Source organism: Mytilus galloprovincialis, chromosome 8, assembly GCF_965363235.1.
Source record: "Mytilus galloprovincialis chromosome 8, xbMytGall1.hap1.1, whole genome shotgun sequence".
Classification (NCBI taxonomy): Eukaryota; Metazoa; Mollusca; class Bivalvia; order Mytilida; family Mytilidae; genus Mytilus; species Mytilus galloprovincialis.
Genome location: NC_134845.1, coordinates 9922874 through 10067052, shown reverse-complemented (window position 1 = coordinate 10067052; position 144179 = coordinate 9922874). Strand labels below are relative to the sequence as shown.

The 144179-nt window shown below is 33.5% G+C and overlaps 5 protein-coding genes and 1 long non-coding RNA gene across 9 annotated transcripts; 1 reads left to right on the top strand and 5 right to left on the bottom strand.

Annotated features, from left to right (window-relative positions):
* Positions 1–18431: 18431 nt before the first annotated feature.
* Positions 18432–61117, bottom strand: LOC143085044 (uncharacterized). The gene is made up of 2 exons (XR_012981233.1): positions 61048–61117; positions 18432–22847 (listed from the first exon to the last, which is right to left on the bottom strand). It is a non-coding gene; the product is annotated as an uncharacterized LOC143085044 (long non-coding RNA).
* Positions 61118–69292: 8175 nt separating this feature from the next.
* On the bottom strand, positions 69293–70458 carry LOC143085043 (serine dehydratase-like). Its single transcript, XM_076261183.1, has one exon. It carries the CDS (start codon positions 70364–70366, stop codon positions 69386–69388), a length of 981 nt encoding a protein of 326 aa, XP_076117298.1. The 5' UTR covers positions 70367–70458; the 3' UTR covers positions 69293–69385.
* An 8299-nt stretch (positions 70459–78757) lies between these two features.
* LOC143085042 (phosphopentomutase-like) lies at positions 78758–103164 on the bottom strand. 2 transcript variants are annotated; one of them, XR_012981232.1, is made up of 18 exons: positions 103001–103164; positions 101405–101504; positions 100422–100489; positions 99488–99576; positions 95890–95974; positions 94543–94650; positions 93983–94152; positions 93644–93767; positions 93281–93346; positions 92702–92799; positions 92091–92185; positions 88128–88210; positions 87251–87344; positions 86316–86445; positions 86004–86106; positions 85438–85524; positions 84413–84624; positions 78758–79027 (listed from the first exon to the last, which is right to left on the bottom strand). XR_012981232.1 is itself a non-coding variant. In XM_076261181.1 (18 exons), exons 1-18 carry the CDS (start codon positions 103079–103081, stop codon positions 78922–78924), a joined length of 1821 nt encoding a protein of 606 aa, XP_076117296.1. In that variant the 5' UTR covers positions 103082–103163; the 3' UTR covers positions 78758–78921. The 2 variants fall into 2 exon arrangements, 1 of the variants encoding a protein (XP_076117296.1); XM_076261181.1 differs by having other exon boundaries at positions 84491–84624; positions 103001–103163.
* A 4347-nt stretch (positions 103165–107511) lies between these two features.
* Positions 107512–115033, bottom strand: LOC143085041 (uncharacterized). Its single transcript, XM_076261180.1, has 6 exons — positions 114033–115033; positions 112624–112745; positions 111322–111431; positions 110863–111045; positions 109597–109708; positions 107512–108904 (listed from the first exon to the last, which is right to left on the bottom strand). The coding sequence occupies exons 1-6, from the start codon at positions 114512–114514 to the stop codon at positions 107538–107540; spliced, it is 2376 nt and encodes a 791-aa protein (XP_076117295.1). The 5' UTR covers positions 114515–115033; the 3' UTR covers positions 107512–107537.
* Positions 115034–116177: 1144 nt separating this feature from the next.
* LOC143085038 (uncharacterized) lies at positions 116178–120123 on the top strand. 2 transcript variants are annotated; one of them, XM_076261177.1, is made up of 2 exons: positions 116178–116305; positions 118332–120123. In XM_076261177.1, exon 2 carries the CDS (start codon positions 118347–118349, stop codon positions 119925–119927), a length of 1581 nt encoding a protein of 526 aa, XP_076117292.1. In that variant the 5' UTR covers positions 116178–116305; positions 118332–118346; the 3' UTR covers positions 119928–120123. The 2 variants fall into 2 exon arrangements, with proteins under 2 accessions (XP_076117292.1, XP_076117291.1); XM_076261176.1 differs by lacking the exon at positions 116178–116305 and adding an exon at positions 116956–117063.
* A 3062-nt stretch (positions 120124–123185) lies between these two features.
* Positions 123186–140563, bottom strand: LOC143085039 (protein SGT1 homolog). 2 transcript variants are annotated; one of them, XM_076261178.1, is made up of 14 exons: positions 140484–140563; positions 140325–140373; positions 134392–134488; positions 133570–133639; positions 132269–132339; positions 131004–131024; positions 130126–130179; positions 129826–129857; positions 129145–129278; positions 128130–128226; positions 127310–127417; positions 125272–125368; positions 124383–124573; positions 123186–123510 (listed from the first exon to the last, which is right to left on the bottom strand). In XM_076261178.1, the coding sequence occupies exons 1-14, from the start codon at positions 140501–140503 to the stop codon at positions 123403–123405; spliced, it is 1149 nt and encodes a 382-aa protein (XP_076117293.1). In that variant the 5' UTR covers positions 140504–140563; the 3' UTR covers positions 123186–123402. The 2 variants fall into 2 exon arrangements, with proteins under 2 accessions (XP_076117293.1, XP_076117294.1); XM_076261179.1 differs by lacking the exon at positions 131004–131024.
* Positions 140564–144179: the final 3616 nt, after the last annotated feature.

Below are 144179 nucleotides of genomic sequence, written 5' to 3'. Positions count from 1 at the left end.
TCGGGTTAAATTGTATTTGTAAGGTTTCTTCCAGCATTGGGAACTGTCGTAAGCATTTTGTTGATGTGGTTGTAGCTTGATTTCTCTGGACTGAGACGGCTTGTGCTGTGTTATCAAGATCTTTTTTAATTGTAGAGCTCTTCGCTGATCTTTTTGACTCAACAATCTTGTAATGAACGGAAAGGAACCCTATCGCTTTAATTGCTTTTATTTCATGACTAGCTTCCTCTAGATTATCTTTACCTTGGATGTTGGAGGTACATCTGCTAACATTTTCATAATGTCGTCCTGTTTTCTTCTTTGATTCTTCAGGAAGGTAAACAACCGACTATCAGATCCATTATCAGCAATAAACTGCAAGGTGTTATCATCTTCTTCTACTTCTTTATCAGTTTTTAGTAATTCGGTCATATCTTCTAAAATGAAACTCGTGTTCTCCTTTTCAATATTTGAAAGCTCCTGTAGCAGTATCTTTTCTAAGTTGTTGATATTTTCCATGAACTTAGATTTGGTATTAGCTATTTCCATTCTGATTCTTTGTTGTTGTTTTGTTACATCTTCCTTTGCACTTTGTCTTTCTTTTATGATCTCTTTTATAGTTTCTCTTGCTTCTTGCACTGTGAGTTTGGTAGATGAAAACAGTTCAGATTTCCTAACTCCCTTTGACAACACATTCACATTGGAAACACTTTTGCAATCCTTATGATCTGACTGGAGACATATATGACAGCAAATAAGATCGTGGTCTAAGCAAAGGAAATCTTCTCGACAATCTGGATGTTTCTCACATTGAGGTATTGAAAGAAGTTTAGATTTTTCAACAGATATTTCCGTCATTTCAGTGACATGATGGTGTTGTGTTAGTTTCATGGCTTTGTGATCCTTTAAGCATTTCCCGCACAGGCCATCTTCACAATCACTACACCAGTGTGTTAACTGGGATACAATGTTTCTTCTCTCACATGGGTTACAGATGGATTCCATTTCATTTAGTCTGAAATAACATTAATCCAATTTAATAACAATACAGTAATGGAAATAATTAAATCAATAATTAAATATATAACGAAAAGACAGCTACAAATAAAAATAGTATCTGCAACGATCAAGTGTTATGTGTATGATAAAGGATCATCTTTATCGTCATTTAAAGAAGTTGTTTGTGACCACAGAATAATAAATGAAAGCAATACAAAGCAAACGTAAATACTATGGATGCACTACTGTACAGAAACACATATTTTGAAACATTAAAGATTAAATCTGGTTTTGTGCTCAGTTCGATCATGGAAGTATATTTATTCTAGATTGTGATGCTTTATACGGTGTTTGGTTACACACCTGGTATCTATGATGAGTTTATTGATTCAATATAGAATTGATAATGAAAACGGGGAATGTGTCAAAGTGACAACAACCCGACCAAAAAGCAGAACACAGTCAAGGGCAACAAACTCAGCGGGATAATCCCGCAACTGGAGTGTTTATTTATTTAACAATTTGATGTTGTTTGGAAACTGATACTGATTCTTCTTCCAAGTTCAACTTATTTTAAAAATCTAACCTTAATTTCGTATTTATATTCATTTTGAGGAATTGGTTTTAAGACATAGCAATCTTCTGTAAGAATATCTACCTTTTTCTAGGTTACGATCCCTTAAACGGTGCATGTTTGGTGAAACTCTTTCTTATGTCAACATGGTTTATTAAGTTATATCTTTTGAGTTTAATTATTTTCTATAAAAATTACTTACTATTTTCATCCATTTCCCAGACCTACTGTAGATGAAGTAATTAAGAAATAATTATTTTCATCATATCAGTTTAATAATTTATTTTTCAATTAGAATAATATGTACATATAGATATAAGAAGATGTGGTATGAGTGCCAATGAGAGAACTCTCCATCCAAATCACAATTTGCAAAAGTAAACCAACATACTAGGTCAAAGTACGACCTTCAATAGTTATCAAAGGTACCAGACTTATAATTTAATACGCCAGACGCGCTTTTCGTCTACATAGAATCGACAGTGACGCTCAGATCAAAATGGTCAACACGGAGCCTTAGCTCACAGCGAACAGCAAGCTATCAAGGGCGCCAAAAATGAGTGATTTTATAGCCAACAACCTTAAAATAGAAGATATTGTATCTGAGTATTGGAGAATAATATGAGTTCAACTAAATATAGAATTCCCATGTTATACGTCAAGACTGAGCCAATTAATCTGTCAAACAAATTATTCAAAATTATATGTCTTCTTTCGCTCCAATAAATAAATGTAGAAAAACATGAACATTTACGTTGCTTTTGTTTTAATTATGCACCCGCCATAGAGGCGGAGGTATTAAATTTTACCCTTGTCCGTCCGTCTGTACGTCCCAAAGTTGGTTTCTGTTCTCTTAACTTATACACAATGCTTATTACCACAAAAACACAGATCAGCTTTAATTTTGGTGGCGTCACTTTAACCGTTTTAGAGTTATGCCCCTTTGCAAATAGAAAAAAATGCTTCGCCGAGTGCAGGTGGATACGACCGCAGAGGTCCAACCCTGAACAGTTGGGGCCAAAATGGACACAATATTCGCGCTTGATACAGGTCTGAATTTGGATTGTAATTAAGTATTTGACACATAATAGGTTTCTGACACAGAATAATTGTAGTCAAAGAACTTAGAATTGGTTATATGATTTGATTTTATATTCAATTTTTTTCTATTGTGCAATACACCATGCTGTTGAGAATTAACCCTTAAAAAAAGCAACAAAAAAAACCTCAAGATATGGTCAAAATCTCAACCATAGTTTTCAACCATAATTACCCATTTAATAATTTAAAAGCAGTGTAAGGGAGGTCATCCAACTATAACATTTTACTTAAATGTAATTGTCTATTAACCAGTACACCCTTGTTTTTCCTCCTTTTTTGCCTCTAATTCCTAAACGGTTTGAGCCATAACCCCCCCCCCCCCCTTTTTAAAGTCAATCCTAACCATCTCTTTCTGGTATGGAACCTTGTGGTATAATTGCAGAGAGATCCATACACTGTTCCACAAGTTATCGTCCGGAAACCAAATGTCTTTGGACGACGACACCGACGACGTGATACTAATATATGACAGCAAATATTTTTGCGGTCATATAAAAATTGCTGATTTTTTTCGCTTCCGTTCTTTATCTTAAGTTAGCTGCAACCAAATGTTATGAAACTAATCAAAAATGCTTATTACCACAAAACACAATTTAAATTGTATTTTGTTGGCGTCACTTTAACCGTTCTGGAGTTATGCCCCTTTACAAATGTAAATAAATGCAGATTTTTTGGATTCCGTTCTGTTACTTAAGATAGCCTAAACCAAATATAATATTATGAAACGTATACACAATGCTTATAACCACAATATACAGATCAAATTTGAATTTTAGTGGTGTTACTTTTACCGTTCTAAAGTTATGCCCCTTTACAATTGAATAAAATTCTGAATTATTGTTTCCGTTCTCATTACATGTATTTCATTTGCCTCAACCAAACGTTATGAAACCTTTACACTTAGGAGATAACTGTATTGTATTTTAAGCTCCAACGGCATCAATTGGGGATTTGATGGTCGCAAATTAAGTTTACTGGCGACGCGTTAGCGGAGAAAGTAAACGGGTATTTGCGACCATCAAATCCCCAATTGATGCGGTCGGAGCTTAAAAAACAAAATATTGTTATCTCCATTCTAATGAAACTGACAGAAAACAACGTTAAAACATGTATTTAAAATCTGTCATGTGCCGTCTGCGCTTGCGCGTACGTCCCAAAGCATCAATTGTCAATTGATGCCATGTAAGAAAGTGACGTTATCCAATCAAAATGAACGTTACAAACGTTGTTGCATTAGATTATGCATTTTACCACAAAATACAGATCAAGTTTGAATTTTGATGGTGTCACTTAAACCGTTCTAGAGTTATGCCCCATTGCAAAAGGAAAAAAATGCTGAATTCTCGTTTCTGTACTCTAACTTAATATCAATTATTCCTAATAAATAAATTTAGAAACATACATTGAATTATCCTTTATTAAATGCAAGAAACGAGAGAATAATATTTGTTTTTTATGCCCCCGCCGAAGTGGGGGGGGGGGGGGGGTGTCATTAAGTTTTACCCTTGTCCGTCCGTACGTTCCAAAGTTGTTTCCGTTCTCTAACTGTAGTTTGCCTCAACCAAGTGTTATGAAACTTATACACAATGCTTATTACCACACAGATCAAGTTTAAATTTTGGTGCCGTCACTTTTATTGTTCTTCAGTTATGTCCCTTTATATGATACTTATTACTACAAAACTCAGACCAATACAATTTTGGGTAGCGTCACTTTTACCATTCTTCAGTTATGTTCCTTAATAATTTTATATGATATGCAAGCGGGGGCATCATCTGTGTCCCATGGACACATTCCCCATTTATTTTAAATATGATTTGATAAGATCCCCGTAATACAGGGTTTTGTAAACAAAATGTATTTATTAGGGAAAGATTGCATGAAATGCAATCAAAATAAAATTGAAAATGAAAATGGGAAATGTGTCAAAGAGACAACAACCCGACTATATAGCAGACAACAGCCGAAGGCCACCAATGCGTCTTCAATGCAGCGAGAAACTCCCGGAGGAGTCCTTCAGCTATGTTACTGACTTGATATCTAAATCTTCCAAGGCTTATTATTACCTTTGTGATACACAAAATATAGTGCATTGATCATAATATGATATTATTACGTAAGTATTTCTGTATTGGCCTTGTTATTGGTCCGAGGCTTACTGTATTGGCCTGAGGCGAAGCCGAAGGCCAATACAGCTGGCCGAGGACCAATAACAAGGCCAATACAGAAATACACGTTATAATATCTTTATTAACTAACTAGTGTTACAATATTTTTTTAATTTCATTTCAAAAGAGATAAATATTTTTACCTTGAAGTGAAATTATCTAAAGAGACTTTATTTGTTGAAATGCACACCTGATGCAATAACATTGGTACCGTCAATGTTATTTGTTCTTACTTTCTTACTAAAAAATATTGGTTTTTCAATGCATATCTTCCCTCGAACTCAGTTAAAATATTCTCTATTTCTAGGTTGTTGGCTATGAAATAAGATTGATTAAGGCGTTTCACATATATTCAGTATATGAGTTCAACATAATATCGAAAATGGAATTCTCATGATGTACGTAAAGCTGGGTACACATTCACGATTTTTACTGCCGTCCTTGTTCGGAGCATTCCTGATAATAATTTGGTGAAAGTCTGATTAAGATCTTGTAAATCGTGGCTGGAAATTCAAACTTTTATTGAAATTTGTAAAAACATTTATTTAATCACGACAACAATCAGATATTGTTCAGGAGGAGTCCAAGTTCAGCCGTTTCCATCCGAACTTGTCCCGATTATCCCGTTCTCAATCCAATTCTAATCCGATTTGCATCTTTCCCATGGTTAAAAACGACCGAATACATCCCGACAGCGTCCCGATTCCGCCAAATGCGATGCGACAGACATCAGACAGTGACCAGACAGTGAAACGACGCTGACGGAAGATATCCGTTAGAAAACTGTCGCCATAATTGGGATGATCAGGTACTGTCGGAACGCAATCCTATCACAGTCTGCTGGACCGCATTACAAACGACTTTGTCTGGACTCAGTCGTATCGTGTTCTGTAATTTTCGGGACTCGGACGAGAGTTTTAGTGCCTAATTTCGTATTAATAACAGGATTATCCGGAACGGTTTCGTCAAAGACGGTTCGCATTCGAGATGCAATCTGGACTCAATCGGCAAAAAAACAGCAATGACAAATCTCTCCAGAACATGCCCGTCCAAAAAACACAGAACATTGTTACGATTTTGATCCGATACAACAGAATCTGTCACGACACAAACACGATTGTTACGGGACGCACCTAACTGTCGGGGTGTTTGTCCGACCTCTCCGATCCGTAGGAATCTGTTACGAACGTAATATACTACAGCGTTCAGGAAATAATAGGACATTCCAGATCATTGAGGATAGTAATCCGACTTTTTTACTTTTTGTGTCTTAGTGCTGTCTGATCTCAAACGGGAGCAATAATCGGCACTGTGTGAACGCCGTATTAAGACTTAGCGAATTAATCTGTCAAATAAACTAAAATGATCTTTAGACGATTGTCCAAAGAAAAAGTCCTCAGTTGCTTTTTTCTTTTCTTTTTGGGGCCTGTCAGATAAGATTCTATGGCTAATGTCACCACTGTATCTAGGTAGAAGTTTCATTCTTGTATCTGATGAAAATGGAGTATGATAATCATTATACACCAATGCAAGGTTGATAAGTAATGTATTGATAAAACTATAACATTTTCTTTTTATGCAAATTTAGATACTATTAATCAATATTTGTCAGTCAATAGTTTAATAGACACAAAATCTAAGAATACTACGTTCAGCAAAAATGGAAAAAAAACACGTACTAACCTGTGTAACAGAATAAACTTGAAGAATCGAGAAATATTGGAGTATTGATTTTGATTTTTCTATCATGAAATTTGTTCACAGTATCATAATGGTGTGATAAACATGACGAACTTATACTAGTACATACTTTTTGAACTTTCATTATTATCTTTTCAATTATAACTGTAATCTCAAAACAGATTTATCCAGCCGTTGACTTGTATTTTTTGTCTTCCTATTACTTCTCTGTAATGTTTTAATATACACATGCACAAAACTAAACACTTTCTTTGGTTATTTCAAAAACTGACAATAATTGTCAGTTTTTCTCCCTATAGTGTATATAAGTTCAGTTTTCAGCAAGAAAAAAAGAGGGTATCACCGAGTGTTGGTCTTCCTCATTGAAAAACGACGCTATTTCCAAATTTCATCATCTATGACTTATGTATCCTCCGAAACGAAATTACTATGCATCTTATGCGTGCATGGTATAACCGACAGTCGTGTGATTCTATGTTTTTTTAATCATGGTTTGCAGTTGATAATATTATTTTTTTAGATTTGCATTTCTTCAATTTTCAATTATATTCTGAAACTTCTGAGGGCATGTTTTGCTTCAGACCCTTATAAGCTGCTCCCGGTAAGACGAATACAACAACAACATATACCAAAAGTATAGAATATAACACAATATAATGATGAAAATCAACAAACATAAAACCAAATTAAAAAGAGGAGGTATGACGAGAGCCTTTACCTGGCCCTTGAATACCTGTGAATACAAAATAATGGCAGGAGGTACCGGTATGACGAGAGCCTTTACCTGACCAATGAATACATGTGAATACCCGTGAATACAACATAATGAGATTCTTCAATTCTTTCAAGATATGTTAGTTATTTTGATAAAATGAAGAGGTTGACACATATTGGACAAGAGAGTGTAGAAATGTCAGGAAAATCCAAAACACTTCGGACACAGGAAATGTAATAAAGCATTATTGTAAATGTCAATGATGTCATTTACATTTTGGAAAGGACATATTTTACCGAAATAAGTCCTCTGATACAAAAGATTTGGACAAATAAGGTATGAACCTTATCGCACCTGAAAGTAATTTTACTCATATAAACATTTTGTATCAGCCATCTGATAACTTTCAAACGTCTGCAGTATATTGTCATTTGATTTTCTTTTTAATTTTCGATTTTACTTTGCCAAGAATTGTTGTTTATTATTAGTATACAGTTTTATGTTTCCTGTGAACGACAATGCCTCTTTTTCCTATCTGTGAACGGTTTATATTTTTTTAGTACAACGTGGAAAATCTGAAGGATGGATTATCTCTCAATAATGTTCAAAATCTGTAGAACCAATGTGCCAGTCTATCCTACTCTTTTGTCATAGTTTCGTGTATGTTTGCGGATTTGGAAGATAAAAAAAATTATGCATAATATCCCTGATATTGATATTGTGCAGTTAAGGAAATATTTTCAATTATCGCTATTTTGTGCATTTTTCCTTTCATCTTTTTTTGTGATAATTTTCATATCATTCTACTCGCTTGAGATGGATAATTATCGCTAGAAACTAAGCATGCACGTGGCGTTGCTAACGAAATTGACATGAAATTGACAACGTCGTCATAGGTAAAATAGCGATAAATAGATTATCATTGTTCATCTCAACTCGATTGCCTTTCTCGCTTTCGCCGTCCCGGCTCAAACGAGAAAACCAATCTCGTTGAGATGATCACCGATAATCTATAAATATAGAAAAATAATTGCGCAAATCTCCCGATGATCAGTATACAGCAATAATCTGTCACTTAATATTTTGTAAACCATGCGTTTTCTGGCCTTTTGTCATAGCTGAAGTAAGACATGATTCTTAACATGAACGATATTACAGCTGCTGTTTTATTTACATATTATATGGTTCAATAGCTAGTCACATAATGACCCAACAATGACCCATAAATGACATCAAACAATACCTTTGGGTCAACGGAACTTTTTCCAACCCATACAAATATTGTGTATGACCTGCTCAGACCAAGTTTAACGTTTAAATAAGGGACAATTTGTATCTTATATTCAGCGCATCGGCCGAAACGGTAGAGATATATGTATGAATTTCGAAGTTTGAATCCAACGATTCAAATTACGTTCAGATTGATATTCTACTGTTATTATTACTGAATTTATTTATTTATTTATTTATTTATTTATTTATTTAAATAGCCCATCCGAGCTCACCCATGAGCATGAATGTTAGGCCCGGTGTTTCTGCCGTGTTTGGGGAAAAGATCCCTGAGTCCGGCTTCATCAGTGGTCGACTCAATAAGTTGTATATTGGCGTATTATTTGTGTTTTTTGTTTTATTTCGTATATTATATTGGACCATACACCGGTTGTCTTTGAATAACATATTAGTTAATTATGATTTATTTTTTGTGAGATCAGTATCATATTGTGTTGTGAAAGGTTAAGCAAACTATACCCACTAATGCTTTGATAATAGTTCTTGTAAATTTGTATGTCTTTTATAAGCTATAATAGGCTGGCGATTAAATATGTTTAAACAATTAGGGTTTAATGAAATAAGGTTCCAGTGTTTTGAAATTATATTTTTCAGTTTCTGTATAGATGGGTTGAATTTTGTTAACATAACTAGTGGTTGTTCCCGTTTCGTTTGGCGTTGTATAAGCAGGTTTTTCCTTTCTATATTTTGTGTTTGATTAAAAATTTCGTTGATTTCAGATATGTATATCCTCGTTTGAGGAGACGTGTTTTAAAAGCTTCTAACTGTTTTTTAAGTTCCGTTTTGCTACTGGTGTTTCTGATGTATCTCAATACTTCACCCTTGATAAATCCTTTGAAAACACTTTTCGGGTGTGAGCTGTATCTGTGTAGATATTGAAATGTTTCAGTTAGTTTGAAATAGGTTTTAATGTCTAGTATGCCTTCGTTAAAGAATCTTTCTCCTTTATATATGACAGTGTCCAAGAATATTGTTTCATTACGGGAAAATTCGTAGGTGAACTTCAAGTGCGGGTGTGCAGTATTAGCTATTGTAAATAGTTCGTGTATTTCTTCTATAGGTCCGGAATATATAATCCAGCCATCATCCCTAAATCTGGAAGTCATTATCATTTTGTTTCTGTGCTGAAAGCGTTTTAAAACGATTGCAAGAATGACGAACATTGTAAGATCTGCCAATTCAGCAGACGCCGATCCGCCCATCGGCACGCCCAAGGTTTCACGGTAAAGTTTATTGTTAAAAATAAATTCATTGTTTTCTAGAATAAGCCTTAATAGGCGAAGTATACTGTCCTTTGGTGGAACTTTGATTTCATACTCACTTGGATCAATATTGGTCAGGGCCGCGTTAGTGGCTTCTAGTATTTCATTAAATGTAAAGCAAGTGTACATGTTTTTTGCATCGAATGTTACTAGATAGCAGTCTCTTTGGGGTTTTATATTTTCAATCGAATTAATAAAACTTGACGTATCTTTTATATATGTATATTGTTTTTTAACGAGTGGAACAAGAAAATAATCGATATAGTGCCCAATATTGTGTAGGGGCGTACCACACAGTGATACAATTGGTCTGCCTGGGATTAAATTTTCTCGTCTAGCTGTTTCATTTCTCTCCATTTCTGATAGTATATTTTGGGATAGTTTATGTATTTTAGGCAACAGATATAATTTTCCTACTTTAGTTGTATTGATGTTTTCTTTCAAATATTTGAATGTTATATTATCAATATAATTATCATTATGTAGGTCTCTGATTATACTAAATGCCGTTTCAGCTACCTCCTTTACGTTGGATTCAACAATTTCTTCGTAATGTATATTATGTAATTGTCTTAACCCTTCACGTAAATAGTTGTCTTTGTCAAGAATACATAGTGTTGAGTTTTTGGTCTGCTTTACGTATTATAATGTTATTATTTTTCTTTAGATTCCGAATAGCTGACAATTCCTCGGCGGATATATTTCTGGTGTGTTTGTTTATTTTCATTCTACTAAGTTCTATTTTTGTTGAGAATATGTAATTTTCAATTGCTGGACAAGAATCCAGCGGTTTATATCCCGAATTTGTGTAAACATTCAACCCATCTATACAGAAACTGAAAAATATAATTACAAAACACTGGAACCTTATTTCATTAAACCCTAATTGTTTGAACATATTTAATCGCCAGCCTATTATAGCTTATAAAAGACATACAAATTTACAAGAACTATTATCAAAGCATTAGTGGGTATAGTTTGCTTAACCTTTCACAACACAATATGATACTGATCTCACAAAAAATAAATCAGAACTAATATGTTATTCAAAGACAACCGGTGTATGGTCCATTATAATATACGAAATAAAACAAAAAACATAAATAATACGCCAATATACAACTTATTGAGTCGACCACTGATGAAGCCGGACTCAGGGATCTTTTCCCCAAACACGGCAGAAACACCGGGCCTAACATTCATGCTCATGGGTGAGCTCGGATGGGCTATTTAAATACAAATAGATTACTGATTACTGATTACTGATTACTGATACGGTCTGATTAGTCAGAGGCTAAACGTCAGGTTCGGGTAAATCTGTTAACGGTATTTCTGTTATTTCATGGGTTATAACTACTATCTAATGGCTGCTTCGTGGCTGTTTCCGGAATGATTATGGGGGAAATGAAGGTCATTTTAACGTCTGATTGGCTATTAATGAGTGGCATGCATTATATGTTCAACGCGTCCGTAAGTGGGGTCGGATTGAAATCATGATACACATATTATGATAAAGTTTTCATTTGCTATAGTGATTAGTTATGATGATAACTCACCACAAACTGTCAATTTGGTACAGATTATATAATTATGTGACAATGTGATGGTTTAATCTTGAAATTATGTTGTTATTTTGGTAAGAAACTGTACATTTATGTATTATTGCTATTCTCTAAAAATAGAACAGTAATGTGTATAATTTACACTTTAAACTGCGTATTAAAACGGTTAAAGGGGGGTGGGGGGATAGGACCTTTATCGGGACTCCGGGATCGGGTGTGTGTATTTAAGCTCGGGATTTCGGGATTGACCCTTTCGGGATCCGGGAATTCTTGTTTTTGAATTTCGGGACCTCGGGATTTCGTGTTTTTAAGCCCGGGATTTCGGGATTTCATGTTTTTAAGTCCGGGAATTCGGGATCAGGACCCCTCCTACCCTCCCTCGTTAAATGATTGAGATACTTTTGTGTTAGATTTCTTCGTATAAAGCTTAGATTTTAAATAGTTAATACACAAAACGTATGCTCTACAAATGTATGTATAAAAATAATAACCATTTATTTTTCATTGCTTGGACATATTGATTAGAAAATATTAAAATCACGGAATTTACCGAAGATGTAATTTCGTTTCCAGCACTTTCATCGCTTCATTGATTTCTGGTGTAAATAAACAAACCCGACGATACTGATTAGAAGAATACAAAAATTACAAGGTGAGCAATATGGTTTCTTATGTGCAAAGAAGCCTACACCAAGCATCACGGTATTGTTATTGGCAAGGGTTTCAGTGCACTATAGGATACTATAGTGTCAGCTGTTGCAAATTATATAATTTAGCTTTTTACAATGCACAGCTCTATATTTGACAATGACCCCCAAGGCAATCATTTTGTACGATCCGTCGAACCCAAAAAACTTGCAACACAGTGAACTCCCAAAAAGATGTTTGCATGTGGGGTAGACAGTTTGATGATCTTTGCTCGTACATGGTGATTTATTCTTTAGAGTTGTCAGGAGGCTGATTTAGAAGGGGGCCAGGGTGCCATCCTTTTCTGGGAAATTTTGTGGGCCTGCACTTATGAAAATTTCTGGATCCGCCACTGGTTGTTGGACCATAATAGTCCCAGTATGGACACAGTGGTGATCAGCAGTCATTATCAAAAAGAAGATGTGGTATGATTGCCAATGAGACAACTGTCTACAAGAGACCAAAATGACACAGACATTAACAACTATAGGTCACCGTACAGCCTTCAACAATGATCAAGGCCTATACAACACAGTCAGCTATAAAAGGCCCTGATATGACATGTATAACAATTCAAACCAGAAAACCAAGGCCTTATTTATACATGTTATATACAAAAATGAAGGAAAAACAAATATGTAACACATAAACAAACGACAACCACTGAATTACAGGCTCCTGACTTGGGACAGAAACATACATAAATAATGTGGCGGGGTAAACATGTTAGCGGGATTCCGATCCTCCACCTAACCTTGGACAGGGGTACATGTATAACAGTACAACATAAGAACAAACTATAAAAATCAGTCAAAAAATGCTTAACTCATCAGATTGCCCATTGATATATCAAAAGCACTGAAAACTTCATTTGATATGTCTGATTTCAATTTATTCACATCATCAGGTCTTACACTTAGTATATGTTTTCGTGATGAACATTACTATTTGGTTGATTATGTAGGAAATCACTGAAGCATGACTTGAGAAGTCGCCCCTCCCCTAGCCCCCCCCCCCCCCTTATTGTCCCAGCTGACCTGAGAATCTGTCCCATTTTAACCATTAACGTCATACAACAATTACTTTTCCATTGTGGCATCATATATTTTGTATTAAAACATCAAAATTTTACATGGAATATATGTGATGTACATGCATGTACAGTTTGTAATGGCAGACATATACATATTGTAGCAATAAGGTGTATCCAAAGCAAAATAATTAATAATAAAACAACTCAATGGATAGAAGCATACTGGTAAGTCAATTTTTTTTTCACACAGCATCTGCATAGAGTGATGAGATATAAATCAGGAGATCAATCACTGGTTTTAGGAGTCAAGAATTTTTATATTTTACTTATTTGGGTAGATACATGTACATGTAACACAACATTTATCTTGTCATAATACCTGTACGTTCAGTGTTCTTCATGAAAACTATCACACTGATTTTAAATCATTATAGGAAAGCACAGTGTATAAGCAAACATTTCAGGAGGCAAAGAGTCTATTATAGGCTGACTGCAATAGTCTGTATATTATCTGAAAAAGCTTAGTTCTTGTCAACTTTCTTATTATTTCAAACATTTAAATAGATGTCTCCCAAATTTGGTGTATTTCTATTAGCTTTTTTTAAAGTCATTTTCATTTATTTTCAACCCGGCCCAGAAATATGTTTAATATAGCTGATTTAGAGAAAGGCGACCTGGGTCACCTCTAACAAAGGCTATATTTATTGTCACTGCAAACATTTTACCTGTTCAACACCAAATGCTGTCAAGTTTGGGGCCCCTGGCCATGGCTCTTTTTTTTCATAATTCATCTTACTTAGATATAGGAAGATGTGGTGTGAGTGCCAATGACTTGTACATCTCCTTTGAATTGTTTGCTTATTTGTTCTATGGTCTATCTATGCATATCTATCTATATACCACATTTTCATGGTCACACAAAAATGTTTAAAATGTATACATTTGACTTTTTTCTAGCTTCTCTCATGTGATAGCCATACCTTTTTGGTCACTATTTATGTGTTGCGTTTAAATATGAATTGTAACACTTTACAGGGACTGAACAGGTAAAACAAATACTTCTCAAGAAACAGAAAAAAGAAGACTACTTGGAACAGCACCAGACTACATGTATGTACATGTATGAATAAAAACTCAGATCGGAATAGCATGGAGGATATGATATGTCCTTGTGAATAAGCAAGGAAAGCTTTTAATAATAGTGCCTATTTTTTAATTTACTGGATATTTCATTCATTATCTGTGCAAATTTCAACATAATTTGTCATAAATCCTTGTCTAACTTTACTCAAACTTTCAGTCGTGGATCCAGAAATTTTCATAAGCGGGAGCCCACTGACAGCCTAAGAAGGGGCCAACTCCAGTCATGCTTCAGTGATTTCCTATAAAAACAACAAAATTTTTCCTAAAAAAGGGGTGGCCCAGGCCCCCCGAAAAAACCCTCTAACTCCACCTCTGACTTTAATTTAATATGACAAGTGTTTCATTCACCAAAATACTGGTGTGTTTCTGTGATAAATATCATGCACAATTTTATAAATGCGAGGGGAAAGAAAATCCACATGTGGTGTACCTGCACATGACAATTGCAAACTGCCCCATTTTTCTTATCACAACCAATCAACTGATCATGCTGATACTGACATTACACATCAAATGAAAAATCACAAATAACTGATACATATTATCAGATATTACAGAATTAAATATGTTTTAAATTTATTACAAAAAAAATGTGTTCTAAATCTTGTAGATAGATATTACTGGATCTCATATACATGTAAGTACCAAAGACAACTGTCTATCCAAGTCACAATTTATAAAAGTAAACTATTAAAGGTTGTAGTTTGGTCTTCAACGCAAAGCTTGGTTCACACCAAACAGCAATTTTATATAGTCCATATCAATCATGACAATAGCGTTTGGGGTTAAACATGTTTTCGTAGGTAAATAATATTGCCATGGAACTTTTTTCATGAGAGTGTTATAGTCTATAGAGTATTACTTCCTGTTTGGTGGAATAGTGAAATAGAAGTCAATAGTAATCCTCAGCTAAAGCAATGTGTTACTTTAATTTGAATTTCAAAATGAGTGAGCTACGTTTTTCGAAGCACTGGTCAACTCCATCATAGCGAATCACATGACTTTGACAATCAGTAAATTCTAGCGAAAAATATCTCTATAAGTAAAGAATTGTCGGATAAAAATTTAATAATAGAGTACACAGGAAATGGCAAAGTTCACATAGTCGCGTATGATTAATCATTTTAAAAAAAAAACGAGCAAAAAGGGGGGGATGGGGCGTACACACTTTACGTCCCCCTCTGGATCCGCCACTGCCTTCTGTTGTTGTCCATTTTGTCAAGTAGTAATCCTCAAAAGTATGTGTAGGTTATATGCTATTTTTATCAAGTTGATTATAGACACAGAATACATTTTATTATAATATCATTCCCCATTTCCATTCTCAATTTTATTAAGTCTCCTTCCATTATAACACGGGTCCACCAATAATACAACAAAAATGACAAATTAGTATAAAAAAAAAAGCGCTATGTTTTCATATTGCTTGAAGTGCAAAAAAAAAATAAACTACTCACAAACCACTGATCTCAATATAATCAGCTAAAATACGGCAAGCTTTTTAGAAAAGCTATTACTTGTCAGGACTATATTTATCAAAGAAATCAAACATGCCGTGGTACAATCAATACTTTTGTATTCAATTTATTAAATGTACTTGTTGTACGAAGTCAGGAATATGTCAGTTGTTATCAAATATTTCGTTTCTATATATGATGCGTTTGTTTGTGTTGTACTTTAGTGTACTTCAGTGTTTCTGTTGTTCCTTTTGTTTCCTCTAATAACTTATTTGTTTCCCTCGGTTTTAGTATGTATCCCAGATTTGTTTTCTCTCAATCGATTTATGACTTTTGAACAGAGGTATATACTACTGTTACCTTTATTTTTTTTTTATAATATTAGCTGTGCGATACTCGAATACCATAGCATGCGAATGCGTTTTTTACAAGGATAATGAGAAACATAGCTCTCAGATACTACAGGACACTTACAAACGTTATACAGCCGGTTCAAATTAAACACTATTAACCGCCAGGAAGGAAGTATAAGTTCTGAAATCTACCATAAAATCAAAATTTCCTACTGATTGATTTGAAAGGGTCATCTATTCGAACATCTGCAATTGGAAGCACAATTCAAACAATTGTTACTTTACTGATCAGTTGTATACACCCTTTTCACATCATTTTAATAGTCTTAAAGTTTTTAACAGAGTGTTCACGATTTGGTCTGATTGATTAAATGGAGATACGAATCTGTGGTATGAGTCAGATCTCAATAAATGATCAAAACAATTGAATAACCATAAAATGTCATTATAGCTTTATAAAACATATTAATTAATCTTAAGCGATAAATTATAATGAAGTGAAATCATACAAAATAGAAAGAAAGAGTGTTTAGATAAGTAGTAATTAAATGGTTTGTTTTAGTACCTAAGGGAGCATATTTTCGTATGCTCATCATGTTTTCATATTATGAGGTCCTATTTAAAACACTGAACACATTAGTTATATTTATCTTCGATTATTCAACCATGATGTGATTGGTGCATGTAGATATAAGAAGATAATTATGTGTCTTTCAAACTATATAGCACTTTAGGTAAGCAAGGAATTATTTACTTGTTAACCCTCAATTTTAACTATACGTTCTTACAACGACTGGTACAGAAGAAAACAAAGTAAAAGGTCCATTATGTAATTAATAAACATATTTACGAAGACAAAATAGCTTAAATTTTAACTTCTGATGATATCAGTCACAAGATGTTTACAGAGAACAGTACGCAGAAGTACTGAACTGAGCAGGATGTTCGCTACATCAATCTTTAATTTTGCAAAACACTTGTCCTACCTCCAACACAAATATGTTGTCGTCCTCGCAGATAAAGTCCAAAACCACATCATTTTTGTGTGTACTTCAGATTACATAAATTGCATGATAAATGAATAAGGTATTGATATTTCACTTTGAAACTCAACATACACCCCACGACACTTACTAAAGAGGAAATACTTGCTAATAATATGTCTGTTCTATGATCCTTTCGACCAAATATTTAATAGCTAAACTACATAATCGTCCTTACAAACAACTGTATATTGCTGGGTCTTTCAAGTGCTACCGAAATCTCTTTCTAAATTATTAACATAAATTTGATAAACAATCAAAACCGGGCTTTAAAGTTATTGTCAAATTACCTATTCTAGATGAATTATCCTCTACTACAGGACACTTCAAACTTTATACAGCCGATTCAAATTAAACACTATAAACCACCAGGAAGAAAGAAAGTTCTGGAATCTACCAAACAATCAAAATTGCATACCAATTGATTTTTGTAAGGGTTGTGGATACTAACAAAATTAAAAAGATCTTTAAGAGTACATACAATATAAGACTCTTTTACATTGCAATGGTATTAAAAAAAATGAATTTTCTACTAATAACACCAGCACTCCTCATTTGAAAAGTTAGATTGAAAGAATTGGTCCTGCTTTGGTTCATAAAAAAAATGTCCAACGTAGAGACGAGTTTCTTGTTTAAAGAATAAAACTTTTACTTTGTAAACAATCAAACAACAAATTTTCGGAAACTGACATAATCAAGATGCTTTATTTTTTGGTTGACAACATATTTGTCACTTTTTGAGGACTTGTTTATCATTAAACAATCGACATTCCATTTGGAACAAACTGTGTCCCTTTTCTGACCGACTTGTTCCTTTATTCATTTGAGACTGACTCCATACATTAACTATTTAAGAAGACATAAACAGAAGTTATCAGTATCCTTTAACTTTACAATCACTGTAAAGATATTGTCCTCTAATTCTAAATACTTCAAAATTTGCTGACTATGTTGAACGCACCTTTCTCATATGAGATAAAGGCTACAACAAACATAGTGAAGCCTGCCTCACATCTTTACTCACATCTAGAAATTGCATTGAACATGAGAGTCGGTTGAAAACAAACTTTACGACAAAAGAGATGATTTCAGTTTTTCAATTGTGCACTTTCTATGTAGCAAAATTCCAGTAGCGCCTGCATACGGATTATATATCTCCTAGTTGATACTATATTTCAGGGCTTTTATATACCAGTCCAAAATATTGTATAATTACATAATCAATATTGAATCCAAAATGTTAAATATACACAATAGTCAACATATATGATACGTTTTTTCTATTTTCTTTTACGATTTTTGAATCAACCACTCTATGTCACCTATGTCCATCAAACATATATAAAATGAAATGAACGTTGAAATTTATTGTAAATCATTTATTGATGTTTATTATCATTTTCATTTAAACTGTAAAAAAAATTATTTTGACTCAAAGTATTGCTTTTTACTAAAAGGTCAACAGTTTAAGAAGTAATGCAAGTTGAACTGATGCAGAATTTAACTCTTCTCTTGAACATCATATACTGATTGCCAATAGAAATGCAACACAACCGGCGTTTTGCATTTGCGCCGATCTGCATTTCATTTGCGCCGATTTTTTCTTTCATTTGCGCCTATTTTTATTTTCATTTGCGCCGATTTTTTTAACAGGTGAATTACAGGTGAATTACAGGTAAATTACAGGTGAATAGATAAAAGAAGATGTGGGATGAGTGCCAATGAGACAACTCTCCATCCAAGTCATTTTATTTTTCATTTATCATTATCAGCTGATTATAGACCTCTTCCGTTAGCCACTTGTACAAATGTAATGAATTGTCAATTATAACATGTATATAACTGTTGTCCCCTGCTCACCACGGGGAGGTGGAAGAAAGCCAACAAAGATACATCTCCAGACTTTTTCCTTGGCCGTACCCGTAGTTCTTTAGCCTCTGTCTTTCGGTCAACTGCTACATGGTTGTGCTCGTTCTGTGTTTTGACAATAGTCAGACCATCAGCTGAATCCGTGGTGACTCTGGCTTTAAACGATTTTATGGTTCTTTGTAAGATATGTTGTTATGTTTCAGGACACTGACCTTCCGAAATGTATAGCCATCGATGATCAAAGAATTGACTCCTTGGCTCGTTTCAGTGTGCAATATGTCAATAATGTTACTACGAAGTTTCAGAACAATATGAATCAAAATTAACTTAAACAAAAGTGAACAACATTTATAACCAGATTTCACCAATGGTATAGTACACGTACAAGTATTAACTTACCTGTAAATCTAATAAGAAGCAAATATAAAATCGGCGCAAATGAAAAAATGAAATCGGCGCAAATGAAAGAATGAACATTTTTAAAATCGGCGCAAATGTCATACGCCCAACACAACCATTTTATGAAAATTCTTAAGATGATTTCACAAGTTATGTATCCAATATTCATCAAAGTAATCTTGTACACCCCAAACAAAAATGAAACTTGAATATGTTATTTATTCAGATTATTTCATGGCATTGTTCAGAGCTTTGCTATTTGGAAACCATTATATTCATTTATGTAATATTGTTCACACATAAAAAATGAAACTTGGAGTTTGAAGATCTAAGAATGAAATGGTAATAAGTTTTTCCTTTTAAACTTTTTGAGATCTGGATTGTTCATGATATAGCAAACGGTTTTGATAACATATAGCCAAAATATTCAGAAACGCTGAAAAAAGAACTATTTGTATATTAATTCAAATAAGGGGTTAAGGGGTTTGTTACATGATGTGTTTGATTTTGGCACTCTTTATATAAACTTACCACAACATATGTTTGTAGTAGCAGACAACATTGAAGAAATCAAAGTTTAGATTCGTTAAATTAGTACCAATTTAAATCATGTTTCCAAGGTGAGGTTCATGCTGATATGGCAATTTTCTAATTTCAGTATCATTTTTTTTAAAGCAATAGGGTTGATGATAATGTTGACTTAATGATCATTAATGAACTATCTTGTGTGTCATTGAATACTATCAAAAAGTCAGAATACTATAAGTCCAAAATATATGTATTAGTTTTTGTTGTGTGCCATGTGACTGTCATAGAATCTAAATCATTTAGAATTGTTTGATCATAGTTTACAGTTCACCAAATAAATTTATTTAGTCGCATATTCGTTTATTTAAAGGATAATGTTTCATCTTATTAAGACAGCAAGACAAACCTACAAAAAGAAAATAACATCTAGAAACACTGAACTGCTGCAAAACAAACGTCAAAATACATAGAAACGGACTATTTGATAACAGCCGCCATATTCTTGACTTGATAACGCACATTTAAGAAAAAAATCATCCTAATCTATAAAATATAATATTGTAGCAAGTATCAATAAAAAGAAGTATAAGGTGTTTGATGTTTGCTTGATGATATCATGACAATTTGATTTAAATGAAGTAAGATTTTTATTATACACCATTTTATATTTAAAATATGACCTAAAAACAATTGCCAATCCATCTGTCCATCAACATTATTTGGTGCGAACAAATTTGCATGGACAATTGATTTTAGACTTGTGTGAATTTTCTTAAGCATACTTATATACAATGATGAAGACAAAGGTTTTCATTTTCTTACTTTTAAAAAAAGAACTAGATAAATCCTGGTTTTAAAACATACTATTTACTATTGGAACTCCAGGAATTTATAAGCATAGCCCCATTTAAAACCAACTTTGCACCAAACCATTAAATCATAAATGAATTATGAACAGTTTTCATAGAAGAAAATAGCTAAATAGCTGGAAGAACACAGTTTATTGTAATCCAAATACTAAATGTTAGCTTGATATATATGTTGATATTTTTTGTCATCATTTATGACATACACAGATTTGTTTCTACCTCCCGTATTTTGTTAAAAAGTGTGTACTGAATTCATCGAAATTAACGCTACGTTTATATGTACCAAAACCAATATCATGTAACCTGTTTCCAAAATCTCCATCTTGGTTGGATTTTTTTCTTTGAATAAACACTAATTGTTTATCCCTATTGCAAACAACTCCCATCAAACTATTAGCTACTTCTTTGTCATATCTATACACCATCTCAGTTTGCATTTTAAATGGATCTAATACTTGTATCCCGTCTCTAGTTGCCAGGTAAATGTTACCATCATCGTCTACTGTAATATCCTTTAGGCCTGCAGGGTGGTAGGAGAAAATCTCGGATCCATTTCCACTCAACAAACGGAAATAACGAACAGAGTTGCAAGCAAAATTACTATTCAAAGTCAAAGCAAACGAACTGCAATTTATAAATTGTGTATTAGCCAAGAGGCAACCAATTCGATTATATTTATACAGCGTACTATTACTTGATATATATATGAATTTTTCATCAGTGGCTAATGCTTGGAATTCATTATCAAGTTCTAAGGACCATTGACTTTCCATGGATTCTGTATCTATCAATTCAAAACTTTTGCCGTACAAATACACTGCCTGTGTTGATTTAGGAATGCAACTGAGTGCCATATTCATGGAAGAGTGTTTATGAGCATGTACGTTGTACTGGTCACAGTAGATGTTACATCCATTGATTAATGTTAATTCTTTTTCATCATACATGTATTTTACGAGTCTGTAGTTGTTTTTGTATTTCGAATCCTTTTTTTCTTCTGTGTGTTCCTCTAGTATTGTCACATGACCTCCAATAAGTAAACAATTGTCATCTCTTACAGCAAGACAAACATGACGCAAATTCAATTTGTCATATTTTTCATTTCTATCAACAAAATCTTTTGGGTCGAGCTTTATTTGTAAGGTTTCTTTCAGCATTGGGAACTGTCGTACGCATTCTGTTGATGTGGTTGTAGCTTGATTTCTCTGGACTGAGACGGCTTGTGCAGTGTTATCAAGATCTTTTTTAGTTGTAGAGCGTTTCGCTGATCTTTTTGACTCAACAATCTTGTAATGAACGGAAAGGAACCCTATCGCTTTAATTGCTTTTATTCCATGACTAGCTTCCTCTAGACTTATCTTTACTCTGGATGTTGGAGGTACATCTGCTAACATTTTCCTAATTTCGTCCTGTTTTCTTCTTTGTTTCTTCAGGAAGGTAAACAACCGACTTTCAGATCCATTATCAGTAATAAACTGCAAGGTGTTATCATCTTCTTCTACTTCTTTATCAGTTTTCAGTAATTCGGTCATTTCTTCTAAAATGAAACTCGTGTTCTCTTTTTCAATATTTGAAAGCTCCTTTAGCAGTGTCATTTCTAAGTTGTTGATATGTTCCATGAACTTAGATTTGGTATTAGCGATTTCCATTCTGATTCTTTGTTGTTGTTTTGTTACGTCTTCCTTTACACTTTGTCTTTCTTTTATAATCTCTTTTAAAGATTCTCTTACTTCTTGCATTGTGCGCTTGTTAGATGAAAACAGCTCCGACTTACTCACTCCCTTTGACAAAACTTTCACATTGGAAACATTTTTACACTCCTTATGATCTGACTGGAGACATGTATGACAGCAAATGAGATCATGGTCTAAGCAAAGAAAATCTTCTCGACAATCTGGATGTTTATTACATTGAGGAATTGACAGAAGTTTAGATTTTTCAACAGATATTTCCGTCATTTCAGTGACATGATGGTGTTGTGTTAATTTCATGGCTTTGTGATCCTTTAAGCATTTCCCGCACAGACCATCTTCACAATCACTACACCAGTGTGTTAACTTGGATACAATATCTCTTCTCTCGCATGGGTTACAGATGGATTCCATGACAAATTATCTGAAAAAAATTATATAAAATTTAGTCTTTTTTTTTCCAGAGACGTTTATACATTTGTTTATGTCCCGCATAAAGATGTCTGTCACTGTTTATGCATGTGTATGATAATTACGTCATAACTATGATGAATGTAACCTACCGAATTAGACTATTTACCAGATTTGTTATAACATGAGCAACACGACGGGTGCCACATGTTGACCAGGATATGCTTACCCTCTCGGAGCACCTGAGATCACCCCCAGTTTTTGGTGGGGTTCGTATCGCTTATTCTTTCGTTTTCTATGTTGTGTCATGTGTACTATTGTTTTTCTGTTTGTCTTTTTTCATTTTTAGCCATGGCGTTGTCAGTTTATTTTTGATTTATGAGTTTGACTGTCCCTCTGGTATCTTTCGCCCCTCTTTGAGGGACAGCATTAACAATTTGTAAAGATATAGGATATCCATACATTGCCTCGTTCTTTAAACTTTAAATGAGAGCGTGTTGTAGCAGAGACATTTACAGGCTGAATTCTACAAATAATTCTATCCTCTACAATTAAAAGAGAAACGAAAGATACCAGAGGAACAGTCAAACTAATAAATCGAAAAAAAAATGACAACGCCATGGCTAAAAAGGGAAAAGACAAACAAACAAAAGTACACATGACACAATATAGAAAACTAAAGAATGAATAAGCAACACGAACCCCCACCAAAAACTAGGGGCGATCTCAGGTGCTCCGGAAGGGTAAGGGGATCCTGCTCCACATGTTGCTCATGTTATAACAAATCCGGAAAGTAGTCTAATTCGGTAGATCACATTCATGGAAGGGAAGAGGATTGTAGTTACGACGTAAGGAACATATCCGATATCATCTGTGAAATGGTTATTTAATAACGGTCAACCAACTCGTGATGGCGTCCGTAAAATTTACGAAGGGATGATTTCTACTTCACCATTGAGAACTCTTGGTTTAATAGCTTCCTTGTGAGCAACAACCCTCTATCAAGAAAATCATGATAGAAAATACAAGCACGGGAATATCGTATCAATTGGGAGATATGTACCCTGTATGCAGGTGCTGCTGGAATGTTGCTACTTACAAATGGAAAGTTCACAATTGGAAAGCTGAAATCATCTCCTTTGTGGTAAAGTTTTGTTTTCAACCTGAACCTCATTGTCAATTTCTAGATGTAAGTCAAGATATGAAGCCGAAATTACTATATCTGTTGAATCCTTTATCTCTAGTTCGATGGGATATATGTGTTCAACATAGTCACCAAATTTTGAATTATTAAGTGAGAGAACATCATCTATGTAGCGGAAAGTAGAGTTAAAGGATGTTTCTACCTTCTTATCTTTCTTCCTAAGAAGTTCCAAAACTAAATGCTACTTGTTACCAACACAATGTTTGGTTATCGTTTATACTGCAATGCCTTATACATGTTATACTATTCAGGAAATTTTGGTGAACTTTTTAAATTTTATTTTCAGTGAATATACAATTCCGAGAATCTGCATTGTAGCACAAAGTCAAATTGAAATTCAATTTCAACCAAGTTTCATCATAGACGAGATTATATGACCGATGCAATGAAAATATCACATTTTTATGACCAAACTTATCGTCCTTCCCTACGCCTATATGAGGTAGGCAAGGGGGTTCCAATAACAGGAAAACAGCAAATTGATTTGGCTTATCACAGATAAAAAGGAATTGAAAAGGGACAAAAACAGATAACAGTAAATGAAATATTAAAATAAGTCTGGTCCTGGACAAATCCAGTATTTCTTATTACGGGTATTGCTGTGTAATGAATTCCATTTTCTATGAACATGTTTTTCGAACTACATGTATGTATCTAGAATTTGTTTTCTCAATATATGATAATTATATTTTGTTATAGAACACTTTTTGCAGCTTTTGTTATAGAATATTTTTTTCAGCATTTATTTTTATAGTGTTATAGAAATTCGCACATGTTTGTAATTTAAATTGTGTGTAATAAAATTGAGAATGAAAATGGGGAATATGTCAAAGAGACAACACCCCTACCAAAGAGCAGATAACAGCCGAAGGCCACCAATGCGTCTTCAACGCAGCGAGAAAACCCCGCACACAGAGGTGGGCCTCAGATGGCCCCTAAATAAAACTGTGTACCAATTCAGCGAAAATAAACCGTGCAAGAGCTGTATAGCCAGTCAAGGTCGTTAAAAACTTCCATCATCATGAAAATGGACGTCATACTAAACTCCAAAATGAATAAATTAACTAAAATTAAAAAGCATACAAGACTAACAAAGGACAAAGGCTTCTGAATTTTGAAAGACACAAAAATGTGGCGGGTTAAACATGTCTTGTGAGCTCTCAACCCTCTCCCTATACCTCTAGCCAAATATTTGTTTCAGTATAAACATAGAGATATCTTTCGTTAAGATCAAATAAGTTCTTCTTTTGTTACAGAAAACCATCAACGTACTGATGTTTACTTTCCGGCGCATGCCTGGTATTAAATGTTTCAAAATAAATTCATGTGGATAATTTTTTTTGGGTCAAAACATAGATTAAGAAAATATTTCTTGTTCAAAGTTGTTTTTGGTCGTATATTTTCGTATTTTTAACATTTACAATTTTTCTTTGTTTTTAGTTTATACACTTTTTATTTGGTTTTAAATATTACATTTTTTATTTTTATTTTTTGGTACAAGATAAAAACAAGAGTATCTGTTTATTTCAGATGAGTACATCGTGCGTGAGTGCACCCTTGAAGTTTTCTGTAGCAGTGTTTTTAGTAATTTCAGAGGATAGTCTGTTCCAGTCTTTGATGGTTTGACAGAAAAAAGAAAATTTATAGCTGTCTTTATTGCATTGAATTTGTCTGTAGTATTCTTTATTGGTGGATCTCGTAGTAGACTGACTCTGTTGTAATACATTATGCGATGGAATGGCTATATTTTCATTTACAATTTTGTAGAACATTATAAGCCTTGTTCGTAGTCAGCGTTCTTGTAAGGTTAGCCATTTCATGGTGTCTAGCATCTCAGACACACTGCTGGTGTTGTGATGTCTATTGCATACGCACCTTGCCGCTCGTCTCTGTAATTTTTTTAGTGATCTTATATTTTTGTTTGTAAATGGATTTCATACAGTACAGCAGTACTCTAACTTTGGTCTTATAAGTGTTTGGTACGCTCTTTCTTGAATTGTTTGTGATTGGACTTTAAGGTTTCTTCTGATGAAACCTAAGGATTTATTTGCTTTTGCAGCGGTTTGATATTTCTTTTTGTTGTTATATTCATGATGTTACACTTGTCTGGATGGAAAGACATTAGCCAATCTTTCCCCCATTGTATGGCAGCTTCTAGGTCTTCTTGAAGCTTAAGGCAGTCGTTTTGAGTTTTAATTTGTCGGTAGATTATACTGTCATCTGCAAAGAGTCTGATTTTGCTATGTTGGATGTAATCTGAGAGGTCATTTATGTAGATTAAGAATAGTATTGGTCTTAGCACTGTATCCTGTTGGACACCTGATGAGACTGGTATTTTTGAAGATGACATGTTTTCTAAAAGTACTGTTTGAGTTCTGTTTGAAAGAAAGGATTCTACCCAGTTAATGATATGCCAAAGTATTTCATTTTGTATAGTAATCTTTTGTGTGGTACCTTGTCAAAAGCTTTAGCAAAATCCATGATTATAAGATCTGTTTGTATGTTCTTGTCGTTGTTTTGGTATAATTCGTGTATCAGTGAGATGACTTGGGATTCACATGATCGTTTTGCCCTAAATCCATGTTGTAATTCATACAGAGTGTTGTTTGTTTCATGATGATTCATCATGCTGCTTGCAAAGATATGTTCCAGTAATTTGCAAGCTATGCATGTTAAGGATATAGGCCTATAGTTGCCTGGGTTGTGTTTATCCCCTTTTTTAATACAGGTGTGACGTTTGCGTGGTTCCAGTCAGATGGTACTTTTCCTGTTTGTAGTGATCTTGTAAATATTAAAGAGTTGATATCTGTACATTTTCGATGTTTTGTTCTAGTACTTTGCCTGCGATGGTGTCAGGACCAGTAGCTTTATTCGGGTTTATGTTTTTGATTAGTTTGTAAACACCATCCCTAGATGGGTTCCATTATGGGGTATTTACTAGGACCTTGTTTTGGAATGTTAGTGTTTGCTTCAGATGTAAAAGCAGACTGAAATTGTTTATTTAGTATGCTTGCTTTCTCAGATGGACTTGAGTGCAGTGTACCTTCACATCGCAGAGGAGCTATGCCGGTGTTTTCGTTTTTCTGGCTTTTAATGTAGGTGTACAGTTTTTTAGGAGCGTTTTTGAAGCATGGTTGGTGTGGCTCCTTTATTTTAATATCGACAATCATATTTTCTATGTATTGCCAGGGCGAGTTTCTCGTTTCTTTCTGGAGTTTGGATTTAATTTCTTGGTTTTGTTTTTTATATTTGGGATTTTTCTTTTTCTTGTTGATGAGCTTTTTAAGTTGGTTATTTACCCACGGTAGTTTCGATATGTTACCAATGCTTTTTGTTGGAATATTCTTGGTAATAGATTTTTGGATGTTGGTTTTGAACGTGTTTTAAAGTTCATCGAGATTTAATTTATCTTGATCGTGTTTTAGTTATTTGTATGTTTCAGTGAGATCTTTGTCTAGTTGCTCCCAATTTGCCTTTTTGTAGTGAAGTATTTTATGAGCCTGTTGTTTATTTTGCGGCAGAGTTAAGTTTAATTCACTGTAGACAATGTCATGATCACTTGCTCCGACTGGTGGTAATGTTTCGACTCTTTTAACAAATGATGGATTGGTCATACACAAAAGGTCTAGGGTTGTGTCGTTTCTGGTGTTCTTGTTTATGAATTGTGTTAAATTGTTGTCATTTAATATATCGAGGAGTTGTTAGTGTAGTGATGCATCAGGTTTACTAGGTATGACTGCTGGTGTGTTCCAGTCTATTTGGCCAAGGTTGAAATCGCCAGATATTTGTGCACAGAACTCTGTTGAGTGAGATACCAAGTTGTTCTAGGGATTCTCCTTTATCTGATGGTGGTCGATAGTAAGTGCATATGTTAAGTGATTTGTTACCTGCATAAGATATTTTTGCCCACATATTTTCACAATTTGTATCGAGGTCTTGATCGGTACCTGTATTTGTGATTTGCGTGGATGTAAACTGGTTTGATATAGCTAGTAACGCTCCCCCGTAGCCATCCTTTCTGGTTTTTTGTATAGATGTTGTATTGGGAGGCTGGGATGTATTCGTATGGAGAGGTGTCATTTGAGAGCCATGTTTCAGTACCAAATATTATGCTGGGCTTACAAGAGTCAATGATGAGTTCAACTTCAGGTTTTTTTGTTCTTTATTGACTGAAAGTTTATTGTAAGCACTCTTAAAAAATGTCTTAGTTGTTCTGAGTTTTTAGCTGTGTGATTTGTATTTTTGTTTTTAGCTTGCTTTTTTGTTTTTGATTTTGTTGGATTTTTCTGGATTGGTGATGATGTATGTATTGGTGAACCAATATCTCCATGTTCAGATTCAATGCTTGTTTCTAACTCTGAGTTTGTATTTGACAATTCAAGTATGGTACTATTGAAAACTGGTTGATAAGTTTGGCATACCACAGTTTATATATTTTCATGATAGGTTGCTTTTGTCAAGTATTTTATACATTTTATTGTCGATACCTTGAACATTTATATGGTACCATTGATCACAGCTGTCACAGCATATAGCTTTTTGTTTCCAAGATTGCAGGATTCACATGGATATTTTGGTGGACCAGGGTTTGGCTCTGGTGCATACGAGTTTGTTAAGAGAATGCTGGCAATACTATTCTATCATATTTGATACTTTAAGTTTTTCTTGTAAGTACAATCATTGATGTTGTGTGTATATTTGATTTACATGTCTCTTGGTTTGATATTGTTACTGACCATGGTGTTCACAGTGGTAAAAGAATAGAAAATAACTGGAAGTTAGTAAAGATAGACCTACAATATTAGTTCTTCGTCCCTTGGGCAACACAAGGGTACGTAACTGTCTCGATTAAGCCTTGAATATTTTGATAGTTTATACAGATTTGTTTACTTCCGGTTAACATGTGTCACATGATGAAACTTGGCGGTAGTTTATTCCGGTTTTGAAGAATGGAAAAGCGGTAAAATCTCTTCCCTCAAAACAACGTTATTTAAGCTTTAATTACTAAATAATTTTATTCAAGAGACAATGGAAATGTGAACAACAATCATTATGTTCAGTGAAGGTGATATTTGATAACGGCATGACGAATACTTATCAAATCAACGACACTTTTAAATCAAAACAGAAAACTACTTCAGAAAAAGTAATCCCATTTGAAGAAATTGATTTAGGATTATACAAACCCAATGCAAACTGTGCCTGTGTCATTACATCCAACAGTAGAATTCATGCATGGATTACAGCCATTGCAGAAGTTATTTATATAAAAGAAGGCAAAGGGAAAACAATGTTGTTTGGATAGCTAGACAAAACAGATAGTAGAATAAAATAGTTCAAACAGAGTTTGTCATTTCTGACAGTAATACCCCTGAATCAAAAGTAGTCGACCCAGATGATTTCTTGTACAAGGTTATACTATATTTGACAACAGGAAAAGTTCTAACCCAAGGAAAATTATGGGAATCATTTTGTAATCATCAATTTGAGAAATGCAAATTACTTGTGAACTCACTTCTTAACTCAGATACTTGTGTTTCTCACAAGAATGAACAGCTCCATATGAAATCTTTAACATCAATTGCTGAACATACATGTAGTGTCACTTCAGAAGCACAATCTGGGGACTTATTTCAAGTTATAACAGAAGAAACTACACCAAAATGTATCAATAATGACATAGAGAATTCAAACCTACAATCAAAGCCTTAAAGGCTGTAAAAGCAATTGCTGCCATGTTAATGTTTGGGGACTTTTATTTTTCATCCACATATATACAAGAATTAAACCTGACATGAGTGTTGTCTAGTTAAAAGTAAGAAGGTTTTAACTTTATATAAATAAAAGACTTTAGCAGAAAGTCATTTTTAATATGTTTTATATTTCACAAGGAGACAACACGTTTACCAGGCTAAAGTTGGGGTCAAATATACATGTGCTGAAACATATAACTCAAAAAGAAATCATCATGGATTATCCCCTGGTAGTGTTTGTAACTTCCTTGGCAATAATTTCCTTTATTGATTTAATTTTAACAATTTTCATTATTAATTTATATTTAACCATTAACACAAATGATTAAGTTAAAACATTTCAACTTTCCAGACGCAAATGTTAAAAAACGGGAAAAAAATAAAATATCTTACAAGACATAAACATGTAAAGAATAAATGTATATTTCAGCTTAATAAAAATATTTTCATAATGTTACTTTGTCATCATTTTTAAAACTAAGTTCCAAACATTATTGCTCAGTAGATATGTGTCCTTCTGATTCGGTACGAGCACAGGCACTTGTTTCTATCGATAGGAAGGTCGATTATCCATATAAATAGGATAGTCGACCTTCCTATGGATAGAAACAAGTGCATGTGGGTACGAGATAACTACAATTCTCATGCAATCCCGAAAAGGGGGGTCATCACAGACAAACATGACATTAAATCGTTATCACTGAACTAGTATATATATTGTATAGGGGCCAGCTGAAGGACGCCTCCGGGTGCGGGAATTTTTCGCTGCATTGAAGACCTGTTGGTGACCTTAATTCTGCTGTTGTATGTTTTTCTATGGTCGGGTTGTTGTCTCTCTGACAAATTCCCCATTTCCATTCTCAATTTTATTATACGAACAAGAACAAACAGCTCTACGTTGCTTTGATATTTATCAATTTTCAGGAAACATTGCGAAAAATGATCTTCAATATTTCGAAAACATGTGAAATAAAATTGCTAACACGGTGGACCGTCGAGTGTCAACAAACGTAGTAGACTTGTTCACTGAAAAGACGAGGATAATGGTTTCATCTGACATTTGTTATGCAAACCCAGTTTTGATCCATCATGATATTTAAAAAGACGTACTTTTTTTCAATCTATGTATTAATAAACTAGAAAATTCCAAATTGTAAATATGTCTTCATCTGGACCGACTTGGCATCTACTACGTTTGGACGGGTCCATTTCATTAGTAAGGTGATCGATAAATATTACGGAGTTTTGACAGAAAAGGAAAACGAACTTATTGTTATGTGTTTTCAACAAGGGTTTCGTTCCGCTAAATTATTTGCGCAAATAAAGTTTGTCTATTTTTAGATTACAGGTAATAATTTGACACTACGCATTAACCTGTGTAGTGATTTTGATTTTACGATAAATGTATGAATGAACGATAATTTTTTGAATGAACAAGAGCACCTGACCTCTTAAAGAAACACAAATTAAACATAAAAAACCGTATTTATTAGGAGATAATTCAGTTAAATTTTCAATACTAAATCAACAACTGAAATGAATCCATATTTTGTTGAAACATCGTACGAACGGCGGAAAACGGAATCGCATTTATAAAAATGTACTTTTTTTGCACTCGGACTTCTATGTTATTTGATAGTCAAACGGTTGACCCTTTAAATACAAAAATACATCTACAAGAACATATTCTGAAACTTCTTAAATCCACTAACTTTTTTTTAAAGTTTCAAGCTATGTATTGCATTAGAAAACATACATAGGTGTTAAAGAATGACTGACCAGGAGCCTGTTTAACAAAATACTATGGCTTGATCTGGGCGGAGTCTCTGATCTGGGTCACAAAGATGGCCATACGCGACGGCATAAAAGCAATTGCTTTAAAAACAAGAAGAAATGTTTTTAAACACAACTAAGTCCACAACCAGTTCAGATGTACAAAAAACAATTTGATATCCCCAATGAATCTGCGAAAGTTAATTCACAACGTTTGGAAAAAGAATCACAAAAGGTTCATGAATCTGAGAAAATAACTGACAAACCCTTACTGTCATCCAGAATAGAATTGATATCATCGAGGAGTCACTGGTTAAAAATGTATGAGTCACAATTAAAGGAAAAAAATTCAACAATAGAGAAACTTAAAAAAGATAACGAGCTCCTAAGATCGAATAAAGAACAAGATTTAAATACCGCAAAAAAGGATTTGGAGAAAAGAAATCTAGAAATTCAAAACCAACTTGCACAAATCAGAAAGTCAAAAACAGAATATGACATGGACAATGAAAAGTTAGTTTTTCTTATAGATAACGCAAAAACAGATGCGGAAGAAGTAAGGTATAATGCCAAAGAAAGAATTGAAGAAAAAGATGCAGTCATCAAGGACTTACAAGATAGAATACAGTCCTTTTTATATGACTGTGAGGATAACCCCATGCAGCCATGGATAAAAAAACAAAATGCAAGGCAAAATTAAAAAAGTGAAACAACAAGAAATGCAGTAGATCAACAAAACAATACAAATGTTTCAAATACTCCATCGCGAGAGAGTACACAAAATCTTATTAGTCCTATAGAAAAAGCTGCTCAACCTCACTCAAATTCTCAAATGGCAAATAAAAAAACTAATGACATCATCATTGAACCAATCAAAAAAGATGTCAATCTCATGCATTACTCTATTTGTCGTTTTGTGGATATTGATAGGCTTATTTTAAGATCAGGAAAAGAAGGTATGAGATTTACTACACAATAGGAGATGCTTTAGGGCAAGTAGACATGGTCTCCTGTGCAGCGACAATCATTATACATGTAGGAATCAATAACCTGAAAAATGAATCTGCAGAAGAAGCATTTAGTAAATATACTGATTTAATACAAAAGGCCTTAGGAAAATCAAAATTGGTTGTTATTTCACTGGTATTGCCTTCACAAATATAAAGGCTTAATGTAACTAGAGGCTCTCAAGAGCCTGTATCGCTCACCTGATTCTACTTGGGTTTTTGAAATTATATAAAAAAAATATAAAATTTGGCTAAAAGTGACAACACAACCTCATTTATAAGGAAAGGAACATGTTTAATTTCATTCAAAAGTCCCCCACTGGTGGCCATCTTGGATGACGGATCGGCTACAAAGTAACAACACTTGGTCAGCACCTCATAAGGAACATTCATGCCATGTTTGGTTTTATTCCATTCAGTGGTTCTCTAAAAGAAGTCATTTGTATGCATTTCCCATAGGGTCCTATGTTAAACTAAGTCCCCTGCTGGCGGCCATCTTGGATGATGGATCGGCTACAAAGTAACAACACTTGGTCAGCACCTCATAAGGAACATTCATGCAATGTTTGGTTTTATTCCATTCAGTGGTTCTCTAAAAGAAGTCATTTGTATGCATTTCCCATAGGGTCCTTTGTTAAACTAAGTCCCCCGCTGGCGGCAATCTTGGATGATGGATCGGCTACAAAGTAACAACACTTGGTCAGCACCACATTAGGAACATTCATGCCATGTTTGATTTTATTCCATTCAGTGGTTCTCTAAAAGAAGTCATTTGTATGCATTTCCCATAGGGTCCTATGTTAAACTAAGTCCCACGCTGGCGGCCATCTTGGATGATGGATCAGCTACAAAGTAACAACACTTGGTCAGCACCTCATAAGGAACATTCATGCCATGTTTGGTTTCATTCCATTTAGTGGTTCTCTAAGAGAAGTCATGTGTATGCATTTCCCATAGGGTCCTATGTTAAACTAAGTCCCCCGCTGGCGGCCATCTTGGATGATGGATCAGTTACAAAGGAATAACACTTGGTCAGCACCCCATAAGGAACATTCATGCTATGTTTGGTTTTATTCCATTCAGTGGTTCTCTAAAAGAAGTCATTTGTATGCATTTCCCATAGGGTCCTATGTTAAACTAAGTCCCCTGCTGGCGGCCATCTTTGATGATGGATCGGCTACAAAGTAACAACAATTGGTCAGCACCACATAAGGAAGATTCATGCCATGTTTGGTTTCATTCCATTCAGTGGTTCACTAGAAGAAGTCATTTGTATGCATTTCCAATAGGGTCCTATGTTAAACTAAGTCCCCGCTGGTGGCCATCTTGGATAATGGATCGGCTACAAAGTAACAACACTTGGTCAGCACTCCATAAGGAACATTCATGCTATGTTTGGTTTTATTCCATTTAGTGGTTCTCTAGAAGAAGTCATTTGTATGCATTTCCCATAGGGTCCTATGTTAAACTAAGTCCCCCGCTGGCGGCCATCTTGGATGATGGATCGGCTACAAAGTAACAACACTTGGTCAGCACCCCATAAGGATAATTCATGCTATGTTTGGTTTTATTCCATTCAGTGGTTCTCTAAAAGAAGTCATTTGTATGCATTTCCCATAGGGTCCTATGTTAAACTAAGTCCCCGGCTGGCGGCCATCTTGGATGATGGATCGGCAACAAAGTAACAACACTTGGTCAGCACCTCATAAGGAACATTCATGCCATGTTTGGTTTCATTCCATTAAATGGTTCTCTAAAAGAAGTCATTTGTATGCATTTCCCATAGCGTCCATTGTTAAACTAAGTCCCCCGCTGGCGGCCATCTTGGATGATGGATCGGCTACAAAGTAACAACACTTGGTCAGCACCTCATAAGGAACATTCATGCCATGTTTGGTTCCATTCCATTCAGTGGTTCTCTAGAAGAAGTTCAAAATGTAAATTGTTAACGACGACGACGCCGGACGACGCCGGACGACGACGACGGACGACGGACGCCAAGTGGTGAGAAAAGCTCACTTGGCCCTTCGGGCCAGGTGAGCTAAAAATCAAAGAGTTTAATGACAGAATTTTGTACAAATATGACACAGCTGATAAGATAAAAGTTTGTAGAAATAGCAACTTTATTTCAAATGGTAATGTGGTGAAAAAATTCTATTGGGATTCATTTAGACTGAATAATCAAACGGCACATTGCTCTGAGGGATACGATTGCCGTTGTTTCATTGACACATGTATACATGTAGCTGGATAATATTATTTTCAAAACTAATTCAAGTGCACATGTAAAATAGTTACAAAATAGCCAATCCCAGATAAAAGTGTATGAACAATGTAATTAGGCCTATTGTGTTTTATTTTTATACTATCAATTCTAAGTTTACTTTCCACAGCAGTCACTGAGACTCAGTGAGAGAAGGTATTTCACCTATTTTCCTGTACGGTAATTCTAGGATGAACCCCATTCCTAACTCTTTAAATATTTAATTTTCTTTGGGTCAGTGATCACGACTCCTTTCCATACACATTTATCGGTTTAAATTGCAATCGTTTTTAATATAATACGGCGTTAATCGACAGAACGAGCTAATACTCGACGTGTTGTTCTGATTCAGAATTCACGGAAGTTACTTCCGAAAGGGAGACAACTCGAAACGATAATATGGAAGACTCCATTTCGCCTGAAGGGGTGTTCTACGATGCGGACTACATTTATTTTAATTTAAATGATGCATATGATTTAAAATTATGCAACAACAATAACCCTCAATAGCAGACATACATAGAAAAGATCCCATGAGTTATAAATTAGTTAATTAAATGGGGAATCCAGAGCAACCATTCAATCTAAAAACCCTTGAAGTCAAGAAACAATACGCATGCGCATAATTCAAAAACAAACACTTTAGCAAGAACGTATATTAAATGATTATTAAACGCCCTAGAAGGTTCTCTATTTCTTTATGGAAGAAAAATCTCAAATATCAGTTTCCTAACGGTAACATATAAGAAAAAACTCCACTTCAGTCTTATATGACAGAAATAGATTTATCGGAATTCAGAGAACTCTCACATTTTATCAGCAATATGAATGATTTCAAGTACCCATACAATACACCTATTAGAAAGAACAGTAAATCGAAGTGATCAAAGACGAAACTCTGAGGCTCCAGCTTGTAACACCTATCAAGGCCAATCAAACACGTACTATGACAGAAAGTTAGCGGATAGCAGTAGCCAGTGTTTTTCACCAGTATCATGAATTTGGATCTTAGAAAAATAACATAATGTACAAAATGTAAACTATAACAGAATTTATTATTTGTATTTCTAATTAAAATATGTATTGTGGTATATATATTAAGAATTAATTATGGGTTCTAATTATTATTATTATTTTCATAAGCTTCTGCAGAAGATATATTTCTCAGTATTAATATTAGTATGTAAAATAGGGATAAATTTAGCCAAGGATGGCAAAAGACAGCTTTGTAATACTTACACCTTAATATAGTTTTAAAAATAGAAGTATAAAGTAACTTTCCAGCTTGTATGCTAGTAGAGGGCAAGCATTTTTATTTTATTTATTTCATATATCAAAGCTGGGAAAAAAGGCAAATAATTAAAGCAAGTAAGGTTTTAGGCTTGAAAATAATTAAACATTGTCAGATAGTCATTTTCTATTTTATTTTTTACTTTTAATTTCTCTCACTATCTGTTTTACAATTCACTAACCCCTGTGCATTTTGAAAGGTTAACTCAAATTTAAATTTTCATCATGTGTATAAAAGTTTCAAAGCAACTATCTATCAGCTCTTGGAATGTTAATGGATTATTTAAAAGAATAAGTGGTAACAGAGTTTGTAAACTAGATGATGATAATATTTGTCAAATTATGACTGCAGACATTGTTGGTCTTTCAGAAACACATATCCCCGCCAAAGAGATTTTAAACTATGATGGTTATAAATGTTTTGTAAACTGTAGATCATCTGATTCAAATAAAGTTAAAGGTGGTTTAGCTACTTTTTTTTAAGAAGGAAATATTATCAGGTGGAAAGTTGATGGATAAAGCAATTGATGATATAATGTGGTTTAAACTAGACAAGACATTTTTCAGTTTTGATAGAAATGTATTTTTATGTTTTTTCTTTATTCCTCCTTCAAACTCATCTTACACATTAAGAACAAATTTTGATAAACAAATTTTTGAGAAACTTGAAGCAGATATTGCGAAATATAGTATATCAGGGGATGTAATCCTTATGGGAGATCTAAATGCACATATAAATTGTAAAGAGTTAGATTTCATAACAAATGAAGTAGATGACAGTTTTGACAACTTTCTTCCCACTAATTATGTTGCAGATAGTGTAAACTATGCAAATTTAGAAATACTCAAGTACACCAAAAAACTATATATATAGTGAGTAGAGCAATTTTGTGTTGCCAAAATGATTGCACAAAATTAAACGGAATGTCAGGAAAATATCCAAAGACATTAGGATCTTTAATCATAAAGAGAAGAAAGAACCTTACAAATTACTAGTGAATGGGCTGGAAACATCCTTGAAGATCTCGTTATTTGTAAAAAAATTCTTGACACAATATGAGATAAATGTACAATAAGAAATTAACATAAATGATGGAGTAAAGTAAACAACAACAGAGGAGGTTAACGTGACTATATACAAAAATTAAAATCCGGAATGAACACAGATAAACACATGCCATAAAAAATTTCAATATATTATTAACATCAACTTCGTCTTTACCGAGAAAGATGTAATCTGACAGGAAAAGAACTCGGGGGGGGGGGGGGGGGTGGCCACTTCAATACTTAATTGATAGGGGTGCCGCTGGGGTTCTGTTACCCCACTCTTTTTATATTAATTAAATTTTAAAAATGTATACCTTCTCATATATTGCGTTGGTATAAATGTTACCTTTTCTCATATTGTTTTGGTTTCAAGTGGTGTGTAATGTAAAATGTAAAAGTGTCAAAAGAGAGAAAATTGGTTGAAAAATCACATCCGGATACACCAACTTGACCAAGAAATATGACAGACGAAGAAGTTATGGGAACTTTATCGACCTTATCATATATTTTTGACAGTTTTCCCGACTTATTCACATATTTTCAAGCTTGACAAGTGACCTATTCCAGCGGCACGTCCTATCACCTTGAATATAGGAAGTGAAAAAAAACACACATTTGTTATTGTGGACTAAAAAGAAACAAAAACAAACTGTGATAACATATGCATGCAACTGTTTTAAAGGGGCAAAATAAATCCTGTTTTGTAAATTGTATATATACAGTTTGTTGTGATATTATTATTGTCTTTATGTATACTTTAACTTAAGAAAGATGTAACAGTTCATAGTTAACTACAAAGGAAAACTTACACAGCAACTTTCATTTCATATACAGAAAGTATTCGTCAGCCACAAAATACTCTTCAACACATTTGTTCATCATGATGTAATAACTAAGAAATGGAAAACTACAATAGGGAAATTTATATGTAGTGGCACCAACCTGTGCAGATGACAGAGCATTGCTTTCCAACAAAAAGCACGAATTACTTTAATTGCTAGATATGATACACAACATATAAGCATAAAGATTACATAGCAGAAAGACTACACAGCTAGGAAGACTGTCTATGCAATAAAAGGATGAGGGCTACATATACCGAAGGAAAAATCGCCAGTTGTTTTCCATGAAAACCTGTCAAACAGATGTAAAACCTAGGAGCCTGTATGGTATAGAGATATTGATTTATAGGTGTCAGACCACCAATTACTCCCTCCAATTTAGAACGTATGTAAAAGTAGCCCTACTCTGACACAAAATAGTGCTTTTGATGTCCTTGTTTACTTAAACTAACCAACAAATTTGCAGAAATGAAACTTTTGGTGAAAGAGAAATATATCTAGATCAGTTTGAGCCAAAATTTACTTGTCTATGAGTTTGCATTAAAAATTGAGGATTAATGCGCTCCATAGTATACTAATTTTAGATTTCCAGAAAATCAGGTTTTCTTTTTGGAGTACCTCTGTTTGACGGTCAGTTATTTTGTTAGAAGGCTTTAAAGGTATGGTGAAAATTGGCATGTAGAAAGCTGATACATGTACAATTAAGGATATACCTGGTTTCTATGAAGTTAAACTTAAGGTAAAATATTTAGAAAGCTGTGAAAATTGCAAAATTTGGTTGAACAGATAGGGATTTTTAATTGGTGGTCTGACACCCAGCAACTGATTACATCAGATTGCATTAAAACAGCTACAACAGGTGAGCCATCAAGTACAGGAACTTTGAAACCTTACAATCTCCGCTGCTACCTACATTATGTCTGGGGTAGAACTAATGTAGGCAGTTGTTGTACTGACATTTTTCGACGAAATAAGATCATACTACATTGAATTTAAAATCATAAAGACAAGATTGTGCATATAAATGTCAAGTAACAACAGATTGAAAACAATATTGTAAAAATATGAATTACCAAAGGCACATGATAAACAAGTTAGAACAAAGAAAAAAGATCTGAAAAACACCAGAAGACAGGGAATAAGCATACAGTCAATGAGCATAAGTGAGTTCCAACTTAAAAAATCTGCAACCATTTCAACAAAAGTCGATATCTATAAAAAACAAAAATTAAAAAATATTACCAAGTAACTAAATGAGTGATTTTTGTAAAATAAATACCATAAGATGAAGAAATATCGTAGTATTTGGTCATAATATTCTTTATTTAGTATTACCAATATTACAGTGGCCTGGCATCCACTAGATATGCATATTGTCTGTCAGAAAGATCAAATCGTTTTTGGATTTTGATAAGCATTTTTGTTCGTTCCTGCAGTAGGTGTAAAAATAAACTAAGTTGGGATACAACTTTGAGATGCTCCCTCTCAGGTAAAATCTGTATTGTATTGTATTTTAAATTGTCCTTGATTGGCATGGATAATAGACTGACAATATGCAAATTAACAACTATTATAGATGAATTGCTTCGCCGAGAGCAGCTGAATACGACCGCAGTGGTCCAACCCTGAACAGTTGGGGCCACTAATTCTTAAACAGTTTGGGCCATATCTGTATCTGTAATAAAAAATCCCTCCTTCAAAGGAGCATTTCGTAAAGAATGAGGTAACCCCTAAAGCCAATTCTTACCATCCCTTTATGGTATGGAAACTTGCGGTATCATTTCTGAGAGATCCAAACATTATTCCACAAGTTATTGTCTGGAAACTAGAAAAATGCTTATGTGGGTCCCTTTTTGGTCCCTAATTCCTAAACTGTTCGGACCATAACCCCAAAAATCAATCCCAAACTTACTTTCGTGGTCATAAACCTTGTGTTTTAATTTCACAGATTTCTATTTACTTATACTAAAAAGTAAAATAACAAAAATACTGAACCCCGAGGAAATTCAAAACGGAAAGTCCATTATCAAATGGCAAAATCAAATGATAAAACACATCAAACGAATGGACAACAACTGTCATATTTCTGACTTGGTAAAGTAATTGTTCGGACGACGACGATGACGACGTGATACCAATATACGACAGCAAAATATTTTGCGGTCGTATAATGAGTTAAAGGGTGGACTGAGTGGACATTATCAAAAGCAAATCAAGTGTTTGTTTATTTTTTACACCTCCTACAGGAACGAAAAATAATGCCCATCAAAATGAAAAAAAGATTTTTATCTTTCTGAAACACGAAATGCATTTAGGGTTCATCATAACTTTTTCGCAATTCAGGCCGTATTTACACTACAAATTTCACTCTGAGTACAGACAAACCTGTGCATTTTGAAAAGTTTTAGAGTATGGCTCGACCTAGATAAATGAAATTTATATGCATTTTAAGTTTTCAAAATATTAAAAAATTTACTAGATTCTGCTATTAATTTTTTGTCGCTCCTGCAGAAGGTACAAAAATAAACTAAGTTGGGAAAGAAGTTTATGAAGCTCCCCTCATATAATACATGTTGTGAGTTGTAAAAATTAAATGGACAAAAGATGGACAATAGACATCTGCCAAAATTATGTGATTTAAACTGTGAAACTGAGTGGACCGTATTCAAATCAAAGGAAACTCGTGTGTTTTGTTATTTTGCTATCGTCTGCAGACTTGAAAAATGCGCATCAAAATCCAGGCAAGGAAACAGAAACTATTTATAACTTTTATATATCTAGGTCATTTTATACCTTAAGGTTCATGTGCACCATTAAACTGAAATGGCTGCCTTTTCACCTCAAAATTCAATCTGAGTACAGACAAACCTGTGTATCTGGAAAAGTTATAAGGCATGGCATTCCCTTGATAAATAAAATTCAAATCCATTGTATGTCTTAGAAAATCAAAACTTATCTGCATTTTGCAGTGCACTTTTTTATTCGTCCCTGTAGAAGATGACAAAATCAACAAACAGTTCAGTTTCAATTGATATGGTTCACTCAGGTAAACAGTTAAAATCACCAATAAATGTCAGTTATCTAATGTCAATCTTTTTTACATGTCAATCTATGTTACATGTCAATCAAACAGCTCACTTCCATAATTACCTGCGGGGTATTTCTTAAACCTCTTTTATAACTTAGTTAATATTGACATCTTCTGGAGGAATGAAAAAAAGTGCACTGCAAAAACATGTTGAGTTTTTTTTTCTTTTTGTCTAAGACATAACATATCTATGAAATTTATTTATATAGGGCATGCTATGCCTTAAAAACATTCAGATGCACAGGTTCGTCTGTACTTAGAGAAAATTTTGGAGTGAAAATGCAGCCATTTTAGCCAAAGGGTCCACACGAACCTTTAAGGTTCATCATAAGGAATTGAAAAATATGGCCGTGTTTACATCACAAATTTTTCTCTGAGTACAGACAAACCTATGCATCTGCAAAAGTTTTAAGGGATGGCAGGAACTAGATATATATTTTTTTAATGCATTTTATGTTTTAGAAAATTATAAACTTTACTAGATTTTGCCATCCAGTTTTTTTCGTTCCTGCAGAAGGTGCCAAAATAAACTAAGTTGGGAAAGTGGTTTGAGAATCTCCCCTGGTATACTACATGTTGTGAGTAGTATTGATTTAAGTGGACAATAGATGGACAATAGACATCTGCAGAAAATAGGTGATTTAAACTGTGTAACTGAGTGGACCGTATCACATGAAACTCGGGTGTTTTTTTTTATTTTGCTATCTTCTGCAGACTGGAAAAAACTGGACATCAAAATCCAGGTAAGTTTTTAATTTTCTGAAACGTAGACTTCATATAACTTTTATATATCTAGTTCCTGCCATGCCTTAAAACTTTCCTAGATGTACCAGTTTGTCTGTACTCATAGTACATTTTGAGGTGTAAACACGGCCAAATTTTTCAATTCCTTAAGATGAACCTTAAAGGGGCACTAGCTGTCAAATTCATGGTCACCGATTTGACTTAAATTCTCATATTTGATTTATAACAATGTGAAACATTTATCCAGACTATCAAAAATCTAAAATAAACAATTTACAGAGCATGGGGTCGATAATATGTAGTTTCGTTGCGTGTGTAATTTAGACCAGACGCCATCTAATTAACTATCGAGTTGACCTCAGATTGTCACGGAATAGACGTTCCTTCATAATATAAGTTCCAATTGGCAAAAATATTCTGGAATATTATTTCCACTGGAACAGATACATGTATTACAGTAAATGACATTGTTTATAACAAAGTTTCCAGTGGAACTTCTGTTAGGTGGAACAAATATACGTTGACAAGATTATCATATAAGCGATGTAAACATAAATAAAGATATAAATAGATTAAGCCAACTCGTGCAATTGGATTTTTGTAGGTCGGTTTAATTTACTTTTATATAAATTAAAAATATATGTTTCTCATCGTTTTTACCCGTATAAGAATGATGTTATGTGGATCGAATCAGTTATCAAATGATTTACCTTTGTTTCACTTTCATTGTTGACATTCTTTCCCTTTAAATAATCAGTACATGTACAATGCATGCGTTGTCAATCTCTAGCTAGGGGGTTAAAGTTAAAGTTCACATGAATACGGAGTTAATGAGGTCGAATTAATCACTTGCAAGTGAATAATTATTTATCAATGTTTCTTAGTTTAATTTGACAAAATTGAACCATTTTGGCTGCTAAAAGCGAATTATTATTTCACTATTTCACTTTCATTATTGATTGAACAAAAAAAATCTTTCTTTAGTTTTTTTTATATATCTCGTAGCTAGTGCCCCTTTAAGGTTTATCAGATGGAATTGAAAAATATGGCTGTTTTTGCACCACAACATCTACTATGAGTACAGACAAATTGATGGATCTTGGAACATTTTGAGGCATGAAAGGACCTAGATATATAAAGTCTATGTTTCAGAAAATTGAAAACTTACCTGGATTTTGATGTGCATTTTTCCCAGTCTGCAGAAGACAGCAAAATAAATAAACACATGAGTTTCATTTCATACGGTCCACTCAGAAACACACTTTAAATCACCTGTATTTGATAGATGTCTATTGTCCATTTACGGTTCATGTGAACGCTTTGGCTAAAATGGCTGCGTTTTTACCTCAAAATTTACTCTGACAAAACAAGGCAACTTGAAAAGTTTTAAAGCATAGCATGCCCTATATTAATAAATTTCAAATGCATTGTATGATTTAGAAAATTCAAAACTTATGAACTGGATATTGCAGTGCACTTTTTTTCATCCCCGCAAAAGATAATAAAATTTACAAACAGTTGAGTTTTACTTGATGTGGTGACAGTCCTCTCAGTTACACAGTTTAAATCACCAATTTTGGCATGTATCTATTGTCCATCTATTAGCATATTTAACTGACGATATCAGGAATTTGGTATTTAGTCAAATCTTAACCGGAATTTGTGACACAATTAGTTTTCTAAAATTTATTAAATGTAAACAACATATCGAAATATTTAGGCTTGAAATAAATATATTTTTGGATAAGTTAATGCAAGCACACGAGGTGTATAGTGTCTTATACGATTACAGGTTTGTAATGTTAAACAACCATAGTATATCAGTGTGTTAACACGTTAATAATGAGCTTTGAAAGTCAAGTAGTTTTTTTGAGTAAGTGTTAGAATATTTCAAACAAATATTCTTTACTGTGGTTAGCATTCATTAGTCGTCAGTACCTATAGATTAACAACTTGTGGTTATAGTGATAATTTAGAATCTTCCTTGAAGGTGGCGCTCATATTCGCAGCTTAATAACTCGATTGGTGTGTCATTTGTATACAAGAGTTATATCCCTTTGAACTATGAGTCTATGTTTAATTTCATAAAGTCAATATGTTGATTGTCTACCTTGAACAGGGTTATAATTATATCTTATAAATATAGTTTTTTTTATTGAATTTAAAATCGTTCCAAATCTGCAATGTACTAGATACTCGTATTTTTCGTTAGTTTATCAAAGACATTTATGTATATCTTTAATTTCTTTTATTTGTTTTGAAATGTTTAAAATTAATATATACCAATATAAAGAATTATTTTGTTATCTTATAAATATTTTTTTGTTATCTGTAAGTATTCATATCGTGTTTACACGTCAAAAATAAGCAAGGTCAAATCTGCCATCAGCGATAAGACAAACTGCTCTTAAACACAGATCACAGGCACTCGTTACAGAATAAAAATTTCCTGTATTATACCTTAATTGTATATTATACCTTAATTTACAATTAAGGTATATAAGGGGAAATATTCTGAAACAAGTGACTATGTCAAACACAAAACATCTTCCAAGTATTCATGAAATTGCTCTCTATTAAAGCCATATACTTGAAATTATTAAAAAAAAACACTTTTTCCTACTTTTAATTTGAGGTACAATATGCCGGTGAAAAACACTAATTGTATGTACATACGTTGTATAACGAAAACTATTCACATATGCAAATTTTTTTTATTTGAGGTTTCTTATGACTTCAAAGACGTATCAACCGTATCGTATACGTTGACGTATCCGTATCTGCAGATGTACCAAAAAACAGTATGTGATTCCGAGCTTTAATTTTGTGTACTTTCAATAATGCAAATGGGCGACTGATTAATTTCTAATGCAGAAATTTACAAAACAATTAGGAAATATCGATTTTTTTGTGGAATATGTAACCCGACTTTTAAAGATATTCCGGACAGTTGGAACAGTTTACAGGCATGATAGGAGTGAATACAGTAAAATTTGTTTGTGTGTGAACTTGTGCTCACGTAGAACGAAATTGTTATTTGACAAATAGAGTAGAGTGATACTCAGTACTTTTCTATTACCTTTACGATAAAATCGCAAATGAACAATATTCAAACTTCCTTACATGGATATAAGTAGTACATTTTTTTTTGGTTTTTTTTTGTTGTGTTTATTCATGTAAGATCTTGAAATTTTTTTTAACTAGATTTTTAAAGGATTGTGTACAATAATCGTGTACCTGCACTACATTGGCTCCCTTTTAATGGTATGTTAAAGTTGTTTATAGAACCCCTTATTTTTTTACAATACACCACTATGACAAATATTGAAAGTGTATGTGTGATTGCTTCAAAGAGATTCCAATTTTTTTTTTTTAAATGAACAGCATGGTCTTATTAATAAGCTCGGGATCACATATTATTGTTTGATAGGACATGGGAGGGTTGCTATGTCTAAAATGCTTAAGGTTCATCATAACAAATGGACAAATATGGCCGTATTTTCACCTCAATTGATTGGATTATGATGGGCAATTTTTTCCTTCCTTCAGAACATATAACTAGCTCACTTGTATTAACTGATTTTGAAATCATGTAAATAAACTCATCATAGATACCAGGACTAAATTTTATATATACGCCAGACGCGCGTTTCGTCTACAAAAGACTCATCAGTGACGCTCGAATCCAAAAAAGTTTAAAAAAAAAAAAGCCAAATAAAGTACGTAAAATAAGGTTAAAATCATAATTTACAGTAAACGATATCATTTGATACTATAATATTATCTAAGCTGCAAAATTTCCATAAAATTACTAACTCGGGGCAGCAACCCAACAACTGGTTGTCGGATTTGTCTGAAAATTTCAGGGCAGAGATATCTAAATCTGATGAACATTTTTGCCACCAGTCAGATTTGTTCTAAATGCATCAGTTTCAGAGATATAAACCAAAAACTGCATTTTACCCTTTGTACTATTTTTAGCCATGTCTGTGTGGTAGCCTCTTTATTTTGGTTTATATTTTAATTGTAAAATAAAGATGTATAATTATGTTAATATTAAATAAAACTTCATAACATATTGTCTCATATAAACTTTTATTACACTGAAACGTTTCCATACATTATTCATGATTACTTGGATTTGATTGGTTAGTTTAAAGTTTTACCGCTTAGTTCTTTTGTTCTTTGTTTTGAGTTAAAAGGACTAATGGAGTCAAAATGGACCTTTTCATTAGTTTTATGTGATAACTATATTGTTATAATATCCCATTACTGATTGAGTATTTGAATATAAGTGATTAATTTAATACTAATATACATATTGTCTTATCGGGGCCTATTATAGCTAACTATGCGGTGTGAGCTTTGTTCATTGTTGAAGGCCGTACGGTGACCTATAGTTGTTAATGTCTGTGTCATTTTGGTCTTTTGTGGATAGTTGTCTCATTGGAAATCATACCACATCTTCTTTTTTTATATTATACTGATTTTCCTTTGACTTTACTTAGACCTTCGACTTATACATTGATAGTTTATTGTAGTCGAGTGAGATATTTGTAGTTTGATTTGTTGTTTGTAGTTTCACTTTGGTCATTTGAGATTTGAAGAACTGTTGTTCATACTGTGCATTGTGTCAGATTGGAGGTTAGTTTGTTCAACAAGGATTGAGCATACTAGAATTGTACTTAGTTGAGACTTGAAGTATCTTGGAACTTGAAAACGTTTTATTTTTTTTGGAAACTGAACTTGACTTATTGATATACATATATATTGTTGAGCTATAGTGCATACATTACATTGATTGTGATTGATACATGTGATGGTTGTGATTGTTGTGATTTTTTAAACATACTTACATTGTAACACTTGTATTGTTGTAATCTTTGTGTTGAGATTATAAACGTAAATGTTTTGTAATTCTCACATTCTTGTTTAGCTACATGAGATTCTATTAATAAAATTTTATTTTTCAGATTTCATTAATCATATTTGTCATATATCATATTTACATTTCTTATTGATATATCGATTATTTGCTTTAATTATTTTCACATATTTACTTTTGAATTTCAGATTCTTACACTAATTATTGAATTTAGTTTCAGATTTAATTATTTAGTCATACTTTATTGATTTATTCTTTTCACTTTGCACTGATTCTTATTTTGTTTTACAGATTTATATCTGATTTATTTAGATACTTTTTTTGAATTCTGAACGTTCTGAATAGAACATAGATTTATTACAGATTATTTCATTCACATTCAGACTTTTGTTTGATATTTTTACTTTCACATTTACTTAGATTAGTATGTCGAGTTCGGATTTTAAGCAGGAGTTGTTACGACTTGGACACGTCCTTGATAGATATGAAGAAGATCTCAACATACTTAACCAACAACCTAAAAGGAGACGTTGACGATCACGTAGAACGAGTAAGCCGTATTGGTATGATCAGGAACATGATATAGCACAGCAATAGGAATTACCACATGAACCATGCATACCCTTTGACAAAAGAAAGAAGCCTTTTATATGCTACAGATGTGGAAATGAAGGTCACATAGCTATAGGATGTCGAGTTATACTAGATCACTCTCGCAAGGCATACAACTTCCAACAGATTGGTGCTGAAGACCGTACTTATGCCTCTTACCAACAACAATCATCTAAAGAATCACCTGGCTTACTTGGAAGTCCAAATGAAGTTTCAGTAAAGATCAACGACATTACAACATCAGCTTTACTTGATACAGGATCAACCGTTAGTACAGTAAGCGAGACATTTTACAACAGATATCTTCAAGATCAGATTATTCAGCCATTGGACCTGATTATCAAGATAGAATGTGCTGATGGAAAAGGTATACCATACTTAGGATACATCACAGCTAGCATTGAGTTACCAGGAGCAGCAACAACTGGTAGTCCTTACCTTTGTTTATTTTTGGTTGTACCTGATAGAAATTACAACAGAGAGGTTCCACTACTATTTCATGTATTTGGTACTAACATCTTAAAGGAAATCATGGAAGATGTCAAGTTACGGTTTGGTTCAAAGTTTCTTCAAGATGCCAACATACATACCAACTGGTACCTTACCTTTCGATGTTTGCTACTGAGATAGAAGCAATTACAGAAGAGGTCAAACAGATTAGGACTTGTCAAATCAGCTGAAGGAAAGACCATCAAGATTCTTCCAAACAGAGATGTAATTGTCCAAGGTAAGTCTTAGGTTACACAGATCACGCACACAGTATGTGCTATGCTACAACTAACTGAAAAAGCAGCTATTCCAACTGATTTAGATGTGGCTCCTACATTGTTGTCATACAGCTACAGAAACAACAGCACTATTCTTGTTCACATAAGCAACGTCACAACTAGGACAGTTACTATTTCGCCGAATGCCATCTTATGCGAGATACATGTACAGCCAGTGTCAGTAGCTGATATAGAGATAGATGCTGAGTTAGATGATGATCCTACACATCAAGTTACCATGCCAACGAACTTGTCAGATGTACAATTGCAGCAAGGAAAAGATTTGATTCAACAGTTCAGAGATGTTTTCAGCAAGAGTTATATAGGCATTGGACACAGTACAGCAGTTCATCACCACATTGATTTCATGGATGAAATACCTTTCAAGCAGAGACATCGCCGTATTCCTCCAGCCATGATCAACGAAATGCGTGACCATCTTCAACAGTTGTTAGCTGCTGGGATTATCCGCCGGTCTCACTCACCACGGTCGTCGAACGTTGTTTTATGCCGCAAGAAGGACGGAAAGCTGCGCATGTGCATATATTATCGTCAATTGAACCAGAACACCATTAAAGACGCCTACGCATTGCCGAGAAGCGAGGAAATACTTGATGCACTTGGAGGAAACAACTTTTACACAGTACTAGACATGAAGAGTGGATATCATCAGGTAGAGCTAGAAGAAACCCATAAACAACGAACAGCGTTCATCGTAGGACCCCTTGGATTTCTTTAATTCAACAGACTGCCATTCGGACTCGTCAACAGTCCAGCTTCTTATCAACGTTTGATGGAAGAAATCCTTGGAGACTTGCACCTGAATATCTGTTTCATCTACCTCGATGACCTCATTATCTTCTCTGATACCTACGAAGAACACCTTGATAGATTACAAAGAGTTCTACAGACTACGAGAGAGTGGACTCAAGCTTTCACCAAAGAAGTGCGCATTTTTCCAGGAAAAGGTAAAGTACATCGGTCATATAGTATCTAGAGATGGTATACAACCCGACCCAGCAAAGATAGAGAATGTTGTCAACTGGCAACCTCCAACATCTGCAGACGAGGTAAGACAGTTCCTGGGTTTTATTGGATATTACCGGAAGTTCATCAAAGACTTTTCGAAGATTGCCAGACCACTTACTGACCTTATGCCACCACCTAAGAAGACACGAAAGCGTAAGATTAAACTACAACCAGCTAATACATCATGGAAATGGGGAAAATCACAAGAAGATGCATTTCAACAACTGAAGTCAAAGCTCACATGCCACCCGATCCTTGGATTTCAATCGTACTCCAAGCCCTTTGAACTTCATACATATGCATCGATGCTTGGACTAGGTGCTGTGTTGTACCAAGAACAGAATGAGAAGAAGATAGTCATTGCTTATGCCAGTTGAGGTTTGAATAAATCCGAGAAGAATTACCCTGTCCACAAATTGGAGTTCTTAGCATTAAAGTGGGCAGTGACAGAAAAGTTCCATGACTACCTATTTGGAAACACCTTCACGGTAGTAACGGACAACAATCCACTCACCGATGTCTTGACGTCAGCTAAACTAGATGCTACCGGACACAGATGGATCGCAGCTCTGACTTCTTACAATTTCAACATTATATACAGACCAGGAAAGGCTAATGTAGATGCTGATGGATTATCTAGACTTCCAGGATTATCTAGATGTACTGAAACCATCCAACCAGAGTCAGTGAAAGCCATCTGTAACCTGCAACATGCTCAACCTCATCACCAGAGCCTATCGATTATTTCAGATGCATCTGTGGATCCTTCATTACCATCTCAGAAGTTAGTTGATGTTAAAGCTGAACAACGCAGATACAGATTCATCAAAGACTGGATATATTGGATAAGTGAGCATCGTAAACCAGCTAAACAACAGCTGTCCTGAGTTATTCACCACTCAACAACTGGTTCCTTAACAACTATGAGAAGCTGAAGATTATAGACGGAGTGCTGTACAGAGAGATAGAATATGATAGTGAAATTTCAAGACAACTAGTTCTCCCAGAAAACTGCATATCCACAGTTCTCACGTCTTTACATGATGATATGGGCCACCAGGGAAGAGACAAGACCTTATCATTGGTACGTGACCGCTTCATCTGGTATGGTATGAACAGAGACATCGAGAACTGGATTACCAAATGCGAAAGATGTATTCGTCGAAAACAGCTTCCGAATGATAGAGCTCCACTTATCAGCATAGAAACAACACAACCTTTAGAACTGGTTTGCATGGATTACCTAAAACTTGAAAGATCAAAAGGAGGATATAAAAATATTTTGGTAATCACAGACCACTTCACCAGATATGCTTTAGCAGTTCCTACAAAGAACCAGACCGCACAAACAACAGCGTTTTTCAACAACTTCATTGTACGCTATGGATTGCCTAGTCGTATTCATTCGGATCAAGGAGCAAACTTAGAGAGCAAGATCATCAAAGAACTCTGCAACATTACAGGAATGGAAAAGTCTCGAACAACACCTTACCATCCTATGGGTAACGGACTTACAAAGAGATTCAACCGTACATTATTGAACATGCTTGGAACTCAAAAGACTACGCAGAAGAAAGATTGGAAGTCCCACGTAACTGGACAACTGTACCAAACAGACAACCACTGGATTTTCTCCGTACTTCTTGATGTTTGATAGACATCCACGTTTGCCTGTGGACATAGCATTTTGAATTGAGGATACTGGTACTAAGGGACCATCTACAAAGTATGCTGAAGCTATGAAGGAGCGTCTGAAGAAAGCATATGAACTTGCATCTCGTTCAGCAAAGACAGCACAAGATCGACAGAAAGAGGGATATGATAAAAGAGCCCGTGGGACCATTTTGCAACCTGGAGATCGTGTACTTGTTAAAGTAGTTGCCTTTGAAGGAAAGCATAAGATAGCGGATAAATGGGAAGAGGACAAATACAGAATTGTTAGACAGCCTAACAAAGACATTCCTGTTTATGTGGTCCAGAAGGAAAATGGAGAAGGTCGCCAAAGAACACTGCATAGAAACCTCCTTCTACCTATTTGGCATCTGCCCGGTTTGGAAAAGGCTACAGAGCCTAAGAGAAACCCTGCACCAAGGAAACCGCCTATAGACAGTCCTTGAGGAAAAGAAAACGAACTCTGACAGTACCAAAGATGAAACTGACACAGAATCGGACGAGGAGTCAGAGCAGGGCTATATTATTTATTTGCCAGAGGACGACGCACAGAGCAAAACCAACAGTGATGCTGTTCCTGTGGTAGATGGGCAACAAGGAACCGTCAACTAGGCTGGTGACGATCAGTTATTAGTTGATGGTAGTCAAGAGAATGGTGTTGGACAAGACGTTATCCCTCCAGTACAGATAAACACTGGTGAACCACCTCTTGGGGCTGATGTGATAACAGGTCAAGAAGCGACTGACCAGATTGGCAGAGGCGATACTACTGACAAACAGGATGAGCAGGATATCAGTACGCTCCCTGTCTAAGACACATCAGGTGATACCGAGGCAGACACAGATAACACAAAGGCTCAAGATAACACACAGCAAAAACCATCAAGGCTCAGACGACGTAGAATATTATCTACACCACCAAGAGAATTACCATCAAGAACAAGAATTAGAAAACCACCTGCATATTTGAAAGATTATATCACCAAACGAGCTATTGGACAAACTTCTTGGCTACAGAAAGCAGAATGGTTAAAGTTACAACTGAAAGAAGGAATGTTTAGAGGAATGGAGAATGTTATCACACGTACCATCATTGAGATTGTGAAAGTAACATCATAGTGAAATACCAGTTTAGAATGCCGAGAACGTCATATCTTCGTCAGAGGGAGGAGGAGTCGTATGACGTGGAAGTCATTTTTCAAACACAGAGGAGAATGTGGTAGCCTCTTTATTTTGGTTTATATTTTAATTGTAAAATAAAGATGTATAATTATGTTAATATTAAATAAAACTTCATAACATATTGTCTCATATAAACTTTTATTACACTGAAACGTTTCCATACATTATTCATGATTACTTGGATTTGATTGGTTAGTTTTAAGTTTTACCGCTTAGTTCCGAGGTTTTTTGTTTTGAGTTAAAAGGACTAATGGAGTCAAAATGGACGGATGTATATGTCCAGTAGCTATTGAAGTGTTTAAGAATAGTCATGATTCTATTTGCATTGACAGACTTGACATTTTGACAATTTGTAAGCTGACATATATATATATATATCACTGTGTGATATACCAGTATGTATGTTTGAATTGGTTTGTGCCACGACAGTAACTATCTTGGTCCACAAGTTGGGTGTTTTACGTTACTGATTAATAAATATCCTGAACCCTAGCAGAGCGACTTTAGTTTTCCTTGAGGCCTAAAAGTCAGCCAATACATCTGCCATCTTGGTTTGCGGGCAGGGTCATCCAACACATTTTTAAACTAGATACTCTCATGATGATTGTGAACAAGTTTGATTATATTTTGTCTTAGTAGTTTCAGAGAAGATTTTTGTAAAAGATTACAAAAATAAACAAATAACTGTTAAAAATTTACTATAAAGGGCAATTAATCCTAAAGGGGTCAACTGACCATTTTGGTCATTTGACTTATTTGTAGATCTTACTTTGCTGAACATTATTGCTGTTTATCTCTATCTTTAATAATATTCAAGATAATAACCAAAAACGTCAAATTTTCATTAAAATTACCAATTAAAGGGTAGCAACCAAACAACTGGTTGTCTGATTCATCTGAAAATTTCAGGGCAAATAGATTTCGACTTGATAAACAATTTATACCCTGTCAGATTTCCTCTCAATGCTTTGGTTTCAGAGTTATAAGCCAAAATCTATATTTTATCCCTATGTTCTTTTTTTAGCCATGGGGACCATCTTGGTTGGCTGGCCGGGTCAACGGACACATTTTTTATGATGATTGTGGACAAGTTTGGTTAAATTTGCCTGCGTATGTTCAGAGGAGAAGATTTTTGTAAAAGATAACAAAAATTTACGAATAATTGTTAAAAAATTTACTATAAAGGGCAATTACTCCTTAAGGGGTCAATTGACCATTTTGATCATGTAGACTTATTTGTAGATCTTACTTTGCTGAACATAATTGCTGTTCACAGTTTACCTCTATCTATAATAATTATATTCAAGATAATAACCAAAAACGGCAAAATTTCCTTAAAATTACCAATTTAGGGGCAGCAACCCAACAACGGGTTCTCCGATTCATCTAAAAAATTTCACAGCAGATAGATCTTGACCTGATAAACAATTTTACACCGTCAGATTTGCTCTTAATGATTTGGTTTCAGAGATGTAAGCCAAAATCTACATATTACCCCTATGCTCTACTAGTATTTTAGCCATGGCGGCAATCTTGGTTAGTTGGCCGGGTCACCGGACACATTTTTTAAACTAGATACCCCATTGATGATTGTGGCCAAGTTTGGTTTAATTTGTCCCAGTAGTTTCAGAGGAGAAGATTTTGTAACCAGATGCTCCGCAGTGCGCAACTTTATACGACCGCAGAGGTTGAACCCTGAACGGTTGGGGCAAGTATGGACACAACATTCAAGCTGGCTTCAGCTCTAAATTTGGATTGTGATTAAAAAGTTGACACAGCATAGGTTTCGGACACAGAATGAATGTGGTCTAATGAACTTAAAATATTTTTTTTGCCTTTGAGCAATTCACTATGCTGTTGAATATTAATCCTCTCAAAAAAATTGTTTGAAGAAATTTTCTTTTTATTTATGAAATCTGAAATGAGAAAAATTGAACCCCCCCCCCCCCCCCATTTCTTTTTCACATCCCCCTTTCCCTTTTTCCGAAACTGATCTCAATTCAAATTTCTAATGGAGTTTGCAACAATAACTAAATACATCATAAAATAATAAAATGTAACAAAAGGTGCTTGTTATCACTGAATGGTAAAGATTGTTTTAATTTAACAGTTGGTAGTAAAAGTGAATATACATTGTATATTGTATAAAACAATGATTTAAGTTGATTAAACTACTATTCTGGACAAAGAAAGATAACTCCAATCAATTGAAAATTTCTTGCTATTGCACAATATTGTGCAATTAGATATTTCTTGCTATTGCGCAATACTGTGCAATTGAAAATATTTGCTATTGCACAATACTGTGCAATTGAAGATTTCTTGCTATTGCGCAATACTGTGCAATTGAAAATTTCTTGCAATTGCACAATACTCTGCAATTGAAGAGTTCTTGCTATTGCTGAATACTGTGCAATTGAAAATTTCTTGCTATTGCACAATACTTAATATAATAATTTTGGATCCTGTTTGAACCAACTTGAAAACTGGGTCCATACTCAAAAATCTAAGTACATGTTTAGAATCAGCATATCAAAAAAGCCCAAGAATTCAATTTTTGTTAAAATCAAACTTAGTTTAATTTTGGACCCTTTGGACTTTAATGTAGACCAATTTGAAAACGGGACTAAAAATTAAGAATCTACATACACAGCTAGATTTGGCATATCAAAGAACCACAATTATTCAATGTTTGATGAAATCAAACAAAGTTTAATTTTGGACCCCGATTTGGACCAACTTAAAAACTGGGCCAATAATCAAAAATCTAAGTACATTTTTAGATTCAGCATATCAAAGAACCCCAAGGATTCAATTTTTGTTCAAATCAAACTAAAAGTTTAATTTTGGACCCTTTTGACCTTAATGTAAACCAATTTGAAAACGGGACCAAAAATTAAGAATCTACATACACAGTTAGATTCGGCATATCAAAGAACCCCAATTATTCAATTTTTGATGAAATCAAACAAAGTTCAATTTTGGAACCTTTGGGCCCCTTATTCCTAAACTGTTGGGACCAAAACTCCCAAAATCAAACCCAACCTTCCTTAAGTGGTCGTAAACCTTGTGTTTAAATTTCATAGATTTCTATTTACTTATACTAAAGTTATGGTGCGAAAACCAAGAATAATGCTTACTTGGGGCCCCTTTTTGGCCCCTAATTCCTAAACTGTTCAGACCTCAACTCCAAAAATCAATTCCAACCTTCCTTTTGTGGTCATAAACCTTGTGTTTAAATTTCATTGATTTCGATTTACTAATACTAAAGTTATTGTTTGAAAACCAAGAATAATGCTTATTTGGGCCCTTTTTTGGCCCTAATTCCTAAACTGTTTAAACTAAAACTCCCAAAATCAATCCTAACCTTCCTTTTGTGGTCATTAACCTTGTGTCAAAATTTCATAGATTTCTATTTACTTAAACTAAAGTTATAGTGCGAAAACCAAGAAAATGCTTATTTGGGCCCTTTTTGGCCCCTTATTCCTAAAATGTTGGGACCAAAACTCCAAAAATCAATCCCAACCTTCCTTTTGTGGTCATAAACCTTGTGTTAAAATTTCATAGATTTCTATTCACTTTTACTAAAGTTACAGTGCGAAAACTAAAAGTATTCGGACGACGCAGACGACGACGCCAACGTGATACCAATATACGACCATATAAAAATTAACGACGACGGACGACGGACGCAAAGTGATGAGAAAAGCTCACTTGGCCCTTTGGGCCATGTGAGCTAAAAATAACAAACACGTGAGTAGCATTTGATGCGGTCCACTCCATTCCTACCTCTAAATCACCTATGTTTAGATATTTAATAGTTATCCCACGAGGACGCGGTTTGTCAGTGTAAGATCAACCCGATGGCCGGAGGCCAGAGGTGATTTAACACTGACACATCAAGTCCGAGTGGGATAATTATTTTACATTCCAGCTGTTTTCGATTAGACGAAAAACCATTTACAATTCATAAAATCTTGTTTAGAATGCCATACAACCATTATAATATACTTTATATATCAACAAAGTATAAATGTCTCATCTTTTACATTCCACAGCTACGAAATGAACACATCAAACTACTACGAACCATTAACACATGAAATCTCATTCGAATCTGTGTCATCAAGCATATTTAGCCCTCTAAAGACCAGCAGTCCAAGACTAAAAACACAATCCTCAACAACAAATAATTCCAAAAATTGTAGCAACAAAAGTAGAACACAAAGCAATAATGTATTTAACTTGAACACCAAAAGGAACCTGAGAGTATTAACTGTCAATTGTCGAAGCATAAAAGACAAGACCTCAGAATTTAAAGCAGCCATAAATTACATCAAACCTGACATCATCTGTGGAACAGAATCCTGGCTAAAAGGAGAAAAACCAGGGAAAACCAGCACTAAAGACGCTATCAAATCAAGCGAAGTATTTCCAGATGACTACAATGCATACAGAAACGACAGGGGAACACTTGGTGGGGGAGTCTTCATCTTGGTCCACAAAGACATCATATCGGTTGAACAGTCCAGTCTAGTCACAAACTGTGAGATAGAATGGGTCAAAATATACCTTAAAGGCAAAAAAGAACTGCTAATTGGGTCATTCTACATGCCACATAGAAACATGAAATGCCTAGACGAACTAGAGAAATCCTTACAAATGATGTCAAATACAAACACCAACATCATGCTAACTGGAGATTTTAACTGTCCAGATATAAACTGGGAATCAATGTCAGTCCCGAACAACTCAAGTGACAAGGAGATACAAACTAGACTCATGGAAATAACAGCATCCTTCCATCTTACTCAAATCCATGAAGAACCAACAAGAGAAGACAACCTCCTTGATATAGTACTGACTACAAACCCATCACTTGTCAAAACATCAAAAAATACACCTGGTATATCAGACCACGAAATGATAGTCACAGACTGTGACACCAAACCGTACTACCAACGTAGCAAGCCCAGGAAGTGCTATATTTACTCTAAGGCAAACTGGAGCAGCATTAAAGAGGAAATAACAAAAACATCAACAAAAATCCGACAGATGCAAGACCGCGAAATAAACGCACAAGAGATGAGCGACACCTTCAAGAAAGAGCTGTTTAAAAGCATGGACAAACATATCCCATCTAAAGAAATCCGCTCAAAAAATAACTTACCCTGGATAAACCACAAAATTAGGAAACTATTCAAAAAGAAACAACGGCTATACCACCAAGCTAAAAAATCTAAAAAGTGGACAAATTACAGACATTTTCAAAAAGAAGTAAAACGACAAATCAGAAAGGCACTGGCTACGGTTACATGGAAATGTAACAATAATAAAAATATTATTGTTACATTGGAGACTAAATGCCGGAATGCATGGTTGGGTAAGGACCGGTTTAATTACGAATGTAACAATAATTATTGAGGCTACGGTTACATTGCGTTATTGTTGCATGAAAAAAAGCAATGTACAATGGGACTAGTAATATGTACTAAATAATAAAAGTTGAGGACATTTATTACATACATTTATAACATACAATTTATTTACTGTAATTTTTTATTTACAATGACAATTTCTACAAAGTTGTTTTATAAAGTCCGACACATTTTTGATGAACGAAATTACGTCCTCCACGAATACGTGTACATACAGAATTTCTTAGTGTTTAAGTTACAGTTAGCAAACTTTGCTTTTGATTATCAATTTGTGTCAATTTATAAAGCTGTATGAAATGTATGTCTTGATATTGTTTCAGTTTCGTTTAAAACGCAAGTTTTATTTTTTTCACCATAAACAAAATTGGTCCAAAGTATAATGACAGTAATACGAGTAGGTGTGCAGTTAAATACTTTAAACTTTGAAAGTGAAACCATTGAACTATATTTTTCGCCTTTGACAGTCACACTCCTAATCTTGAGTAGTATCTTTAAGAACATCAAAACCATTAATACGTAGTAAAACTATTCAAGTTGTACACCATTTGTTGAATAATAATATTTTATTATTTATCAGTATTAAATTACAAGTTTTGTTTAATACATATGAAAGAATGAAGCAATACAACTATAGAAGATTTAAGTTTAATCAATCTAGTGTACATTGCTGTTTTTCATGTAAAAATAACGTAATGTAACCGTAGCCTCAGTGATTATTGTTACATTTGTAATTAATCGGTTCCTCACCCAACTTTGCATTCCGGCAATTAGTCTCCAATGTAACAATAATATTTTTATTATTGTTACATTTCCATGTAACCGTAGCCAGTGCCAATCAGAAAAGCAGAATACTCATACATAAACGATACCATCATCAAAGGCCTAGAAACAAACAACTCAAAGCCATTCTGGAAGTATATTAAATCCAGAAAAACAGATAACATCGGAGTATCACCGTTAAAAAACAAAGGGAAGCTGGTCAGTGACAGCAAAGGGAAGGCTGAAATACTAATTCAACAATTTAGATCCGTATTCACAATTGACAAATCAACATCAATACCTAAAACAACAAAATACATCAAAGAATCCATACCACAACTTATTATAACAACTAAAGGTCTCGAAAAACTACTTAAAGATGTAAACCCATCAAAAGCATCTGGACCAGATGGTATACCAAACAGAATACTAAAAGAATGTGCATCAGAAATAGCACCAGGACTAACTGCCATCTTTCAAACATCAATAGACACTGGACTACTACCCGAAGACTGGCTAAATGCAAACATCTCGTGCGTCTTCAAAAAGGGAGACAAACACGCCGCAGAAAATTATAGACCAGTCTCATTAACATCGGTACCTTGCAAACTACTAGAACACATCATATGCAAGCACATTCTAAAACACCTTGATAAACACAGAGTCTTAACATCACTTAATCATGGATTTAGATCTGGTTATTCATGCGAAACACAACTGCTAGTCACCTTGCAAGACTTCATGAAAGCATTTGACGCCGGTCTACAAACTGACATTGCAATCCTTGATTTTTCCAAAGCTTTTGACACTGTGCCACACAACAAGCTATTATCAAAAATGGAAGAATATGGAATCCGAGGACCACTTAACAACTGGCTAAATATGTTTCTTACACAGAGGAAGATGAAAGTTGTAGTAAAGGGGGAACAATCTGAAGAAGTAAAGGTGGACTCTGGAGTTCCACAGGGAACAGTACTTGGACCATTACTATTCTTATGTCACATAAATGACCTCCCAGACACTGTCAAGTCATCAGTACGGCTGTTCGCCGATGACTGCCTACTGTATAGAACCATCAAAACAGAAAAAGACCACAAACTGCTGCAAGAAGACCTAGCAAACCTAGAAGATTGGGCAAATAAATGGGGTATGCGATTTAACGCTAAAAAATGCTATATCTTGAGCATCAAAAACAAAAGCCAGTCTGAGAGATTCTACAGTCTCAACGGCCAGATACTCCAACAAGTTCAAAACAACCCATATCTAAGAGTGCAGATTTCAGAAGACCTGAAGTGGAGCACACACATAACAAATGTTGCAAAAAAGGCAAGTTCAACCCTTGGCTTCCTCAGAAGGAATTTAAGATACTGCCCGCAGGAATGTAAGAAAACCGCTTACATTGCCTTAGTTAGATCAACAATGGAATATGCGGCAACAGTATGGGACCCCTACAGTACAATAGACGCAAACAAACTGGAGCGTATACAACGACAAGCAGCACGCTTTATAACAGGCGACTATAAAACCAGAGAAGATGGCTGCGTAACAGACATGCTCGCCAAACTTGAACTTCAAGAACTAAAAGTCAGACGCACTAGCCAAAAACTTATATTTTTGTACAAGGTGGTTGAGGGATTGGTACCTGCTATCGATCCAGACGACTTTTTAAAATCAGCCAGACCAAGACGAACCATCACAGCGAAAAAGTTCGAAAATTACCAGGCAACAAACATAGTGGAAAAACAAGTGAGGAACAATACTAGGTGCTTTGACATTCCCACCAGTAAAACTCAGCAATACTCAAACTCATTCTTTGTGTCCACAGTTATTAACTGGAACCAACTTGAGGACACTATTGTGCGCGAAACGAGCGTTGAGAGCTTTAAAGCTGCTCTCACGAGACGTCAGTAAATCGACGGCGCCTTCACCCCGTTGTATTAAAGCCAGAATTGGTAACCATACAGATACAGATGATATATACCCTTTATGACCCCCGAAGACGATAAGTCAACTCGCCCCACTGGCCAATCGGCCCCACTATATCGCCCCTTTATAAAAAAAATCGCCCTACTCTTGTTGACCAACTCTCCCCACTTTTGAAAAAGTGTAAAATCAAATTGAACAGTCAGTCTGACAACTCACTTATTAACGAAAAGGGTTTAAACCCCACTGCATAAAGGTCTGCCAACTCGCCCCACTTATAAAAATATCTTGCTTCCTTTAAGTATGTTAAATAACTGGTAGTACGTATCCAGTCGTCCTGGAGTAGTGGTATATGTGTCGTGGCTTGATATGCTAAAGGTCTAGAGTTCGAATCCCAGCATATACACGGGATTTTTTCTACGTGCATTTTGATTGATGACATAGATATAGTCTTTTCGTATAATTGTATAATTAATTATAATAAAGTAGTGGATTTGACATTCCCGCCAAAATGTTACAGAGCAAAGGAAAGCATGCATAACAAAGAAACTCAAACTGGGGTGCCCCCTGTTAGAACAAAGGAGCTGGGTTGTAACTTTTGTCCATGCTAATTAAGGAAAATCGTAACAATAAAATAAAAACCAGTTGTTACCTCAGAGGGTGCATCTGAAATGTGTTTCCAACTTAGTTAATTTTTACACCTTCTAATCCAAACAAAATTTCATCTTTCGGATATGCAAAATAAATTTAATACTTTTATTTATCTAGTGGATGCCACGCCTTAAAACTTTCTAAACTGTACAGGTAAGTCTGTACATAACACAGAGTAGTGTTTGAGGTGAAAATACGGCCATATTTGTCCATTTGTTATTATGAAACTTAAATCCCGAACAAATAGGTCAATCTAACTAAGGATATTGTCTAAAAAGTACTTACATTGTGGTCAGCCGTGCTTTTTATGAAAAACACAAAAAACGTTGATAGAGTTTCTGGTAAGTAAAGTTCGATAACCCTTATTCTGAATCTATGGAAAGCCAATAAAAAGCGAAGAAAATGTTTTTAAATTGCCGATATAATTTGACAAAGTTTTACCGTATTAATGTCATATTGCCTACGTGTTAGATTGTAGTGCTCAAACAATTATAATTATAATTAATTATAATTATAAACAATCAATTTCTAGTGACAGTTATATAAAAATATTTAAATTAAACCTTTTCGCAAAGTATGTGACATATATAATGTAGATACCAGGACTAAAATTTTACACTTACGCAAGACGCGCGTTTCGTCTCCAAAAGACTTATCAGTGACGTTCGAATCCAAAAATGTTTAAAAGGCCAAATAAAGTACGAAGTTGAAGAGCAATGAGGACCGTCTTTGATAGAATCATACGACATTTTGATCTATCTGATGAAAGTTGGCTAATGGAATGAGTCACGTTTATCAAATTACAGAAGAGATAACAGAAGGCCATTTCAGAAGTGGTGGATGTATAAGTTGATTAGTCTTACCTTAAAAAGCTAGTATAATATGTATCAAGCACGGCATTCAACTTACCAATATTTTTTTTAATTACCTCTATAAAATTATAAGAAATTAACAAAACCAAGTGCAGCTTTAATTTCATTTCTTCATATCTATACAAAATACATATACCTCTGTAAATCATGCTTATTAAAAGCCATATTTATTCTACATGTAGGTTCAGTGTTGAAGGCTGTTCTTTGACCTTTAATCAAATTAAAGTTTATTTGTATGAAAAGTTGTCTCATTGGCATATGCACTTATTCCACATCTTCTTATTTATAAAAATGTTGATTGACTAGAAATTTTGAAACTAGAAATCTGACTTGATAAATATATTGTTTAGCATGAAAACAAGTATTCAAATTGTATCTGGGTTAGGGTAATAATTAACACAGAATTTATCAAAATATCTCCAAACACTAACCATTACACAGGCACTCGTCTCAGAAAAAAAGTTTCTATCATACCTTTATTTCATATAAAGGTATATAGGGGGAAAAAATTCTGAGACGAGTGCCTGTGAACCATTACACTGATATCATATACATGTATGTGAAATGAAATGAAAAGATTTGCAGTTATTAAAAACAGCTTTGTTGGAAATATAGCATACTATAAATTTAGTTCTTACCGGTACATGTATTGTATTCGCTCGTATTTACGTGAAATATATTATTGATAATGTCAAAGTCAACGGGATTCGCTACTGTCGATTTGAAAAAACGTCACTAAGTCATTTTAAATTCAAATTACAGTAACACATTGCTAAGGCTGAGGGTAATCAAAGCGACAAAGGATGGAGCAAGGACGTATCCTTTTTCAAATTTCCACCTAACAGAAGGCAATACTCTATTATACAAACATGATAAAACAAAGTTCAACAGCTATAATATTTACCTACGAAAACATATTTAACCCCAAACGCCCCAGCCAATAAATAACGTTGCTGAATAAGGATCAGGGAGAGATCCGTTTGCGCCAAAAATGCGTCCTTTTGCGCCACAACTTTTTTTCTCCAATGCTACGTTTGCGCCACCTGTTTTAAAATTACATAGTATCATTTGCGCCAGGAAAAAAAAACAATACGATTGTGCCAATTAGAATAAAATTACTTCCCTCCTCTTTTATTCGGACTTGGAACCGGCATTTTACACGGCAAATATTTCCTTTTCTGAAATTTACCTTTCTGCTGCTGTTGCATGGGTCTTTCCCAATTTAATGTATGCAGTAGTGTGTAACATCTATTGTCCAAAAACACAAACATTGAAGGATGAAATGCATAAAACAGTTTATAATGATTCCTGTGGAATGTTTCTGCTCCATTACTGTTACGTCTTGCGTAGATGTATAGTTTCATCCAATACGGATGGTGGGAGCAAAGCACTGTGTTGGCCATCAACATATGTGGCTAACACATAATCAGCAAAAGCTTCACTTTTCTTCTCTTTTGGTATATCTTGTAATAAATATTCAGCAAAGCAATAAGTGTTCCCCAGTCAGTATACTCTCTAGATAAATTAAAATTCGAAAGTAAGGATCAATTGATTTTCGGTTGAGGGGGTCACAGATATTTAAGAGAGAAAACAATTCTGGCCCTCATTTTTGCCTTTAAAGCATTCTGGCCGTATCTTGGATCAAAAATAATTTTGCATAAAATGTATTAAAAACGGGCGTATTTTTTTTAAACAATTAAATGCCCTATTACTTTTATAAGTCGATAAAAAAACATTGAACTTTTCTCGACTAAATTAGAGAAAGATGCTTCTGTTGAACTTCAATCCTATGAAAGATGTGTACAGAAGTTATCACTAGAAAACTCTCAATAAATGTTTTTTTTTTGTGGATTCCTTTTTTAGTGAATAAAGTAAAACATTAATTATATTTGAATGTATGATCAGAAACATTCGTAATGCATTTTTTGTATGCTAGTTGTGACCTCTATTTCAGTGACTGGCTTAGCTAGGGAGTACTTTTCCATGTCTATTTTTTACTGACATAACTAACATCAAATATATTGGTACATAGCTTTGGATCCATCCAATCTGTTTGAAATACACAATTATTGGGGAGAATACGGTATTAAAAATGTCCAACCCTTAAATTATACATGCCTCCGTCAAATACCGTTAAATTAGTGCATTACACACGAATTTTAAAGTTTTTATCCAAAATAATTCACATCGCTACGCTCGGCGAAACATTCTATTCTACGCCCAACTTTCAAAATTCCTGGATCCCAGAGGCGGATTTAGGGGGTGGGCAGGGGGCCCGGGCCCCCCTTTTTGGGAAAAAAATTGGTTGCTTATATAGGGAATCACTGAAGCGTGACTAGAGCGGGCCCTCTCTTAGGTCAGTCAGTGGGCCCCCACTTATGAAAATTTCTCGATCCTTCCCTGATTGTTAATTTAAAAAAAAAGATGTCCATGTAGAACAAAACGTGACCATAACATAATTCTTTTTAATAAATACTGTACCAAAGACATTAATATTTTTTCAGAGTAAGGATCATCTTTAGATGATCTTAGATTGAACAAACAAGCGATACATGTGCAGTTGAACAAGTTTGAGGAAAGAATATAAGTAGGAACAATATTATTGCCTTATATTTCCTCAATAGTTCTGTTTTTTAAATAGTCTTTCTTGCTGGATGATTTATGTTCACAGTCATATACTCAACCTATTAGTTTAATTCTACTTGTCTGAGTTTTTTAAAACTTGTATAACGAATTCACTGAAACGAATACTTGTCTTCTTCAAGGAAGTTGGACATTTTCTGCATACTGGTTCATTCGATTGAGTTTTACAACCTGGACAGTCGTAAACGTAATAGCCGTACGCGTTGCTTATCCTTTTATATCCGCTTATATCTTTACTACCAATCCCATACTGTCCAAACTCGTCAGACATATCAGAATGCTTCGGTCTTAAGAGGAATAGTGTGAGTATATCTCTATTTAAAGCAGTTCCCATCAAATCACCTGTTGTTTTTCCGTCAAATATATACACCATCTCAGTTTCCATCATCATCGGATCTTATGCTTGTATGCCATCGTTAGTTACAAGATAGATGATTCCAACATTGTCTACAGTAACAGCCTGGAGGTCTTTAGAATTGTAGGAGAATGTCACAGATCCATCTGCTTTTAACCAACGAATCTGATGCCTTCCAATTTGGCACGCAAAATTACCGCTCTTTAATGTAGGAGCAAACGAAATATAATGTATAAACTTGATACTTTCCATTTAACAACCAATTCGACTATATTTAAACAAACAATCTTTATTTGTTACAAATATAAACTGTTCATCTGTTGCCAAGGCTTGGAAGTCATGGTCAAGTCTTAGGTTCCATTTTCTTTCCATGGATTCTGTATCTAAAATGTTTAAATGACCATTGAACAATAACACTGCCTGATGGGATCTAGGGAAACAGCTTATTGCTGTTTTCATAGATTGACACGGATATGCAGATTCACTGTAATTCTCACAGAAGGCGTTCAATCCATTGATGAATTTTAGTCCTTTTTCATCATACGCATACTTCACAAGTCTATAGTTGTTTTTGTATTTTGATGGTTTACTGTTTTCTGTTTGATCTAGTATTGTTACGTGCCCTGCAATAAGTAAATAGTTGTCGTCTCTTACAGCAATCCAAACATATGCAAATGCAGTTTTCGGCATATTTTTCATTTTGTTCAACGAAATCTGTTTGGTCGATTTGTATTTGTGAGGTTTCTTTCAGCATTTGGGACTTTTTTTTGGTATTAGTAAGACTTATTCCTAATCGCCTTGGCGTTCCATAATAAACGGAAAGGAAACCTATTGCTCTGATTGCTTTTATTTCATGAGAAACATTCCCTAAACTTATATTGACTCTAGGCGTTGGTTGTATATATTTTAACATTTTGATAATTTGTTCCTGTTTTCTTCTTTGTTTCTTCAGGAAGGTATACAGCCGACTTTCAGATCCATTATCAGTAATAAACTGCAAGGCTTTGTCATCTACTTCTACTTCACTGTTAATCTTCATAAAAGCGGCCATTTCTACTTCAAGCAAAATTTCATTTTCTTTTTCGATTTGTGTAAGTTCCTGGAGCAGTATTTTTTCTAAGTTGTTTATATGTTCTATGAACTTTGATTTGGTATTAGCGATTTGCATTTTTAATCTTTCTTGTTGTTTTGTTATGCCTTCCTTTGCACTTCGTCTTTTTTCTGTTATTCTTATAATATAATCTCTTATTTCTTGCATTGTTTGGTTGTTTGAAAAAAATAGCTCCGACTTACTCACCCCCTTTGACAAAATATTCACATTGGAAACATTTGTGCACTCATTATGATCTAATTTAAGACATGCATGACAGCAGACGAGATTGTGGTCTTTTAAAGCAAATGAAATCTTCTACACACTCAGGGTGTTTCTTACATTGAGGTATTGAGAGTAGCTTTAATTTTTCAACAGAGATTTCAGACATTCCAATAACACGGTGTCTTTGTGTTAATTTCATAGCTTTATGGTCTTCACAGCATTTATTGCAAAGCCCATCCTCACAATCACTACACCAGTATGTCAATTTAGAAATACAGTCTCTTCTCTTACATGGATAACAGATGGATTTCATTTTATATACTAGTTATCTGAAGTCAAAAAAAGATATAACGAATGCCAACAAGACCGGACGGATAGACGGACGGACGCGGGACAATAATGTTAAGCAAAGAAAGATCTAAAAGAGGGACGAAAGATACCAAAGGAGCATTAATTTCAAACTCAGAAATCTAAAATAAACTGACAACGCCATGGCTAAAAATGAAAAAGACAAACAGACAAACAATAGTACACATGACACAACATAGAAAACTAAAGAATAAACAACACGAACCCCACCAAAAACTAGGGGTGATCTCATGTGCTCCGGAAGGGTAAGCAGATCCTGCTCCACATGTGGCACCCGTCGTGTTGCTTATGTGATAACAAATCCGGTAAATAGTCTTAATTCGGTAGTTCACATTCATGAAAGGGAAGGGGATTGTAGTTACGACGTAAGGAACATATCCGATATCATTTGTGAAACGGTTATTCCATAACGGTCAACCAACTCGTGATGGCGTCCGTAAAATTTACGAAGGGATGATTTCAACTTCACCATTTTGAACTCTTGGTTTAATAGCTTCCTTGTGAGCAGCAACCCTCTATCAAGAAAATCATGATAGGAAATGCAAGCACGGGAATATCGTATCAATTGGGAGATATATACCCCCGTATGCAGGTGCTGCTGGAATGTTGCTACTTAGAAATGGAAAGTTCACAATTGGAAAGCTGAAATCATCTCTTTTGTCGTAAAGTTTTGTTTTCAACCGACCCTCATTGTCAATTTCTAGATGTAAGTCAAGATATGAAGCCGAAATTACTATATCTGTTGTATCCTTTATCTCTAGTTCGATGGGATATATGTGTTCAACATAGTCACCAAATTTTGAATTATTAAGTGAGAGAACATCATCTATATAGCGGAAAGTAGAGTTAAAGGATGTTTCTAACTTCTTATCTTTCTTCCTAAGAAGTTCCAAAACTACATGCTACTTGTTTCCAACACAATGTTTGGTTATTGTTCATATTGTCTTTTTTTGTAGTTTTTGTTTTGCTGATCAGTTTGCAATTGCCTAGCTAAGTTTCTATCTGTCTATTATAATTTTAAGATATAATTCAAAAGCGCAAAAAAAAATGTGTGTAAAAATAATAATCAAAGGGTAATAACTACTAGTAATATAGTAAGTCAATTGACGATTTCGACCATGTTTTCTTTTATAGAGATGTGATCTGTTCTGTGACATATGCTTTGGACCATCCACTAGAACCTGCGGTCATCCGATGTTCAGTACTTCAGTACTTTGATAATTAAATTGGTATAAGGAGAGAAATAAAAATAGAATTTAAACTATCCAGGTATCCTTATTTCCAGTTTGGTGACAATTAAGGAGAATAGCACTAAATGTTAGGTTGAAGTATATAAATTTGACTTAAAAACAGTTAACTTGTACAAAAACCATGTACAAATTATAATTGTACAATTTTACACAACATATATATGTAGACCAATGAATGGGCTTCGGCTGCTGTCTGCTCTTTGGTCGGGTTGTTGTCTCTTTGGCACATTCCCCATTTCCATTCTCATTTTAATCAAAGAGGATTTGTTCTTCGTTTCAATCCCGCGAAAGTTTGCAAAACATGTCTTCCCTAGGAAATAAAAAAATAACGACTATCCTGTTCATATGTTATAGCTACAGAACTTCGTTATGCGTTTTTTTATTACTGAGAAAGTCGTGATACATTAGATAAAATACATTATTTGGACCAAATAATTTACTACACTAGTTGATAAATTTTCAATCAAAATTTTATACGAAAAGGGTGCTACTTACCTCAGTCCTGTGAAACACAAGAGTGTACTTTAACGATGAAAATTTAAGAAACCAGGAATATGCACAACATCAAAAAATTGGACCACTGGTTTAAATATCTCATCAATCATCGGTACCCCGTATACAATAAAAGAAGCCATTGGCTTGTTTTATTGTCTGCGCATCTGTAAAATCTTAAATTACGGTTTTGTCATATTTCACGGTGAACTGAACATGGAAATAAATAGTATGGCAAAAAGTACAATGATCCTAGATCGGCGCAAATCATTATCTATATAGACATTGTATACCTTAGTCTTTCATGAAGTTGTGGTGACATCAACTTGAAACTTAAATGCAGTACAAATTCGGCAGCGTCAACATTGAACTACACTATATGTGGAGTTTGGTGGTCTCAACATGTAAACGAAGTTACTACATTTATCGCATCTGTCTGTCTATCGGTCTGTTTAATACATTGTAGTCTTGTGGCACCGTTAAATTCAACAACTAATCTTTAGTCCATAACACCGCTCATTTTGTCATGCCAAGGCCTTTTAGGGCTTACTATGTGGTATAGGCTGCTACAGAGTCATCAATTACTAATATTGCCAACAAAGAACCCTTTTAATCAAATCACATTAAACATTTCTTCTGGCAGAACTATCATTTATTTCCGAGTGTATATGGACGTGCGTCTGTCCGTATGCACAATATACAATTAGTAATACTAAAAAATCTCTTAAGATTTTCATTTTAAATTATGTTCAAATCTTCATTCCTATGTCAAAATTAATAACTATTGCGAAAACACTGGAATGGTAATGTATTAAATATGTGAGAATGCAATAGAAGTTTAAGGACTTTGAAAAATCTACAAACAAGAATGTGTCCAACATGCCCCACTCGCACTATCATTTTCCATGTTCAATGGACCGTGAAATTGGGTGAAAAAATCTAACTTGGCAATTAGAAAGATCATACCTCTGGAACATGTGTACTAAGTTTCGGGTTGATTGGACTTCAACTTCATTAAAAACTACTTTGCCCAAAAACTTTAACCTGAAGCTGGACATACGGACGAACGGATGGGCGGACGGACGGACAGACGGACAACGTTATACCAAAATTCGTCACGTAACTGCGCGTATATAAATACAATTCATCTAGTTTAGATCTAAGAAAACTTTCCACTGTTTTCTTACAAAAGGGATGCAATTGGAGGACTGTTATGCAAGACATTAACACAAAACAAATCATTTACTTAATTTATTGACACAGATGAATTAGCATGGCTAATACTGTTCATTGTTTATTTGAAAAATTATTAACAATCATAAATAATTCATAGACTAAATTGTTCTTTCCATTTCTGAAGTTCGTTAAGACTAACACCACTCCCCCCACAAACTACAACTAAAACAGAATTAATATGTCCTAGTTCACCACCTTTCTGAAGTTTCTCAATAACTCCACTATACACGGCGGCTAATGTAGCTCCACACGCCGGTTCCACAAGCATTCTGTGATCGTCTGCAAAACGTAAACAGGCGCTAACGGCTTCCTTATCGTCCACCACTGAGGAAATAACTTTATGTTTAGAGCAGTATTCCAGCGATGTAGCACTAACAGTACAGGCGCCAAGACATTTGGCAACACTGGTTATACCGGGCAAGGTTACAAGTTTATTTGCCTTGACAGCAGCATTAAGACTGTCGGCTCCGTCAGTCTCCATTACTAACAATGGTACATCATTCCAGCCCTCCTTCCACATACCTTGTAATAATCCATTCATTAAGCCCCCTCCGCCACAACAGGTCACCACCAAGTCTGGTTTGAATCCAAGCTGTACTGATGATTCAGCAATGATTGTCGAATGGCCTTCCCAAATATCCGGATGGTCAAATGGGTGAATGTAAACACAATCGGGATCTTTTGACAGTTCTAAAGCATGTTTATTACTTTCGTCCCACATGCTGCCATGATAAAGTACCTCAGCCGAGAAGTTTTCTCTCAGTTTGTCAGCTACGAACTGTGGGGTGCTCGTTGGCAAGACTATGGTAGCAGGTAAACCTAACTGCTTGGCAGCATATGCAGCGGCGAGTCCGGCATTTCCTCCTGAAGCACAGACAATACGTTTACATCCACTTTCCTTTGCTTTTTGGCACAAATTTCCAATGCCACGTATTTTAAAAGATCCAGGTATCTGAATATTTTCTAGTTTTAGGTAAACTGAAAATCCTGTTAGTTTTGATATAGACGGACTTAACACTGTTGGTGTTTGTAAGTGAAGTTTTGATCCGGGTGATAAATCATGCGAATTCATCGTATTGATTTAAAGCTTTAAAAGTATGCCGAATTGTCGATATAGTTGATATTTGTTGATCAAAGGTACACAAAACATGTGAGGTAAACAATGATGTGACTAATATTAGAATAACTTCGGATTAGATCTGTTAGTTTTACGACCCGAATTGACCGCTTTAAAAAGTGTTGCATTTGAAAGACCGTCAGGGTGTTTACATGTATTAAAGTTAAAAAAAAAATCAGAGAAATGGCAAAAAAATATTTATATTACAAAACGTTTTGTTTTATTACGTAAATGATTGGAATCGCAAAATAATAGATCGAATAAAGATCAAATATGAGATTTTTAATATATATAAGGTCACGTTACGAAGATAAAAGTTGCAAATTTCAATGAATAACAGTTTTACACACATACATGTAACACTCCAAAACGTATCCATCCCCCTTCCCAAACGTGTCCGATACCCCAAAACGTGTCTATTCTCCGCCCCGAGTGTCCTTCAAATTGTAAAGCATTAATACTTGCAGCGGTTTTAATGATTTTTTTATATAAGGTTCCGACAGAGGTATTTCACAACTTAAAATGTAATTACATGTTATAATGTTTTGGATATTTTCACGGCGCTTCACTGTTAATAACGCCGGTTATTTTTTATTTTAAGCATAATTGCAAGCTAAATTTGCAACACATTATTAACTTTTAAATGCTGATTGCTTAATGTCCAGTGGCAACTATGTCATGCGTATTTAGATCTATCATCCGCCAATAGTCTTAAAAGTAACTGTATGACGGCAGGCTACAGTGTAAGTGTTGAAGTTTTGAAGCAGAATTGTATGTGGGGAAATTTCCATATTAATTATAATTCTACAACTTGATGAAAAACATGAGAACAAGCTGTTCATCAGAGGGAATTTTTGTAAGTGATAAATTTGTCCTGGTAAAACATGTCTGGGCGGACAAATATAAATAATTACTAGTATAAATAGTTAAGGCCGTACAGTGACCTATAGTTGTTAATGTCTGTGTCAATTTAGTCTCTTGTGGACAGTTGTCTCAATGGCAACCATACCACATCTTCTATTTTTATGGTTATAGAATTTACTAGTATGTTTAGTTCGATGTTAGTAATATATGTCCCCAGACACATTTTCATAGGAATGTCAAGTCCGTGTCACTAATCTTAATATTTCTAGGTAAAAACGTTTTATAGGAAAAATATTAATGAATACAATCAATAAATTATAAACAACGGAAATTAAAATGCGTTGTAATAATGTTTAAGAGTTGTGTTTTTATATTTTTGATGAAATTCATGTCCCCAGCCGCTAATTTTCCTAGGAAATCATGTCCATATCATTAATATTCCGAGGTAAAAACGTCCATGCCTTTTATTTTAAAAGGTAAATTATAACTGTTCTGTTTTAATATTGTTTTAGAGTGGCGTATTAGTATTTTAGCCTAAAATTTATGTCCCTGGACTAATTTGAATTCTCTAGTACATCGTGTCATTTTCATTAACATGCCTAGGTTAAATCATCCATGTCCTATATTTTAATAGGAAAAATATAATGAAACCTTCCAATCTTAACTGAGATTTTTTTTTTTTTTCATTTTCAATAGTTTTTATATGATAAAAACAATATATATAGAAAAACAAGTCTTGGGATAGTCTCGAGACTAGTCTTTCGACAATTTTTCCTAGGAAAATAAGTGCCAGACATATTATTCTCGCTATGGGTTTATTTTCATAGGAAAATTTGTTATAGGACTTACATTCCCACTAAAATTATGGACATGGACTTGATTAACTAGGAAAAAAAGTCTGGCTGGCAAATTTTACTACCAGACCTAATGTACTGAACATTGCAAAAAGGAGGGGAGGGGGGCGGGCAGACAAACCGAACGGATATCAGCAGATTTATCTCCATGTCAAAGTGACTTGAAGAACCCATTCTAGTTTAAACTCCGCCGATCTGGATACCAGACATGTGTGTGGTAGAGTTAAAATCACCCATCTGGTGTACTGATAGATGGCTATGGTAAATTTTCAGGTGAAAAAGTGATCATAATAATATGTGTAAATGTAACAGTAAATTTCCAATAGTAATATTACAAGATAAAGGTGGTATGATATAGTTCATCACATGACCTAGCTTTAAAATGAGCTCAATTCGGATAACTGAGCTAAAAAGTAACATTAAGTGGAATGTACGTCATGCTATGTAAATTCTCGGGGGGGGGGGGGGGAGGGGGGGTTCCTATAAACAAGGTACTTAGAACGTGCTGCAGGTAGAGGTCACGTTTGCTCGCTTGAAAATATGTGAACAGGTGGGGAAACTTATCAGAAATATACAAGGTCAAGAATTTTTTCTTGAGACGTTTTTATTACAAAAAACATGCATCAGAATTTCTTTTTTCAAAAGATTTTGTCAAATTTTAAACACGAGAATAAAAAAAAAATCATTTATATATCATTGAACCTGTAACTTTTTGATATTTTACAAAAATTTGAATTTTTCGAAAAACAAAGGGTTTTCTTATCCCAGGCATAGATTACCTTAGCCGTATTTGGTACAACTTTTTGGCATTTTGGATCCTCAATTCTCTTCAACTTTGTATTTGTTTGGTTTATAACTATTTTGATATGAGCGTCACTGATGAGTCTTATGTAGACGAAACGCGCGTCTGGCGTACTAAATTATAATTCTGGTACCTTTGATAACTAATTATAATGCAATGCATTAGTCCCAGATCGAACCACTGCTTTCCGATGAATGATGTAGATTTTCCAAGGTCGACGTTTAAGGAGACAGACTGGTTAAAATAACTTGGATTGTTTTTAAATCCATGATAGCAAATTATTCCAAGTCATAAGTGAATATATAATCTTTCAATGAAGTCTGGACCATGCATGTCTACAGTCAGTAACTGCTAGTAGTCCTTTATTAATTTATGCTGAGACTACTAAAACACAGTGATAAAGTCTTCTCAAATTTATGTATCATTGTCATGTTGCTAGGTATCGTCTATTACCTATTCTAACATCGGACTCAATACTTCTTTTTACTGTGTGCATTATTGTGTAATTGTTTATTTTACGTCATTGGCTAGAGATATATATGTAGGAGAGTTGCGATTTCAAAGACCATGTTTAATCAGAAGCATTTTTGCGTCTTTCCCAAATCAGTATCCAGAACTTTTCCTAAAGGGGGGGGGGGCTCCAGTAATGCTTCATTGATTCCCTATGTAATCGACCAAATTTTTCACACGAAATAGGGGGGCCTTGATCCGCCTATGGTATCCTCTGTTCTCTGTTATTTTGTATGTTTTTTCTCCATTTTTAGGTAAAGTTGGCATACATTATGGGACTGACTTGATATCTTAATCTTCCAAGGCTTATTACTACCATAGATATACAAACTATAGTGCATTTATCGCAACATTCTATACTTACTATACATGAACATTTTCTAGAAATTTATCCATGTAAAATATGCTCCTATATTCAAGGCACAAAATGATGTTACAGTTGACTAGAAAATTACATTACTTTTGCAAGGTGCAGGAATCTAATATCTGTTCTAAAAAAAATATATAATGTAATTGTTAAAGTCATCTTTAAAAATTTAAGTTTTCTTCCTTTGTCTAGAATTGCTTTTAAAACAACTACAACCAATGCAGTATTTAATTTTACTTACCACTGATCAATCGAAGCAATCTTTATCCTACAGTGGTTACTAGCACTTTGATTAAGCATTTCCGACCAATGAACTAACAGGAGGCCTTCATAGATAAAGAGCTGAGATAAAGAGTATAATGACCCCCTCTATAATCAATGATTGAATCAAGATTGAACATTCAGTGAGAAATCAAAAAAAAAAATCTATGATAAAAGGCAACTGGTCTTAATCAGAGGTTTTGCATTTAGACCAGAAACATGAATTTGAGTAAAATTAGTTTTATCATTTGATTACTTAATCATATGTTTCATGTAGTTGTGTAAAATTAAATTACTCAGTATTGAAAGAGGCAATAAGAACTGATTTATACATGGAATAACTGAATTTCAAAGCTGTAAGTTTTATATGAAGTATTTTGAACTCCAATTATGTTATGTCTGCTCTTTCATTGTTCAAAAAATATAATCCATTCAGTGTTCTGCAAATCACTACATAGGATTTAAAATAGCACCATATATGTATGAAACATTCTATTATAAACCGTATTCAGATAGTATCATGCTGCTATCAATTACCAGGGAGAGCACAGCCATTTGGTGATTGTAATTCTAACATGACGTCCTTCAAACGCTTTGAGTACACACCCGTGGTAAAATATGAATATATTGCCAGTGCTGTTCCGATTGTACTCCCACGTCATATGCTTTTTTATGAATGAGATACCCGACGTCATAGAACAATGACTTTAGAATGTAAGCATTTTACGGGAAAATACACGCTTGTGAATCCGAAAATCATCACAAGGAAACATACACAAATGATGCTAAAATGTGGCAAAAGCCCTTTATTGTACATCATATAAGACATAAAAATAAATTATCATTCAAATTCATCCAAAACTGTCTAAATACATTATTTTAAATAGTTTAAGCATGTCACTAATGCAGTTTGCTCCGTTCTTTTACGCTAGTTTATTAGTGCGTTTATTTATGGGAACGGCAAATATTTGCCTACACCTAGAGCGCTTCGATCCAAAAGAATTGCCGTATGTGTCCTATCAGAATCGTATTAATTCATGGGGGCTTGAATATATCTAGATTTTACCACGGGTTGTCCCTTTATGCCGATATTTTACCCCTCGCTATCGCTCAGGGGTAAAATATTTGTCATAAAGGGCCAACCCGTGGTAAAATCACGATATATTCAAGCCCCCATGAATTATTTCTTAAATAACTAATGGGTAGATGAATTATATGACAAAGAAAACAATTTTACACATTTATAAAAGTGCAGAAAGTATGTGATTGTCAGAATGTTGGTGTAATTTTAAAAATAATTTCTGTTTTAGGAGGACTCTTGCGTGTCATGACTTGAAATTGTTAGATAAAGGTTTATAGTGTAAGTGCAGGTATTTCATATTAGTTGATATCCTCTTCATTTACAATTATATTTAAATACTTAAAGTATTCTTAACTTTCAATAATAATGAAACAGATATTACTGATGTCATTGCTGTGAATTTATAATTAACTCATTAATTAATTGATACCATAGTTTAGAAGTGGACTTCTTACCATTCAAGAAAAAATAATCAGGAGGTTTTCTTTATTTTGTACAATGAAATGAGTGGTCATGATGTCCTGGACTGTGCATGTATTTTAGGGTTGTTTTTTTTTAAAAACTTTTACAACAAATGATCAAGGTAGGCTAAAGGGGATGACAGTGTTTTTCAGAGGAGTCACTGGCAGGTTGGTATGATCTGTTGTAGGTTTAACTAGCTCTAAAACCAGGTTTAATCCACCATTTTCTACATAAGGAAATGTCTGTACCTAGTCAGGAATATGACAGTTGTTATTCATTCAGTTGATGTGTTAGAGCATTTGATTTTGCCATTTGATAAGTGACTTTACAATTTGAATTTTCATTGGAGTTTGGTATTTTACTTTTGGTACTGTCCAATGTTTTTTGCTGATTCCAGTTACCGGTATACTTTTTAAGACATGATACGGTAAATTTTGACGGTAATAGTTTAGGGTACTTAATTATGCACATTTTATTATATAATTTGAAATTGGTTCTGGGTAATGATTTAAAATAATAAATTCTACATAACATAATTTCTGGTTAAATAAATAAAATAACAAGTCCAGAGCTTATATTATTTTATTCCTATGGACAAAAACTTAACATTTATCAGGTATACAAAAACAGACAAATTTTGTCCAATATCTAGGTATGAAATTGACAAGTTTAATAACAATCAATAACAGCATGTATCAATAAAGCTTAATCCACAAAGCAATTTCTTGGAATATAACTGTAATAATACATATATATATATAAAGATAAGTATATAATGTAAAATGTGTTTAGTAAAAACAATAGTGCATTTTTTTTTTTTCTGTGAAAATATTTTAGACAAGAAAAAATTAACAACAGTGGATAAAATTATCTGACTTCAATCTTGACCATAAGTTTTTACATAAAGTTTTTCTCTGAACAATTTTTACTTTTTGTCAAGCCTTGTTTATTTCATTACTATGATCTAGCAAGGATCTCTCATCTCAAATATGGTTAGTCAAATAAGAAAATTGATGGTTTGTTCCTAAAAATATCAACAAAGGTAACAGTGGCGGATCTAGAAATTTTCATAAGTGCAGACCCATTGACTGCCTAAGAGGGGGCCCGCTCTGGTCACGCTTCAGTGATTCCATATATAAGCAACCAAATTTTTTCCCCAAAAGGGGGCCCTCCCCCCTTAATCCGCCTCTGATGATCACATCAAGATGTATCTGGTACATTACAATGTACATGAATCAGTACTATTCCATCAAGTTACACTATACTGGAGTCAACAGTTTTATTACAGGAAAGAAATAACAAAACAAAAACAAGTTCAAAATGGCGATATAGAAACTTGATCTTTACAAAATGACCGAAATTCTTTCTGTTAAAAAATAAAATTTGTCCTAAATTCCAATTACTGGTTTAGGACAAAGACTTTCAGTTTAGAAAAGACTGGCAAATATGACTGTTTCTGGAATCTTGACTTTTCAAGTAGTTCCTGATCCATTGTTGCATAATTTGTGTTTGTATTTGTAGATATATGATGAGAGTATACTTGAGTATCCCTTTGTAAAACCATGCTGATGCCATCCTTTGTAAGTTTATTGGTTCTCCGTCATATATAAACTGGGGAGTACAAAAATTTGGGCTCCAAACACAAAATCCAGTTTTTTCATTGGTTGTTTTCTGAGTCTGAGTTTTATGACAGCAAGGACTGGTCTTTTAACATTTCATTCCTTTTTTTAATTTCAACACTCAATTGCTTATGACAAATCTATCAAAAAATATATTTGTTCTTAATTTGAGGTAGTTTTTCTTAACTTTCACAGAATCTATGAAAATAACTTTGAATAACAACTTAAAAGACACTTATCACCTGATATACATATGGTTGAACAGAAAGTGACTGCATGGCTGACTTGAAAAATTACTAATACAATACAAATTTTACTGATAATTTATTTTAAAGCATTTAAACTAACAATTGAAAAGAATAAACAGCTGCCCCATGAGCTGTTTTTGAGATACGGCGCAACATGTAAAAAAAAACCTCCCCTTTTTTTACAAAATACTGGAATAACTCAAAAACAAAATTTCGAGTCATCACCAAAAAGTATACAGATCTCTAGATTAATATAACAAAGAAGTGTGTAAAGTTTTAAGCAATAATCATAAATCGTTTTTGAGATACGGCACGACATGTAAAAAACCCCTCCCCCTTTTTTACAAAATACTCAATAACTCAAAAATGAAATTTTGAATCATCACCAAGAAGTATACAGATCTTTAGATTAATATAACAAAGAAATGTGTAAAGTTTTAAGCAATAATCATAAATCATTTTTGAGATACGGCGCGACATGTAAAAAAATTTTTGAATCATCACCAAAAAGTATACAGATATTAAGATTAATATAACTAAGAAGTGTGTGAAGTTTGAAGTAATAATCAAGAATCGTTTTTGAGATACGGTGCGGCATGTGAAAAAAACACAGCCCTGTTTTAGTTACAAAGTGACGTAACTCAAAAAGTTTAAATCTTATTTTCACCAAAAAGTATACAGATCATTTGACCATCATAAGAAACAACAATATTAAGTTTCATGAAATTTAGATAAGTCGTTCTCAAGTTACGGTGCGACATGTTTACGCCGGACAGACACCGGACATTTGTATACCACAATACGTCCCGTCAAAATTTTGACGGGCGTATAAAAACAGATTAATATATATTTTACTTACAGAAATAATTTTTATTATACATGATTGATATGTTTGCATTTGAACAGACAGTTCAGATTTAGAATTATTCAATCATGATGTCAAAATCTACCTTTTTTTTTATAAAAGTTTGAGGCTTGGAAACAAATATTAACTAGAGTTGACCTCAACTTTATATTTGAATCAGGTTTTTAACTGATAAAAAAAATCAAATTAAAAAATAAATAAATAAATAAAAAAGCTTCTGAGAATGAGTCAGCTGTTTCATATTATGACAAAAAATTTACAAAGGAGGATATTTTAAAATAATATCAAAAAAATTGTGAAACAAATTTATTATTTTAACCCCTTATGTACATGTATATCAAGAACATTTATCTACATGTATAAATAAGAAACTTCTGAATATTTAAAAAACAATACCAAAAAAATATAAAACCTTGACAAGTGTAGAATATTTATAAAATAAAGCAGATGACAAAGAGGACAACATGAACAGTACAATACATGGATATAAGTTTAATGTCAGCAGCATTTACAAAACATCCCCTTTGGTATCCTTCCCAGCATGCATTATACCTAGTCCTGGCAGGAAGTAGTATAATTATGTCACCCTTGTTTGTAGGTTGTATTTCTCTGGCTGAAGGAAATAGGTTATAATACACTGTACAATATCTTCTAATTCATGCTGAGCTGACTGCTTGTCCAATCTGTAATCATATCATATTTATTAATGCATGTAGCTTTAGTATTGAGTGTTACTACTTCTAAAATAACATATAAGCCATGTTACATATGAATAATTTTTTATATTCTAGTCTTTTATAAGTTGAGAAAACATTCAGAGGATCTGATATCAATACTTCTGTACATGACAGTAGTTGCCTTGATCTTTCTGTAAGACGTTAGGTTATCTAATATGATTAAACTTTAATTATTACAATAATTGTAAAGATAGAAACATTGATTATTTCCTAGTATATCATAGTATTTTTTGACTTGGATATATAAATATCTAAGTAAAATTAACCACTTTAGTCTAAATATAAAGCATTGATGGTTGTTAAGGCATCCAGCAAAGTTTGGGCTTTTTCCTGTCTTGACAGCTTTGTAACTTTTGAATCTGTCACTGCCCTTTTATAAAGTTCAATATCAAAATTCAGCTTTGATTTAAAATAATATGTCAACCAGTTGCTTCGCAGGGCACAGCATTATACGACCGCAGATGTAGAACTAGAACCCTGAACAGATGGGACAAGTATGGACACAACTTTTAAGTTTGATACAGCTATAAATGTGGATTGTGATTAAATAGTTGACACATCATAGGTTTATGTCACATTATGAATTTGGTTTAAGAAATGAAAATTAGACTTTAAAATTTTTAAATTGGATATTAAACTATTATGGTTCAAATCCAAAATGTAGATACATGATTATATTCAGGATATTATAGAATTCTAAAAATTATTTTTTTGATGAAATCAAGACCACGATTTGGACCAACTTGAAAAGTTAACCCACAATAAAAAAAGTACATGAATGAGAAAAATTGACCCCCCCCACCACAATTTTTTTTCACATCCCCCTTTTCCTTAATCCAAAACTGATCTCAATTCAAATTTCTAATGAAGTTTGCAACAATAACAGCTCATTTAAATACATCATACAATATTAAAATGTAATAAAAAGTGCTTGTTATCACTGAATGGTAAAGATTGTTTTAATTTATCAGTTGGTAGTAAAAATGAAAATACATTGTATATTGTATAAAACAATGATTAAAGTTGATTCAACTACTATTCTATACAAAGAAAGATAACTCCAATTGAAAATTAATTGCTATTGTGCAATATTGTGCAATTAGATATTTCTTGCTATTGTGCAATACTGTGCAATTGAAAATTTCTTGCTATTACATAATACTTAATTTGATAATTTTAAATCCTGATTTGGACCAACTTGAAAACTGGGCCCATAATCAAAAATCAAAGTACATGTTTAGATAAAGCATATCAAAGAAGCCCAAGAATTTAATTTTTGTTAAAATCAAACTTTGTTTAATTTTGGACCCTTTGGACCTTAATGTAGACCAATTTGAAAACTGGTCCAAAAATTAAGAATCTACATACACAATTAGATTCGGCATATCAAAGAACCCCAATTATTCAATTTTTGATGAAATCAAACAAAGTTTGGTCCCAAATTCCTAAACTGTTGGGACCAAAACTCTCAAAATCAATACCAACATTCCTTTTATGGTCATAAACCTTGTGTTTAAATTTCATAGATTTCTATTCACTTATACTAAAGTTATAATGTGAAAACCAAGAAAAATGCTTATTTGGGCCCCTTTTTGGCCCCAAATTCCTAAACTGTTGGGTTCTCAATTCCCCAAATCAATACCAACCTTCCTTTTGTGGTCATAAACCTTGTGTTTAAATTTCATAGACTTCTATTTACTTAAACTTAGGTTATTGTGCGAAAACCAAGAAAATGCTTATTTGGGCCCTTTTTGGCCCCTTATTCCTAAAATATTGGGATCAAAACTCCCAAAATCAATCCTAACCTTCCTTTTGTGGTCATAAACCTTGTGTTAAAATTTCATAGATTTCTATTCACTTTTATTAAAGTTAGAGTGCGAAAACTAAAAGTATTCGGACGACGACGCAGCCAACTTGATAGCAATATACGACGAAAAATTAAGATTTTTGCGGTCGTATAAAAAGACCATGGTGTTGATGTAGAAACGATTGCTTTTAAATGCCACTTTTAACATACCAGAAATTAGCAGATACCTACTGAGTTCTCAAGGAAATGAAAGATACCAGCTCAGTTTGTGAAGAATATGATAAGGCCAACTAAAATTAATTAGTAGATTTTCATCCAAATTTTTGAAAATAATAGGGCGGGTGGGAGGATTTTATTTTTTAAATTTTATTTCATATGAAACCCTTTTGTGACGAGTTCTTCATATATGCAAGTGTAATAATAAGCTTACATCATGTATACACAAGCATGAGGAATCTTGCATAATATTTCAAATCCTTAAATAAATATATCTAATTGCGGGTAACACGAATGACCGAATAACACTGTTATTATCCGAATAACACTTGTAATGACCGAATAACACTTTGAATTTTCAAATTAGCACATATTGGTGACTTTTAAACATTGATTATTAAATATTTATATATTATCGATGTATTGAACAACTTAAAAATGAATTACAGAAAGAAGATAAGTTCATAAAGATCATTTAAAATTAAGTGTGTACATCGAACATGGCGGCCATTGTGATTTCCGTGGTCACCATATTGAATGTACACACTAAATTTTAAAAGTTTTTTATGAACTTATGTGCCTTCTATAAATCATTTATGAGTTATTAAATACATCGATAATATACTATTATTTAATAATTAATGTTTAAAAGTCACCAATATGTGCTAATTTGAAAATTCAAAGTGTTATTCGGATAATAACAGTGTTATTCGGTCATTCGTGTTACCCGCAATCAGACTTGGGGTAATTGTAATTGTAATCGTTAATCAGCTGTAATTGATTACAATTTTTCAAGTAATCAGTGTAATCATTAATCAGCCAAAAATCTGATTACATGTAATTTAATTTAATCAATTACTTTTCAAAATACCCTGTAATCATGATTACTTTTTGATTACATTCTGATTACAATGAAAAAAATCTAAAATTGTGTTTTTGGTCATTAAATGAATCCCTTTGTTCATATTTGATAATTTTTTAACATACTAAAATGGTTTGGTTACTTTAAGCTTGTCTACTTCATTAAAAAATAAACTGTTACAGTATTAAAAAGTCATCATTAGCCTAAGCAGAGACATATAATACAATTATAAACCTTTTATCTTGGTAAAAGATATTGTAAATACATGTATATTCATCGTTTTATATTGATCTTCATATTAATATTTGATAATAACTGTTATATACTCAAGTAATACTTTTCTTTAACCCTGAATTATAATCTTTTGTTAATTTTTGTCAACTTTGAATTGACAGGTAGGAGACTAATTAAGGTTTGTTTTTATTGCAATTACCAATTGAGTATATATAGCTGTAGGGAAATATATATGAGAAAAGATAAATCAGACATGAAAATTTATCTAATTAGCACAAACTAAATTAAAACTTGGACAAATATGTTGTTTAAACTTTTTTTTGTATTTGGACTGGACGTGTAAAATGCAATGGTTTTTAATACTTTAATACATATTGTTTACAATTTGATTAAACATTTCTATTAAAATTTAACATAGTTTTAACTGGTACAAATGTTACTTTATTTCATCCATATTTAAACTTCCATAAATTGCAACTTGGAATACATATAAATTATGAAAGAGGTAAGAAGACAAACAAAAAAACTCTTGATTATGATATATCTTTATAAAATTTAATTCAAAATAATTTAGAGATCATTGGTGATAAAGTGTAATGTATATATATGTAGTGAAATTTGGTGTTTATTTAAATAGATGACGTTTAATTTGAAGTTATCATTTTATAATTGAACCAAATAAAATACGTTCTCAAAAAAGTTATATTAAACTTTTATTCATCCACATCATTCAAAATGTTTTGTTTTTAAATTCATTGTAATCAGATGTAATCATGATTACTTTGCCAATGTAATCATTAATTTAATCAGATACTTTCAGAAATGATGTAATCATTAATTTAATTTAATCGTACAAATGACAAAGTAATTGTAATTTAATCAATTACATTGAAAGTAATCGGACCCATCTCTGCCCGCAATTAGATATATTTGCTAATATTAAAATTTAAAGTGTTATTCGGATAGTAACAGTGTTATTCACTAATTCGAGGTACCGTCTAATTGCGGCTTTGAAAACTTAACAACAAAAACGTGTGAGAAATACTCTCTTCAGTTAGACTACATGTGCCTACACAAATGTATTTTGGTTTCTAAACAATGGTTTGTATTACCATAAAATGAAGCAAATGTATTGGTATGCAACACAATTATTATGAGTACAGAATAAAACGAAAACTTAGAGAGTGTTGAAAATAATAGGGTTGGTACTTTATATGCAAGATGAAAATATAATTATCATGTAAAACATGAACTTAATAATAATAAAAAAGTTGTTGTTTAATGAGTCTGTTTGGGTGTATTGGGACATTTACTGTTTGTCAACATAAAAAAACAGCCATGGGTAAAATCAAAGGGCTTGCATAAATAAAATGCGTATGTTAGTCGACTTTTTAAATTCAATAAACGGTCATAAATCTGAAAAGTTCGTGCTTGTGTTTCAATATCTGTAATTCAGTCATGTTTTCTGTATCAATGGTTTCCACGAATCTTGTGCTTTGGGTATCATTTACAGTTTAAATTTCCTGAGACAAAGTCATTGCATAAATAAAAAAAGTCCGCAGTTTTCTAATCACAGAAATTTGTGACATACCGCGATTTGCAGTCTTGGAAACAGCGTTTTTCTCGTAACACCAATATTTCATGTCATTCTCGTTATCAATTTTTACTCTCGGAAGATGATGTTGTCATCATAGAGCAGCGGAAAGGTCGACTTAATCATTTTGGTTAGATTTACTCGAGGTACAAAACCGAAATTTGAAACAGGAAGCATTGAATGAAACGAAATTTTAACGGTTACCGGTAACGGGAATGAACAAAATCCGGAAATCGTAAATTTTATAAAATAAAAAAATTCGGGGCGGGCGGGGATGAAAATCTATCAATTAATTTTAATTGGCCTAACAAGCTCGTGAGAGCATTTGTCTGGGCTGAGAACATGGAGTTAATTAAAAACTACTTATTTAATTAGTGGCATCGCAATATCTTCAATTGAGGTCAAGTTGTCAAAAGTTCCTGTAAATATAATTGGTCAATTTTGTAGCGAGGTGTGAAATTTGTAAGACCCATCCAATTAATGCCAATGTGACAATGTCTCAAACGTGCTCCCTCTGTTTGGAAATTTAGATGGAATGGCAGACCAGTTTATCTGAATCCTTAGTCTACCCTACTAGGCTGCTTGGTTTTATATAAAACATCTATAAACACCACCTACCCTTTCTGTGGATCTGGTTTATGTTCAGTGTAATACTTGATCTTAGGTTAGATGCACATCACTATAAACGCCACCTACCCTTTCTGTGGATCTGGTTTATGTTCAGTGTAATATTTGATCTTTGGTTCCGTTCCACTTGTCCTAAGAGTAGCTACACAACCATTCTCAAATGTATATGTAACCATCTGACTTGACTTACTCACTGGTAAAGTCTGAAATATTTTAATTAAAATGCATGCTAAAGCTCTATTAAATTTTCAGGAAATTATTGTATGAGTTTTGATATAAAATAAATGTATAAAACAAAATTTTAATATTGAAGACATACATTTTCTGCAAAACTATGAAAAAGCAATCTTTATAACTTAAAACAAGCCTGCAAAGTTTAATAAGTAGGTAATGAGACAAGATCAAAAGAATTGTGTTTTTATTTTAAATAATGACAAGTAATAAAATATTACTGATGTATCATTTCTGCTGTGTATATAAAAGACATAAAGCATGAAACACTTTTTTATTGGTATTCAGATGGTAACTTCTTTTTTTTTTTAATACAGATGAGGGTGGTAAAGGGTTATTTACTGCAACATGTTTTGTCATTTTTATTTCCTGTGCAGCTGTAAAAAAAGGTTCGTTATTCACCATGTTTTGTGAAAAAGGTAAAAAGATCAATTTTCAAGAAAATTTTTAACTGTTCGTTCATAGTGAAATGGCATTTCATTTCGCATTCTTCCGCACAGATAAACACACACCCTTTTACGCCACTCACAGAAGGTAGAAAAGGTCGAAATTGGGTTCAGACTCAACATTCCACAAATTGAATTTGTTGATGTAATATCATGGTGTGATCCCACCTTTTTTAGTTTCATCCACTGTAACATCCCAACAGGCCATCTTATTGCTACACTAACACATTTACTGTTACACAAGTACATCAAAAGCGTTTTTATTTCTATTGAAATAAGTTTGTTGCTTTATTTAACAGTGATTAGAATGATAAATAAGGTAGATAACTCTGTACTAACTGGTATATTGTCTGGTTTACTGTTATCAATTCCTACAGTAAGGTCTCGTACATATTTAATTTTATATGGACCACAGGTATCAGGGTGCTGTAAAGACACAGATATGACTGGTAATATCAACAGTAGCAATTCTGAACAAAAATCAACGAATAAAATTCTTAGTTTCATCATATTCCAGAGCCTGAAAACATTATTATTATAACAAGCACATGACTGATTGATTGATATTTGGTGTTTAACACATTTTTCAGCACTATTTGCTCTTTCATGTATTGGTAAAGTAAGCCATATTGCCCACAGAGAACTATTACCTTTTTTAAAGTATTAAGTAAGATTGGTGTTACTTCCATGTTTCTTTTTGATTTATACTATCTTGTTTTTCTTTAATGTAAGAGGTACATAAATATCAAAAGGTTTAACTTAAATAATAATTGTTCATTTACATAGTGTATGTAGAACATATGAATACAACAAGCTTTTGGTTCATTGTCCTATAAAAATATGTTTTCAATATTCTAGCTAAATGGTTATCTCTATCTACAAAAGTTATATTATTATACACTTACCTTCCCAGTTCCATTAAAATTTCTCAGATCATCAAACAACTTTTTTATAACATCTTTATCATGGCAGATAAAGTAGGAATTCAAACTTATGTGGTAGCCATACCTAAAATAAAATAGATGATTTGAAGGCACTCATTTATTTAATTTTTTAAATATCCGTTTTACTCAATTTGAATTTGTTTTTCTTTTAATTTATAATTTAATTCTAAAGGACTTTTTTTTTAGAGATTCTGAATTAAACTTTCTTCAAAAATTCATGATGTAAATTTAACTATAATAACAATGTATAAGAATAATAGAACAGTAACTTACTTTTGGTAAATATTTTCTAGTTGTTTGTAAAGTGTAAGACCCTGGTCATACAGATGAGTTGCCATCTCTGCTGTTACCATGGAGGCACTGACTCCATCCTTGTCCAGCACACTGGAACCACACATGAATCCTGTAATACAAAAAACAGGCATTAGTCATGGTTGATATAAGTTAATTGTTGAAGGCAGTAAAGTTGCTCCTTTTATCCAAAATATATAATATACAACAGTACAGTTATCAAATAGCAAGTTCATATATATATAAATGTAATATAATAATACAACTCATCAGAAAATGTATAGAACTTGAAAATAACATTTTGTTGGGATTTTATAATGGTATTTTATTAAAAAGGACAAAAAAAAGTATAAATAAAAGAAAATAAAAGATGATTAAGAAAAAAAGCAAAATACAAAAACAAATATAGTAAATTAAAAAACAAATAAAAAAAATAGTTTCGTGTCTGTTAATTTTGTAGTTGCTTTTCCATCAAATTATCCTGTAAAGCCTCCTGGTAAATATGCCAAGCTTGATTAAACTTATCAAAACATTTATTTTTAATTCATATCTTCTTCTCCAAAATATAATGATGCTTTAAAAAAACAAAACTCTGCTCCTTTCTTGATGAATGATATCTGATTAAATTATAATTACATAACAACTAATTATATTCCAAACGACATTTTGAGCACCTGTTTTCTTATAAAAAACAAACATTCTGTTGTCAAATTCAATTTGTAGTGTGACAACTCATTACTGTGTATTATAGCTGCTGACAGTCATTATATTTAGTAGTTTCTGAGAAAAGAGTGACTAAAATATCTGTCTGGTGAATACAGATGAACTGACAAATAAATGAATGGACAAAATGTTTGCAATAATGCTTTATACACTGTCAGAGTGTGGAGTAATAAATATTAACCTAACAATCTTACCAATAGCCTCCTCAAAGGCAAACAGGACAGTTTTCCCTGCCTTCAGATATTCATCGGATTTGTTTCCCATCCATTTGAACCCAGTCAAGGTTTCCTATAAAATACAGATAAAGTCTAAATGTATATACATGAAATCATTTTAACTGGACTTTTAAAATCTTTTACATGTTAAAACCAATTTTTATATTCATGCTGGTACATATCCTACTGAACTAGAGCAGAGTGATGGGATCATGGGAATCATCGAAGACTTTGAAAGGTAGTGAGTCCAAAAGATTGAAGTCATGTCAGGCCAAGTGGGTAACGCTAGAATTCAAAGTATCATTTAACAGAAAAATACTTCCTAGGAGATCCAAAAATGCTTACAAGATACAACTCATTCTTATGAAGTTCAAAAACAACTAGAACTATGATTTATCTCACAAAAGGATAACTCTGTCAAACATTACTGTAAGTTAATTTGATTATCTCCCCTTTAACATGTTATACAAGGCTACTATTCCTTTATACTTGTGAAGTGTTCTACAACTCTGTGTTCTATACTTCCTGCAGTGTAAGAGGTACATAGAACAATAGGGTGATTTCTATAAACTCCCAAAAACTTTGAATGTGAGAAACATGCAACAACAAAAAAACGTACGCAAAGGGTGTAATAAAAAAATAAAAATAACAACGAACTGAATGCAATTGTAGAGTAACTGTAGATCATGTTTATGATACATACACAACTGAATTTTGTAAAGACCTAATATAAAACCACTTATCAATTTTATTTATCACAAGCTAATGTGTTTATAAAATGAACAAAACTGACAATTGTTCATTTAATACATATAAAACATGGTAATATTAATATTTATTCATTAGTTAAAAATACCTCAAAATTAAATCCTTCATTTCTGGCTATTGTCTGTAATATCTTAGATGATACTGTACTTGCTAACATATACACTTCAGATGCTAAAACATAGTATGTTAGTATGTAAATAAAAGCATATATTGGGTATATGTCAATTTGACAGCTATCAAACAACACAAAAACAGAAAAAAAATCTATAGATTTTTGTTCATTGAATTTTAGAACAATGCATTGTGGGAAACTATCATAATATGGCAGGAAATATTGATATAGCCACATATGATTTAAACATTGTTTTTAAATTCATGCCAAATTCTATTTTCAACAAAATAAAGTCACGATTGTCCAAACAAAACTGATTTGATTAGTGGATAGACAGTTAATTAGCAATCTGATAAATATTTCTATTGTTTACATCCCATGTACATGCACAGTAATTTAGTCCTGTTCAGCACTGAAAAGTGGTCACATGGATTGTATTAAGCCTGGCCTTACTGACACAAAGAGAAGGTTAGGCCAAGATACCAGGCTAAGCACCATCATCCTTACACTATACCTTACCTGGAACATCAGGATTCTTCTGTCTAAAGGAAAGCCAACTCCACCATCCCAGCAATGCACCAATTTCATTTCCTTTACACTATACCTTACCTGGAACATCAGGATTCTTCTGTCTAAAGGATAGCCAACTCCACCATCCCAGCAAGGCACCAATTTCATTTCCTTTACACTATACCTTACCTGGAACATCAGGATTCTTCTGTCTAAAGGAAAGCCAACTCCACCATCCCAGCAATGCACCAATTTCATTTCCTTTACACTATACCTTACCTGGAACATCAGGATTCTTCTGTCTAAAGGAAAGCCAACTCCACCATCCCAGCAATGCACCAATTTCATTTCCTTTACACTATACCTTACCTGGAACATCAGGATTCTTCTGTCTAAAGGAAAGCCAACTCCACCATCCCAGCAAGGCACCAATTTCCTTTCCTTTACACTATACCTTACCTGGAACATCAGGATTCTTCTGTCTAAAGGTAAGCCAACTCCACCATCCCAGCAATGCACCAATTTCATTTCCTTTACACTATACCTTACCTGGAACATCAAGATTCTTCTGTCTAAAGGAAAGCCAACTCCACCATCCCAGCAAGGCACCAATTTCATTTCCTTTACACTATACCTTACCTGGAACATCAGGATTCTTCTGTCTAAAGGTAAGCCAACTCCACCATCCCAGCAAGGCACCAATTTCATTTCCTTTACACTATACCTTACCTGGAACATCAGGATTCTTCTGTCTAAAGGTAAGCCAACTCCACCATCCCAGCAATGCACCAATTTCATTTCCTTTACACTATACCTTACCTGGAACATCAGGATTCTTCTGTCTAAAGGAAAGCCAAATCCACCATCCCAGCAATGCACCAATTTCATTTCCTTTACACTATACCTTACCTGGAACATCAGGATTCTTCTGTCTAAAGGAAAGCCATATCCACCATCCCAGCAATGCACCAATTTCATTTCCTTTACACTATACCTTACCTGGAACATCAGGATTCTTCTGTCTAAAGGAAAGCCATATCCACCATCCCAGCAATGCACCAATTTCATTTCCTTTACACTATACCTTACCTGGAACATCAGGATTCTTCTGCCTAAAGGAAAGCCAACTCCACCATCCCAGCAATGCACCAATTTCATTTCCTTTACACTATACCTTACCTGGAACATCAGGATTCTTCTGTCTAAAGGTAAGCCAACTCCACCATCCCAGCAATGCACCAATTTCATTTCCTTTACACTATACCTTACCTGGAACATCAGGATTCTTCTGCCTAAAGGTAAGCCAACTCCACCATCCCAGCAAGGCACCAATTTCATTTCCTTTACACTATACCTTACATGGAACATCAGGATTCTTCTGTCTAAAGGTAAGCCAACTCCACCATCCCAGCAAGGCACCAATTTCATTTCCTTTACACTATACCTTACCTGGAACATCAGGATTCTTCTGTCTAAAGGTAAGCCAACTCCACCATCCCAGCAAGGCACCAATTTCATTTCCTTTACACTATACCTTACCTGGAACATCAGGATTCTTCTGTCTAAAGGTAAGCCAACTCCACCATCCCAGCAAGGCACCAATTTCATTTCCTTTACACTATACCTTACCTGGAACATCAGGATTCTTCTGTCTAAAGGAAAGCCAACTCCACCATCCCAGCAATGCACCAATTTCATTTCCTTTACACTATACCTTACCTGGAACATCAGGATTCTTCTGTCTAAAGGAAAGCCAACTCCACCATCCCAGCAATGCACCAATTTCATTTCCTTTACACTATACCTTACCTGGAACATCAGGATTCTTCTGTCTAAAGGAAAGCCAACTCCACCATCCCAGCAATGCACCAATTTCATTTCCTTTACACTATACCTTACCTGGAACATCAGGATTCTTCTGTCTAAAGGTAAGCCAACTCCACCATCCCAGCAATGCACCAATTTCATTTCCTTTACACTATACCTTACCTGGAACATCAAGATTCTTCTGTCTAAAGGTAAGCCAACTCCACCATCCCAGCAATGCACCAATTTCATTTCCTTTACACTATACCTTACCTGGAACATCAGGATTCTTCTGTCTAAAGGAAAGCCAACTCCACCATCCCAGCAATGCACCAATTTCATTTCCTTTACACTATACCTTACCTGGAACATCAGGATTCTTCTGCCTAAAGGAAAGTCAACTCCACCATCCCAGCAATGCACCAATTTCATTTCCTTTACACTATACCTTACCTGGAACATCAGGATTCTTCTGTCTAAAGGTAAGCCAACTCCACCATCCCAGCAATGCACCAATTTCATTTCCTTTACACTATACCTTACCTGGAACATCAGGATTCTTCTGTCTAAAGGTAAGCCAACTCCACCATCCCAGCAAGGCACCAATTTCATTTCCTTTACACTATACCTTACCTGGAACAACAGGATTCTTCTGTCTAAAGGTAAGCCAACTCCACCATCCCAGCAATGCACCAATTTCATTTCCTTTACACTATACCTTACCTGGAACATCAGGATTCTTCTGTCTAAAGGAAAGCCAACTCCACCATCCCAACAATGCACCAATTTCATTTCCTTTACACTATACCTTACCTGGAACATCAGGATTCTTCTGTCTAAAGGAAAGCCAACTCCACCATCCCAGCAAGACACCAATTTCATTTCCTTTACACTATACCTTACCTGGAACATCAGGATTCTTTTGTCTAAAGGAAAGCCAACTCAACCATCCCAGCAATGCACCAATTTCATTTCCTTTACACTATACCTAACCTGGAACATCAGGATTCTTCTGTCTAAAGGAAAGCCAACTCCACCATCCCAGCAATGCACCAATTTCATTTCCTTTACACTATACCTTACCTGGAACATCAGGATTCTTCTGTCTAAAGGAAAGCCAACTCCACCATCCCAACAATGCACCAATTTCATTTCCTTTACACTATACCTTACCTGGAACATCAGGATTCTTCTGTCTAAAGGAAAGCCAACTCCACCATCCCAACAATGCACCAATTTCATTTCCTTTACACTATACCTTACCTGGAACATCAGGATTCTTCTGTCTAAAGGAAAGCCAACTCCACCATCCCAGCAATGCACCAATTTCATTTCCTTTACACTATACCTTACCTGGAACATCAGGATTCTTCTGTCTAAAGGAAAGCCAACTCCACCATCCCAGCAATGCACCAATTTCATTTCCTTTACACTATACCTTACCTGGAACATCAGGATTCTTCTGTCTAAAGGAAAGCCAACTCCACCATCCCAGCAATGCACCAATTTCATTTTCTTTACACTATACCTTACCTGGAACATCAGGATTCTTCTGTCTAAAGGAAAGCCAACTCCACCATCCCAGCAATGCACCAATTTCATTTCCTTTACACTATACCTTACCTGGAACATCAGGATTCTTCTGTCTAAAGGAAAGCCAACTCCACCATCCCAGCAATGCACCAATTTCATTTCCTGAGAAAATATGCCATTTACCACTGAAATTATCAATAAAATATTTAATTTACCATTCATCTTTTTGTCTAATTTCAATGGGTAATAGATATAAAAAAAAAGAAAACAATTTAAAAGGGTAGAACAATGTGCTGATCTCAATTGTCTTGATTTTTGCTTTCTTCGTTGGATTTTGTGGTTGAGTGTTTGGTTAGATTCATTGTGGTGTCCAATAGTTTAGATATTACGGTTGCCTTTTAAGAATGCAGAGAGGCCGGCTGTTTGACTCACGCTCAAAAGAAATGAAACTGTTCTTATAACTCCAGTATTTTTAAACTATAATCAAAATGTATAACTATTTCAATACTGTAGTATAACTACAAAACATGTCAACAAGGCACATGTCTGTGTTACAAACAGAAATAAAATATTTAGTACTCATGCAAGCAAAACAATTCAAGTTCATGAGATATCAATATACTTCCATTTTCCTATAAAATATAAGCACCCTGATAAAACAATTCATGTGAGGAAGAAATGTGTTTTGAATATTGATTTACCTTTCTAGTTTTTCAGCAATAGCAAGTCTGTCAGCATCAGGGTCATTGGCTAAAATCACACAACTATTGTTAGCATTGGCTGTGTCTATTGCCAGGGACTAAAAATAATCAAAAAGTAATATCTTAATTCACATTTATACATGCATTGGCATTTTATCTTTAAAGAATGGATAGGTGTAAATACATTTACTGTGTAAGCATGAATATTTTTTTGGCAAGAGTTGTGTAAACTTCTTCATCATTTGGTGCCTGATGGAGAGATTTTTCATTGGCAACCATACCATACAATGATACATAATTATTTTTAACCCCTTTCAATTTTCAAATGTTTTAATGAACGAATCTGTCAAGATTTTGTGTGGTTTCACTATTTCCTAACCTTTCTGTCCTTTCAAAACTATGTAAAGCAGGAAAAAGAAATATTCAAAAACTAAAACCATAAGTTATTTATAGGTTTAGGTAGATTCAACAGTTTGAAATTATAAAATATATTTAAAAGCCAATGTCTCCATATATTTACTTTCTTCTCTTTAACTTAGCTTTTACTACTTTTGTAATCCCACGGTTAAGTTAACTTACTAAAGCTCCTTCACCTTCTTCAGGGTTTGGATATCGTACTGTTGGGAATTCTGGATCTGGCATTATCTGTTGAAAGAAAATTACTTTACAAATATTATGATACAGTAGTAAGACATTAGGAAAGTATATCAAAATCCTTTCAGACTTCATGAAACTGCAGTGATAAATGCATTGGCTCCATGTTGTTGTGCGACTTAAGGTTATAAGAAAGTTTATATTAAGAGGAAATACGGCAGCTCCTGAACAATGTTTTTAAAGATTTATAGTGGACTCTCATTGTCTTGAATTTTGTTGACTATAGATATTTTGCAATATTGATATTTCAGCGCAGTCCAATCGGTTTCAGATAACAGATATACTGACCTGTTCTACCACAGGGACCGGTTCTTTAACACCAAACACTTTACAGGCCTCTAAAACATAAGGATATCCCACACCATGCATGGCAGTGTATGTAAATGTTACAGATGATTTACTGTTTTGCTCTCTACAATGTATGATAACACCATACACAATACACAATATGCTCAATTTAAATTCTATATACTTAAGTGCCTTAGTCTATTTCTATTTTAGAATTCTTTTATAATTTACTAAATATAGAATGTTAAGAACAGCAGGATCTGTTTTGCTCAATATATTTTCTTCCTTTATAAACAGATTAACTATACTGTTTGGTTAAAAAAGTTACAGTAATTTTACCTGAAATAACATAATTTTTTCAGATCTTCATTATAATGTTTCAAAATATCATTGTAAGGATCCTTCCTTAAAGGACTTTTCTCTACAACTGATGCATCCCACGAAGTTATCAGTGGTACCAAGTTTTCCTCTATTGACTTTGCTACATGTTTATCAACAGGGGAGATAATCTGGAATTGAAAAGGGAAATAATTCAAATTTTTAATGATTATAATCCATGTTTTAACAGGTCTTCATAGACTTTCGATCTTAACTGAAACTTGATAAACTTGAAATCTTACTGTTTCTACTCTTCAAAAAGTTTCATTTAATGCATTTTCATGAAGGAATATATATTTTAAGCAAAAACAAAAAAAATGATAAGATCCCTTCATGGTATATGTAATAGCTGACTTTTAATAAAGCCATTAGTAGACTTTAACATGAATGATGTCACAATAGTAAAGTTTCAAAAGTCTATTATTCTTATGAACAAACAATAAGAAGCATATAAAATATTGATATTTTTAACACAAGTTGAACAAAGTATGATATTACGACAGATCCTAAATATCTGAGACCTGAGATCCATTACTTCCATAGACTTTGTAACCATTGTCTTCTTTAGGATTATGTGAGGCTGTAACCATGATTCCACAATCTGCTTTACAATGTATCACAGCATACGCCTGAAAATGAAAGAGGTAAATTGGTCAGTCCATTATTGGTAAAACTAATTCTTTTTTATTGAAATTTTGAATTACCAAAATTGTATATTATATTGAAGTTTTTTGTGTGATCTCTTTCTTTTGTTTTGTAATTTCATGAAATTTTCACTTTCAATTCAGTGTGGTATTTTCATGATCTTCAAAATTTTAAAGAAGACCTATTGGTTAGAATATTTGACAACCAATCCTAATCATGAATAACCTAATGCTGATCCCTGAACCATGACATGTGGTCCAAGTCAGGTGAACCTAAAATAGCTTACAGATATGGATATTACATGCAATGGTTCTATAAACTAAATACAATTGTCAATGTATTTATAAAAATGTCCTATTTCAATGTATTCATAAAAACTGGAACACCCTCTGAGATCACCAGAAAGTTATGCGTTCAATCATTGTCAAAGTCAAACAGAAGACTTTAAAATTGGTATGTTCTGCTTCTCCATTTTGCAAGCAACATTTTTAAAAGAGTAAGAACAAAGACTGGTTGGCTCAAATATTTTGGGTAGCATGTCTTTCTGTAGATTGTTACTAGTTATGTTTTTTTTAAATATGCTTAGCATGTGTCTAGTACAAAGCAGGGTTCATATTCATATGAAATTTATATATTATAATAGGGAGATGACAAAGAAAATGCCTTTATTTTTTTTAAACATGAAATGCTTGTACAAATGTATTACATATTATTATTTTTAGGAACATAAGAATACAGCATTTTTGAAACCAATTGATTTCACAATTATCCTGGTGAAAGTTAAACAAAACAAGATCAAATAATGTGTACAATATTTACAACAAGAATGCCTCCATTGTACACAGATGCCCCACTCACACTATCATTTTGTATGTACCATGGTCCGTGAAATTGGGGTCAAAACTTTAATTTGGCATAAAAATTAAAATAATAGGGAATATGTGTAATAAGTTTCTAGTTTATTGGATTTCAACTTCATCAAAAATTACTTTGATTAAAAACTTTAACCTAACCAGGACAGACGGACGAACAGCAGGACAAACAGATGCACAGACCTGAAAACATACTGCCCCTAGCATATGCCTAGGTTGGGCATAAAAATAGCAATGGGGTTTTAATTATTTTCAATGTTTATCCTATTCATCTTAAAGTAATGCAACAGTCTGGATATTGGATTTCAACTTTTAAGTAATTTAATTACAGTCCTATTTAGTATTACTTACCACATAAGGGGTAGGACAAACTCTGGAATAGAGGTAGACAGGTACTTCTGCATTAATAAACACTGTCGCTGTCAACCAGGCAAATCTATAACACAAAGTCAACATATAAATATCTTAAAAAGTAATATAAACCTTGATAAACACTGTCGCTGTCAACCAGGCAAATCTATAACACAAAGTCAACATATAAATATCTTAAAAAGTAATATAAACCTTGATAAACACTGTCCCTGTCAACCAGGCAAATCTATAACACATAGTCAACACATAAATATCTTAAAAAGTAATATAAACCTTGATAAACACTGTCGCTGTCAACCAGGCAAATCTATAACACATAGTCAACACATAAACATCTTAAAAAGTAATATAAACCTTGATAAACACTGTCGCTGTCAACCAGGCAAATCTATAACACAAAGTCAACACATAAACATCTTAAAAAGTAATATAAACCTTGATAAACACTGTCGCTGTCAACCAGGCAAATCTATAACACAAAGTCAACACATAAATATCTTAAAAAGTAATATAAACCTTGAAAAACACTGTTGCTGTCAACCAGGCAAATCTATAACACAAAGTCAACACATAAATATCTTAAAAAGTAATATAAACCTTGATAAACACTGTCACTGTCAACCAGGCAAATCTATAACACAAAGTCAACACATAAATATCTTTACAAGTAATATAAACCTTGATAAACACTGTCGCTGTCAACCAGGCAAATCTATAACACAAAGTCAACACATAAATATCTTAAAAAGTAATATAAACCTTGATAAACACTGTCGCTGTCAACCAGGCAAATCTATAACACAAAGTCAACACATAAATATCTTAAAAAGTAATATAAACCTTGATAAACACTGTCGCTGTCAACCAGGCAAATCTATAACACAAAGTCAACACATAAATATCTTAAAAAGTAATATAAACCTTGAAAAACACTGTTGCTGTCAACCAGGCAAATCTATAACACAAAGTCAACACATAAATATCTTAAAAAGTAATATGAACCTTGATAAACACTGTCGCTGTCAACCAGGCAAATCTATAACACAAAGTCAACACATAAATATCTTTAAAAGTAATATAAACCTTGATAAACACTGTCGCTGTCAACCAGGCAAATCTATAACACAAAGTCAACACATAAATATCTTAAAAAGTAATATAAACCTTGAAAAACACTGTTGCTGTCAACCAGGCAAATCTATAACACAAAGTCAACACATAAATATCTTAAAAAGTAATATAAACCTTGAAAAACACTGTTGCTGTCAACCAGGCAAATCTATAACACAAAGTCAACACATAAATATCTTAAAAAGTAATATAAACCTTGATAAACACTGTCACTGTCAACCAGGCAAATCTATAACACAAAGTCAACACATAAACATCTTAACTAGTAATATAAACCTTGATAAACATTGTTGCTGTCAACCAGGCAAATCTGTAAGACAAAGTCAACACATAAATATCTTTACAACTAATATAAACCTTGATAAACACTGTCGCTGTCAACCAGGCAAATCTGTAACACAAAGTCAACACATAAATATCTTAACAAGTAATATAAACCTTGATAAACACTGTCACTGTCAACCAGGCAAATCTATAACACAAAGTCAACACATAAACATCTTAACTAGTAATATAAACCTTGATAAACACTGTCGCTGTCAACCAGGCAAATCTATAACACAAAGTCAACACATAAATATCTTAAAAAGTAATATAAACCTTGATAAACATTGTTGCTGTCAACCAGGCAAATCTGTAAGACAAAGTCAACACATAAATATCTTTACAACTAATATAAACCTTGATAAACACTGTCGCTGTCAACCAGGCAAATCTATAACACAAAGTCAACACATAAACATTTAAAAAAGCTTGGATAAGAGGTCAACCAGCATACTGTAAATTCAGAAATTAGTGTGTACATTTATTATTGTGATTTATAATTTTAAAATGCTATTTTAATATTTTGCAATATTAAAGTCATAAGAAACGAGTGACCGGTGAAAAATAATGTTCTTTCAATTCTTGAACCAATGCATACAAACATCATAAACTTAGTCTTCTGTGCACGAGTTTATCATTTTTTTCGTGTAAATTTCGTAAAATCGTCAATTTTTTATTCAATCGGTCAGTGTTGTTGTGAAAAAATGGCAGGTAATTAAAGTTCGTGTTTTAAAGCCAAAGTTTAACGATTGTCACCTGTTTGTCAACAATCGACAAAAAATCAACAAAAAAGTATGGAAATTGAGCACGTGTTTAACATGTAAATTCAGATAATAGTTTATTTAAAGGACATCCATGCGTATTGTGATCAACGGATTTTTACGAGATGGGTCACATTAAGGTCACTTTGCATACGGAAAATATGTGGGGGGAATTGCTTCCTGGAAGGAAGCAATTAAAATAAAGTAAGCTTCTTCTAAATATGAATAAATTAAAAAAAATTCTTCAGAAAAAAGTATATGTACATAAGTTTTATAATGAAAACTGTCCATTGAGTTATAAAAAAACATATGCATTATTTTTTTTGATTTGGGGTTTCTTATGACTTTAAGAAAAATCCTGTTTACATTCATATAACTTTTCTGAGACAATGTTTGTATTTAGCACAGCTGGTTTGAGTTTACAGTAAAAAGACTGCAAACATCTGAAATGTCACAATTAGCACTAGGAAAATTAGAGAACCTTAGTGAGCGCGCTCACATAAGTACATGTACCCCATGTCCCCACATTTTCACTGGAGAAATAAAATAACTATAAGAAAAAAAAATTGAATCATAATTTCCTGTCGATATGCACGTGTACATAGTATGTCCTTTTAATCTACAAAGTTTCATGAAATTCTGATGTGTGGTTTCAGAGGAGTTGCCATGACAAACTGTTGCAGAAGTATATTGAAGCAAATAAGTCCAAAGGGGCATAACTCATAGAAAAAAAATTGCATCATAATTTCCTGTCGTTTTGCACATCTCCATAGTATGTCCTTATTATCTACAAAGTTTCATGAAATTCTGATGTGTGGTTTCAGAGAAGTTGCGATGACAAACTGTTGCAGTAGTATATTGAAGCAAAAAAAATCAAAGGGGAGTAACTCCTAGAAAAATTGAATCCTAATTTCCAGTTGAAATGCACATCTACATAGTATGTCCTTATTATCTAAAAAGGTTTCATGAAATTCTGATGTGTGGTTTCAGAGGAGTTGCGATGACAAACTGTTGCAGAAGTATATTGAAGCAAATAATTTCAAACTCCTATAAAAAAAATTGAATCGTAATTTCCTGTTGATATGCACATCTACTTAGTGTGTCCTTATTAACTTCATTGCGTGGGGTATAATAAGAAATAGTTAGACTGAAAGTCTGTTCTTCATTCATCATGCACATGGTTACTTAGTTACAGGAACAACCAAACGTTTAATACATAACAAGATTTTCTAACTGTTTTAGTCATATTCGGGAAATTTCTTCTGAAATACAATTTTATATACATAACATTATGACATATTCTGCAAACATTGTGGAACATTCAATGTACAAGGAATGCTATATGTTGTATGTACATTTACCTTTCACTATTGTGTCTACCATCATAACCCACAACCACACCATTACTTTTTACAGATGGACAATTTTTTAATAAATATTGACACAGACCCTGAAAATATAATGAACATATATCAAAATTATTATTATTGACTTGTCAACAGGACATATAGTTTTTATAAGGCCAAAATTCTTGTGTTTTTGCTAACCCTACCTATCCTCATGATCCTAATTGTTAGTGCCTACCCTAACATTTTTTATGACATTTTGGAATACGCACTGCTATTAAAGTCTTACTGAATCAGATGTTTAAAAACCAATAATAGTATCATTTTTGTCCTGTCAAATTAACCTCAAAAGACAGACTTCTAGCTATAGATTAACTAATATTGCAATTCATGCAATAATTCAGGTACAAATTCTTTTTTTCATAGTTAAATAAATAGTATAGAAAGATAATACCAAAACACATAATAAGCCTTGCCCAGTGATAAAGGCTATGAATCATCACCAGGCACTGTTAATTGTGCATTTTCACTTACCTATACTTTTAAAATGTCAGAACTTTTGCCACTGATACCAATAATTGGTGTGGCTTCAACTAATAATAGTACCATTGGAGCTTTTGTGGTAAGTTAGGTCAAACAAAAAAGTATGTGTTTACTGTCATGTGCAGGAAAAAAATAGGTTAGGTAGGTAGGGATTTTTTTTAAATTTAATTATTTTTTTTACCTTGTGTTTGTGGGAGCAACATTGTAACTGTAACAGTACTTAATCAAAAATGTTAAAAAAAACTTAAAGGTAGGGGATAAAAATTAGGGTAGGTAGGGGTACAGTAAACTCAGATACTTATTTGTTTGGCCTTATCTCTGTATATCAGTATTCTCTCTATTTCGCCACTAGTAGGTAATTATACCAAACAGGCCTTGGTCTGCAAAATATAACAATGATTCTTACCTGAGTAGTTTGGATAATTGTTAAATCATTCATCATAGAAAATCCTGCTGCCATTCGAGTTCTAAGTCCTGCAAAAATGCATATAAACTGTTTTTGATGGTGAATTATCAATGTATAAACCATTACTAGAGTTAATCATGTATCTATAAAAAAAAAATGAAAAAAACTGTAAGTTCTTGATTTCTTCCTACATTATTTTTCAACAGAAAATTCTAAAAAAAAAAAAAACTCATTTAATTTGCTTTGACTACTGTTTACTGTCAAATTTACAGAAAATTAACAGATGATATGGCGTAACTATAACTAAGGAGTCAGGCGCCATATTGACATGTTTCACCTACTTCAAAACTCCATGTCAATGCAATATTATTACGAGTTTGGAGCATACATATTAAAGAACTATCTTCAGCTTGAGAGTTTTGATTCTTGATGCTATTTACATTAACATGATTAATGCACGAAGATCTAAAAAATATTTTTTTCAAAATTTTTATCATTTGATTTTTTAATTTTTTTCAAGCTCTAATGCATAAATTCTGTCATGTCTGTAAATTTTTTATTCAAATTTCAGTTATATTAACAAAATTACTTAAGCTACACAAAATTTGGATTCACATGAAAAGTTGGTATTATAGGAGCAATTAATATGTACATCTTAAACTGCGCTAGTTATAAATATATCGAGCATTTTATCATGCAGTTGTTTACAAAGCTAATGAAGTATTTGAGATTGATGATACATCTGAGCATTATTATTTGTATTTACTAAAAGCTGTTCTAGATCTAAAGGGAAATTAGGAAATTGGTGAGAGGTTGCATTTCTTTAAAATTTTGTATTAATTACCAATGTATAAAATGAAAATCTTATTTAATGGGTGGTTGGGGTCTAATAAAGAGTGCCTCTTATCCCATCTGTTTAAATCTGGAAATGCCTTAATGATCAAGACAAACTCAATCATTCAAATGTTCTCTAACAAATTAACCTGCAGTCCCAAACTCCATTCTTTTTAACAACCTTTTCTTTAGTTCTTCTATATTTTTTTCATTTACCAACTGTAATATGTCTGATCTTGTTGCCTCATTCTGAAAAAAATATATTCATAAAGCCGTTACAAAATACCTTTAAAATTATAAATGAAGACACCTTGAATGTAAGTGTAATTTTTAAACACAAGTACGAATATACATATCTCATTTCCATGTGATGGAGAAAGATTATTTTGACAGAATCAATAGTCTAGTTTCTTCTCTTTACTTTCAGTTTCTTCTCTTTACTTTCAGATATAGATATAGGAAGATGTGATGTGAGTGCCAATGAGACAACTCTCCATCCAAATAACAATTTAAAAAAAGTAAACCATTATAGGTCAATGTACGGCCTTCAACACGGAGCATTGGCTCACACCGAACAACAAGCTATAAAGGGCCCCAAAATTACTAGTGTAAAACCATTCAAACAGGAAAACCAACGGTCTAATCTATGTAAAAAAAAAATGATTATTTTCAGTAATATTTTCAATTTGCTACATAAACTTTTTTGTAAATGTGACCTTGACCTCGATCAAGTGACCTTAACATTAATTTGGTTCTTTATTTCATCATATAAATTGTATGACCACATATCTATAAAATATCAATGCAATCCAATTTGTAACTATTTCATTTTTTCATTTGGCACACCTGTTTTGCACAAATGTCAAGTCTATTTTAGTAACTATGACCATGACCTTGATCTTTAATGACCCCAAAATCAATTGGGTGCTTATTATACCAGAACCTTGGCTACATGTAAACTGCAGTTGCAATCATCCTTGCACATTTGCAGCATATGCTCTTAAAGTCTTTACTGTCAGGCGTCAACCAGTCTGCTACTGTAAGTGTTAATTTGTTTAAATTGAACATCATTCATCAAAATATTCTTATCTTGATTTGTCTGAGGTCTTAAATAATTATCCAAAATTATTTTGGAAAAAAATACTGTGATTAGTCTATTTATGTTGATTTATTTATCATCTAAAAGAAAACATTAGTGTTTACATTTTTTGACAATTTTTTTTACAGGAATTGATCATGAAGCTACCCCCCTTTTTTGGAAACAATTTGGTTGCTTATATAGGGAATCACTAAAGCAACACTGGAGTGGCCCCCGTTAGGCAGTCAGTGGGCCCCCACTTATGAAAATTTCTAGATCCGGCAGTGGAAAGTATTTGAAATCCTATGTGTGTTTCCAAGCAACTGCTTTGTTTTAATGATGTTTTCCCGTATTTTTCACACTATTTTTACCCCCTATCCAATATGGCCGAACTAACCATGAAGAGCCCTATTCATATACACTTGGGCTAGGTCAAATTTTGTTTGCCCTCCCCCTTTTTTCAATATTATCAGTGACCACTACCATGACTACGATTAGAAAACTATAGCAAATACAGGTTCTTTTCAAGTATACTTATGTTGATTTGCTTTATAAATAATTAATACTAAAAATATACAAACAAACAAATATTTTGAAAAAAAGGGAAAGCTAGGGCTAAAATATATGATTTGCAGCATCTCAGTTGAATCCACACTTTTTGACTTACTTTATCCCATTCAAACCATTCCCTCAGCCTTGTATTTAATTCTTCATCTCCTGTATCGTAATTTGTAGCGTTTAAAGCCATGCTTGCAACAATATTATACGCGAGAAAATTATAGCAGACAGAATATTCAAGGCCGCTAAGGGAGGTAATACGGAAAATTACCTATAAATTAAAATTACTTGTTATTTTTAACGAAACGAATCTATATTCGAGTCGTCTTCAGTTGTACAACAAAACTTCAGGATACTGGAGAACACATTTAGTGATATAAGAAAATTATATAAATTGGACAATCTGTGCATGTATAATACAAAAAAAAAGTGATTAATATTATTTACAAAATTAAGTATCAGATGATCTGGATTTATATCAGTTGATAGAGAACCCTTGTGTTCATTTTTCGGAAAGGCTCTGAAGCTGTCGACTCTGGTTGGCTGTAATGTAACTATTGGTAGCATGCTTCATTGAATGAAAGTGGTGTGTGGAAAAATAATTATTTCGTGTTTCCTTTGGTGTGGTTCGTTTAAGTGTTCGTGTTGTTTATTCTTTAGTTTTCTATGTCAGTCAGTTTGTCTGTTTGTCTTTTTCATTTTTAGCCATGTTGTTGTCAGTTTATTTTCGATTCATGCGGAGTTTAACTGTCCCTCTAGTATCTTTCGTCCCTCTTTTATAAGCATTTGTTGGTATGTCAGTCTTGTTCTACCGTCTGTTGGTTATAAATGAAATAAATTTTCGGTGGTATGACCAAGGATTTGTATAGTAAGACCCTACTATACAAATCATTGTTATGCCTGACTGAATAACTTTATAAACTATATTATTAGACGCGTTTAAAGGCTTTGTTCACCTAATATAGAAAGCCAATGATAAGCCAATCTGCTTTCCACTTTGCTAGACATCTTCATGTAATTTATTGCAGTCGGGTTGAGATTTGACTTCTCTGTATATGATATGATGCATGCGTTAAATATTTGGAGATTTTAGGTCATTGACCGTGTTGTTCTAAATGAGAAATATTATTGGGCTGAGTACAGTACACTGTGGAACCTGGACTATTATACTATGATACTTAAGTCATGGTAATACTGAGTCCCCAGTGGCGAATCCAGAAATTTCCATAAAGGGAGGGGGTAATACTGCCTACGAGATGGGAGCCGCTCGGGTCATGCGTCAGTGATTACCTAATTTTTTCCGACAAAAGGGGTTGGGGCAGCGGGCCCCTTGTCCCATAAACCCGCCTCTGGTCCCAGGTGGAACTCCAGATGTGACTGGCACTGATTTAGAGGATATACCATGTATAACGACTGTTTGTGTTCTATCTGATAAGAAAGTTTGGATCCAGTTAAATGTATTTTTTTTCTTATACCACAGATTTAAGCTGGTAAAGTTATATATTTGTTGATAAAACGTACGCTTTAGCCAAGTCCATAATGATGAGGTGCGTGTAAACAGAGACACAGCTATTAGGGACGACATCAAAAGATCAATGTAAGATAAAAAACTTAATTCAAATAGTTTGGGGGTGGGGGGGTTGAACGGCTGCAAGATTTGGTTATCCGACATTGATTTTTACATATATCCATATGGGTCAATCAATTTTTCCCAAATTAAGTTAAGAGGGGGGTGGGGGGGGGGGGGGGGGGGTCAGAGAAAAAACTATGTGAATTAAGTTTTTTATCCTTCATTGAACTTTTGATGTCGTCCCTAACTTCGATTCTTTTTTTGAGAAACCGCGTACAAGTATCAGATATATATGTATCTTTAAATGTACATGCATGTAAAGTAAAATATTAATTGAAATCCAGTCTGTTTCGTCTTTGCCCTTTTCTTGTTGCCAACCTTCGCTTCCTATAAAGGGGCATTTTGGTGATTTCATATTTCAAATTGACTCAAAAATGAACTGCTTTTTGTATATTATTTCGTCAAAGGAGCCTATTTTACAATTCAGATATTATTTTCTGACTTTTAATAATCTCTCTTACACTATCGAAAAACTCATCTACCGAACTTTGACCTCATTTTTTACAAATCTGCGCATGTTTTCAATTCTACGACCAGGCTAAACGAAAAATCTTAATTTAGCACGCATTTAGTATTGTCCATAAAAGTTAGAAATGCGTTAGATTGATTACTCCTTTGTTAATAGAAAATCACAACAGAGTTTACAGACTTTGCTAGCAAATGACATCGAGGAACTGGATGACCATGTTAGAACATGTTCCTGCTCTAGTTTGTTTAGAGATAGATACCATTCAACATTTAATAATTTGTAAGTATTGTTAGCTTTTCAAAATAGCATCTGTTTACACAATATAAAACAGATAGATAGATAGTTTATTCTCATAAAACCATGCAAGTACAAAGTTTACAGAGAAGTTAAAAAAATAGTATAAATAAAAATAAAAAATGCATTAAAAATGCATAAAATTCAAAATTTCGAAGAGTGTGGTACGATTGCCAATGAGACAAATGAGACCAACTGACACAGAAATTAACCGTGAACTATAGGTCACCGACGGTACGGCCTTCAACAATGAACAAAGCCCATACCGCATAGCCGATGTTCTTATTATCAAATAAATAAGACATAAGATCATCATGATATACGCTCAACCGTGCATGGATTTCAGTAACTCTAGTTACATGGCTGAGGACATACAATCGACAATTACAATTTGAATAAACAGTTGTGGGTTAAAGACTACGAGACATCAACCAATAACCAGAAATCATCTTGAAGATAACAAAGTTTTCAATGATAATAATTAATTTTATTATTGATTGATTGATGTTTTGTGTTTAACGCTACTTTTAACACAATGGCTATTTCGTTGCTGCAAGTGTATATAGTAAGAGGAAGGTGGAATGCCCGGAGAGAACCACTGATCTTCGATATACGTAGTAAAACTGATAACTCGAACTGCACTGTAGTAAAGATTGGAGTAGAGTGTACCTGCCACACGTGCGGGTTTCAAATCATGTCACAACCTCAATGTTGAGTATGCCGGTCAATAAAGAAACAAAATAAGAAAACAATTCCGCTGCCGGTTTCCTAATTATACTTGCTACACGTATTTCCTATCTGTCATTAACGAATACCTCATATATTTCTTTATACTCATATTTTTAATTCAAGGCCTATTGAAGAACATGTCCTGGGTAATATTTCAAGATATTCTGCCACGAAAATAAATTGGAAGATATATACTGTTTACCGATATAAATTTCTCTAGAGCAAAATCAAACCATTTCTAAAAACGTCTTCGAGTTTATTAAAAGTTCTAAACGATTTCAAATTGTCTAGATAGCAAACAATGATCGCACACACATCACATCTGAGTAAATTCTCCCCCCTTTTTTTTGTCCTTTTTTTCGTTTTTTTAATTTTTTTTAAAACAATTTTTGTGTTTTTGTTTTCTAAATATTCATTTATTTATTTTTATTTATTTTTTTCTGTATTATTATTTTCTTTTTTCTTCAATTTTCCGTCTTTTGACATAAATCCATATTTATATATATTAAATAGATATACCATTCTATACATGCATGCTGATACATATATTTTTGTATTGCAATAAATGTTAAATGGAGAAGACTGTTTGACCTGTGTCTTATCCCATTTCTACTTGAACAAATGAAATATGTCTAAACCGATATAAATCGTCCTTAATTTTGTTTAACGGCTTCAAAACTTTCTAAACGTATTTCATTACATGTATATAACGGCCTTACTGGTCACTTTTATTAATATTCAAGAATATCTGAAAGAAGGATGAAATTTCCCTTAAAACCATTGCATCGATTACCAGGAACATTAAAAGATATTGATACGCATGTCACCGTAGCTATTTATTAGAGTACAGTTATATACTAGTACTACACTATATGTTGTGTGTACCATATATTTACTACGTTCATTCATACATTCATTCATTCATTCAATCATTCATTCATTCATTCATTCATTCATTCATTGACGGACAGTTAGAAAAAGACTTTATTCCATATACTACTCTACACGAAGTTATTATGCATGCAACCCCGCCACTTTTTCTAGCACTATATATACGGTGAACTCGTACTAATGCGAGTTTCACACACTTTAGCATGCACGCTACATAAGGGACACCTAACTTTTTCCCTACTTTCAGGTAAGCACATTTTCTTTTAGGCATTATCATGCATGTACTTTTATCCAATTCATAGTTCAATTTATAAGGAAACTTCAAGTTAACATTTGAAATAAATGTTTATCATAATTATGTACTTTCAGTGTGAAATAAATGGTTCGCAACATTATATTTCGTCACATATTCAACGCCCTATTTACAAAGACCAAGTGGCCATATTACCCTGTGACACGCATATGAGTCGTGTATGTATTGGATGTAAAGCCTTTAAGGAATAAGAACAAACACAACCAAAGCAGAAAGACGATGTCACGTGCCGGTTACCAAGATGTATATAGTGATAAACAACGTCAACACAATCAATCAATCAATTAATCAAAATTGTTGCACAAAGAAAAACTTTTATTTTATGACGACTTTATTGACTGATGGCGTTCATATTTAACAGAAGTATTCATTCCTATATATTTTTGTCTATTAGATCTATAAGGAGCAGAACCACGTATGTTATTTTGTTTTGGTCTGTTATTACTTTTTTCGGGAATGTTCTGGTTCGTGTCAATATTGTCATCGGGTTTCTTTTCATCATCTATATCAAAATCTGACAGTTCAAGGTCATCACAGGATATATCATCCTGAAGCACCACGTGATCTTTTCTCAGACCGCTCGATTGGCCGTTTATCTCCTCTTCCTCTTCCTCAGTACTCTTGTCATTTGTATTTAATTTGTCGTTGATCTGGAAAACTCTATCACCACTTGAAGTATTACCTTCATCTCCAGATGGAATAAATAATTCTTCATCGAAGTCAGCTTTTAATGACATTACTTCGTTATCTGATGGTTGATTATCCACTGATCCTTGATCGTTCAATATGGTATCCAAAGAATCATGGCTTCCTGTTGGAAGTGAATTAAGACTTCCAATGGGAAATGAATCCATACTACTTCCTTTGTCAATAGTTTCGGTTGATTCCAATGTGTCAATACTTTCAAGACTTCGACGTTTGGATGGCAGCACTCGGCGAAATTTATTTTCGCTTTCAGGGTCATATGCGTTGTTATCAACCCCACTTTTATTTTTTTGTTTTTTTGAAGGGGACTTTGGAGGTTTTGAACCTCTTTTATGCTTTTTACTTTTCTTTTTTGGTTTTTCCTGTGGAACTAACTCTGTTTGCAAAAACGTTCTGAGATCAATTTCACTGCCGTCTCCGTTGTCCTCTTCATTTGACTGTGTTATTATCATAATGTCACTATTGACGGTTCTCGCTGATGGGATGGGAGATAACTCTTTTCTTATAGTGCACGACTCTATTTCCATGATAGATTTAATTTTATTTTGACTTTTTGAATCGCCTCCAAATCCTGAAGAATCGGAGGAATTTGTGTTTTCACGAAGATTAAGACGGCTTAGTTCTAAGTTATTGCTTTCTGTATTGGTTACAAAGATATTCGGCCGAACCGCATTGCTATCATTCTTATCTTCATCTGTTGTCCGAAGCGAGTTTCGTTCATGTTTATTTTGGTCATACTTATGGCTAGTCTGGTGTTTATTGAATTTTTCTTTCATTTGTTCATTATCTTTAGTTAATAGATCACTTATGTCTGTCGTTTCGTGTTCTATATATGAATGGTTCTGGTCTCTATTGCCGCTCTTAATAGCTTTCTTCACTGAGATATACTTATTACTACCGTGTCTATCCACATTGGTATGAACTTGAAACTCTTCACCTGCCTCTTCCATGGGTTTGGTTCGGAATATTTCTTTCTGGTAATCTTAAAGAAAACAAATTTTCAAAATTTTAATACTAGAACAAAAAAGGTATATACTAGATTCATCAATTTTGTATTGTATATGATGTTATTTTATTTTTATTTTATTTTGTTTAGCTTTTATTATTTGTATGTAATGGAGAAGATGTTCTAAGTTGCAAAACTTGTGTCTGGTCCTATTTTCAATGGATTTCTTTTGCAATAAAATATGAGCTGCGTCGGATAGAAATCGACCTTATGCAAACGAAAATCTTTACCTCTGTTAACCTATTTTGGGTTGAAATAATTTCTACGGAAAGTCTGTAATTGTTCCAAAGATAGGTTTTAATTAGAAGACAACCCTTCAAAACGGACCAAATGCATCTTTTATATCTTTATTGTTTGAAAAATGATCAAAGTCTTATACATGTATCTGTGTACATGAACTTGCATAAGGTCGATTTCTATCCGACGCAGCTCATATGTAAAATATGAGAAAATATGAATATCGTGTGGTTCGATCTCGTATGCCTAGTTAAAATTTGCTTTAAACAAAAAGAAGTTATGATTAACATTTCTATATATTAGCCAATAAAATATATGAACAGAAAAATGTAGAAAAAGCAAACTAAAGTTATACGCACTACGTTTTCATGTAATTGTCTTTTATTAAACATCATAATGTTTTGCCTATCTAAAGAATTACAAAACTATACCTCTAAACAACTTAGCTCTCTGGTTTTTGACACCACCCAGTGTCCCATGCAGAAATAATTCCTCGGCGTCAAATTTCAACTCTAAATCTGTGTACTGTGTATGTCTATGAATCTAAATTTGAAAGAAATCAGTTAATTTAATTATCTTAAACGTAAAAGTATAAATAGTTTAAACGGGAAGTCTCAAACATTTTTCGCTGAGCTTAACATTCGGAAACCACAAGTACGTATACATTTGTATGTACATCGTGTCATTCTTTGACTTGATTGACAAATATAGAACACCGCACGCACGCTATAGCGTAATGTAATTTTCTATTAGTTAATTTCCCTTTTCTAGTCACAATGATGTTCACGTATTTTCAACAAGCAGAACGTTTCAAATGAAGTTATATATTACATTGTCAGAGCGATTTTCAACTATAAAAACTTGAAATGTAGAAATATAACGATAGAAATGAGGTGTCACAAAAACAAAAAAAAGAATTAAACTCCGATGTATTTCTTTATATCGTGCAACTCTCCAACTTTTCACGCAAGCAGAGCAATAACACGTGATATCGACCCCAGTTTTCGTCGAAGTTGGTAGGCTTCAATCGATTTTATACTCTGTCGTTAAAATTGTCTGTATATATGGTTTTATTGCTACAAACATTTGAGAATCTTAAAATCTCGTGTGGAGGTAGGACCCGGGCAAAGGTAAGCATAATTGCTTTGGCAAATGTGTAAATACATAGGCAGTAGATATTCTTGACCGTTATACAGTGTCACGATCTCTGCAACGAATCTTACAAAAATGTTGTCCTTACTTGAAATATTGCATGGCAAATTCCTCTGCCATATTTCTTCATTTTGAAGCTCAGTAAAAATTATCTATCTACATTTCGAAACATGTCTGATTATATAGATTCAATGTTTTAAAATTGGTTTCTTCATGAAAACATTTGAACAAAAGAATCCAATTGTCTAGCAAATTTAAAACAAATACTAATCTTTTAAGACAATGGTTGAAAACTGCGCTGTACGACTAGAACATACCTTATAGATACGTATTGACCAGATAGGTAGACAGACTATACAACAGATGATATTTACATGATTCGGACATACCTTATAGATATCGGTCTGCATTGACCAGATAGGTAGACAGACTATACAACAGATGATATTTACATGATTCGGACATACCTTATAGATACCGGTCTGTATTGACCAGATAGGCAGATAGACTATACAACAGACGATATTTACATAATTCGGACATACCTTATAGATACCGGTCTGTATTGACCAGATTGGTAGACAGACTATACAACAGATGATATTTTCTGTGTCTGTGAAGTCGGCCTGTTCTTCCCCATTTGTAATAACCAATTTAGCACCAACAGCCTCACACTTTGTCATGGTGATTCGGCGACACCATCGCTCAACACATCCATTAAAATTAATCTGATTGATGAATAAAACAGATTCTCATTATAAAATCATATTTTAGCTTATTCTTTGGGTCATTTAATGTCTATCTACATTTAAAAAAATTATTATCACACATTAAATTTAAGAAAATGAATATACACAAAAACAAAATATATGAGAAAAAAGGTTATAAAAGATGTATTCGATAATCAAATCAAGATATTTTAAATATAAATTGCATTTCAATAAAACTAAAGTATCAGTAAATTAACACAAATACATGAAACAGAAAACGTTTGTTTGGTATACCTCGAGACAAAACTTTTTGCCTTCTTGCATTACATTTATACATCTCATTATTGAAGCATGGATAGAATCTCCATGACCCATGGTAGGATCTAGCATCACCAGGCAAGGAGCTGAAAATATCAATAAGATAATATCTGAATTCTCTCAACTCCCATTGGACCTTAAAACATGTTGAACGAAAAGATAATCATTGTACTTAAACAATTAGGTAATAATGCTGAAAGGTGTTTGTTCGATGCATTTCAAACTAATAGATGGTTAAAATGTTCCGTTGAAGCCTGATTGGTGATTTCGGTTCTCGTTGAAGTTAGACCATTTTGTATCGTACTCTTATGTTTGCTTTGGTATATTTAATTCCTTAAGTTATAATGACTTGGAGATGCAAGCAGACGTTTGGGGAAAGACCACCTTCCCAAGAGAGGTTTTAACAACAACCCTCAGACCAGAAATTGTGCTGTGGTCTAGAATCAACAGACAAGTCATACATGTAGAGCTTATAGTGCCATGGGAAACAAGACTGGAAGAAGCCCACGAGAAAAAGCTTGCCAAGTACCAGGAATTGGTAACAGACATCCATCCAAGAGAAGAACTGGAGGACATGGTATTTTCCAGTTGAGGTAGGATGTAGAGGCTTTGTTTCTCAAACTTTTTAGAGGGCCTTGGGTTCCCTAGGACTAACTTGACCAGTAAGAAGAAGCTTGGTAGGAAAAGTTGGAAGACAGGCAGAGGAAGCTTCCGGTTGGATACGGAGGAAGAGGTAAGAGCAGAGGGAGAGCTAACTCAGTCGGTACACTCCCTAGAGGTTGTCGTGGACAGCGCCGAAACAGTCGAGGAGAGGGGATTCACCTGATGATGGAACCAGCTGAGCAGTGGAATCACTGTATTTAAGGTATAATAAAAAAAAATAACTGGAGGGAAAATAATGTACACCGAGAAAAACTAATAATCATCTACGACAGAATGCATTCATGAGGGCTTTGTTTGGTTTGTTTTCTCTTTTGGTTATTGTCCATGTGTTTGTTATGATTTTGTATAGAAAAAGTTGAAGATTATGAGTAAAATTGTCAATATGTCCATTTACCAAACGAAAATCTGCTATCTTGATGTTCTCAAAAATTTTGAAATTATTCATATAACAAATTTTAAACTACAGAAAAATATCAATATTAGTTGATGTTATATTATTAATGTCTTAAAACGCTTGAATGACGAATAACTCTTAATGTAAGGTTCCCATAGGAAGTTAGGGAAAAAATGTGTTAATAAAAATATTTTAGATTATGCTTAACGTATATTATATACCTCTATCGGACTTGCCGAAGCGTGAAGTTTTCCTGACTAGAGTCACACCAAACACTGACACCCTTTCTATTAACCACACTCTAACTTGTTCTAGGTCCTTTATCTTCTCTACGTTCACAACCCTAAAATAAAATAATGTTGATGATTATCGGAGCAAATATTTTGACATTATTTTTAACTTAAAAAAAACCACAGCACTATTTTTTTTTCATTGTCATTACCAGTATGTTCGCCGTATTCTTAGTAAAAAATATATAGTCTGCGGTCAATGTCAACAAAATAAATACAACCCAACAATAGACAAGCCTCCTCGGTGGCCTCATTTCTATTTCCTTTATTAACTTATCTGTATTTCTGAATGTTATTGTATGTGGATTTGGATGGGGTTTATGTAATAGTGAATAATGCGGAAAATGTCTGATAGAAAAACGGACCCAGATATAAAACAAGATAGAGAGAAATAGGGCAAAACAAAACAATAATAAAAAAAAAACGGGATGCTAAAAGGTAAGAATATAGAATAATGTAAAAATGGAAATGTGCAGATATGCTCACAAATTGGACAACTATCCACAGAAGACAAAGATGTTAACAATAGAACATCACCATAAAACATCTAACAATGAGTAAAACCGATACCGTACAGGTAGCTTTAAAAGGCACCGGTATACGTCCTGATTTATGCCAATATCATCAAGCCAAAAACATTAATGTATATATGTCAGATAGCAACAAGCCACATACCCAAGGAGGGAGACGGGCACATAATTGGGTGGAGTTCAACATGTTTGATGGCGATTACTTATCTCCATACTCTAGATCAAGGAATGAAACAGTGCAACAATGTAGATCAACCTATAAACATCGATCGTACTGAAAGGGTTGGCTAATCATGTAGGGTACTGAGCACAAAAAAATACATAACAAATTGGCAAAAGCCATACACGAGGTGCCAGTTACTGGCAGATACTGAAAGAATGTTCAAAGCTCAGTTTTATCACCTAAATCAGTAGACCATGTGTTCTAGATTACAATTCCATAAGCAATATATCTGGTTATAGGGAGGGACACGGTTAAAGGTAAATTATGATGATTTTCAAAAACATCGATATGGAATTATACAACCAATACGTTTTCCTATTATTTGCTGATAAGGTTTCAAAAACTCTTCTGAAAAGCAAGTTGTCCTAAGATGAAGCTAACCTTCTGTACAAAGTTGTGTACCTTTGTCCTGGGATATAAATAAATTAAAAGTCATAAACAGAACCGTTTCAGGTATGAAATGTGTAAATAAGTGTAAATTATAGACAATAGTATATATCAGCTCTAAGATCTGAATTACCAAATAAATGACACAAATGGAAAATAAAAGTAACAAAAAAAAAGTGTAATGCAGAGTAGAAGCTTACCATGCCTTGCCATTCTCACTTATATCCCCAAATGTTGGTTTATTCATTTTTGTTGCATGGAAAAACACATTTACTTCGTCAGAGTCATATGTTATAAGTCCATTTTTCTCTAAATAAAATAAGTCGTTTAATTTCCTTGGATTTTCAGCAAATTCCTCCCATGGAATAATAATCAGTCCGTTATAATTGACGTTATACTCTTTCATCTGAGAGGACATATCCCTGTACTTCGGCTTTGTTTCGTGTAATATCACCTCCTCAGTCTCTTTATATTTATTCATAGAATCTTCATTGTCTATGGTGGTTGATGTGGTGTATCCAAGATCGACTGACCTTCTCAGGGAGACAACTTCCTCCACATGATCAATCTGAACACAGTTGAGGTTTGCAGAGTCGATACTAACCCCTCCAAAGTATCCATTTGTCATCACATTGGAGGAAGGAAGGAATGGTGGAACTGGTGTTTCTTTTCCAGTCGACATCGTTTGTGTCTTCACAGACCTCAAAATTGACTTAAAGTTGATTAAAATCAACGCTAACTGGTTCTTGCGTCATATTGATATGTTTTCTTCCGCTATGCATATTGTCTCGAAGTGTACAGGTTCAAAATGATACAGCTTCCATAGTACTGGTATATGAAATTTTAATACATACCCTGCGTGGTACAGAAAAAGTGTTGAACAGCAGACACGAATCCTCGTTTTGATATCTTTAGTTTGCTATAATTTCACGTTAAACCATTCCTAAAGTATAAAATTATCTCATTTATCTGATCAAAACTTTCCCTCAACCAAAGTTCCAAGTTTGAACTTGGCAGTAGTCACATATATCACATTGTCACTCATTTAAATTCTCTAACATGTCTGTCTCGCCGGTAAATTTTGTCTTATTTAGTTCTATGCAATACACAAAGAATTACTTAGTGTAATGGATACCAAGATTAACTGAAAACAAAGGCAGTAATCCCATGTTCTTTATGATCTATACAAACATGTCAAGCAGTATTGTTAAAGTTTAATTTAAATGGTCTTTAAACTGCACGGAGGACCTTTGTCACACTTTCACGCTTACCATTTCTAGTTCTATTATTATTGTAATAATATGTACTTTATTTAATGATCATTCGTTGGAGGTTCTTACGAGGCTTTGAGGCGAAGTAAGCTTTAATAACGGGTCAATGAATTTAAATGACTTTTTATCTTTTAGGGTCAATTGAAATGATATGATCAAATGTGTAAGCTATTGAAGTAAGTTAATTCAATTATCAAGTACATTACAGTTCAATTCAACTTACTAAGAATAACGAAAACAAATAAATCGAGTGGTAGTTTTTCAGACATCTATAAACTTCAACTGGTACAAAGGTACAAATGGTAATGGAACTGATTATAATATCATGTACGAAAAGTTTCCAAAAGACTGAAATAAATGACATAAAGTCCATTTTGATGTAGAAAACATTTCTAAGACTCGAACATATCTAACGATGCATTTTGACACTTGATTTTTAAATTAAAAAAAAAAACATATATATATCTTAAAATTTCAATATTTATCAGTCAAGTTTCAAGTTTAAGTTTTATTTTCTCAAAGACCCTAACAGGGGTATGTGAACAATTACACAAATACTATATACGCATTCATAATATAACAAAATAACAAAGTAATGTAATGAAGATTATAGACATTTATGAACATATATACATTTGAAAAAGTAATTCGTTTTAAGGAAGACAGTTAATTTCAAATGGACATATTAATCATGGTTGAAACAATATTGATTTAATTCACACCAGTTTATAGTACAATTTTAACAACAACATTGTAAGAGTCAGAATTAAAAAAAAATCATAAAATTAGCCAGTATTATGGATAGTAATAAGATAACAAGGTCTAATTCAATATCAGCCAGTTTTATAGGATAAAATGGGAGGTCACTCTAATATTAAACATATCAATTTTACTGGTTTCCGTTTCGCCGTTACATCGACTTCTCGTTGGTTTCATAAAAACTATATTAAACCAGTATCATTTTATTAAATCTTAAATGCATAACATTCATATATGTTTTTTCAATGCTGTTTAAATTTCAATGCATAAAAAGTGGCTAGATTTAAATTAATTTATACACCTTTTTATGTTAGGTGTGTATCGATTTTTATACTCAGGTAAAGATTTATATGATTATACTAATGTCTTGTTGAAACTTGTTTTGGTAATGATTCTAACTATGGTGGCATATATATAAACAAAGAAGGAGCATTTGATTTAAGGTCAGTTTCTCTCTGTAAAGGTTCTTTTTGTTTATAGTAGAAAAGCTGATTTGACAAAATAATACTTTACTACTACTAGTATACATTTCAATACGAATTCAATTGACTTGAGTTATTCATTCTGCAAGAGAATTGTGTACACTTATCATTATTATATTAATTTAGAAAACTCGTAACGAAATTTGACGTATATAAGTTTTATTTTTTATATGACGCAACTGAAAATATTTACTAGTAGCTTAAATTCTTTTTATACGTGGGTCTACTCTGAGAGGGGCGTGGGATGCCCAGGTGTATATTGATAGCATATTTGTCAACCTAATGAATATTTAACACCAAAAGATATCAATACGAAAATACTTGAAGATATGTTTTTAGGTGAAATAAAGTAACATCTTCCATTTCCACAATCAAGATGTAAAATAAAAAATATGTACATTAATTTTTCTGATAATTATATCCATTAATTTTGGGCAGAAAATGTGTTGCTGATTAAAAAAATTTGAAGAGTAAAAAATGACGATGTTATGAATATTCATGACGATGATAAGGATGTTAACTCCCCCTGTTTCCAATACACATCCAAATGTTTACAACACAACCTTTCATGTCTTTGTTCAAATGTTTACATACATTGATTTTAAAGATGAGTCACGTGACTAAAATATATATACAAAACTTATGTACGTACTGGTATTATTGGTACAGTGTTTACATCACATAACATCGGTATATATCATTTCAAAATATAGCCATAGGTGAGTCGTTTGATTTTTTCCTGTATGAATTATCAATTTACTGTTATAATTATGTATAAGTAATTTTCACTTAAAAACTTAAACTTACAGGGACGTTTCTCATGGATGAAGACAAAATATACTAAATGCGTCATTGTCTCTCTTAAAAAATATACTTCACTGACGATTTTATTTGTTGAAAAAAATGAAAGGGAATATGGTTAATATTGTTCACTGGCGATTTTATAAGTTTAAAAACGAAAGGGAAAATGGAAAAATTACGTTTATAGTCAATTTTATCTATAAAAAAAAATGAAAGGGAATATGGATGTAACAGCAAAAAGTCGAAATATCCAATGTATTTATAAATCCTAAAATATTAGTTCTATCTGTAATATTCATTAGAACTTTCAGAAATGTAGAATTATGAGATAAGTTTTTTTTTAATACATATTTACTGCTAATCAGATCTTAAAAATATCCCCGAAGCACCTGAAGTGAACTCCATATATATTTTTGTCATCTACTTGGCATAATGCCACCTTTGTTCGAAGGTTCCGTCGTCATTTATTTTTAATCTTTTGTAGCTGTATTGATCACATAGGTTTAAAAATCCCATTTATTATCAAATTTAAAAAAACACCTTAGTTTTCAACAAATAGCATGTATATACAAAATTAAAATATTGTAAAGACACTTGTTTATTACTGTAAGTTAATCTCTAAATGTTAAGTTATTTCTGTCGTTGGGTTGACTTGTTGTCTCATTAATGTAAATTCTTTAACAATGGACAGTTATATAAGTAATTCAAGTTCTGTTCTACATTAGAATTTCTTTTTCTACCATTTGTAAAATGAATTCTCGTCATCTCCCTTCGTATTCTTTCTTCTTTTCAAGAACCAAAACTTTGTTTACGGTTTTGTGAATTGGTATTATTTATTTCATATTTATATAAATAACTCAAATTCGTTAACATTATGACCCGAATTAAAGAACTATCTATTGGTCGAAGCTTTTTGATTATCAGTATGTTCTTTAACGTCATACTTGATATGTTTTTCGACCATTTTGATTCGAACGCCACTGTAGAGTCTTATTTCTAAATTATCAGACTAGTATATCTTTTGTGAGTTTTTATTCTTGACAAGGAACTCGACAGCAATTCATTTATCACCCATTACGAAAAATATGTTTAAGTTATCTATACCTGCGACCTCAAACCAGGTTTACATTATCATAAGATAAAAACTATGAACCGTCAATTCGATACTATCATTTTTCTATTGTAGAAAAAACATACAGTAATGGCAACTGCAGGCGAGGACCAGACAGACAATGGTCCAAAGAGAAGTTTAATTGTAGATGAAGCTGCGTTCGAAGAACAGTTCTTAAGGTGCCACATTTGTAATGAGAAATATAGCCAAGCAGACAGACTTCCGAAATCACTACCATGCAATCATACGTTCTGTCTGATATGTCTCAAATCCGTTTTCGACCACCATCATCAGAATTCTAGAAGAACAGTTCCGTGGATGGACGATAACTTGGAAGGTGTATTAAAATGCCCAGAATGTCGAGTAGAAATATTTCTGAGTCGAACTGAAATCAGTGCTCTGCCCTCAGACCATCGTGTTATACAAATGATGGACTTTTTGTCACGTGTAACTACAAAATCTCAAAATGTTTGCACTAAACATGAGAACCAGCCACTGAACTTTTTCTGTAAGAAATGTCTGATTCCCGTTTGTCGAGACTGTACAGTTCTTGATCACAAAGAAGGACAAGAGCACGTGATTGTTGATGTCACGGAGGCGTTGTCCGAGAACAGTAATGAGTTCGATGAAATGAACGATAAAAATAAAGGCATGCTGGATAAAATGAAAGGGCGAACAGATTCACTCGCAAATGCTTCAAAACAATTAGACTTACTAGAAAGAAAGCTCAGATCAACTATCAAAGACACTTTTATAGAATATCGATTATTGCTAGAGCGTAGACAAGAGGCGCTCATTAAAATATTGCGGGAAAGTGTACAAGAACAGAAACAAAAGATAAACACGCGTTTTGTTGACATCTGTACCCAAGGATCACAGTTACAGAAACTTTACGACACATTTACAAAAGCAAGGTCAAACAATGACATAAGACAATTGTTCACAGTTCAGCAACAACTAAAAGAAAAAGAAACTGAATTTACTTGTACTGCCGAAGCAACCGATGACGAACTGTTCATTACTTGTAAATTTGAGGCTCCAAACGAATGTTTATTCTTATCAGAAATGAGTGGCCTAGGGGAAGTTACAACTATTGAAGACCTGTCGTTAAAGAACCCGGTTCCCGCTCATCAGCTAGTCTTACTAGACAGTTTGGACTCGCATCGTATTAATCCAGCTTTATATTTACCCGAACTTGACTGTGACGAAAACGAGAGCCCTGATAATGAAAACGACACAGAACAAAACGACGAAGATCACATTTTGCCTGACGATATTTCTTCAAACATCAGAAACCGTTTATTACAAGGATCTGAAAATGATCAACAAACAGAGGAAAACGACGATCATTATTTGGATCAACTTCGAGAACACCGTGAACAACTCGCTTCTACTTACCTAATGAGAATCGCGTCACGCTTGAACGAAAGTGCTGCGGAAATGGCAGAAGCATTGAACCAACAACCAACTCAGCCAGAACAAAGAACACCAAGCCAGAGCAGCCAATCATCGCGTGGAAGTAATAATAGGTCAAGTTCATCAAGACAACGTCGCCCACAGCAACCAGTAAGAGTTGTACGTCATCCAACGCAGCCGACACCACCACGTGAGGCACGTGACCAGGGTGGTATGTACACGTCATCACGTTACACGAATTCAGACAATAGATAGATGTGTAATATAGATTGAAATCGTTAATGTTCATAACTTTATCCCAGTGTGCATTTATTGACGCAATGCTTCATTTGGCATTTGTAGGACCTTAATTTAGTCCTTTTATTTTGAACCCTTCCTATTTTTGTGGAGACAAAGCATAATGTGATACGATAAGAAATGTGATTACTATGAAATAAAGTAGTTAAAAGAGTATCGTTTTTAATTATACTGGTTCCAGTAGGTGCAAGTCATATGATTATCTTCATTCCCTTATTAGCTCACCTGGCCTTAGGGCGTCCGTTAACTTTTACAATTATGAATAGTGTTCTTCTCTGAAACTACTGGGTCGAATTTAACTGAACTTTGTCACAATCATAATTGGGTTTTTTAGTTTTAAACCATCCATTCCGCCCCTACCTAAAATGCAGTGTTTTTGGCTTATATCTCTGTCACTTTTAAAAGCATCTAGAGCTTATCAGATGGGAGAATGAAATGATTCGCTGAGCGCAGCCTGATACGACCACAGAGGGCGAATATTGAACAATTGGGGCACATTTGGACACAATATTCAAGCTTGATACTGTCTGAATTTGGATTGTGATCAAATTTTTGACACAATAAATGGTTTCTGAAATAAAATAAATACATGTAAAGTTGACCAAATATAGTTTTGCTTGTTCTATTTAGGACTTGCTTGGTGCATGGTTATCATATGATTTGTGTCTCCTTTTTAATTCTCCAGCTTATTTATGGTTCCTAACATTTTGGAGTTTGTTGTTCAATAATTTTTGAATCCAACATCACCTTTTCTTAATACAGATTTTATGGATCAATAGCCACCATGCAATAATTACAAAAAATCTAAAAATAAAAAGATGTGGTAAGATTGCCAATTTGAAACAAATATCTATCAGAGACTAACTAACATAGAAGTAAACAACCAAAGGTCATTGTACAGCCTAACACCATGACCAAAACCCATAACGCACAACAAAGTTAAGAAGCTTAAGGTTTCGTGCACGACAAACACAAAACAATTCAAAGAGAAAGCTTACAGCCTGCTATATATACAAAACAACAAACCAAAAAATAATGTGATGTACAGCAACAAACAAATACCACACTTGGGCAGACACATACAATGGGTGGGCTAACAATAGAACATCTCAATGGAGCAAAACTTGTTCCAGTATACTTTTTTGTCAGTCTTTTTTTTGCTTTAAATTTTAATCACCAAAAAATCAATGAAATAAGTGTTACACATTAAGTTCAAGTTTATTAACACACAAACATATGACTCTATGCCACATCACTATAATGAAAATCATCCAATACATTTTGTTAAGTTTCTTTTGTTACCTATTCACACACCAGACTCCAGACTTTTTTGAACTGAGTTTTACTGTGCGTATTGTGGTGCGTTTGCTTTTTCTACATTGGCTAGAGGTATAGGGGGAAGGATGAGATCTCAAAAAACATTTTTAACCCTGCCGCATTGTTGCGCCTGTCCAAAAGTCAGGAACCTCTGGCCTTTGTTAGTCTTGTATGATGAAAATTTTAGTTTCTTGTGTATATTTTGGAGTTTAGTATGACGTCCATTATCACTGAACTAGTATATATTTTTGTTTGGGGGCCAGCTGAAGTACTCCTACGGGTGCGGTAGTTTTTCCGCTGTTTTGAAGATTTGAAGACCCATTGGTGGCCTTCGACTGTTAATCTTTGGTTGGGTTGATGTCTCTTTGACGCATTCCCCATTTCCATACTCAATTTTAGATAAAATTTTTTACTCGAACATGGTTTTTACCAATTATCTTGAATTCAATCAGACCATCAGGAAATTGAAGGAGCAAACTGTATTCTGTATACATGCAGGGGATATCATGAATGCAGGTACACTAAACAGCAAGCAAGGCATGCAGTCGAATGAACACCTATACCCTTCAACTTATTTTCATGATATCATGATAGGGAGTGCTCAAAGAATAGCAAAATAAATTTATGTCCATATCATATTATCCAAAGAAGAGTGCAGACACATGCAATCACAATCATTTGTTGTTAAGAAAAGAATAAGGACAGAAAGACATAAATCAAAGCAGAGTTAGAGGAAAATATAAAATACGAGATGAGATAAATAAATAGTATTTATTTCATGACACAGCATTACAGATAAGTGATTGCAATGTTATAAATATGATAATAAAACATCAAATAAGATACAATATGGTTGAAACAATAGCTGATAATGCAAAAAACCTTCTAAAGAATAAAAACTCAAAGGTATAATTAAGGATTTGAGAAAATAAGTGTTTCAATTAGTTTAATTTTCAATCCAAATAAACTTTCAATAACAAGAATACATTTTAATTCGAGTAGAATGAACTTACAATTTGAAGTCAATTGTTTGCTTTCCAAAAAGAAAGAACTTAATGTATGCATTTGTAATTATATTATAAAACAATATAGTCTAATATAGGTTTAGGTGTGCATACTATATTTCACATACAAGGACATAGTCCACCTATTCAGTAAATATCTCTAAAAATTTCTTTCAATTTAAACAAATTAATTCATGCTTAATCTGTATTTCATTTATCACATGGCTCATGACAAATCATTTAATAATGTTAAATTTACATTTGCAAATTAATAAACAAACAGTTTTAATATAACACTTATCTGATTTCCAAACATAATAAAGCTTATTAAAACTAGATGCCAGAACTAAGGGAATCTTGAAATAACCGTTACAGTGACTAGTTCCTCAATAATGATAGACTTATAAGTATTCAGTAAACAGGAAGTTGATGAGTGATGGATATAAAATGTATCTCTTGGTTAATAATGCTCACATGAAGCTTTATTCTAAACCAGGAAGCTCAGATAGGCAGTTCTGAGTAAAATGCAAGGAATATTTCATACATTGATATTTTTATGTCAAACAATACATAGGTGTTCAGTTAACAGGGAGTTAATGAGCAATATATGGAAAACATATCACACATTATAGCATGCTCACCTGAAACTTGATGCCAAGTTTTAGGCAACTCTGATTTAAAGTCTTTGATAATAGTGAAATCATAAAAAGAATAGAGTCAAAACAGTTAACTTAATTAACTTAACCACCTTCAGAGCAGGGATGTAATACATGTTACTGTGTCACATACAAGTATGGCTTGTTCACCCCTAATGAAAGTGAGTACATAGGAAAACAAACATACAGGAATTAAGCATCCCAAATTCATCATAGGTATCTTATTCAAATTATCCCTCTTTAATACAGAACAATTCATTATTCAATGATATTAATAAAAAGAAGAGAAATCTAAGTTCCCAGTATTAAATTCATCCATCATTTACATCTTTCATGCATGAAATCTTATTACAGGATTTGCATAGTTGGTATTTCTACATTTTATCTTAAAACCTAGACTTTTTTCTCTGCGATTCTTTCACACATCATAAAACTTTGTAAACGGGTTCTTTTCGTTCAACATTCCCATTTTTTATATTCCATTCCATCTGGAGGTTTGATTTCAGTCTTTTTCTCTCCAATTTCTCCCCAGTTTGTACTCAATACTGTTCCTCCAGATTCACTCTGTAATCAAAAAATAAATTTACAATATCAAATAAGATTAATAAAATGCTCATTATGATTTTATAATGATGTCAGGACTATCTCATTTGTCTAACATGTTTATAGTTAATAATTTTTAGGATAATTATGCCTTTGGTTTCATCTGAATTATTTATATTTTCTCATGCAAGGGCCTTTTGGCGCTTACTTTACAGTAAGAATTTTGCTCATTGGTGAAGGCCAAATTGTGACCAATAGTTATTTACATTCCATTTCTTTGATGTGCAATGGAATGACAGTTGTTTCCTTATTTTTCTTTTCTCAAAAAGTTTTATTGATGTTAAGGTGGAACGATACAGGGAAATAACTCTGTAAAAATTAGCTGAAAGTTTAATAATCACATTTCATTGTTAAGGAAATATCAAACTTCTCAATGATCAAATTTAGTGTTGGTCAAACTGCTATATAGCCAATAAAATTTTGTCAATAAATTGTGTGGTTTATGTTTTTTGAAATTATTATGTTGTTTGTCGAATAGTCAGAGTCAATATTTTGTCAAAATTTGATGAAAATTAGAACGAGCCAAATTAGTTTTAGTCAAAGTGTTTGATACCACCTTAATCTTTTTATTATGTGTCTAAATATGTAGTATGTGTTAACTTCAGGTCTTGTCTCCTTTAAATATATATTGCTGAAGTGAAAAGAAGATACATAATCATATTATTGGGTCTTTGGCATGGAATGTTTTGTCAAGACTGTTTTCTCTTGGGTGTTTTGTCTGATGTGATTTGCCTGTAGTGTGTTCTCTGAAGACTTTCAACACTTATGAAGTTTTGTAAGTTTAATATAGTTAGATATACAATTGTTTAACAAGTACTGATGGAGGCACTTACAAAAGATTTCATCATTGCCTTTTTTGTTTCATCCGTTCCATCAGAATAAATCTGCTGGAATAATTTATTAAGAGCAGCATCTCCTTCCAGTTTCTCTGTCTTCTCTTCTTCTTTCACTTCTTGTTCTAACTTGTCCCAGTTACGTGTTTTATGACTTGAAGTTGGATATTTATGAGTTGTGTCAGTAGGATCTGAAATATTTGATATGAAAAATGAGTCTATTTTATACCATTTAAGATGCAAAAAACAGGTATATTTTACACCATTGAGTATGTAGAATGAGGCCTTTTTATACCCCACTTAGGGCACTTAGTCTGTGCGTCCCTACGTTCGTACGTCCTTCTGTCTATTTGTTTGAATGTCTTTCCCACTTCATGTTAAAGTTTTTGGTCCTTCAGGGTTAAGTTTTTGGTCAAAGTAGTTTTAGATAAAGTTGAAATCCAATCAACTTGAAACTTAGTACACATTTTCCCATGTTTAATCATTAAATATGTAAATGGAGGTCTTGTTTCTCCCTTTGAACTGTCAAATGAAGTTTATTTTATATCATAAAAGATGCAAAGACAGGTACATTTTATACCATGTGATATAAAAAATGAGGTCTATTTCATACCATTTCATCTCTAAAATAAGGTCTAATTATACCATTTTTTAATATGCAAAATGAGGTCTATTTTATACCATTTGTTATATAAAATGATGTCTACTTTACACCATTTTCTCTCATAATGACTCAGGACTTCAGGATCTTAACAATTTATAAAATAAATCAGTATTTTTATAAGTTCTTTGTATAAAGAATTTAAGAGTCTGTTCTATCAGATCGTTTCTTTCTAGTACAGGTAATTCTGTAACTTGGTAAGTCTCTGACCTATAACCTAAGACTTACTCTGTATAGGTATTTGTTTAATCTTTTCTTCTTCCTGTCCGTCACCCTCCAGTTTCTTCCACTGGATTTCTGCCTGTTTCTTCATTTTAATCTCAATCTATAAAAAGTATTATTATATCTTTATTTTGCAGCTAACAAAACATGATACTCCTTGTTAAATTTTTAACTCATTTATGATAATTAAATATAACTTTTAATAACTCAAATCTTAAACCCAAATTACATTTAAAAATTAAAACTTGAAATGATTCATCATTCTATTAAATATTCTACATAAAAAAAAATCCCAATAAAGCTAAACTAGAGGCTCTAAAGAGCCTGTGTCGCTCACCTTGGTCTTGTGCATATTAAATAATGGACACGGATAAATTCATGACATAATTGTGTTTTGGTGATAGTGATGTGTTTGTAGATCTTACTTTACTGAACATTCTTGTTGCTACAATTATATCTGTCTATAATGAACTTGGCCCAGTAATTACAGTGGAAAATATTTTCTACAAATTTACAAAAATTTATGAAAAATGTTAAAAATTAACTATAAAGGGCAATAACTCCTTAACGGGTCAATTGACTATTTTGGTCATGCAAACTTATTTGTAGATCTTATTTTGCTGAACGTTATTGCTGTATACAGTTTATCCCTATCTATAATAATATTCAAGATAATAACAAAAACGGCAAAATTTCCTTAAAATTACCAATTCAGGACAGTAACCTAACAACGGGTTGTCCGATCCATGTGAAAACATCAGGGCAGATAGATCTTGACTGGATAAACACTTTTACTGCTTGTCAGATTTGCTCTAAATGCTTTGGTTTTTGAGTTATAAGCCAAAAACTTCATTTTACCCCTATGTTCTATTATTAGCCGTGGCAGCCATTTTGGTTGATTGGCCAGGTCACGCCACACATTTTTTAAACAAATTACCCCAATGATGATTGTGGCAAAGTTAAGTTTAATTTGGCCCAGTAGTTTCAGAGAAGAAGATTTTTGTAAAAGATTACTAAGATTTACGAAAAAATGGTTAAAAATTGACTATAAAGGGCAATAACTCCTTCAGGGGTCAACTGACCATTTTGGTCATGCTGACTTATTTGTAAATCTTACTTTGCTGAACATTATTGCTGTTTACAGTTTATCTCTATCTATAATAATATTCAAGATAATAACCAAAAACAGCAAAATGTCCTTAAAATTACCAATTCAGGGGCAGCAACCCAACAACAGGTTGTCCGATTCATCTGAAAATTTCAGGACAGATAGATCTTGACCTGATAAACATTTTTACTACATGTCAGATTTGCTCTAAATGCTTTGATTTTTGACTTATAAGCCAAAAACTGCATTTTACCCCTATGTTCTATTTTTAGCCATGGCGGCCATCTTGGTTGGTTGGCCGGGTCACGCCACACATTTTTTAAACTAGATATCCCAAAGATGATTGTGGCCAAGTTTGGATTAATTTGGCCCAGTAGTTTCAGAGGAGAAGATTTTTGTAAAAGATTACTAAGATTTACGAAAAATGGTTAAAAATTGACTATAAAGGTCAATAACTCCTAAAGGGGTCAACTGACTATTTTGGTCATATGGACTTATTTGTTAATTTTACTTTGCTGAACATTATTGCTTCTACAGTTTATCTCTATCTATAATAATATTCAAGATAATAGCCAAAAACAGCAAAAATTCCCTAAAATTACCAGTTCAGGGGCAGCAACCCAATAACGTGTTGTCGGATTCATCTGAAAATTTGAGGGCAGATAGATCTTGACCTGATAAACATTTTAACTACATGTCAGATTTGCTCTAAATGCTTTGGTTTTTGAGTTGTAAGCCAAAAACTGCATTTTACCCCTATGTTCTATTTTTAGCCATGGCGGCCAATTTGGTCCAGTAGTTTCAGAGGAGAAGATTTTTGTAAAAGTTAACGACGACGGATGACGACGACGCTGGACGCCAAGTGATGGGAAAAGAAGTTAATTTATTCTTTAATTATTCTATGAAAACCAAATAAAAAAACAACATGGACCATACCTTACTTGATAGAACTTTAGTTAGTGTTTTGTCTGGAATAACATTGTGAGCCAAATCCATTTCTAAACTGTAATCGTTCCCTGACGGTAGCTTTACTGTACAACTTAACTGTAAATATAAAACTTTGGTTAGTAACTTGTTAGGAATAATCATTGTTTTTATTAATTGCAGCAGGTCAAGTTTCTAATATGATTCTAATGAAATATATGCAAGTGTAATTTTTTTTAACTTACTGTGTGGGGATTAATTTATTTTTGTTGGTAGTAATTTTCCTGATTTTGGTGGTTTTGCCAATCTGTGCATACAAAGCCTATAGAAAATTTCTAGTTCGTTGACCATCTGAATTTGTGGTTCACCTGTACTTACGAAACCAACGAAAGTTGGTATCCAACAAATGAATTATGGTATTTGAAGCATTCATCAGGAAATAAGTTTACAATAAGCCATTGCTAGGCAGTTTCCTCTGAGGTTGTGAGTTTGTATCCCACTCAGCTTTGATCTTAAATGCAAGTATTTACCGTTATTCTACCAGAAGAACAGTAGTTCTGTCCATGGAATTTAAAAACCAATAAAAACTTGCCACCATAATATAGCCAAGCTCAGGAAGGTTGCTTAAAGTGGTGTTTTAAAACACCAACAAACAGGCAAATAATCTTATTATTCAAAGGAGTTCAATGACATCTAAAAAGTAGGTAATGCCAAAACACATAATTTTCAATGATGTCATTTTGAATTTAATATGAGCAAACAACTTGAAACCCAAATTAATAAAATTTAAAGAAACATATACTGTGCACCCAGTACAGTATTATATACTCACTGATCTTTCTTGCACATCAACATGACAATCATCTTTAGGAACATTTTTAATTAGGATTGTAAGGACAACATGTGTTTGTGTTTGGTACCAATCATGTCTGAAAGTAAAAAGTTATGATTAATTAGGAATGTAATGGACAGAACTGTAAGGCAAAAATTTTTGAAAAATAGACAAAAATGCGAGATTAACTATTGCAATGTCAAATAGAAGAATCTGCTTACAGATATATGTTCAAGATATAAGAATGAGAGTTCTCTTTATTGCTATGTTCACTCAGTCGCATTATTAGTATTAATAAAACCTTTGCAATAATTTCTGAATTTAACTTTTTTGGTGAAGACATTGAAAACGTGTATCAATATAACTTTTGAGATATTTTATTTACATATCTTTGCATATATCCGTCCTCAATGCACTAAACCACTAAATATCTAGTTTTTTGGTTGATACCATTGATTTAGGAGATAACTGTATTGTATTTTAAGCTCTGACGGCATCAAATCCCAAATTGATGCCGTCGGAGCTTAAAAATACAATATTGTTATCTCCATTCTAATGAAACTGACAGAAAACAACGTTAAAACATGTATTTAAAATCTGTCATATGTCGTCTGCGCTTGCGATTTGATGCCATGTAAGAAAGTGATGTTATCTAATCAAAATGAACGTTACAAACGTTGTTGCATTAGAATGATTGATTGATTGGTGTTTAATGTCACTTTGAGCCGATTGTGCTATTTCCTGGCACTTAGGTGCTATTTCATGGCACTCAGTTTTTATAGGCGGAGAAAGCAAAGAGAACCACAACCTTCAGGGTTAATAGATTGCTGTTGGGTGTGAGCCAGTGCTCTGTGTTGAAGACTGTACTTTAACCTATGATGGCTTACTTTTAAAAATTGTGACTTGGATGGATAGTTGTCTCATTGGCACTCATATCACATTTTCTTATACCTATATAAAGCATCAACAAATATACTTTGGAACAAGACTTTATGTGTGAAACTATAATACATACTTAGCTTTAACTGGTGCATTTAACACTGCATCAGCAGGATTAGGTTTGGGTATGGATGAACTTTCTGTTTTTTTCTCACTTTCCTTTGAAGAACTTGTTTCCATTGGTGAAGAATCTGATACACCAACTCTAGCCTAAAAAATAATCAATTAGGAGTTTCAAATTAATGCCTTAAAATGTATATTTATCCCCAATTTCTCCTGCCTGACAATTGCAGAAGCTCCATAATAACTTGTCTATATGAAACTTGGAATGCATCATTCCACACTTTTTAAGCAATTCAGTAAATAGTTTCTTGACAGAAGTGCTTATAAGGCAGTTTCTGTGTATCCATATTTTTGTAACTACCAGTATTCCATATGTATGCATGATTATACAAGTAATATTACTATTAATAAAATATTAGAATTTGTTTCCTAGTATGAAATTTGTTAGTTATTGCATAACGAACAACAGCCAGTTTTATTTCAAAGATTGTTGGTCAACTTCTGTAAAATCCTGTTTCTTCCTTCAACAAAGTTAGTCATCATTAAACCGCATTTATGATAAGAAAATACTGTTAATAGAACTCATAAAATTGTAAGGTGCACTGGATTAGCCAAATATTGGGCCCTGTTTCTTTAAGTCACCTTAGAATAATATAAATAAAGGGAATTATATAAATCTTAAATAAGTTTTTACCTCAGCTCCATTGCTTTTTTCTTGTTTTGATACTGAAAACAAAATTGCAGAAAAAATTACAAATTGTTATAATCTTCTTAAAAAATAAAACTTTTTTTTAATTGTATTACATGTACTATAATTTGAACTTTATTGATAATATCTAACTACAATGAGGACATAGTAAGAATTTATGTTAAAATTTATAACAATGTATGCCTGTGTTTTTGACTTTAAAAAACAATTTCATTGTTAATTAAGCAAAACAGTTCTAAAAACTTTTAAAACAGTGGGTATTAAAATTTTACAAGTTATACTTACAGTCTATCTCTGCTTCACATTTTCTAATCCAGGTGTTGAAATTACTGTTTTCAGCTTGAAAAAAAGAGGAAACAGAATGACATTTAACTGTCAACCATAGCTTAATTGTACCTGTACTCACTACATTGAAAATCTTTCTTTTTCTAGTTGGAAGTATTTTCAATTGCAACTGTTAAATAACCCAACTTCTTTCACAATATAAATCTATTATAGAAACCATAACTCATATTAAATTTTCATGCAAAACATAACATCAATACAATCACAACAATCAAATGAATCCCTGCTGAAACTTACCTAAACTGAACCCAAACCACTATACTTTCTATTGGTTTGTCAGCAGGGTCTGTCAACACTTGAGATGAAGCATTTGAGAAATAACAAGTATACTATTTCCTTAATCCTTGAAAATTGGAACACAAAAAATATTAAGGAATCAAAATCATACCAGGATATTTCTTTACCAACATCAACCTCTAAAAATTATGGCAATTCTTTGAAAACTCTACTCTCAGACCTATTTTTTTGGGGAAGCTAGTCTATAATACTTGGATCTCAGTTGTCACTTATTAAGAAATAGTTGATGCAAGCTATACTTTATTGTAGTTTTAACTGTTAAAACTACAATAAAGTATAGCTTGCATCAATTATTTGCACCCTTACTCAAATATTCCTCTTTTTTCATTAGCTAAACTTTCATCCCAGTTAACCCACTTTGACATGTTTGAGGAACCTTCAGATTTATTGTTTAGCTTGTTCTCACTCTGAATATAAATTTAGAAGTTGCCATATGATATTAAACAAACAACAGTCAATCTTAAAAATAAGAAGCTACAATTATAAGAACCCTCAGATGTATCTAGTCTTCAAATACTCACATTGTCGTGATGGTGCATTCACTGAAAGTGGAAACAGTGAAAGTTCAACTTAGAAATGTTTTAAGGGTTCACAGACCTTTCATTTTGTAAATATTTTCTTTTTCAATTAAAAATCAAATTGACATTTATGCTATCTATTAAAAATGTAATTAAAATACAGCTCCTATGCTTTTGATGGAAAGTGTGGCAAAGGATCTGTATTCCAATCCAATTGACATTGAAGAAAAGAAATTAAAATGGTATGATTGTTCCATAAACAGTTTTAAAGAATACACCATGGATAAAAGATACAACAGACAGTTGTTTTAGCATCTGCCATATCTATGGCTGCTATATAAAACTGATAAATTAGAAAAGTTTCTCATCTATGAAGACCTTGCAGTGACTTCATAGTCTCTATATATAAAGTTAATGTATTTGTATCTGTTATGTTCTACAAGTGTAGTAAATGAAGCACTACAGTCTTGTTTAAAAATAGTTGACTGCTTACTTAATATCATTGAACTTCTATAAGTGGTTCAATTTCAACTTTCCTAAACACAAACTTACAAAAAATAATAATTTAAAAGTGGATTTTTACTCTTCCACTAAAGTAGATTTAAGTAGATAACTCTGAGTGGACAACTTGGTTATTAAAATCAAAATAGTTTAAACATATTTATTTAAAGTGGATTGGGAAACAAGTTTTGCAACTTATATTAATCCCTTTCCATTTTGCGGGTGCGAGAGAAAATAGACTATTTCATATGATTGGAAGATGTGGTATGATTGCCAATGATACAACTCTCTGCAAGAGACAAAATGACACAGACATTAACAACTACAGATCCCTGTACGGCCTTGAACAATGAGCAAAGCCCATACTGCATATAAAAGGTTCTGAAATGACAATTCAAACAAAAAAACAAACTGCCTTGTACTCTTTCTTCATACACATTGAAGAATTCATTCCTATTTAATATCTAGTTTATTATTGATCCTACAACACAGTTCAAAAGAAAACAAAACACAAATACCCCCCCCCCCCTCCCCCAAAAAAAACCCCCAACAACTGGAAACTGACCATAAGGAGAAAAAATGGAGGAAATAAGTTGTGAAATGATGCAAATTATGTCTAATTTGTTGTCACACTTACCCAGGGCTATTAAAAAATCCCAGGGATAACAATGCTATTTTACTTTCCAAGAATATATGTATTAATATTAAGTGACATCTTTTTAAACCCCCAAAAAAGAAACTTCCATAAATTCCTGTGTTTTACTTACAATTTAGTACATGTCCAGCAGTGAATACTTTTAATGCATCTTCATATCTCTCTAGATGAAATAAAGCTATGCTGGAATCACAAAGAAGACAATAGGTTTACGAGGTATTACAAAGTATTTTACAGTTGTGGAAAAAAAAGAATTTGATATTTTCACCCACATTGTACTATCATTTGAATATGTTGTATTACCAGTAACATTTGAATACTATTCAATTAGATTTTGCAGCTATCTCCAACAGCAGCTACTTATGATAACCATGTAGGTCAATGCTGTTGGTATTGCTTTTGAATCAATTGTGTGCATCTTATGGTTTATATCAAATGTTAGACCACAGCCAAAGATTTTGACCCATAATGTTGAAATAGGAAAGAAATATATGACTTTCATAAGATTTTACCTTTGGTTCAACATATATAATAATTCTGTCCACTTATCCTACTGTCCTACATCATGCACTTTAAAAAAAAGCCAATTTAGTATGGTAGTAAATTTATTTTTTACATAAATAATTATGTTATATTTACTATCATTTCATTGCATTGTCTAGCCCTTTTCCTAAATGCATATTTTACTACCCTTTTTTAATTTGCCTAATAATACATGCAGTAAATACTCCAATTACAGGGTAAGGCACTCTATCTGACAATAAGCTAAATAATAAGTGTGATCAGTCAAATTCATTTAAAAGCTATTTCTTAATTATCAAATGCTCAAATTGTCTACATGTCTGGGTATTCTATTAACCCCGGCCACTACATTGTTATCTGCGAGTTCTAAGGTAGAAACGATACCAGTGGGATGTCAATCGTTAAATCGTAATGTTCTTTTTGATTCCATAGGGTATTATATTATTTATCGGTTAAATTTCTCACAATTTTTCTTGCTATACAGTTTGCGTTTTGCTTATAGTTAAAAGCTGTTTAATATAGTGGTGTTAAGATGCTAAATTCTACATTAATTGGTATTTGGTGGAAAGTTGTCTCATTGGCAATCATACCAGTCTTTATCATATATGTCCATCTATCACCTAAATTTTACTTTCATTAACATTAAGCACATTGATATTTTGTGTAATTCATAACAGTGATCAGTGACACATGAACATACATTTGTAATCAGATGAAACAATAGAAAATAAGACAATTTAGCAAAGTCAAAAATTAAGTCATTTCATGGTATTTTGAATTGCATTTTGTAAAAGCATAATTTCCTACTCCATGTGCTTGCATGTGTAAAATAAAAGCACAATTCAAAAGTCTTCCTTTAAATTGAATCTCAGAACATTGTAAAACAATTACCCTCTCCTGTAATATGCCTTGGAATTTTTAGGATTTATTTCTGTAGATTTGTTGGTATCTTCTAATGCCTCTGAAATAAAAGCAATAAAAATGTAATAAATATCTGTACTGTTTGTAATTTCTTTTGCATTACACAAGTTCTTAGCTTACAGATGTTTTAGAATTGTTTTCCTGTATTTTGTCCAGAAAAGTCTATTATGCTGATTGGAGGTTTTTTTTTCTTCTCTATTGTATAATAATTTATCAATATTGGAACTATATATGTATGTCATGTATGTATGCAAATACATGTACATATTTCCAAAAAGTCTTAACATTAATTTTGTTTACATTTATAATAGATGTGTGATGTATATCTAAATCTGTTAATTTTTAATTTCTTTCTCATTATTCATAGTTGAAGGTCATAAATCCTGAATTTTTCTTCAATCTATTATCAATTACAATGAATTAGGTTTGTGTTCCATACAAAATTTATAACACTAATTATATATATATAAAGAGTGACTGAAACCAGATATTTTATTCTTGTTTAACCCTCTTGCTGCTGGAGGGACACATATATGTCCATGTTTTAATTTATGCAAGCTTCTCATCAGTGCTGTACCTTTATCAAAATAAAAGACCGAAAATTAAAAAGTGTAATCTGTTTCTACAATGGCTCTTAAATGTAACGGTCATTACGGCATGACATCATTGTTTGTCATGTCACGTCACAAACGTGGAGCGGTCTTATTTTCTGGCATATGAAATGCAACCCTGAAAAACAACTGACAGCAAAAGGGTTAATCATGTTTATGATATGTGTTATAATGTAAATACCTGAATATCTTTCCAGTTTTAACAGTACTTGAGCTCTAGCAGCATAGTAATCATCTCTCATGTCCTCGTCATCAGTGTTTAAAGCTTCTGTATACAACTTAAATATAAAATATACAAGCATCAAACTTTCATTTCCTATCTTAAATACTAAATAGTTTTAATAAGCAGCTCTCAAGGGGTTCTTCAAATAACCATTAAACAGAGGAATTTGAGGTACCTGGTTAAAAGTCATTTGATAAGTCCCCTTTTACGATCTTCTTAACTTTTTTGGATTCGAGCGTCACTGATGAGTCTTTTGTAGACTGGCGTATATACAAAATTTAGTCCTGGTATCTATGATGAGTTTATTTACTACCACTGGGTAGATGCCACTGCTGGTGGAGATTTATTTCCCCAAGGGTATCACCAGCCCAGTAGTCAGCACTTTTGTGATGACATGAATTATCATTGATATGGTTATATTTATAAATTAACTGTTTACAAAATTTTAAATTTTTGAAATACTAAGGCTTTTCTACCTCAGGCATAGATTACCTTAGCTGTATTTGGCAAAACTTTTTAGGAATTTTGGTCCTCAATGCTCTTCAACTTCATACTTTATTTTGGCCTTTTAAACTTTTTTGGATTCGAGTGTCACTGATGACTCTTTTGTAGACAAAACGCCCGTCTGGCATATATAAAAAATTTAGTCCTGGTATCTATGATGAGTTTATTTACTACCACTGGGTCGATGCCACTGCTGGTGGAGATTTATTTCCCTGAGGGTATCACCAGCCCAGTAGTCAGCACTTTTGTGCTGACAATGAATTATCATTGATATGGTTATATTTATAAATTAACTGTTTACAAAATTTTGAATTTTTGAAATACTAAGGCTTTTCTACCTCAGACATAGATTACCTTAGCTGTATTTGGCAAAACTTTTAGGAATTTTGGTCCTCAATACTCTTCAACTTCGTACTTTATTTTGGCCTTTTAAACTTTTTTGGATTCGAGCTTCACTGATGAGTCTTTTGTAGACAAAAACGCGTCTGGCGAATATACAAAATTTAGTCCTGGTATCTATGATGAGTTAATCAAATAAAAATATTTTTTTTTAAATCGGGCCAGGAAATTTAACTTTTTTGGTAATTTTTTGGTAATTTCCACTTTTGCGCAGAACGCAGATATCTACTTCCTGCTTCCGGTCTCATTGTCATGAGACTTTGAGTAGTCTAGTAAAATATAGGTGCTCTAGGAACACAATACAAATTACATTTTTAATAATTCTTTGTCTTTGATAAGAATAAACGTTACCTGATGATCGCGTTTCTTTGTTTACATATAACATGACATCATTACTTAAATAATGTCACAAGAAAAATCCCTAACAACAGAACCAAAATCAGAAATGTTAGGGTATTTCTGTTTCTTTTTTTAACAGATTTTGAAGTTACAAATAAAATAATTCATACAGACTTTGTCCCCTTTTACAGGTAATCATAATGAGGAGCCTGATTGGTTAATTTCGTTCATCGTGATTGGCACTTTTTCGCTATCGTTATCCCTTTTTCTATGTATTTTTTTTTTTTATATTTTAGCGATCCGTGATCATGGAAATTAATTTTCTGTGAATTGGGATTGACAAAAAAATCAACTCGTAAATGGTGATGAGACCCCCCCCCCCCCCCCCCAACAGACCCCTCCATAATGCCTGCCTCATATTCACTCATTTGACAGAATACATCATGTAGGAATCTGGTCAAATCAGCACCTTTTTAAATTCAATTTGAGCATTTGATAATTAAGAAATAATTCATGGGGGATGGAATATATCATGATTTTACCACGGGCTGGCCCTTTATGACAAATATTTTACCCTGAGCGATAGCAAATAGGACAAATACGGCTATTGTTTTGGAATGAAGCGCTCTAGGTGGAGACAAATATTTGCCGTTCCCATAAATAAACGCACTATTAAATTGGCGTAAAAGAAAGGATCTAACTGAATTAGTGACATGCATAAACTATTTACAATTACGTCTTTAGATCGTTTTGGATGAATTTAAATGATAATTTACTTATATATATATATATATATATGTCTTATAAATATGTTTAAAAAGACATGACTTTTACCACATTTTAGCAATGTTTGTTTACGTTTACTTGTTGTGATGATTTCGGTTTCGGGAGGGTGTATTTTCCAATAAAATGCTTATATTCTTACGTGATTTATGTTTTTTATTATAACGACCCTGCATACCCGATGTATCCACTTTATGGACTCTACCAATCCATACTACAGACTCACCAGGCGTTGGTTTACTTTTGTTTGTAATTGATTTTTTTTATCCTTTTTGAAGAGGCTAAACAGAAACTTATACATGAGATATACTTTAACACAGGATTGTTACATGACTGTATATTGATTTGGAACTTTTATTGTCAATGGAAAAAAATTACAAGGTCTCCGTCTCTAATGAAACACTAATGCGATTGTTGGGTGACGTTATTTGTGAGTCGCGTCAGTTTTTTTACCAGAGTGAAATATTTACGTGAGAGACGAATGTTTACAAGGGAGACAATCCAGTGTCAACATGGTCAACAGCGACACCTACAGAATACAGAATCGGGAAGCTCATTCATAAAATAAACATGTGACGTGGGAGTACGATTGGAACAGCCCTGAAAATATATTCATATTTTACCACGTGTGTACTCAAAGTGTATGAAGGACGTCATGTAAGAATATTTGATATGAATTAACCTCCTATGTGCCATAGGGCCGATTTGGCCGATCTTGTTATGCTCCCTTTGAGTGCCAAAGATCGGCCCAGCCCAAGTTTTGAATTTGGTTTAACGTCACAAAGTATGTGACGTCACAACCAAACCTACGGCAAGCGACGCTGTCAAAAATGGCCGCACCGGGAAATCAGCCAATTTGGTTCCGTGTGTTTCCACCAGAGGCAGAGCAGGACACGCCATTTCACGGAGCTGCATCTGGACCAATCAGGATGCCAGCTAGAGATTCACCTCCTATTCTCTACTTTTATCTACTCTTTTCAGTGGATCTGATAAAAGAATTTGTGAAGCAAACAAACAGGTACAAATTTCGAAAGATTTTATTCAGAGATTTTTTTCTTATTACTCAGTTTTCAGCGATTTCTAGTTTCGGAACCAACGGAAATGTTTTTTGCCGGAAAGACGATCGATTATTTTTAATTATTGAAAGTAAAAAAAACAAAAACACACAAAAGGACGAGTCAAACAAAAACACAATAAAGGACGAGTCAATGAAAACAAAAGTTTTTCACGGGAAAAACGAGTGATAATATTCCAATAAATTGAATAAAATATGTTTTTGGATGGGTTTCACTTATATGACAATTAACATAGAATAATTTTGGCAGCTAAAATTATTCTTTTATTAAAGATTCTTTCCGACGGACATAAAACTTGGCAAACGGGAAAGACGGCTTACATTAGGATTATTTCCTCCGGGCATACATGTAAGTTAGGCTTATAAGCGTGCTTTTTTCTCATTCTTTTTTTAAATTTAATTGAACATAAACTCTCAATTACAATCATTATAATTTTCAGATATGCTTCAGACCTGTATGACAGAACTAGACTCCAGACTGGTAGATTTTCCAGGAAATGTCAGTGGAGAAAAGAAGGAAAGCTAACAATTTCCGAGTTCAAGGCTTTTTTAGGCGTCCTTTTCAATATGGGATTAAATAGGAAAAGCTCTATAAAAGAATATTGGAATCGAAAAAACATGTCTCAATCTACTCCATGGTTTAGAATGACTTTTGCCCGCAATCGTTTTCAAAATGTTTTGAAATTCTTGCATATTGTAGACTGCAAAAAGATCCCGACAAGAAATAACCAAAACTACAATCCGGCTTCAAGAGTTAAACCATTAATTGACTTCGTGAATAGAAAATTTCTGTACCACTATAGACCAAGACGGGAGTTGTCAGTCGACGAGACGTTGGTCGGAACAAAAGGTAAAACGGCAATGTTGCAATACATTCCGAGCAAAAGATCCCGCTTCGGAATAAAATTCTGGGTTCTCGCGGAAGCTGTTACAGGATACGTTTTACAAATGCACATTTATCTCGGCAAAACTTTTGAACCCGCTCTCCCTGCTGGTACGTTACAAGGAACAAACGTGGTAATTAAATTGTTACAATCGGCTGATCTGCTTAATAAATGGTATCATGTTTTTACGGACAATTTCTTCTCATCCTTAAATCTTGCAAGAGCACTCCTTGTTCAGAGAACCCACCTTACAGGCACTTTACGAAAAAATCGACCCATGCCGAACATGATTAAGAACGCTAATCCCGATCCCGGACAGACAACTTATGCTAGACAGGGAAACATACTGTTGTGCTCCTTCCGAGACCAGAATCGACGTAAGCAGGTAAAGCTAGTGTCTACGTTTTATAGCGCTATCCGAGCAATGAATGCAAAACCACTTATCGTTAACGCGTACAACAACTTCATGGGCGGTGTAGACCTTTCGGATCAAATGATGGCATTTTATAACGATCACAGAAAACAAACCAAAGTCTGGAAAAAAATTATATTACACATGTTTCACAGAATACTGCTTAATTCTTATATCCTGTATTATCAACACACATCTCATAACCCAATATTAACAAGATTTGAATTCGTGAAACAAGTAATTGAAGGACTCACTGAGGAACATCTATCAAATAGACAGCAGAATCCTGGACAACGACAAAAAATACGAAAGGTAACGGAAAGGAAAGAAAAAGACTGTACTGTGTGTTCCGACAGGAAAAACGGCAGACGAAGAAGAGCAAGGACCGAGTGTTCACGTTGCGCGAAGGGACTGCACAAGTTGTGTGTTCATAGACACGAATGTTAATAATGGAATTATGACTTTCTTATAATTTTTTTGTGAATTATGATAAAAAATATTCTTGTAAAAACATAAATGAATTAAAAGCTGTATTTTTATTTTCTAATGACAAGGTTTTGCCTTTCTTTAACTTATGGAACGACCATTTAAAACTCGGAGGAAGGAGAGCATGTTTTTTTTTCGGAAATAAATAATTTGATTCTCTACTTGAATAAAATAAAAATCTGGCATTTAAGGGAAGAAAACAAGCTGAAAGGAAATATTCAACATAAATTATAATGCCAAACTATGAGGAAAATGTTGCATCACGTAAAAAAATAAAATTGATCAGAGATTTTGTTTTAGCTAAAAGGTCGATTCCTTTGAGACGGACAATTTAACTTGCAAAAAGGGGGCATGGATTTTTCGTAGAAAAACAAGGCAAGAAAAAAATATTTGAGGGAGAAATTTTTGCGATAAAATATAATTTGTTGCTTCGTCTTTCAAACATAATAGTTTGAGACAAGAAAAAAACACCCTTTTTTATAAGTTAAATTGTTCATCTCTTTCAAACACAAAACGATGAAGAAGTACAGAATCTAAAACGAAGAAAGTACAAAAAACAAACAAATGCATAGTTTTCGAACTGTCAGATATCTGTTTGCATGTTTAAATCGTCAACAAGTCAGCTCTATCTATCGGTCTTCTTGTCTGAAAAATACCTCTCCGCAGAACAAATTAATCCCATTGACGTTTATGACGTTGTATAATAATTACGTCTATGACGTTCCCTCGAAAAAACAACTTTATTTTAGGGCCGATTCTTGGCACTCAAAGGGAGTAATCACAAATATTCCTGGCACTCAAGGGGTTAAATTCATTGACACCATGTATGAACCTGTTTTCGGAACTTTCTAGAATTTTCTTTCTTTGAAGGTATTTGATCATTCATACAGTCACATCTTATCAAACCGTTCAATTAGTATATGTTATTTAAATGCATGGATTATTATCTGTATTTCTACAGAGAAAGTATTAGATCTATATTAGAATTTTTTTTATATAGTTTCATTACCTCGAGTGCCTTCTCGTAGTTCTCATTCACGAATTCTTCATTTCCTTTCCTACAAAAGTTTAAAGAAATGTTTATTTAAAAGTTAATCAGTCACATTTAATTGAGGTAATAATTTGACAGTCTTGTTTAAAAAAAAAACCAATGGATTTTTTAACTTACGCAAAATTATCCGTCGCCATCTTGTTTACAGGGAGATAGTATTTCTAAAACAAGTATCGGAGGCACATATTACTGCTTTCCGGCAAAGAAGATGTCAATAATATCGGCAATATCGGAAATGTATTACTTTCTCTAACAATGTTTCATGTGTTTATTGAAAAAAGTAAAGGACAATTTCTAAATTATAATATTGACTCTAGTAAAAGATGAGTACAACGTTAAATCTATACAAAGTAAAGCGTGAGTGATAAACATTTCAGATGATAAACATTTCAAGGAAAATTTCAATGTCGATATCGAATCGATATATGCGATATCGACGATATTGACAATATAATCAGAGGAATAATTGTATGTACAAATAAACAAAATCCATTCAAAGTAATTGGTACAGAATTATTGCTTCACATTACGAGGGAAAAATTAAATGTCGATAATTATCTATTCGATATCGTTATTATCATCGATATCGACAATAGTTTAAGATGCATTCCATAAATAAATTTCAAGACAACAAATGTAGAGGGAAAATGAAAAGTCGGTATTCACTATATCGTCGATATCGACAACATTAACTTAGAACGTAAATTTGTAATGCTTAGTAAATCAAAATAATTGTCGATATCAATTCGGTATCGTCGATATCGACACCTACATATGAACAAGCACAATTTACTGTTATTCGTAAAATAAATTAGTCGTTTTTATGCCCCACCTACGATAGTAGAGGGGCATTATGTTTTCTGGTCTGTGGCTCCGTTCGTCCGTCTGTGCGTCCGTTCAAGTTAAAGTTTTTGGTCAAGGTAGTTTTTGATGAAGCTGAAGTCCAATCAACTTGAAACTTAGTACACTTGTTGCTTATGATATTTTGACCAAAAACTTTAACCTGAAACTCCCACTTTCATTTTCTATGTTCTACAATATTATAATATCGAAACAATATCGTTGATATCGTCGATATCGTAACTACAGCGGGTTTTGGACTTAAAGTCATAAGAAACGAGTGACCGATAAAAAATATTATCGCTATTTTGTGCATTTTTCTTTTGATCTAATTTTTGATAATTTTCATATCATGCTTCTCGCTTGAGATGGAAAAATTATCGCTAGAAACTAAGGAGGCCACGTGGCGTTGCTAACGAAATTGACATGAAATTGACAACGTCGTCATAGGTAAAATTGCGATAAACAGATTATCATTGGTCATCTCAACTCGATTGCTTTTCTCACTTTCACTGTACCAGCTCAAGCGAGAAAACCAATCTTGTTGAGATGATCAACGATAATCTATAATTATCGGTCGTCCAACTGTCTATATCAATTTGCTCAGCTCTTAATAAAACTCCATATCACGGCTTTGTGACGTCAAATACGTTGACCTGGCCTTAATAACTTTGACCCGGACATATCAGCGACGTCATAATGTTTGAACCGACGTTGATAAGTTTGACCCGAACTTATCAAGTCAACTTCCGGTTGCAGGTGAAACTAAGACAATACTTCCAAAAGACGCAAATACAGCCCGATAAATCGATTATCAGGTTATCGGCATATTAATATTGTAAAATATCAGCTGCTCGACATAATATGAAGGCTTTTTGATCTCGTTCGCTGCGCTTACTCGACAAAAAGCTTCATATTATGTCTCGCAGCTGATATTTTACGATATCAACATGCAGACAACCTGATAATCGGTACATATTATTCCAATTCTTGAACCAATGCATACATACATCATAAACTTAGTCTTCTGTGTACGATTTTATCATTTTTTCCCCATAAATTTCGTATAATCGTCAATTTTTTTAATCGGTCAGTGTTGTTGTGAAAATATGGCAGGTAATTAAAATTCGTGATTTGAAGCCGAAGTTTAACGATTGTCACCTGTTTGTCAACATCAACAAAAAAGCATGGATATTCAGCACGTGTTTTAACATGAACACTCAGATAATAGTTTATTTTAATGACATCCATGCGTATTGCGATCACCGGATTTTTTCGAGATGGGTCACACTGACGTCACTTTGCATACGGAAAATTTGTCGGGGAATTGCTTCCTGGAATAAAATAAAGTAAACCTCTTCTAAATATTAACAAATAAAGAAATTTTCTTCAGAAATAAGTATATGTACATAAGTTTTATAATGAAGACTATCCATTCAGGTATAAAAAACACATGCATTAAATTTTTTTAATTTGAAGTTTCTTATGACTTTAAGTTTGAATTTAGTTCAATCAATCAAGCAAGATATCAATCAATCTATCAATCAATCGATCACTGTCCATTAATAAAAGAGGGACGAAAGATACCAAAGGGACAGTCAAACTCATAAATCAAAAACAAACTGACAACGCCATGGCTAAAAATGAAAAAGACAAACAGAAAAACAATAGTACACATGACACAACATAGAAAACTAAAGAATAAACAACACGAACCCCACCAAAAACTAGGGGTGATCTCAGGTGCTCCGGAAGGGTAAGCAGATCCTGCTCCACATGTGGCACCCGTCGTGTTGATTATGTGATTACATATCCGGTAAATAGTCTAATTCGGTAGGTCATATTCATGAAAGGGAAGGGGATTGTAGTTACGACGTAAGGAACATATCCGATATCATTTGTGAAACGGTTATTCCATAACGGTCAACCAACTCGTGATGGCGTCCGTAAAATTTGCGAAGGGATGATTTCAACTTCACCATTTGAAACTGTTGGTTTGATAGCTTCCTTGTGAGCAGCAAACCTCTATCAAGACAATCATGATAGGAAATGCAAGCACGGGAATATCGTATCAATTGGGAGATATATACCCCGTATGCAGGTGCTGCTGGAATGTTGCTACTTAGAAATGGAAAGTTCACAATTGGAAAGCTGAAATCATCTCTTTTGTCGGAAAGTTTTGTTTTCAACCGACCCTCATTGTCAATTTCTAGATGTAAGTCAAGATATGAAGCCGACTTAACTGTATCTGTAGTATCCTTTATCTCTAGTTCGATTGGATAGATGCGTTCCACATAGTCACCAAATTTTGAATTGTTTAGTGAAAGAACATCATCTATATAGCGGAAAGTATGGTTAAAGGATATTGCTAACTTCTTATCTTTCTTCCTAAGAAGTTCCTGCATGAAGTCAGCCTCATAATAATAAAGAAACAAGTCGGTGAGTAGAGGGGCACAGTTTGTTCCCATTGGAATGCCGACAGTCTGTTGAAAAACACGTCCTCCGAACGTAACAAATATGTTGTCAATCAAGAAATCAAGCATCTTGATAATATCAGTTTCAGAGAATTTTTTGTTTGAATCAGAGTGATTCTTTACAAAGTAGGATTTATCCCTCCCTAAGACAAGATACTTGTATCTACGTTGGCCATTCTTTTTTATGAAGCAAAGTAATACCAACTCTTTCAATTTGTCTTTTAGTTTGGAATGTGGAATACTTGTGTAAAGAGTAGAAAAGTCAAATGTTTTAATACTGTTACAAGATGAAAGAGAGTTAGATTGTATGTACTCTAAAAGATCTTTTGAATTTTTAAGTATCCACATCTGATTCACGCCATCTCTAGAATAGGCAGTTTCATAATAACTTTGAAGCCCGTCTTTGATTGCTGATAAAATAGATGTTAATAATTTAGAAAGAGGTTTCGTGGAGCACTTGGAAGACCCAGCAATATACCGTTGTTTGTAAGGACACTTA

Coding starts and splice junctions, on each gene's coding strand:
- LOC143085043 (XM_076261183.1), bottom strand. CDS start 70,366: ATGAATTCGCATGATTTATCACCCGGATCAAAACTTCACTTACAAACA.
- LOC143085042 (XM_076261181.1), bottom strand. CDS start 103,081: ATGGCTTTAAACGCTACAAATTACGATACAGGAGATGAAGAATTAAAT. Junction 87,345..88,127: donor ATGAAGGATTTAATTTTGAG/GTATTTTTAACT, acceptor TGTATTTTATAG/GAAACCTTGACTGGGTTCAA. Junction 86,107..86,315: donor CTAGAAAATATTTACCAAAA/GTAAGTTACTGT, acceptor ATTTTATTTTAG/GTATGGCTACCACATAAGTT.
- LOC143085041 (XM_076261180.1), bottom strand. CDS start 114,514: ATGTCGACTGGAAAAGAAACACCAGTTCCACCATTCCTTCCTTCCTCC. Junction 111,432..112,623: donor CTTCGGCAAGTCCGATAGAG/GTATATAATATA, acceptor TGATATTTTCAG/CTCCTTGCCTGGTGATGCTA. Junction 108,905..109,596: donor GAGAGCTAAGTTGTTTAGAG/GTATAGTTTTGT, acceptor GTTTTCTTTAAG/ATTACCAGAAAGAAATATTC.
- LOC143085038 (XM_076261177.1), top strand. CDS start 118,347: ATGGCAACTGCAGGCGAGGACCAGACAGACAATGGTCCAAAGAGAAGT.
- LOC143085039 (XM_076261178.1), bottom strand. CDS start 140,503: ATGGCGACGGATAATTTTGC. Junction 140,374..140,483: donor ATGGCGACGGATAATTTTGC/GTAAGTTAAAAA, acceptor AAACTTTTGTAG/GAAAGGAAATGAAGAATTCG. Junction 123,511..124,382: donor AGGCAATGATGAAATCTTTT/GTAAGTGCCTCC, acceptor TTTTGATTACAG/AGTGAATCTGGAGGAACAGT.